We start from the raw sequence: 115,502 nt of genomic DNA on the forward strand, positions 1-115,502 counted from the left end.
CCTTATTTAATTCCTCTGCAGCTTCACATGAACTGTGCTCAGCTGTCACATCACATCAATAGGAAAGAACAATTTTTACAAGCCAGTAGGGGTCTGGCATGTTTTATCTCTCAGAACCTTTCTAATTAATTCACTGAAGTCTTTAATCTACGGAAACAGCTCAGTAAATCTCTTCAACAAGTTTCCACCACTTAGCAGTCTGACAGCATTAAAGTAACTAGATCTCCATGTTCCGTTTTCACCTTTTCCAAATATACTGAAAACTGAATATGGCTAAGGGCAGAAACACAAGGATTCCCTCAACTCCTTCATTGAATCATGTGACCTGCAGAGCTCCTAGCTCTTACTCTCTTAACAAGTGAGATAATAATGGAAACCAGGGCCCACTAATCGCTTTTGACATGAATAACTTGAATAATGCTTAGAAACGCCCCCATCTGTGTCAAGTGAGCTTAGCTTTTCCATATTTAAACAAACTTCTTAAGTTCCATCCTGACAAGAGGTTAGGCCCCACTAGTTGATTAGGTACACTTTTTCCCCCCTAAAAATTTGAAGTGGTCCACATTCCAAGGTCAAGAGAACCCACTTCAGGTAAAAGGGCTCCAGGATGGAAACCTTCATACTAAACTTCAGTGATGAAATGACGTCATTGTGCTAGAGGGCTCCCATCCTAGTATTTCCCTGTGTATAGTATGGGACATGGCATATTCACTCATTCAACAATACTTATTGATTACCGCATGCAAAGCACTTTGGAGGATATCCAGATAAACAATACTAACAGCTGTCATTTAATGAGTCCCTATTATATCCTAGACCCTTTAAAATGCACAATGCTACATGGAGATTAACTCCATTTCACTGAAGAATAACATAGAGCCCCTACATTTTAGGAGTTTACATTTCACAGATATTTCTGATATATAGCAAGGTAAAGACCATATGTAAATGAAATCCTAAATGCTATTTTTTATAAGATTTTATTTATTTATTTGAGATAGACTGGGAACATGAGTGGGGGGAGGGGCATAAGGGGAGGGAGAATCTGAGCAAGGAGCCTGACTTAGGCTCCATCCCAGGACCCTGAGATCATGACCTGAGCCACCCAGCTGCCCCCCTAAACACTATTTCTAATGAAATTAACAGGTATATCAGATTGTTTAATTTGTAGTACCCAGCAGCATACTGAACTAAGTACTCCCCAAATATTTGTTGACAATGCTAACCAGGAGAGAGAGGGAAAGAATGAGACAGGCTATTTTCTATCTACACTAAGAATAACATGGCAAAAGATAGGTAAAATTCATGTAGCAATAAAGCAAAATTCCCTAAATCTGAATGAGAAACTACATAAGTTACCTACCATAGAGATTTTTTTTTAAAAGAATCTTTGAATTAACCAGGGCTGACCTAGGTATAATCTTACCCACTCAAAAGAGACATGTTATTAGAAAGAAGTAAAACAAAAACTAAGCCTTCACCTATGGAAATGTTCATTACTTACCAGGGTGTGATGTTTTGGGAAGCCGACCTCCATTTGGCAAAATTACCATTACACCAAAACATCATTTTAAGTGTCAGGCGAGGGCAGAAGACAAAGCCTTGGAAAGCCTGACCCTGGGGGCCTTTCCAAATGTAACTTACATCTAAAATAATTTGAGAGAGGAAAAAGGAAGCAGAAGAAACTCTATTTTTTAAATCACATTTTAATTTTTTCTCCAGGTCACCTTATTTTCTGCACTCTTAGTATGGCTCCCTTAATGCAGTCTGAGGCCAAGAGATGACGACGACAAAAAGAAATTATCAATAAGAAAAGGCGGCTCTAGGCGACCAGGGAGTAAACCCCCACCACCCCACTCCCACCACCACCCCCACCATCCCCCCCTCCCCCCCACCATCCCCCCCCACCATCCCCCCCTCCCCCCCCCGCCCCGGGGCCGGGGTTGGGGGCGGCGGGGCAACCTCGGCCCCATCCTCAACTCCCCGACCGCCAGCGCCCCCTCCCGGGCGGCGGGCGCTCAACAGAAGCACGCAGGCCGATGCGGTCCTTCCCGGGACTTCAAATTTTCTTTTCCCCTCCCCGCCGGTCCGCCCCTGCCGCCTGGCACCGCCACCCGCGCCGCCACCCGCTCCGCCCCCCGCTCCTCCTAGCCCCCGGCCGGTCCCGGCTCCGCGTCTCCTGCCAGCGGAGCCCATCCAACCGCCCGCACGTCCAACGCCTACTTTCCCCCTGAAAAGTTTTTAGACGGTGGGGACTATTTTCTTCTAAGGTAACCTTCCACCAAACTGGAGGGAAAAGTTAACCCGAGGCCAGAGAAGGGCTGGGGCTCCGGAGGGACCCGCGGGAGCCTGGCTTTGGGAAGGGGGTTTCTCTCGCATGGAAATGAATAGCTGGGCTCCCAAACTAGAGTTGTGTGTTGGTGTAGTTGTAAACGGTGCTAAATATTTAAGATAGAGATTTTTAAAAAAAACTAATAATTAATAAAATAGATTCCACTAGACACGTGGTTCTTGCCTTCAGACTTTGCAGTTCTTTGTATTGGTTCTCATGTAGTCTGTCCTATAGGGGAAACAAGATCCCCTAGGAGTGACTTAAGTCGTAGAGACAAAAGTCAAACCTTGAAACTGCCCTTAGGGGCAGTTTGCTGAATTCTGGAGAGTAAACAACCTACAGAAATATTTAATGATTGGGAAAACCCACTAGACCTGTATTTTTTTTTTTTTTTAAGAATTTTGCTTATTTATTTGACAACAGAAATCACAAGTAGGCAGAAAGGCAGATGGTGGGGAGGGGGGGAGAAGCAGGCTTCCCGCTGAGCAGAGAGCCTATGCAGGATCCCAAGACCCTGAGATCATGACCTGAGCTGAAGGCAGAGGCTTAACCCACTGAGCCACCCAGGTGCCCCTAGACTTGTATTTTTCAAACTGAGTGGCAAATCCGTTTGACAAGAATATTAGGGAGAGAGTAAGGGGGAAGGAAGGGAGGGAAGGAAGGAAGGAAAGTATTACATAGTAGGATCAATATTCTTTCATGAAGAATTGACCCAGTAACAACGACAAAATAATTATTATAATAAACATTACTCATGTTTACACTAATAGCTGACATTGACTCCACACTTCTGTGCTAAGCATCTTACATGCCTTAGATCAGTGAATTCTCTTTAACCTGGTTTCACAGTTGAAGTCACTAAGCTCAGACGAGGTTAAGTGAGGAGCTAGCTAGTGCTTGGCCAATTCCTCAACTACTGCCAGGCTCTCCTTTCACTTTTTTTCACTGACTTTCTGAATATTGGGCCTGAACTTTTTCCCCAAGAGAGACCTCCGGCCTAATAAGCAGTTGTGACATCAATGAGATGTTTATGTTCCTTGAAGTCACGCCTTGTAAACTGGTACCAGAGGTGCACCAGGCACACTGCTCAGATCTTGCCTACCAGGCAGGAGGGGAGTCATTCCAAACACAGGCTGAGGAAGAAGAGCCCCTGGGTGAAACATTCTCCAAGCTAGACACAGATGTGCATTGGGCGAGAGGAAGAGCTAACACTGGGAACTCACTTAACTGGTTCTCTTTCCTCTCTGGTTCATCATGGGTCAGCGATGCTATTCAGCTGGTTGTTCAACATTTTGAACATCACTCCCAGCAGTTAATCTCAGAATTTGACCTGTCATGGGGCAGTTGTGGGAGATCTATGAAGGAGAGGAACAGGATGGGGAGAACATTAGTGCAATTAGAAAAGTAATAGTTTAGAAAAACAGTGTGTCTTTATGAATAAATGACTTTAGGTTTAGTTGGCCCTTGGCATCCATCTGCTTGAGGAAGATAAGGATTTGTTAGAGAAGGAATGGTTGGGGGGGGGGGGTGGAAATACTGAGCTATTCAGTTTCTGGCATTCAAAATAGAATTTTATAGCAAGACAAGAAATTTCTAAGCCAGGTTAGTGGCTTGAAAGATTTCCTAAATTCCTTTCAAGATTTAAAAAAAAAAAAAAAAAAAAGTTTGACTCCCTGAAGATACTAGCTGGGAGAACTTAATTCAGGAGGTTCTTTCAAAGGGTATGACTGTCAAGACGTGAGGTCTGCTGCTCAGAGGTAGAAGGACACAGAGTGGAGGAAGGCAGGGAATCCTATGTTTCTGGTCCTGGGGGATAATGGGAAAGAAAGACTAGGAGAGAGAAGGGGGAAAGGGAAAACTCTCAGATGTCCTGATTTCTCCTTTCCAGATTTCTGTCTGGAGATGACATCTGGCATCTGGATGGCTCAGTCGGTTCTGCCTTCAGCTCTGGTCATATTCCCAAGGTTCTGGGATGGAGCCCTACATGGGGCTCCCTGCTCAGCAGGGGGGTCTGTTTCTCTCCCCCACCTCCACACCCTTGCTCATGCTCTCTCTCTCAAATGACGAGGTATATCATGTGATTGGAGGGAATAGCAGGAACTTACTTTCATTGGGGCCGCTGAGAGGATGCTCTGTATCTTCCTCTGGCAATACACAGTCAGTAAAAGTGTACTCAGACCAAAGGCCCTGGGGTCCGGCTTTCCTGGGATGCTGTCAATGAGAGCCACAGTATCTGGCTGAGGAACTTATCGGAGGGGTGACCTTAGCAAGCTAGAGCAAGGTGACACAGTAGGGAAGTCTGCCGAGCAAATCCCCTGCCTCCACCACCCGGGGCCAAGGCTCATTAATGAGCCTCAGAAACAAACTGCAGTTTATAGGATCTGGAGCCAGAGAGCTGAAGAGAGGCTGAGAGACAGCCATGAGTCCTGAGCAACCAAGGCCAGCTCACAAGTTATATCCACCTGGTCTGGAACCATATCTTTCAGCTGCAAATACCAGCAGGACAAGCAGTGGCCTGGTGGGAAGGGACAGTGTCCCAAAGGCCAGAACAGTCAAAGAACATTCACACTTAGGGGTCTCGTGGATTCTGTCCTTTGTCATACAATTGCATAAGCTATACTTGCCCCTTAAACAATTTGTGGGGAAAATGGAGAAAAGAGTAAAGGTCTGAGAAAACCAAGTGTTATTTTCTTTTCCTTCCTTGTCTTTTTTTTCAAGATTTTATTTACCAGAGAGAGAGCAAGAGAGAGAGAGAGAGTACAAGTAGGGGGACCAGCAGGCAGACAGAAAAGCAGGCTCACCCTGAGCAAGAAGCCAGACGTGGGACTCAATACTGAATCCCAGAACTCCTGGTATCATGACCTGAGCCAAGGCAGACACTTAACCGACTGAGCCACCCAGGTATCCCCAAGTGTTATTCTCCTAAAGAGAGTGAGTGTTACCTAAAGGGATTTCTTAAATTTTTTGATAAGACTTAACTTCCTTTTTTGCTCTTCTTTAAATTATTATATTTTTCTTTAAATTATTTTAATGAGATAATTGTAAAATATTTAAAACCACAAGAAATAAGTAGTAGTACAAGGAACTTATGCACCTACCACTCAGTGTAAAAAAAAATTACCAGGTGCCTACATGGCTCAGTCAGTTGAGCATCAGACTCTTGGTTTTGGCTCAGGTCATGATCTCAGGGTAGGGGTAGTGAGTCCCACATTGGCTACACGCTCAGAGTGGAGTGGGCTTGAGAGAGTCTCTCTCTCCCTCTCCCTCCTTCTCTGCCCCTCCCCTCCTTGTGCTTTTTTTCTCTCTCTCTCTAAATTAAATAAGTAAATAACATCTTTAAGAAAAGGAAAACATTACCAATACAGTTGAAACTTCCAGTGTAGGGGCTCCAGGGTGACTCAGTCTATTACACGTCTGCCTTCGGCTCAGGTCATGATCCCAGAGTCCTGTGATCAAGCCCCACTCTGCCCAGTAGTACTCTGGATTTTACCAGAATGATGACAACAAACCTTTATTGCTGAGAAATATATCACTCCTCTGGAAAGACAGGGAGCAAAGGATCTTGACCAGTGAACCCAGGGCCTGAGATTCTTTCCCTGGGGTTCATACAGAAGCACACAAATGGGCTTCAAACCTGAAAGTATTTGCAAAATTTTATCCATATGTATTAACATGCATTTTTCATAAGGAGATAATCTATAGGGGCGCCTGGGTGGCTCAGTGGGTTAAAGCCTCTGCCTTCGGCTCTGGTCATGGTCCTGGGGTCCTGGGATAGAGCCCCGCGTCGGGCTTTCTGCTCAGAGGTGAGCCTGCTTCCCTTCCTCTCTCTATGCCTGCCTCTCTGACGACTTGTGATCTCTGTATGTCAAATAAATAATAAGTTAAAAAAAAAGGAGATAATCTATAGCTTTCATAGAGATTTTCAAGGGGTTCATAATGCAGGAAAGGTGAAGATCCACTTCTCTCGATTAGGAATAAGATCTCTGAATAGGAGAAGCAGGGACCAGAGGCTCCCAGGAAGCAGGGTGCTTAGGAAAGAAGAAGCTCATATCACACCTGATTCACAAGGACTTACACACCAATGCATTTACACACAAACGTAGAAATGAGAACTATTTTCCTAGATGAATGAAGGCTAAATCATTTTGCTCCTATAAAATTACTTTAATCTGGTGAATCTTGACACTTTCACATTTTCAGGTCTTACTAACTTTATGTCTCAGGCAACACAAAAGACATTAAAAATGAATCTTTGGCTGTCTTAGGAGATGGCCCTCTTGCTACCTCTAACTCCTACTGTACATACTCAACAATAAGTAGAGACCTCAGAAGATGTGATCACCTATCTACACCAGAAACCTTTAAAACTAAATTCTGGAGGCTATCTGAGTCTCCTCATCTATAAAACAATGATGTTAATCCTCTTGTCCTTCAGAAGAGTGAATCAAGTTGTTTAATGTCTATAATTGCGTTCTGGAAATTATTCATGACTATAATAAAATACAAACACTGCTAAATTAGAAAAGAATGTATCCTAGAGAAAAAAAGGAAATTTTAATTAAATTTTACTTTGCAATCTATTACAGTGAACAAACCACATAACAAGTGTATCTATAAAATAATCCAATTAATTTTTCCATGAAGCTTTATGGAATCAGTTTAATTACTTGATAATCATACCTGCTCAACTCCGTAGCAACAACCTAGATGAAACAAATGTAGCTTTGCTTCTGGGTGTCTCTTAAATAATATTAATTTAATTCAAAGTTTAATGAAATTATTACCTTCCATGAAATCATACAGCAACTCAGAGAAGTCTTGATGACTGATGAAATCGCTGCTCATACATTTCTTGCAAAATATATTTGGAAGACAGAGACCTTCAGTTGCTTTTTATTGAAAGCTAATGAGCGACGTTTTTTTTATTTTATTTTTTTAAAGATTTTATTTATTTATTTGACAGACAGAGATCACAAGCAGGCAGAGAGGCAGGCAGGGAGAGAGGGAAGCAGGCTCCCTGCTGAGCAGAGAGCCCCATGCGGGGCTGGATCCTAGGACCCTGGGATTATGACCTGAGCCGAAGGCAGAGGCTTTAACCCACTGAGCCACCCAGGTGCCCCAGCAACGTTTATTTTAGAAACCCAGTCTGAAAACTTCCTCCAGTTATTTCTCACCTCTTGAGAATTTTCTTAGCGCCTAGGAAAGTCCTCAACTCCTCTAAACATAAGGTGGTAACACATAATATTTTTACATAAAACCTAGCAGCAGCCTCTGGGTTCCCCATTTCTTATTTGTCATTGGTCAAACACAGATCACTTGCCTTTTATGTCACAATGATTTCCCCATTAAGTCAGGCATATCCCATTACATTATGCATATATTCCTACCCATATGTGTGGACTTCTCTTGACTCCTAGGTTCAGTGCAACAGCTGTCAATCTTTTGGGGCTGGGAGATGCTTTGATGGTGAAAATTTCTCCACTGTTTTTCTAGCTCTCACAACTTCCAGAATGAGTAGCTTCCTTTGGGTTCCTGGTTTTGACCATCCTGAGTGTATGTTGCAGAGAGCAAGACGCTCATTTTAAAGAAACCTGGCATTGTCCCCCACAAAGCTGCTTTCTGCCTGGACTGACCTCCCAATCCTCTCCACTCCCTACCCTGACAAGTACAGGTCAGCTTCACACTGAACCCAAGAGGTGGGTGATTGGGTCTGGATATTAGCAAAACAAGGGCAGACGGGCATCCATGGATCACTGCTTTTAAAGACATGTTGAAATCATATGTCTCTCTGCCTTGACACTCTCCAAGCTACATGTGGTTCTAATTTTCAACTCGTGGCAGAAACCATAAGCCAAGAAAGCAAATAAGTGTTTCCATAAACTGTAGAAAAGAAACAGTCTCCGGCTACCTAACTGTGAAATGCCCAACTTGGGACTTCCATTAACTTTTGACCTTTCTTGGAAATCCATAGGGAGAGGTTTCAATTTTTCTAAGTTGGCTCTTTAAGATTGGAATACTTTTTTAGCAGCCGTTTTAAGGTACAACTTCTTCAATATACCAAAGTGGACTGGCTTTCAGACCCCTCCCAAATATGTTGTAGAGGCACATGTGAATGGAATTCTAAGGTTTCTGTGTTCTGCTGCTTTGGTTTCCCATCATTATCAAGATGGGTCAAATCTAAGAGGCCACAGCTATCCATACTATTTATTCTAGAAACTTGTGCGTCAGCTGAGGACAGCAAAATGTTCCAACACTGTCCAAATTAATACTCCCTTTAGCACAGGGAATACATTCTGGAAATGGAAGAGCACTAACTATAAGAGTCCTTCTGCAGACGTTGCTCTAGTGTTGCAAGGTGGTGGAGTTCTCTTCCTATCCCCCGAAGTTATAAAATGTCTCTAGTACTGATTTCTTCCAGCAATTAGTCATTCAGCAGTTGATCAATCCTCCTGCTGTGGCATAGTTAGGACATCTCTTATAATGTCAAAGAGCTTGCTCCATTCCCTGATTGCTGATCCTTACCTTTGTTTCCTGAACTCTTTCTTCAAAGATGCCTCAAGGACATCAAAAAACTCCCATTTTAACATTTAGCATGATGGTCTTCCTTTATTTCTTTGTGGCAGGCAGGGCACAATGACTCACACATTTTGTTAGCCATTATGGGTCAAAACTGTCTCCCAGCAGGATTCCTGGGTGGATCAGTCCATTGTGCAGCCGACTCTTGATTTCAGCTCTGGTCATGATCTCTGGGTCCTAGGATTGAGCCCGAGTAGAATCGAGTGGGGCTCCATGCTCAGCAGGGAGTCCCTGCTGCAGGATTTTCTCTCTCCCCCCACCCCTTCCCCTTCTAAGAAATAAATAAATCTTAAACAAAACAAAACCTGTCTTCCAGGACACAAACAAAATTACAGAAAAATAGGTCACAGAGAACTAAACAACAAACTGCAGAACTCCACTGAAGCAGCAGCTCCACGTTCCCACCTGGTCCAGGCCACCATTACCTCACTTGGATTATTTCAAGAGACTTTTAAGTCATCTTTCTGCATATACTTTCCCCCACTGGTTATTCTCCCAAAGCAGCCAGAGTGTTCCTTTAAAGATGTTAGTCAGGTCATGTCACTCCTGGGCTCAAAATTCTCCAATGAATTCACTTTCACTAAGAGAAAAATCTGAAATTGGCTTCACTTTCTTTAGGTCTGTGTTCAAATGTCGACTTAATCATGAATCCTTTTCCAACCACCCCACATAAAATACCGACTTTCCCATCCCCACCTCTGTACTACTCCGAACACTGTCCAAATTAACACTGTCCACTCTGAATTCCCCTTCTCCTGCTCTTTTCCCTATCCATAGCACCTAGCCTATTGTCACCTACTATATATTTGCTGATATGATATGTGGTAGATTATAGTTTCCAAGATGGCAACAAGATTTCCTATGCCACAGACTCTTCTTACCATGTGGTATTTCTACTACTTCCTTCGAGAGATGTTTCCCACTGGCCTTCAATCGAGGGCAGCCTGCAAATGTGGTGGAAATGATGCTTTGTGACTTCTGAAGCTAGGTCACAAAAAGCCATACAATTTCTGCCTGGTCCTCTTGAGGCACTCAATCTTGGAATTCAGCCACTATGATATGAGGAAGCCCAGGCCACATGGAGAGACCAACAGTCAGCTGTTCTGGCCAACAGCCATCACCAACTTCCAGATATCTGAGGAAGCTTTTGAGATTATTTCAGTCCCAGCTACTGTATGAGACTCCAAGTGAAAACTGCTTGGCTTAGCTTAATTGCCTCCCAGAATCATGAAAGACAACAATAAAATTGTTGTAGTTCTAAGCCACCAAGTTTTGGGGTCATTTGTTATTCAATGATAGATATTGGAACAATTTGTCTATGTATATATTGTATATCTCCCCCCACTAGAGTACAAGTTTCATGAAATTAGGAACTTTGTTTGCTTGCTGTGTTGCTGTACTCCCAACACCTAGACCAGTGCTTGCATATAGCAAAGTACTCAATAAAAAATGTAGTGAAGAAGTGAATGGATACATGACACATTTTCAGTATGATACACTAATGGCTATTGGTCAACAGTGTGCCATACAGTCCGCTGGACTAGACCTCATTGGCAGAGAGGATGAGCTAGAATTTTCAGTATGGCCAAATACATTTCAACAAGAATATTTCAGAGGCAAATAATATTATATTGAATTATAATTACTGCAGGAAAGCATAAAATAGGATTTGAGCTTCATGTAGAATTTTTCTTCCGGTGATTGATTCCATAATCCCATCATGGACTTTTCCAGATCAGGTCTGGAAAGGCTTCAGAAGCACTTTCAGAAGGATTAATGATTTTTTTTTCCCCAATCCAAATAATAAAGATCTTGCTAAAAATGACAAGCTAAAATAATTCACATGTTCTTGGTATGAAATGAGACGAAGTGGAATGAAAATGGATGGCATCATGTACACACACCTGCATGGGTGCACAATTTGTAATGCCTACTTCCATGGCCTATTTTCGGTCTGGTGGTTTAAATGGAATGTACATACATAAAAAAATGAATAAATATGGTTCTGAATCTCCCCAGATTTGCATTAAGTACTTCAATTTACATTTGGTTTGGAGCAAGTATTTGTGTTTGCTTGGAGAGCAACAATATACTCACATATCCAAGGAAAATATTACAATATTATCAACTCTAGAAGTAAAAAAGGACAAAATTTCTTAGCTACCTGGAATTCACTTTTTGTTTGGGGAAGAATTACAGGAGGATGGTCTTGACTGGACCCATTGGTTTCTTTGGGCCAATCCATCTCAGCCTCGATTGGACCAAAAAGCACAGATGTGGAATCTACGTTTTCTTAGAATGGAGGATCTCTGCTGACTCTATTGAAAATGGCTTCAGGGCGCCTGGGTGGCTCAGTGGGTTAAGCCGCTGCCTTCGACTCAGGTCATGATCTCAGGGTCCTGGGATCGAGTCCCGCATCGGGCTCTCTGCTTGGTGGGGAGCCTGCTTCCCTCTCTCTCTCTCTCTCTGCCTACCTCTCCATCTACTTGTGATTTCTCTCTGTCAAATAAATAAATGAAATCTTAAAAAAAAAAAATGGCTTCAAAGTAGTTTCCATACATGAATCACTTTAATAAACAATATATGCGGTCTTTTTCCAGAATCCAGAAGCCCTCAGAATAAAAATGGATTTTAAAAGTTCTTTACTTAAGGCTAATGCCATAAGGCTACTTGGCTGAACGCCTCCTGAGGAAGAGTGTGTGCCATTTTGCTGCCTTTGTTCTAAGGACAGTTGTTGGTGCCATTGGGCCTCACCATCTGGCCTGAGGTATGAGGTTCCCCTCTTGGTTAGGTTCAAGCCTTGGCTGGAAAGTGAGGAGATTCCCAAATTTACTTGGAAAGTCGAGGCAAGTGATTTGGGCAATCTCTTCTTTGGAAATGCCATTTTTCTCACCAAAATTTATATGTTGCTTCTGAGGCTAATTATTCTTTATTTCATTTAAAAAAAAAAAAAATGTTTTTTTTAATTTATTTATTTATTTGCAGGCCCAGACAAACTTGACTAGAAAAGAAGCCCAGGCAGGGGTTAGGCTGAGCCCATGACGTGCCACAAGCTCCAACCAATTGAAAGGCCACGAGAGGGGGAGGGCGGAAGTGACGAGACGTATCCCTCCGCGGGGCGAGAGGGTCGGTGGGGGGAGTCGGCGTTTCTCTCCCCCGCGCCAGCTCCCGTACACGGAGCCGCATTCCTTGGCCCCCCCACCCCCTCCCTCGGGGCCCCCCCGCCCCCCTCGGGAAAAAAAATCCACCCCAAATCACTCGAACCCGAGGGAGGTTTCTTTCACCCTCGGGGAGACGAGCTCTCAACGGTTCCCTCTCAGCCGTCTCCCCCAAGCCCCCGTCCCCTCCCCTGCTCCCACCCCCTTCTCCCGGCGCCGGGTGCAAGGTCCCTTTAAGGCGACGGCGCCTTCCTCGGGTCAGACTACCGGCGGCGACGACCACGGGAGGTGAGTGAGCGAGCGGGACTTCTCTCTCCCCACCCCCTTCTCCCGAGGGTTCCGTTATCTTTTCTCTAGGCGAGGCGCTCCGAGGCGAGACAATGAGAGGGGGATGGGGCGGGTGCGCGAGGGGTGGGGGCGGGGGCCCAGTGGCGCGCGCCCCCGCCCCCCCGCAAGTGGCGGTGCGGCTCGCGGTGGCGGCGGGCGTGGGGCGCGGCGCGCGAGCGCGAGTGTGAGTGCGTGCGCCCCGGGAGCCGCGGTAGCAGCGCGGCGGGTCGGGCCGGGCAGCCCCTACTTGCCTGCCGGCCGCCCGCCCCCGCCCCCCGGCGTCCGCCGCGGCGCGCGCGCGCGCGCACTCGCGCCCCACGGCCCCGCACACACCCGACGTCCACACGCACGCCCGGCGCGAGGCGTCTCGAAGGAGTGGGCGGGCGCGGGCGCAGGCGGCGGCCCGCGAGGAAGGGGGCGGGGGCGCGGGCGGCTGTGAGACTGCTGGGCGCGACGGGAGGGGCGGGCGAGGGGGCGAGGCCGCGGCGAGGTGACGTCCTGGGGTGGGGGGTAGTGCTCTGTTCTCCCGCCGCGCCCCCGCCGGCGAAGGAGTGGGGCGGCCTTTTTGAGCGCGAGGAGGAAAATGAGTGATCGCTGTGCCGCTCACTTGTGTTATGTAATCTCAGCTCGGTCCAGTAGTACATCTTAAGCCTTAGTGCACTGCGGTTAGTTTACAAAGTCTTCTTCCTTGGTCCTAAAATTTCTTTGGGTTGGCGCTGTGATTTATAAGATGGGATGAGGCGGAAAAATCTTTTATTTTCTGATGATTATATCCTGCCGCGGTGGGCGCCATGTTTATCCAAGGGACTATTTTTTCTAGATTCTCAGCACCCACTGGAAAGGAGTGGTTCGTTGATCCACCTGCTTTCCTTCCTTTCTGCGAGTTGCCCTGATTTCCTCTCCCATCAGACGCGGAGTTATTAACAGGACATAACTGGACGTATCTCTGCTCACTTTTTTTGGACGTTCTCAGCTCAGAAAAAGGTAGAGCTGAGAAGAGTCATGGAAGTCAATTAACCCAGTCTCGTTTTCGAAATGGAAATTGGGAAAGAGTTCTACCATCTCAGAACAACTGCCTTTTTGTTGCAGATTGTAAACTAGTCTGCAACACTCTTTTTTAGACACCTCCCACCGCAGCTCAAAACCCCAGAGAAATGGTTTTACTTTCAAAGGATTTTCCCTTCTAGAGGGAGGGGAAATGGCAGGGGCAGACAGGGCTGCTTCCTGAAGAACGACGTTGAATTTCCAGACCCTGAGCTGCTCTTGGGACTGGGAGTTGGACTCTGAATTCGAACTAGTTCGCACAATCTTTAACTTTGGGATACTTATAACGTTCTTGGAGATTGCTGAAAGAGCTCCTTTGGGAGCTGATCCCCAAGTCTCTTTGGGAGACTCTTAGGGAGTGCCATCGTTTTTACATTTTTAACTTGCAGCCCTTTGGCTGAGGTAATCACCCCATTGAGAATTATTGGTTTAGTGTGAAAGTGCTCAGTATATAATATTAAAACAATTAAATGACAATTTACGTCCTTGATTAGTCCTTCCCCGTAAAGTACCGTTATAACAGTCATGATGGTGGTGTATCTCAAACTAAAAGAACAGATGGAGATTCTTGGGATGAACAGGATTTTGTTTGTTTCCACCCCCACCTAGATTTTGGTGGTATAATCTAGGAAAGCAAGGTTTTGTTTTGTTTGTTTTAGATTTATTTGAGAAAACAAACAAGAGAGAGCACAGTTAGGGGTTGCAGGGGCAGAGGGGGAGAGAGAAGCAAGATTCTGCCCTGTGCAGGGAGCCGGGTGTTGGTCTGGGTTGCAGGACCCTGAGATCATAACCTGAGCTGAAGGCAGGTGCTTAACCAACTGAGCCACCCAGGCCCCCTGGGAAAGCAGTTCTTAAAGTGTGACCCGCTGATCTCTGGGGATTCTTCATACCCTTTCAGGGGAGCTGAGAGGTCATAACTATTTTCAGAATAGAAAACGCTAAGATGCGATTTATCTTTTTTCCAGTGACATTTGCACTGATGGTTCACAAGCAAAGCTGGGTAAAAGTACTGGTGGCGCCTTAGCACACCATGTGAGAATGCTTTTGATGAACCAGTAAAAATGATTTTTACTAAAGCTCAACTCTTCAGTAGGTTTTTTTTTTTTTAATTTTTAAGAATGTGAATGGGAAGGATGCATAAAGCACTTACGCTGCGTAAGAAGGTATGATCTTTCTCACTTGTGAGATTGAGTTATGAGCTGCTTATTTGATGGAACAGCATTTTTACTTGGAAGAACGAATGGCAAACTACAGTTTTTCTCACTTTAATGTTTGGCACATTCTTGATAGCGAGGTGAGCCTGTCATTTTGAGGAAAGCAAATGACAGTATTTGTTGTTAAAGACAAAAATTTGTGAGTGAAAATTAGAATTTGTTAAAAGTTGACATCTCAGGTTTGATGGCTTTCCTAGTCCTTTTAAGCCTTTTCTTAAAACATCAGTGTTAATGACTGTGATTTTTAAATCTTTTTATATTATATTTATATTTATAGTGAAATATGTCAGCATTTGAAGGATGAGCATCTCAGTAAATCTTTATTTTCTAAGTGATCAATATCTGATGTTTCAAAATCATCATGAGTCAATGATCCTTTCAGGATGCAAGGTATACCAGTATATTTTATTTTACTTTACCTTATTATTATTATTTTAAGATTTTATTTATTTGTCAGAGAGGGGGGAGAGCGCTATCCCAAGCAGGCTCCCTGCGGGACTCCATCTCAAGATTCTGGGAATCAGGTCTCACCTGAAGGCAGATGCTTAACTGACTGAGCCACCCAGGCATTCCTACACCAGTGGATTTTAATATGTGACAAAGTAGGAAAAGTTGATTGATAGGGATTTAGATTCCAAGATGCAACTATTCTTTTTTTTTTTTTTTTTTTTTTTTTTTAAGATTTTATTTAGAGAGAGAGAGCATGAGAAGGGGAAGGGTCAGAGGGAGAGGCAGACTCCTTGCCTAGCAGGCAGACGGATGTGGGACTCGATCCCGGGATTCCAGGAGCATGACCTGATCCGAAGGCAGTCGCTTAACCAACTGAGCCACCCAAGCGCCCCGAGATGCAGCTATTCTTAAAGAAACTACCATCTGTTGAGTTCTAGTATTGTGTCAATGTAGGCAACTACCTGAAAAGGTTTTTTTTTTTTTTTTTTTTTTAAAGATTTTATTTATTTTATTTGACAGAGAGCGAGATCACAAGTAGGCAGAGAGGCAGGCAGAGACAGAGGGGGAAGCAGGCTCCCTGCTGAGCAGAGAGCCCGATGCGGGGCTCGATCCCAGGACCCCGAGATCATGACCTGAGCCGAAGGCAGCGGCTTAATCCACTGAGCCACCCAGGTGCCCCCCTGAAAAGGTTTTTATACATTTCTTTTTTCCTGCTATCTGTGAGGCCACATAGTCCATATACTTAATCAAAGCAATATAGAGCAACAGACAGAATGCATTAAGCAGCTATGAGAACCACACTGTCTTCTATTAAGGTAGACCTTAAAGATTGGGAAAATATAAAACAATGTTACTCTCTAATTATTTGGGGGAAAATAGCTTTTAATTGAAAATGTTATTTATGTTAACTGATGGTTTGTTGTTAATTGCATTGTTAAGTACTTAATTATTTTGTTGTAATGCCTCATGGTAAATATCAAAAGGTATGATCCACATAAATAAAAACTCCTTTAGGGTCCTCCATAATTTTAAGACTGTAAAGGGGTCTCAAGACCAAAAAAATGTGAGAGTGACCTGGTGTGTCTTATGCTTCTGCTTTTGAGATCATCCAGATCTGCCTCCATTTAGGAACTGGAAAATTTACAAATGTTCATTGGAGTTAATAAAAAGAAGCAATGGCTTGGGGAAGAATTCTAGAGGAAAAGGTTGATTTGAATCCTGGCCTGCATTATAGTTATCTACTAACCATAACTTTGGGCAAGTTACTTAATCTCTCTAAACCTCTCATCTGTAAAATGAAGTACTTAGTTCTTCAATTGTAAGAATTCACTGGGATGATGAGTGTAAATTACATAATAATGTCTGGGGTATCACCGTAAAATAAAATACATTCCAGGTGATGTTTCCATCTTTGTTCTACATTTGTGTTTTTTTGTTGAGGGTGGAGATTTCTGATTTAAATTACAAACCTAGAGCTGGTTGGTGCCTTTGTCAAATCTGTTCAAAATTTTATAGATTCTTTGGCATTTCTGGTTTGTGATATTAAAGCCATATCCACAAAAACATTTTTACATGTAACTTGGGGGGAGAAAAGGTAAGTGTTAACTAACATATTACTGGTATTTAACAAAGTTAAATGAAATTGAGGGAGTAGAAATGAGGTTTAGGTATCATAACAACTGTCAGTGAGGAAGAGCTTTTCTTGGGAATGGGACTTCTGAATATTTAGCCCTTTAAAAATAGGGAACTTACTGCTTTAATTGTTGTTTTAGTAAAGAGCATGTAACTTACATCCAGCTGCTTCTCGATAGATTTGCTGTCTGCTAAATTGAAAATATTTTTTGTTTGGGAGTATTAGATTATTAACATGTTGTGAATATTATATGTGAAATTCTACAACTGTTAGATTCTGTAAGAGACAAAATAGGTCATGCAAAAGACTGGATAAATAGGGGCGCCTGGGTGGCTCAGTGGTTTGGGCTGCTGCCTTCGGCTCAGGTCATGATCTCAGGGTCCTGGGATCGAGCCCCGCATCAGGCTCCTTGCTCCGCAGGAAGCCTGCTTCCCTCTCTCTCTCTCTCTATCTCTCTGCCTGCCTCTCTGCCTACTTGTGATCTCTGTCTGTCAAATAAATAAATAAAATCTTTTATATATAAAAAAAAAAGACTGGATAAATAAAAGCTTCTTAAAGATATAATAATTAGTTTTATAGCCACGTTAAGTATTAAGTAGTCAGTCCTATAGGTTTTCTAAAATTAATCTTTTTCAAAGCCAAAAACTGAGTTAACTTGAAAACAAATGCCAGTTGTTTTGAGGATTATTTTTTTTTCTCACTTGGTATAAGAGAAAGTGTATTCGGGGTGCCTGGGTAGCCCAGTGGGTTAAAGCCTCTGCCTTCAGCTCAGGTCATGATCCCAGGATCCTGGGATCGAGTCCTGCATCAGGCTCTCTGTTCAGCAGGGAGCCTGCTGCGCCCCCTCCTCTCTGCCTGCCTCTGTGCCTACTAGTGATCTCTGTCTGTCAAATAAATAAAATCTTAAAAAAAAAGAAAGACAGTGTATTCTTAAATGTTTTGTTTGTTTTTTAAAACATTTTTCCTGTTCTTTTTATCTTGGTTTATGGGCGGGTATGTACCAGTAGTGAATTGAAAATGTTAAATTCTGAATTCTTCATTCCTGGTATTTACATCTATGAAAGAACCAGACAAATTAAAGGAGTTGAAAGCTTCAAGAGCCAAATCTGTCTGGAGAGTTTTGGTAGAAAACATGTTTTCCTAATATTATTTGAGATGAGGGTAGATAACCTCAAAAGTAGACTGACAGGTGTATCTACTGGATTCTTTTTGTTGTTGTTGTTGTTGTTGTTTTTTTTAAGATTTTATTTATTTATTTGACAGAGAGAAATCACAAGTAGATGGAGAGGCAGGCAGAGAGAGAGAGAGGGAAGCAGGCTCCCCGCCGAGCAGAGAGCCCGATGCGGGACTCGATCCCAGGACCCTGAGATCATGACCCGAGCCGAAGGCAGCGGCTCAACCCACTGAGCCACCCAGGCGCCCTCTTTTTGTTGTTTTTAAATAACAGGTTGTTTGTAAAGATTCTTTGTATCTTGCTTTTCAATTATGTAGACTCTACTAATTAGGGTTTGAGTATAGACTACCATATTTGTCAGCACTTAAGATATAATTAATTAATTTCTCTCTAGAAAGATGTATCTGGTATATCCATATTGTGGATAGAAAGATGAATGCCAGAGATTTACAACGCTATGGGAATTGCTGATAGTCTTGTGTGAGCCTCAGTGTTGAGTAAAGCCTACTGAGTACACAAAAATTATGTTGTCAATATAATTACTGTTATAAAATACAGAAATTAGATAGGTTACCAAGATGTCAGATAATGGGTTGGATTAATGGAAGATGGCAAAGATGGTACTCCTCTTAGAGTACCTCCTTGGTAGCCTACATAATCCACCTTAGATTCATGTCTTTTTTCTAACATTATTTAATTATCATAGACATTTTAAGAAGTATGTATATACAATCTATATGAAAATTGCTCCTAGAAATAAGAACATGTTAACAGAAAATTGAGTCAACAAGGCTACCAGTTTTAGTAAATGGCAAAAAGATAGTGGCAGAATAGGGTAGCACAAAAATATCACAACCAAAATATGAATAGGTAGTTTTTACCCCCAGCTTTTTTCTTTTTTAAAACTTCAGCTTTATTGAGGTGTAATTGACAAATAAAATGTTAGAGATTTAAAGTGTACATTATGGTGACTTCATGTACATTGTGAGAGGATTCTCTCCATCTAGTTAATGAATACATTCATTATCTCATTTATTTTTTGTGTGAGAAATTTAAGTTCTACTTTCAGCAAATTTCAATTATATGATACCGTGTTACTAGTTATAGTCACCATGTTTTGCGTTAGATCCTCAGATCTTACTCATCTGATCTTCCAACTTTTTACTAAGAAAATTTCATCCATAGGGGGCACCAAGGTGGCACAGTTGGTTAAGCATCTACCTTCAGCTCAGGTCATAATCCCAGGGTCCTGGAATCGAGTCCTGAATTGGACTCCCTGCTCAGGGGAGAGCCTGCTTCTCCCTTTCCCTCTCTGCCCCCCTCCCCACCCCACTTGTGCTCTCTTTCTGAAATAAATAAGTGAAATCTGTAAAAACAAACAAAAAAACCAACAACAGCAAAACCTCATGCATGTAAAAGTGAAAGAATACAGTACAAGTATGGGCAGCGAACCCATTACCCAGACATGACTTTTTTTTTAAACGTACTAATGTCTATAAAGAAAGTACCAAAATGTGCATGTTTGCTGAAACACTTGAAAGTGAGTCATGACACTTCCAGTAAATATTTCATGCATTTGCTAAGAATAAATACATCCTCCTGCATAACTCTGATGTAACTGTTCTAAGGAAATGTAAAAGTTATTCCTAGGTGGTGGGGGAAAATAGGTGAAATAAAGGGATTAAGAGTACACTTATCTTGATGAGTACTGGGTAATAAGTAGGATTGTTGAATCACTTATGTTGTACACTTGAAACTAACAGGGTACATTAACTATAGTGGACTTGAGATTTAAGAAAGAAAAAATTTAAAAATTAAAATAATAAAAAGTAATTCCCAAGTATCATCTAGTATATAATCTGTATATTCAAATGTTCCATTTGTTCCCAGATTGTCATTTATAGTTTTTATATGAACCAAAATCCAATAAAGGTTCACATGTTGCATTTGTTATGGCTCTTTAGTTGTTTTGTTTTTTTTTTTTAAAGATTTTATTTATTTATTTATTTGACAGAGAGAAATCACAAGTAGATGGAGAGGCAGGCAGAGAGAGACAGAGGGAAGCAGGCTCCCCGCCGAGCAGAGAGCCCGATGCGGGACTCGATCCCAGCACCCTGAGATCATGACCTGAGCCGAAGGCAGTGGCTTAACCCACTGAGCCACCCAGGCGCCCCCTTTTTTTTTTTTTTTTTAAATTCAGTTTGGTGTGTGTGTCACATTTTTAAAGAGAACGTGTTACTAGTTTTATAGAATGCTCTATATTCTGCATTTGTCTGATTATTTCTTTATAGCATGTCCCACCTTCTGGATTTACCTCTTCATTTCCTTATGGTGCTTTTTATTCCTATTTTGTTTTGTTTCCTACAAAATGCAAGTTAAATTTAAGTGCTTCATTTAATTAAGGTTAAACATTTTGGTCAGTGGCTTGTTTGTTTACAGAAGAACAAGCCATACATCGTTGGTGACAGGCAGAGTTTGGATTATTGGCTGACTTTTTCTGTTTAAACTCAAATACTGTCAAAACCTTTGGTTTTTGAGATATAGAGCTACCTCTGTAACTTAAAGTTCAAACATAATAAGACTTTGAGAAAACACAGAAATAGATTTGCTTCATGTTATTTTGTTCACTGCCCTCTGAGAAAATGATTTGGAAGTTGGACAGGCAAGAAGGGTTGATATATTTAGCAGACGCAACCTATAGAGGAATTCCTGTAAAGGGGTCAACCAGAAAGTTTAGGGTGCCTGTGTGTCTCAGTCATTTGAGCGTCTGACTCCTGGTTTTGGCTCAGGTCGTGATCTCAGGGTCCTGGGATCCAGTCCTGCATGGGGCTCCATGCTAAGCAAGGAGTCGGCTTGAAATATTCTCTCCCCCACCCACAAATAAATAAATAAACTTTTAAAGTAAAAACCCAGAAATTTTAGAAATGGAGATTAAATTAAAAGACTTTGGGAAATTATTTTCACAAAAATTATTCACTAGTCAGTACTAACGTACCAACAGTTACAAGCAATACTGATTAAAAGATCGACATCATGATGCTCCTGTTTTATGAGGAGAAATTAGGTACTTGGGCAAAAAAAAGAATGGCACAGAAGTTGTTAGGTAAATGCAAAGAGAAAATCAAGTTTCACAGGTAGATGATTATAAGGTGAAACAAACCAAATGCATTGGAGCTTTATAAAAATGAAATGTTTTTATTTTGTGAGATACAACCATCTGAATGGTTCATCGGAAACTTGTTCATTTTCTGTTTTTGCAAAGATAGATATTGTAAAAAGAAATGATAAGGGCGCCTGGGTGGTTCAGTCTATTAAGTGTGTGCCTTCGGCTCAGGTCTTGATATCAGAGTCCTGGGATCAAGCCCCATGTGGGGCTCTGTGCTCAGAGGGGGGCCTGCTTCTTCCTCACCCTCTGCTCCTCCCCCTGTGCTTGCTCTTTCTTAAATAAATAAAAAGAAGGTAGTTTTTGATGCATAGGATGTGGAATGAAAATTTTCCCCTTCAGAGCATGGATTCCTTTTGATCAAGGTTTCTCAGTCTTGGCACTATTGACGTTTTAGAGCAGATTAAGTCCCTGGATGACGTATACATCATAGGATGTTTAATAGCACCCTTGGCCATGCCAGTAGCACCACTCCCCAATCCCACCCATAGTTATGACTACCAAAAATTTCTCCAGACATTGCCAAATGTCTTCTCAGGGGCAAATTCCCATTTTTGAGTATCATTGAGTTAGATAAAAACCACTGGCATGGGTGAAGATTTCTTAGTAATGTCCTCTATGATATGCTTTCCCTTTATGTAATCCATACACAGTTCTTTTTTTTTTTTTTTTAATTTATTCATTTGACAGAAAGAGATCACAAGTAGGCAGAGAGGCAGGCAGAGAGAGTGGGGGAAGCAGGCTCCCCACTGAGCCAGCCAGGTACCTCTGCTTTTTGTCTTTTGTTTTGTTTGGGTTTAAGATTTATTTATTTTATTTTTAGAGAGATAGTATGGGATAGAGGGAAATTGAAAGAAACTCTTAAGCAGATTCCCCCCCTGAGTGCAGAGTCAGCATGGGGCTGGATCTCATAACCCTGTGATCATGACCAGAGCTTAAATCAAGAGTCGACACTTAACCAACTGAGCTACCCAGGAGCCCCTGTTTTTTGTCCCAGTTAATAAATGAAGAAGGAATGATATAGAATTATTAGATCCAGCATTAAGCATGCCTACTGATGGAGGAAAGCCTCATCCTTATGAGTAATCTTAGGGTAAAAACGTTCAGCCTGTATCTAATCCTGCCACTAGGTCCAACTGTCCATTTCAAGATATCGAGGGCACAGAGGCATGTAAATGCTATGGGTATGGGATCAGCAATATCCTGGTTGTAGAAATTATAAGAGGTAAACTGGTTCTTCAACAAGTAAATTGCAAGGGAGGGGGAAAAAAAGATGAAGGACGACCTAGAAATTAAAAGATACAGGAAACTACCCAAATAATGATATATATGGACCTTTTTTGGATCCTAATTTGAACAAACTTTAAGAAGTATGGTATTTGAGAGAATTTGAATTGAAAGTTGATATTAAGGGACTGTCAGTTTTTAGGCATTTAATGATACGTTTTTGTTATATGATCTTTTAAGTCTTTATCTTTTAGCGCTGCATACCAAAATATATATGAATATGATAGGGATTAGCTTCAAAGAAATATGAAGGAGGGAGGGCATAGATAAAACAAGGACAACTTTGAGTGGGTAATTTTTGAAGCTGGGTGATGGATATAATATTTACTTTTGTATTTAATTAGAATTTTTATCATTTTTTTAAAATAAAGATTTTATTTATTTATTTGAGATAGCGAGTTAGCTAGTGTGCTCAGGCATATGCAGAGGGAGAAAGGGAAAAGAAGACTCCCTGCTGAGCAAGGGTTAGGGTCATGACCTGTGAGCTTCAGGCAGCTGCTTAACAGACTGAGCCACCTACTCACCCCTATATCTCATTTTTAAAATAGCAGAAAAGAATCACAGCATTCTTGATTCAGAGACTCATAATTGGAATGTGATCAAAGTTTGCCACTTTTACTTGGTTATAGTATGATTCTCAAATTTGCTGCCCGTCCCAAGTTTTCTTCTTGATGTGGCCCTGCATTATCTGTGTGCTAGCCTTTATTTTCTGAAATCCATTTTTTTTACCTGGCAATTATTCAGAAGAAATGAAAATACCCCTAAACTGAGTAAGAATTGAATTTCAACTTCTTTGTTAATGTGAGAAGTACTAAGTCTGAATGCACTTAACAGCAAAATAATAGAGAAGAGGCGGGGTGGGGGGAATCCAGGTTTTTGTTTTGTTTTCCTCGTGAGAAATTAAGTTAAAGGTTTGGTGTGGAAAGAGGTGTTAAATGTGAGTAGAGTGATAGTTTGGGAAGATCCATATATTGTAGTACTGCGTATTTAGTAATTCCTGCCTTCTTTGATCAAAAATAGTTGAAAGGTAACTATATGCCATGTATCATTTGAAAGACCACAGAGAATGATGGTGTTTCTGTCATGAGCATCTTGGTAGAGATATGAAATAACAGCATTTCATCATATTAATGAAAGTTTCTTTTTGATAACTGGAAAACTACAAGAAAGGTGCTAAATTCATATTTTCATTTTTCAAGTTTGCGAAGTATTTAAGTTGGTATCTCTATTGTGGTGTGGCCCATCTTTTCAACTGAACCTGAACTGTAGGTGCTAAAAGAGTGATCATCATGCTCAGAGATAAGAGTCTAGGCCATAATTTTGGACTGTTTGAAAAAAAAAAAAAACATAACTTGGTTTCAGTATCTTTCAGAGGTGTTAGATACAAGTTTGTGAAATGTGCTGAGTTAGCAGATGTGTTTTTTTTTTTTTTTTTTTTTTTTTCTGGGTTGACAAGCCTTATTGGTTAATTCCATCTTATTTATTGTAAAGAACTTGGAAACTATTTTCTGAGTTGAATTTTTTACCTGTCTTGAATCTTTTAATTTTTATTGGTTGTCTTAGCAGAGCATATATCTGGGGAGTTCTTTTTCTCACTCACTTGGTAGAAACTGGTTAGGTGACAGACACTTAGTCCTCTTTTCAGATTTACTCTTCCTGCTCTGTTTCTTAGAGTATCTTTTTCATGGGAGGACTTAACATAGTATGATTTTGTGACCACGTGGAAGAAACTTTTGATTATTCTTACTACAACTCATTGCATTACAAAATAAAACATGTACTCAAGTTTCTTTAAATATTGTAAATAGTTGAGGTAAAAGACCAGACTTCTGGATATGCTATTAAAATATCCATATGCATGATGTTGAAAACCACAATTTGCATTCAGATAGCTCTGCTTACTCAGAAGGAAAGTTTCTTATTGATTGCTCAGCATATGTAGGGGATTTTGCTTTGCTTGCATCTTATCAGGGTTGAAAAAAGGTGCTTGAGAACCATCTATAGAGGTTATCATCCACAGTTTATATGCCTTCTGTTGGCTGTTTGATATTTATGCATTATTTGTCTGTTGGCTATGAGCCTGAGAAGTTAAACAGCAAAGAGAACTGGTATAAAACTAAATAGTTACAAAAGAAAGTTGTTGGGACACCTGGGTGGCTCAGTTGGTTAAGTGTCTGCCTTCGACAAAGGTCATGATCCCAGGGTCCTGGAATTGAGCCCTGTGACAGGGGTAGGGGGGCGGGGTGGGCTCCTTGCTCATTGGGGAGCCCTCTCTTTGCCTTGAACCCCCCCCCCACCTCATGTGTGCGTGCTCTCTCCCTGGCTCACTTGCTTTGCTCTCTCAATAAATCTTTAAAAAATAAAAATAAAAAGCAAAGTTGTTTAGAATGTTTTCTTTTTCAGTGAAACTGGACTGGACAATACAGAAATTTGTGTTGTGCAGTCTTTGCTTAAGGAATGCTCGTGATACGGATTTGGCTTCTTTTTAATTCGGTTTCTGGCTAGCATCGTCTTTTATATAGATAAGTTCAATGTAAAACTAAGAAAATTTAAGTTGGTACCTTATATATATGGTTTTTTTTCCCCTTGTATGTATCTTCTCCCCTCTGTGATTTTGGTCTGGGAAGACAAATAATTAAAATAGAATATTAGAGACCAGTTAGAATCAAGTTAGGCACTTTACCCACTGAAACTGTGGGCAGTTTGCTACAGCTGACTCACCTGGGACATTTCAAGGGAATAACACCATCTCTTGGGCATCTTCAAAACGAATCCATCAAGTTGGATCCAGCTACTTAGACTATTTATTTAGTTTTAAGTTGGTAGTTTTTGTTTTTTTAGGCTTAGGGGTTTAGTAAAAATAAGTTTCTGAAATACTAAGGGCACTGTGAGAACCTTTGCATTAAAGGCTTTGTTTGAACATGGAGCATAATGCTTCTACAATTCCAAGGCAGATTGACCTTTAGTCAATTAGTATTGGGGGGTGCAGAATAGCATTGCAAAGGTCTAAGCTTTATGTTTATAAGAAGCATGTAACTTAGGCAAGTGTTTTCAAAGTAAATGCTAACTCCAAAATCATGGTGAAGTACAAGGATTTGGGGGGAGACTGTTACCCACTTTCTGAATTCAGAGCAATCCAGAATTTGACCCTGCAACATCATTGTTTTGAAAGAACAACTAACAAGCCTACGTTTATAAACTGGGACTAGACTGAGGTTCTTTATTTTATTTAATTTTTTTAAAGGCTTTATTCATTTATTTGATGGATAGAGAGATCACAAGTAGGCAGAGAGGCAGGCAGAGAGAGAGAGGAAAAGCAAGCTCCCACTGAGCAGAAAGCCTGATGCAGGGCTTGATCCCAAGACCCTAGGATCATGACCTGAGCCGAAGGCAGAGGCTTAACCCACTGAGCCACCCAGGCACCCTCCAAAATAAACATTTAAATTAAACACCCTGTACTTTCATGATTTGTCTCACCCTAATCACAGCCAAACCCTAGGTATTATAAATTAAACTTTTAGACTCTTAATTATTGAACAGTTTTCTATGGTCTTATTCATAATGATTTTTTTTTTCAAGAATAAAAGTTATAATTTTGGATCTTTCTAAATGTGGGAGCGGGGAGGTTAGGAGAAATAGAGGGAGCACGGGGGTGGGTTACTGATAGATTCAAGAATCTGATTCCAGGGGTGCCTGGGTGGCTCAGTTGGTTAAAGCCTCTGCCTTTGGCTTGGGTCATGATCCCAGGGTCCTGGGATCAAGCCCCGCATTGGGCTCTCTGCTCAGCGGGGAGCCTGCTTCCTCCTCTCTCTCTCTCCCTGCCTCTCTGACTACTTATAGATCTCTGTCTGTCAAATAAATAAATAAAATCTTAAAAAAAAAAAGAATCTGATTCCATATTTTGTATAAAACTATTTCTCTCATTCTGAGATCTTTTTTTCTTGTAGCATGGCGGACACCGACCTCTTTATGGAATGTGAGGAGGAGGAGCTGGAGCCATGGCAGAAAATCAGTGATGTCATTGAGGATTCTGTCGTTGAAGATTATAATTCAGTGGATAAAACTCCTACAGGTAACAAAAGCTCATGATCTTAAATTATTTAAATTGATTCAGTTGGATTGCATTTTTGTTAAGAAAGTGTGAGGCAGAAGAGGACTTTAAGAATCCAGGGATGCCTCAGTGTGGCACTGGTGCTTTTTTCCCATGCTCTAGTCTGTAAACTCTAGCCTTGGTTTCTTCATACATAAAGCTAGAAACACTGTACTTAATTCATTTAAAACATTGACAGTTGAATTAACTAATGCTTATCAAATATTTATCAATCCTCTTACAAATAATCAATGAACGAGAATGCAAAGTAGTGGTGTGTGTCAGTGTTCATTTATATACCCAGTCAAAAACAGGATCCCGTAGTCATTTTCTTCTTCTTCTTCTTCTTCTTCTTCTTCCTCTTCTTCTTTTTTTTTAACTTGATTTTGGTTTCCTTTGTGAGCTGAGCAGAATTTTCTGTGTGTCTGCCTTCATGGAAAGTTTATAAACTTAGGCTTGTTAGCTGCTCTTTGAAGAAGGTGATGCTGCAGGGTCAAATTCTAGATTGCCCTGAATTTAGAAAGTGGGTGATAGTTCTTTTCCCCCTGTAAATTGTATTTGTTGTTCTCTTTATTTTTATCTTCCCTGCCTTGAGACCTGAAGACGGCATTGGTTTAGGCTGAAACAGGACACTGTTTGGGATCTTGTGGATGTCTTACTGTGCATGCATGGTTATGAATACCAATAGTGGTGATAATAAACCTTTGGGTCCTAGAGGTTTGCTTGTACTATATAAGCAAAACCTTAAAATACTGTTTCAGTGAGCTCGTGATCTAAATTAACCAGGCAGTATGAGATGAAGAAGACTTTGTGTCTAATTGGTAGAGTAAGGGATGGGTAGAAGGAGAAATCAGATGCACAGTTGGGTTTGCAAAGAAAGCAGTAAATTTCTAGAGACCCACAACAAGATGAAAAAGGATTAGAACAGTATCCTTCAGTGTCATCTGTCCCTGTCTCCAAGTGACTGTGCCTCCCCTTCCCCACAGTTTCTGTGAGCCAGCAGCCAGTCTCGGCTCCAGTGCCCATCGCTGCCCATGCTTCTGTTGCTGGGCACCTCTCTACATCCACCACCGTTAGTAGCAGCGGGGCACAGAACAGCGACAGTACAAAGAAGACTCTTGTCACACTAATTGCCAACAACAATGGTAAGTGGGATTATCTGGAAATTCTTCCTGGGCCAGAGGGTAAGAGAATTAAAGAGGTCTTAGGAACAGCTGTACCCATTTAGTTTTAGGTCTTGATGTGTGTGGTTCTATTAGTTGGAGTGAAATTTAGTAATGATTCTGTGATATGGAAGTAATTCAGGAGTGGTGCTGTTCCTTCTGAGTTAGTGCTGAATTGGATGTTGGTGTTTCAAGTCTGAGGGCACCTGATTCTTGCTGCTGATAATTTCTAGGAGAGAAAATGTAAACCCCAAATTCCTAACTATTAAAGAGATCTGGGTTTTTTGTTTGTTTGTTTTTGTTGTTGTTGTTATTATTATTATTATTTTAAGTAGAAAAGCCCTACTAGTTTGTTAAGAATTCTTCCAGGGCAGCTTTGTTCTGGATTTTCCTCTGGCAGATTCATTTGGTTACTGGTTCCTGGGTATGAAAAATAGGATAGGGTTGTTGTCTACTTGAAGGAAATGGTGAAAGAGTAGTGTTTTTAGTGTGTTTATTGACTAGAGAAGCTGTATAGTACTGGTTTCTATTTCATTTCTGATGACTGTTTTTACAATCTAAAGATGAATTATTGGAAAGTTATGTCTTAAGATTCATAAGTAGAATAAGCACTTCGTAGAATCAATTATGTTGCTGCAAAAGACTTTTTAAAAAATAGCTTTATTAATAAAAGAATATTACGTGTATTGAAGAAAAAGTACAGTGAAAAAATAAAAGAAAAAAATTTAATGTAATTTCACGACCTGGAGAATAACTAGTTGTAACTTTTATTTTGTACATGTATGTACTTTTATATACTTCATATGCTGTATGTAATGATTTGCTTTTTTCAAAAGTGGATCATACAGACTCTGCTCTTTGCCTCCCATTTCCCCTTTTAATGTAATGAATATGTTCTCATTTTAACAAATGTGTGTCTGTAACATTGTTGATGAATAACTCTGCAGTTGACCCTTGAACAGCCTTGGGGTCGGGTGCCAGCTGGCTGCACAGTTGAAAATCTGTCTATATTGGGTGCCTGGGTGGCTCAGTTGGTTAAGTGACTACCTTCAGCTCGGGTCATGATGCTGGAGTCCCAGGACCGAGTCCCACATTGGGCTCTCTGCTCAGGAGAGAGTCTGCTTCTCCCTCTGGCCTTCTCGCCTTTCATGGTCACTCGCTCGCTCGCTCACTCTCTCTCTCATTTAAAAAAAAAAAAATCTGCATATAACTTTTGACTCCCCAAAAGCTTACTTAAAGATAACCTTCTGTTAATAACAGTTAATTAACACGTATTTTGTATGTAATGTGTATTATACTGTATTCTTATAATAAAGTAAGCTAGGGAAAAGAAAACATTATTCGAAAAATCATGAAAAAGAGAACCAACACAGTACTGTACTGTATGTATTGAAAAAAAAATCCACGTACAAGTGGACCCGTCAAGTTCACCCTGAGTTGTTCAGGGGTCAGCTGAATTTCCTGTCATTTGGTTAACTGTTATTAACAGTAATAGTAGTGAAGGCCTGTACTGCTGCTCTAAAGAGCTGTGGTGAGCATGTCTATCTTTTCTCATATCCTTAGTTCTGAGAATGTATTTATAAATTTCAGATTGTTGAATCAAAGGTCATCACAGTTTTTAGGATTTTGGTAATTTTCCTGAACTGGCCATCTAGAAATGTTATATCAGTTTATATTTCCATTAGAAGTGCATATAGTGAGGTGCACCTGGGTGACTCAGTGGGTTAAAACCTTTACCTTTGCTCAAGTCATGATCCCCGGGTCCTGGGATGGAGCCCGCCTTGGGCTCTCTGCTCAGCGGGGAGCCTGCTTCTCCCTATCTGCCTGCCTCTCTGCCTACTTAAATAAAATCTTTAAAAAAAAAAAAGATGTGCATATAGTGGGGCGCCTGGATGCCTCAGTTGGTTAAGCGACTGCCTTCAGCTCTGGTCATGATCCTGGAGTCCCAAGATCGAGTCCCACATTGGGCTCCCTGCTCAGCAGGGAATCTGCTTCTGTCTCTGATCCTCCCCCTTCTTGTGCTTTCTCTCTCTCTCAAATAAATAAATAAAATCTTTAAATTTTTTTTTTAAGATTTTATATATTTATTTGACAGAGAGAGAGACAGCGAGAGAGGGAACACAAGCAGAGTGAGTGGGAGAGGGAGAAGCAGGCTTCCTGCTAAACAGGGAGCCCGATGTGGGGCTTGATCCCAGGACTCTGGAATCATGACCTGAGTCGAAGGCAGCCGCTCAACCGACTGAACCACCCATGGGACCCTAAATAAAATCTTAAAAAAAAAAAAAAAAAGTATACTTAGTGGTCTTACTTTTGGTTATAACCATTTACTCCTCTTTTGTTATTTATTTATTATAGTCCCTATTTTTTTGTGATTACAAACAACACTTGGTGAATATTCTCAGGCATTATATCTGTGCCCACTATGTGAGCATTTCTTTAGTGGAAAGTGAGATTGTTTGGGTCAGGTATTTAAAATTGGATAGTCAGTGTCAAATTGTCCTAATAGGTTGCTTTGAATAAGTGCCCCCCAGAAGCTTCTTCTTCATATCATTGCCAACTTTAGGTATTATTGAACCTTTTTTTTTTTTTTTAAGTTTTTGTATTTATTTATGACAGAGACCAGAGGGACCATAAGCACAGGGGAGCTGGAGAGGGAGAAGCAGGCTCCCCATTGAGCAGGGAGCCTGACATAAGCCTTGATCCCAGGACCCTGGGATCATGACCTGAGCTGAAGGCAGTCACTTAGCAAACTGAGCCACCCAGGCAACTCTCCTGTATTTCTCCTTTTTTTTTTTTTTTTTAATTTGAGAGAGAGAGCATGAGTAGAGGGAGGGGCAAAGGGAGAGGGACAAGCAGACTCCCTGCTGAGTAGGGGCCCCTGACATGGGACTTGATCTCAGGACCCTGAGATACTTTTAATATTCAAATTAAAATGTTAACCCATACTAATGGAAAAAAAAGTGAGTATAGACTGGTAACCACAGTTACATGTGTCATGAGTATTCTTCCAAAAATTTTTCTCACATAGATAAGCATGCATTAATAGATCAGTTTGCCTAGCCATCTCCTTTTTGCATAATGTAGACAACTCTATAACTTTACATTCTTTTTTTTTTTTTTCCTTTTAAGATTTATTTATTTATTTATTTATTTGACAGACAGAGTTTACAAGTAGGCAGAGAGGGAGGCAGAGAGAGAGGAGAAGAAGCAGGCTCCCCGCTGAGCAGAGCCCGATGCAGGGCTCTAACCCAGGATCATGACCTGAACCTAAGGCAGAAGCTTTAACCCACTGAGCCACCCAATCTTAGGGATCCCTGGTGGGTGGGGATTCTGCTTCTTCCTCTCCCTCTGCCTCTCCCCCTGTTTGTGCTCACTCTCTCTTCTTATCTTATGTTATTGATACAATTATATCACCCCTTATTTTATATTCTTGAAATGCTAATCTAGGTTTAAGGATAAGACTTCAGAATAGAGTGAATTAAAAAAATGTTCCATTTTGGGGCACCTGTGTGGCTCAGTAGGTTAAAGCCTCTGCCTTCAGCTCAGGTCATGATCCCAGGGTCCTGGTATCGAGCCCTGCATTGGGCTCTCTGCTCGGCAGGGAGCTTGCTCCCGCCTCTCTCTTGGCCTTCCTCTTTGCCTACTTGTGATCTCCGTCTGTCAAATAAATAAATAAAAATCTTAAAAAAAAAAAAAAAAAAAAGAAGGTTCCATTTTTGAGATTCATGGGTGGCACAGTCAGTTAAGTGTTGGACTCTTGGTTTTGGTTCAGGTTGTGATCTCGAGGTTGTGGGATTGAGCCCCATGTTGAGCTCCGCACTCAGTACAGAGTCTACTGGAGACTGTCCCTGCCCCTGCGCACATGCTTTCTCTCTCTTTCTCTCAGATAAATCAATCAGTTAGTCAATCTTGGGAAAAAAAAAAAAAAAATGTTCCAGGGGCACCTGGTGGCTCAGTAGTTAAGCTTCTGCCTTCAATTCAGGTCATGATCCTAGGATCCTGGAATCGAGTCCTGAATTGGACTCTCTGCAGCTCAGGAAGCCTGCTTCTCCCTCTCATACTCCCCCTGCTTGTGTTCCCTCTCTCACTGTATCTCTCTCTCTGTCAAATAAATAAATAAATTCTTTCTTTTTTTCAATGTTCTTTCAACCCAGTTTTCCTGTGTCTTCTATTTAGTTGTATTGGTGTATTATCTACTTACTACATTAATAACATAGCAAGAGAGAACTTTTAACCAATTCAGTATTCTTTCACTTAATGTACTTTATACTTGAGATAGTTAAAAAGTTGTCTTCTCCTGCTGCTTCCTTTTAAACCAGTTTTAAAACTTATCTGGCTCCTGGTTACCAATAGCCATCTCCTCCAGTAATAATATTGTAAAGAACTGTTTTGGGGGAGGGTATGGATTTCGCTTTTATAATTTACCTGTTTCTTTTGTCTCCCTTGCCCCTCTCTACATGGAAACCATTTCCTTGACTCTTGGGGTTTTTTGTTTTGTTTTGTTTTTAAGATTTATTTATTTATTTATTTATTTGACAGAGAGAGAGAGAGAGAGACATAAAGAGAGAGGGAACACAAGCAGAGGGAGAGGGAGAAGCAGGCTTCCCATGGAGCAGGGAGCCCGATGTGGGGCTTGATCCCAGCACCCTGGGATTATGACCTGAGCTGAAGGCAGACGCTTAACGACTGAGCCACTCAGGTGCCCTGAGTCTTGATTTTTTTTTTTTTTTTTTTTTTTTTTTAAGATTTTATTTATTGGGCGCCTGGGTGGTTCAGTGGTTAAGCCGCTGCCTTCGGCTCAGGTCATGATCTCAGGGTCCTGGGATCGAGTACCGCATCGGGCTCTCTGCTCAGCAGGGAGCCTGCTTCCTCCTCTCTCTCTCTGCCTGCCTCTCTGCCTACTTGTGATTTCTCTCTGTCAAATAAATAAATAAAATCTTAAAAAAAAAAAAAAGATTTTATTTATTTGACAGAGAATTCACAAGTAGAGAGAAAGGGGGAAGCAGGCTCCTGGGTAATGGTTTCTTAGGCTAGCAAAACCATATGTAGCCATAGAAAAAAATAGATAAATTGGTCTTTATAAAACCTTTTGTGCTTAATATTGCATAATCAAGAAATACACTATAATCCATAGAATGGGAGAAGAATTTTGCAAATAATATATCTGGTAATGGACATGATATATAGATTATATAAAGAATCACTATAATTCAATAGTAAAAAGACAATATGGGGTGCCTGGGTGGCTCAGTAGGTTAAGCTGCTGACTCTTGATTTGGGCTCAGGTCACAATCTCAATCCTGGGATCAAGCCATACATGAGGCTCCATGCTTAGCAGGAAGACTGCTTCAGGAGTCTCTCCCCGCCCCACCCCCTCTCTTTCAAATAAATAAGTACATTTTTTTTTTTAAGATTTTATTTATTTATTTGACAGACAAAGATCACAAGCAGGCAGATAGGCAGGCAGAGAGAGAGAGAGGAGGAAGCAGGCTCGCTGCTGAGCAGAGAGCCCGATGCGGGACTTGATCCCAGACCCTGGGATCATGACCTGAGCCGAAGGCAGAGGCTTAACCCTCTGAGCCACCCAGGCGCCCCTAAATAAAAAAGTACATTTTTAAAAAAGATCTTATTTATTTATTTGAGAGAGAGTGAGCACAAGCAGGGGGAGGGGCAGAGGGAGAGGAAGAAGCAGACTCCCCACCCACCAGGGATCCCTTAGTTGCTTGATCCCAGTACCCTGGGATCATGACCCAAGCCAAAGGCAGACCCTTAACCAACTGAACCACCCGGGCACCCCTAAATAAATAAATCCTTTTAAAAAAAATAAAAAGACTATCCAGGGGCGCCTGGGTCGCTCAGTGGGTTAAAGCCTCTGCTTTTGGCTCAGGTCATGATCCCAGGGTCCTGGGATATAGCCCCACGTCAGGCTCTCTGCTCAGCCAGGAGCCTGCTTTTCCCCATCTCTCTGCCTACTTGTAATCTCTGTCTGTCAGATAAATAAATAAAATCTTAAAAAAAATTTAAAAAAAAGACAATCCAGTTTCTTAAATGGGCAAAGGATCTGAGTAGACATTTCTCCAAACAATATACATAAATGGCCTGTAAGAGCATGAATAGATACTCAACATTAGTGGTCATTAAGGAAGTGCATATCAGGGGCACCTGGGTGATTCTGTGGGTTAAAGCCTCTGCTTTCAGCTCAGGTCATGATCCCAGGGATCTGGGATCAAGCCCTGCATCAGGTTCTCTGCTCAGTAGGGAGCCTGCTTCCTCCTCTCTCTCTGCCTGCCTCTCTGCCTACTTGGGATCTCTGTGTGTCAAATAAATAAATAAACTGTTTTTAAAAAAATACATTTAAAGGAAGTGCACATCATAGCCACAGTGAGATACCAGTTCATACCCACTAGGATGGCTGTAGTCAAAAAGATGGACAAATAACAAGTGTTGGTGAGAATGTAAAAATGGTTTGGCCACTTTGGGAAATAGTTTGTTTTCCAAAAAGTTAAATGTAGTTATATGATTCAGCAGTTCTTCTAACTATATACCCAGAACATGAAAACAGTTCACACAAAATACCCTGCTCAAATGCAGCATTATTCATTATAGGTCCCAAATGGAAATAACCTAAGCTGTTGAATGAATAAACAAAAGGCGATAGACACAGCTGCACAGTGAAATATTACTGAGCCATTAAAGGGAATGAGGGGCGCCTGGGTGGCTCAGTGGGTTAAAGCCTCTGCCTTCAGCTCAGGTCATGATCCCAGGGTCCTGGGATCGGGCTCCCTGCTCAGTGGGGAGCCTGCTTCCTCCTTGCTCTCTGCCTGCCTCTCTTCCTTCTTGTGATCTCTGCCTGCCAAATAAATAAATAAAATCTTTTAAAAATAAAACAAAAACTTGTTTCCCTTTAAAAAAGGGGGGGGCGCCTGGGTGGCTCAGTGGGTTAAGCCGCTGCCTTCGGCTCAGGTCATGATCTCGGGGTCCTGGGATCGAGTCCCGCATCGGGCTCTCTGCTCAGCAGGGAACCTGCTCCCCTCTCTCTCTCTGCCTGCCTCTCTGTCTACTTGTGATCTCTCTCTGTCAAATAAATAAATAAAATCTTTTAAAAAAAATAAATAAATAAAATTTAAAGAGGGGGGGATGAGATACTATAATATGAATAACCTTAAAAATGTAGTGCTAAATGAAAAGAAGTCAGATGCAAAAGGCAACATATTATATGACTCCATTTATATGAAATTCCAAAATTAGCAATTCTCTAGTGACAGAAAATAGATTTGTGGTTACCAAGGGGAGAAGAGAATGAGGAGTAACTACTAATGGGTATAAGATTTCTTCCTGCATGGGCGCCTGGGTGGCTCAGATGGTTACGCGTCTGCCTTCGGCCCAGGTCATGTTCCTGGGGTCCTGGGATTGAGCCCTGTTTTGGGCTCCCTGCTCAGCGGGAAGCCTGATTCTCCCTCTGATGCTTGTGTTCCCTCTATCACTGTATCTCTCTCTCTCATATAAATAAATAAAATCTTAAAAAAAGAAGAAAAAGATTTCTTTTGGGGATGATGTTCTGGAATTAAATAGAAGTGATAGTTGCACAAACCTCGCAAATATACTAAAAACTTCTGAAATGTATACTTTATATGAGTAATATGTATGTTATGTAGATGATATCTTAGTAAAGCCTTTTTTTTTTTTTTTTTTTTTTTTTTTTTTTTTTTAAAGAAGGTGTCAGGGAGGGGCACCTGGGTGGCTCAGAGGGTTGAGCCTCTGCCTTCAGCTCAGGTCATGGTCTCAGGGTCCTGTGTTCGAGCCCCACATGGAGCTCTCTGCTCAGCGGGAATCCTGCTTCTCTCTCTGCCTGCCTGCCTCTTTGCCTACTTGTGATCTCTCTCTGTGTCAAATAAATAGTAAAATCTTAAAAAAGATGTCAGTAATAAAATTCTGGATTGTTTTTACAATTCTTTTTGTTCTTCAGAATCTATCACTCAGCATTTAGAAATTACTTCCATCGTTCTGACTGATCATACATTTTGCTTTGGAAAGAAATATTATGTAGGAAAATAAATTGCTGCTTACTTCTGAGCTGTGAATGATGTGAATTTAATGATATAGGTTTCTTACTCTATAAATTGTATGTTTTTCAACTCCTGTTTAGCTCATTTTAACTCCATTTATTCTTCTTATCTCTGGGTTTTAAGGTTATGTAAGTAAACATAAAAGAATAAAGGGATACATCAAGACCTTCAGATTTGTAAAACAACTTATTGTGAGAGAAGCTGCTGAATCTCTTCCCTTTATTTCATGAGTTTATGGCTATGGTACCTAGTTTATTTGAGAGCAGACTCTGAGGCAGGGTACTACTTGGTTAATTCTTTTATAGGCTTATTAAGCCTAAGGATTCTGATTGCCTCTTCATCCCCTGAAAGCAGAACTTTGTAAAGCCCATGAATGTTTAGAATTTCTCTAAGGAAAGATTTAATAAGAATATAGAGATCAGGAGTACCTGGGTGGCTCAGGTGGTTGGGGGTCTACCTTCAGCTCATGTCATGGTACCAGGGTCCTGGGTTCGATCCCCAAGTTGGGCTCCCTGTTACACAGGATGTCTGCTTTTCCCTCTCCCCCTGTGGCTCCCCCGCTGCTTGTGCTCACTAGTGCTGTCTCTCTCCTTCAAGTAAATGGATGAAATATTTTTAAAAAAAGAATGTGGAAATCACTTAAAATAATTTATTAGAATTAGAATTCATTGGAATTATTAGAAAGATTCATAGAATGTGGATGAGAGGTATAGAAAAAACAAAATTGACCATAGTTAATAATTGTTGAAGCTGAGTGATGGATACATGGGAGTTCATTATGGTATGGTATTTTTATATGTATTTTCACTTCTGCATAATAAGACATTTAAATTAAAATAGTAAATTGCCAGTATAATTAGCAGAGATGGAACTTGTAATTTTTTATCTGTGTCAGCCTCATAATCACTAGTCAGCTGGCCTAGTAACTATGAGGTCTAGTTCCTGATGGGCACTTATTTTCTGGATAAAAGTGGGACAAACCGGGGCACCTGGGTGGCTCAGTGGGTTAAAGCCTCTGCCTTCGGCTCAGGTCATGATCCCAGGGTCCTGGGATCGAGCCCCGCTTTGGGCTCTCTGCTCAGTGGGGAGCCTGCTTCCCTTCCTCTCTCTCTGCCTGCCTCTCTGCCTACTTCTGATCTCTCTCTGTCAAATAAATAAAATCTTTAAAAAAAAAAAAAAAAGTGGGACAGACCATTGTTGGCCCATTAATAGCCAGCTATATACTCACTCCAGTGGTCTAGCTTTGTAGCTAACTGCAGTGACTCCATCTGTCAAAGTAGGACATACAGTTCATAGGAACCCATCCCATTCTGGTTATTTAATGTAAAAAGTTGAGGCAGTATCTTGCTTGAATCTCCGATTTAGGTATATTGATGTTCAAATTTTCTGTGTGGTTTTGGAGTATTGTCTGTAAATCGAGAAACTTAGTATTAACGACTTTTTTGCTAAATGTAGTAAATAGACTTTAAAACATTTAGGGGCACCTGGGTGGCTCAGTCGGTTAAGCCTCTGCCTTCAGCTCAGGTCAGGATCTCAGGATCCTGGGATTGAGCCCCATGTCGGGCTCTCTGCTCAGCAGGGAGCCTGCTTCTCCCTCTCTCTCTGCCTGCTGCTCTGCCTACTTGTGACCTCTCTCTCTCTCAAATAAATAAAATCTTTGGAAAAAAAAATAAAACATTAAGAACCTAAGGTGGTGGGGCGCCTGGGTGGCTCAGTGGGTTAAAGCCTCTACTTTCGGCTCAGGTCATGGTCTCAGGGTCCTGGGATCGGGCTCTCTGCTCAGCAGGGAGCCTGCTTCCTCCTCTCTCTCTCTGCCTGCCTCTCTGCCTACTTGTGATCTCTGTCAAATAAATAAATAAAATCTTTTAAAAAAAAGAACCTAAAGTGGTTCAATAGTAGTCAATTTATTGATATTTATTTTTGAAGGAACTATTATCTTCTGAAGTCATACCTTTTTCACTGAATGTTGGTTAGTTTTTGACCAAGTCTTTTCTTTATTGGTTCTGATGACACAAAAGAGAAAAAGGAGTTAACCTGTCAATCTCTGTGTTCCCATACCCATAAAAGACAGTGGTTGTTTAGAGAATCTGTTAGATTTCTGAGCTTTGACTCACTAGGAAGAGGTGCCATTCTTTAGATTCTGTGTGCTTGCTGAATTAATGTTTGTTGATAAATATGCCACTTTTAAAAAGATTAAAAGTGAATTAGCTAACAACAAATTGTATTCTGACAAAGTTAAGTTTTACCTAGTTAAAATATGGAAAAAGAAATTATATGTTACTTTGTTTTGTTAATTTGGTGTGGAGAGATTACGTTAAATCATATACCAATATTGTCAGAGTCAGAATGATAGCCTTGTAGAAATCTCACTTCTAGGTTCATGACATGAAACCTATCTGCAGTTTTTCTGTTAGTTTTAGATTTGGGTAAAGCTTACATTTTTGGTGCATATGGTGATGTTAAACCTAAGGTGAGTGTGGCAGTCTTGAATATTTTGTTATCTGGGATACCATTTCTTATCTGAGACTGTACTGTTACTTATAAAATGTGGGGTGTTTTTTTTCTTACATTTTTTTTTCTTTCTTCCTTTTACTTTTATCTTCAGCTGGCAATTCTTTGGTCCAACAAGGTGGACAGCCACTCATCCTAACCCAGAATCCAGCTCCAGGTCTTGGCACAATGGTTACTCAACCAGTGTTGAGGCCTGTCCAGGTCATGCAGAATGCCAATCATGTGACCAGTTCTCCTGTGGCCTCACAACCAATATTCATCACTACACAGGTGAGTTAGACTCAGTTCTGGTGCTGCGTAGGGGAAGAGAGAAAAATACTGAACCATTGGCGGCTCTAACTTAGAACTCTAAGTCCTATCTTTTGACCTGGCTTTCTCATTTGCTGTTCTTTAATTTGATACTGATTTTTAAAGAAAGCCAAATGTAACGCTCCTGGTAATTTCCTCTTCCAGTCCTTTAGAGGGCTGTTAAGTGATTTGATTGAGATCTGGGCAGAAATTAGTGGGAAAGCTTTGATTAGGAAGCTTTAACACTTGGTCCTTAACACTTCCTGCCCTTTGCTTGGGCTGTTTTTCTTAAAATGGGGTGAGTTAGTTGACTCGTGAAATTGGTAAAGTGCAGGGATTATCTTTGGAAGAGAAGGAGGAAGATGACTTATTTGACATATAACGTAAGTTATATGACATATAACGTAAGTTATATGACATATAACGTGAGTTGAAGTTGAAAGCCTAATGCTGAATGTGTAACATAAAGGCAAGTGTTTCTCTCTGCCTGTGGCTTCCTGAGTTAGAAATTCTTTTCTTAAAAGTTTGCCAGAGGTTTACCGCCTTTGAAGTGGACTTTGGGAACAATTTCTTAACAATTGTTTTGTGCTGGGCACCTGGGTGGCTCAGTGGGTTAATCCTCTGCATTCAGCTTGGGTTATGATCTCAGGGTCCTGGAATGGAGGCCCACACTGGGCTCTCTGCTCAGCAAGGAGCCTGCTTCCTCCTCCCCCTCTGCCTGTCTCTCTGCCTACTTGTGATCTCTCTCTGTCTAATAAATAAAATCTTTAAAAAAACAACAACAAAACAATTTTTTGTGTTGAATCACTCCAGTGAATATTCCTGGTGCCTTTTTTTTTTTTTTCCCCCCTTCTTGTGTGCCTTTATCTGTTTAGGGGCCAGTTGGTGGATGAGGTATTTTTTAAGCTGAGGTTCTTTTAAGAGGAAGTATGTTTTCCTTTTTGCTCATATGTACTAAAGCTTATTCTTCAGTTTTGATATTTTGTCACTCAAAAGTTTGCCAAAATTCCTAGATTTCTCCATCTCAGTCATTTAAAAGTTATACCTCTAGAAAAAGAACCACTAGGTAAGACTGAATTTTTTAAGATGTAGTCTTATTGCAATCTCTGCTAGTGTTAGCTGATCTCCATGTTAAAGATCATTTTGCTTTTTAATGCAGGGATTTCCTGTAAGAAATGTCCGGCCTGTACAAAATGCAATGAATCAGGTTGGGATTGTGCTGAACGTACAGCAAGGCCAAACGGTTAGACCAATAACACTAGTCCCAGGTAAGGAAAAATGTCTACCCATTCAAAATAAACTGGCATCCGGAAGATTTGTTTTTCTTGTTTCAGAATATCCTTGGTCATTTAAAAAGTGTGTTTAAGGAAAGTCTAAAAATGCAAAGATCATACTGATTTAAGCTCCATTTTTAAGCTAAATTTTTAAAAAACTTTCTAACCTTTGACCAGGATGGTGGTTTTATTTTTCTTTTTAACTTTTTACCACCCTTCAAACAGGGTTTATATAGTCCTTTTCTGGTGTTTTAGTCAGCTATTACGTGTGTTATCCTGAAGGAATATCATTAATGAAAACTCCCAAATTGCACATTTCTTAATAAGTCTATTCACTTACATGGTGGGATTATAAACTTTATTTTGCTTTAATTTTATAGCATAGATTTTGGATATAAAACAAATGACCTATCCTTTGATGATAAATTTGCCAGTGACTAGTTAGTAGTTTTTTTTTAAAGAAACTAAATTAAAATACTTTTTTAAAATCTTGTGATTTTCCTCCACAGTTCTTTAGTTCCTGTAAGTTTACTGCAATTCAGGCCAAAAAAATCTTAATAAATTGTTCTTTGGGTGCTTCCATAAGCTCGTCTTCCTAAGTTTTTGTTGTTGTTCTCAGAGCCCACACAGTGCTTTTGGCCTTAAGTCTAATGAATTTAACTTACCTAGTTCTGATATTTCTATATATTTGTTAATGGAATTATTTACAGCTGAGCAAGGAGATTGACCTCTGGGATGCTAGTAGAATGGCATAGTCAGTTTTCTGTTTGAGTTCATATGAAAGACTGGAAGACTCCTTTAGTATCCTGAGAGAGAAAGCTGGCTTTATTTTAGGACTGCATCTGCCCTTTGGCCTTATATATATGCACACTGCCTCCTATCTGTACTTATCCTTCCTCTTCCAGTATTGAGGTCCAGCCACTTTTGATTAAATTCTTGGGATAAAAAAGGCAGTGTGGTAAGGTGTTGTGAGAAGAGTTGATAGGAATCTTCTTTCTTCAATTTAATAGGGCTGATTCCTTACTATAAGATCTTTTATCACCTTGGATATGTATTGTCTTGACAATAGAGTGTGTGCTACTCTTGTTCACCTCTGATGGCCACCAAACACTTTGGGGCAGTAACCTTTTCTTGTTCTAGTATTTTCAGTAAATACAGGTAGAATGTATGAGAGGTGAGCTTATTGACCAAGCTTTGGTGCTTTTCTTTGTCTCTTTTTTGAAGCCCCAGGTACCCAGTTTGTTAAGCCGACAGTTGGAGTCCCACAAGTGTTCTCTCAGATGACCCCAGTGAGGCCAGGCTCCACAATGCCTGTGCGGCCCACCACCAACACCTTCACCACTGTCATCCCAGCTACTCTGACCATTCGGAGCACCGTCCCACAGTCCCAGTCCCAGCAGACCAAGTCCACACCCAGCACCTCCACCACTCCCACTGCCACACAGCCGACCTCACTGGGGCAGCTAGCTGCTCAGCCTCCAGGCCAGTCCAGCCAGACCCCCAATCCCAAGCTAGGTGAGCCCTGGGAAGTGGAGATGGCAGTGCTGGGCGGGGGGCAGTGGGTGGAGAACAGATGATTTTCACTTGGCCAACATAGCTCCCTCCTTCCCCTCTCCACCTGCAGTGAGCATTGCCAGCTTTGTCACTGTGAAGCGACCTGGGGTTACAGGTGAAAATAGCAATGAAGTAGCCAAACTGGTGAATACTCTTAACACCATCCCTTCCCTGGGCCAGAGTCCTGGGCCAGTGGTGGTATCCAACAACAACTCTGCCCATGGCTCCCAGAGAACCAGCGGACCTGAATCTTCAATGAAAGGTACAGTACTCTGAAAGACGGAGTACCCAGTCATTCAGAAACATTAATAAAGTATTTGTTACTTTAGCACTTTATGCTTTGAAATAGAGACATAAAATGTAGTTGCCACAGTTTGTTCTACAAAAAACTCTAGTGTAGGAAAGGGATAGCCACTGTGAAAAGTGTAACTAAATCAGCTGTAAGGAGATAATTCTGTGTTTCTTGTGCTGTGGAGATGAGTGAAATGGACCAGTTGATCAGAGATGGGTGGGATAATAATAAAAAGAAGCTTCACAGAGGAGATAGATTTCTACACAAGATTTTAAAGTTGGGATGTACTAGAGAGGTTTTCAGGTGTAGACAAGATATGAGCATAAGGATTTTCAGTGGTCTAGAGCAGAGGTCGGCAAACTTTCTCTAGAGGACCAGATAGTAATTTAGGCTTTATGCACTAAATATGGTCTCTGCCCTTATGGTACAAAAGCAGCCACAGGCAGTACACAAACAAATGAGCATGACTGTGTTCCACTAAAACTGTTTATGGTCTCTGAATTATATGTAATTTTTTAAAAGATTATATTTATTTATTTGGCAGAGATCACAAGTAGGCAGAGAGGCAGGCAGAGAGAGAAGGGGATGAAGGCTTCCCACCGAGCAGAGAGCCCAATGCGGGGCTCCATCCCCAGGATCTTGAGATCATGAACTGAGTCGAAGGCAGAAGCTTAACCCACTGAGCCACCTAGGCACCCCTGAATTATATGTAATTTTCATGTGTCAGAATACCTTATTTAGCTTTCATTTCAACCATTTAAAAATGTAAAAACATTTAACAAATGGTATCAGAAACATCAGGCATCCACATCCAGTGAAGTTGGACCTAAACACCGTATGTAAAAATTAATTCTGCAAACCAAAGACCTAAACGTAAGAGCTGAAACTATAAGAGAAGAAAACAGGGGAAAGCTTCATGGCATTGAATTTGGCAATGATTTCTTGCATATGACACCAAAAGAAAAATATAACAGTAGATACAGGAATAATAGATAAAACGAGACTACATCAAATTTTAAACTTTCTGGGTATCAAAGGACACTGTGAATAGAGTGAAAAAGCAGCCCAGTGAATGTGAAAAAATATTTGCAAATCATATATCTGATAAAGGGTTAACATCTAGAATATATAAAGCATAACTCAAAATAAAAAAAACAGCCCAATTAAAAACTGGGCAAAGGAGTTGAATAGACCTTTCTCCAAACAAGATAAATAAATGGCTGTTAAGCACATGAAAAGATGCTCACCATCACTAATGATTAGAGAATTGCAAATCAAAACCATGTTGAGATACCACTTCACACCCATCAGGATGGCTCTTATCCAAAAAACAAAGTAACAAGTGTTGGTGAGAATGTGTAGGTATTGGAACCCTTGTGCATTGCTGGTGAAAATGTAAATTAGTATGATGGTCTCTCAAAAAGTGAAGTATAAAATTACCATCTGACTCAGCAATTCTGCTTCTGGGTTATGACCCAAAAGAATTGAAAGCAGGTCCTCGGGCAGATACTTGTATACCCATGTTCATAGCAGCAGCATTCACCATAGCCAAAAAGTGGAGGCAGTCTCCAAGTGAGCATCAACCAATGAATAAATAAACAAAATATGGAATATACATAAAGTAGCATATTGTTCAAGGAAAGAAATTCTTGTAAATGCTGTAACATTCATGAACTTTGAGGACATTCTGCTAAGTACTAAACTAAGTTGGTCGCAAGAGGACAAATACTGTATGATTACACTTAATATGAGGTACCTGGAAGAGTCAAAATCAGAGATGGAAAGTAGATCAGGGGTTGCCAGGGACTAAGAGGAAGGAGGAATGGGGAATTGTTAAATGGATAGAGTTTCAGATTTACAAGATGAAAAGAGTTCTGCTTGTACAACAATGTGAATATACTTAACTATACCCTTGAAAATGGTTAAGAGGTAAGTTTTAAGTATGTCTTACCTCAACTAAAGAAAAAGTTGTATAACCTCCAAAAAAAGTAAAATCCATTCCTAGCTCATGGGCCAAATAGAAATTTGGCTGGATTTTGTCTAGGAGCTGTGATTTGCTGACCCCTGGCCTAGAGTTAAAAGAATGGTCCTCATAATGATCATTCATGCTTGCGTATCAACCTTAATATGCCTTTCAGGGGTTGTTTAACATTTCTTCAAAGGGCCAGTAATCTGTTTCTAGTATCATCTCATTAATCTTATCAATGCTTCTTACTTCTTCCAGTGACCTCTTCTTCCATCCCAGTGTTCGACCTCCAGGATGGTGGACGGAAAATATGTCCACGGTGTAATGCTCAATTCCGTGTTACTGAAGCTTTGAGAGGTCACATGTGTGTAAGTGATAGCAGTTTTGATGGGGATCCGGCCTCAGTGGCTACCACTGCATACCTCCTCTAGGATTAGGAGCATGTGAAGCAGGGACTCTGAAATGACTTAGAAGTTTCTTAAAGGGTTATGCTCCTTTCTGGCCTATTTTAGAAGAGTTTCATACTTTGGAATGTAGAAGGATATATTTAAAGACTCTCAAGTAGATTGGAACATATGCAACCTTAATTCCTTGGTTGTGGTTGATTTTGAAACTACACAGGAGCACAGGAGGACAGGTTTGTTAGGTAATCCACTCAAACCAAGTTGACCTTGGTTTATTTTCTTCCTTTTTTTTAAAGCTTGCTTTATTTATTTATTTATTTATTTATTGTTTGACAGAGAGAGAGAGAGACAGCCAGAGACCACAAGCAGGGAGAAAGGCAGAGGAAGGAGAAGCAGGCTCCCCTTGGTTTATTTTCTTCCTTTTTTTTAAAGCTTGCTTTATTTATTTATTTATTTATTTATTATTTGACAGAGAGAGAGAGAGACAGCCAGAGACCACAGGCAGGGAGAAAGGCAGAGGAAGGAGAAGCAGGCTCCCCACTGAGCAGGGAGCCCTACATGGGTCTCCATCCCAGGACCCTGGGATCATGACCTGAGTGAAAGGCAGACACTTAACCAACTGAGCCACGCAGACACCTGTATTTTTTCTTTTGTAAGATTTTATTTGAGGGAGGGCGCCTGGGTGGCTCAGTGGGTTAAGCCGCTGCCTTCAGCTCAGGTCATGATCTCAGGGTCCTGGGATCGAGTCCTGCATCGGGCTCTCTGCTCAGCAGGGAGCCTGCTTCCTTCTCTCTCCCTCTCTGCCTGCCTCTCAGTGTACTTGTAATTTCTCTCTGTCAAATAAATAAATAAAATCTTTAAAAAAAAAAAAAAAGATTTTATTTGAGGGACTCCCTGAGCAGGGAGAAGGACAGGCAGACTCCCTGCTGAGTGGGGAGCCCAAGATCATGACCTGAGCTGAGTCAGATGCTTAACCAACTGAGCCACCTAGATATCCCTCAGTTTATATTCTGTTTATTGTCCTTGGATGAACCAGGAGTCATTAACCAGTTCTCATTTCTAGCCTTTTCATTTTTTTGGTATTAGTCCAGACACAAAGATTGGAATTTCTTCTTGCTGGGGAATTCAGAGGCAAGTTACGCTAGTAAGTGGTTGAAGTATCCAAGGCAGGAAGGAGAAATACAAGATACTGGGTTAGGAGAGGCATATGGCTATAAATAAATATCCATTAGAAGAAGCCATAATCCTAGAAACACTATAGAAAACTGAAGGGTGAAACCTGGGTGAGAATACCTGGAACCAAACCATTCCCAGGTGATGTTCATGAGGTTGGGGAGTTGGCATATCCCAGCCGCCAAGATAACTACAGTGATTTTCCTTTATAGTACTGTTGCCCAGAAATGGTGGAATACCAGAAGAAAGGAAAGTCTGTGGATTCAGAACCCAGTGTCCCGTCAGCTGCAAAGCCCCCATCCCCTGAGAAAACAGCTCCTATTGCTTCCACACCCTCTTCTACACCTATTCCTGCTCTGTCACCGCCTTCCAAAGTACCAGAGCCAAATGAGAATGTGGGTGATGCTGTCCAGACCAAACTCATCATGCTAGTAGATGACTTCTACTACGGACGGGATGGTGGCAAAGTGGCCCAGCTCACAAACTTCCCTAAGGTTGCCACATCTTTCCGATGCCCACATTGTACCAAAAGGCTAAAAAACAACATTCGGTAAGTGTTGAAGAGCCTCAGAAGTTAACCCTGGATGAGAAATTTGTCTTTTCTCTTTGGGCAGTAGTCCTGTTATCCAATCTAAGGATTATCATTAAATCAGTAAGTGGTACTACAGAAGGAGGAGGTATTGTGGGAATAATAAGAGATAACTTTGCGTGGGGTAAGGGAAACCAGTACATCTTTCCACAGAACTCTTAGTTTCAAGAACCCTTTTCTGGGCTCAGAAAAGGACTGTCCCAAGCAAGGCAGGGGGTGGTACATAATATGTGTTCTGGGATTCCCTGGCTGCTGATTTTTTTGTTTTCTCTACTTCTTGTGCTCTGCTACAGATTCATGAACCATATGAAACATCATGTAGAACTCGATCAGCAGAACGGTGAGGTAGATGGTCATACTATCTGCCAACACTGTTACCGCCAGTTTTCCACACCCTTCCAGCTCCAGTGCCACTTGGAAAATGTTCATAGTCCTTATGAATCGACTAGTAAGTTTGGAAACTCTTAAACTGTAGGGGTATGTTTTGTTCTTCATTGAATGGCACTGGGAAGAGCCCATCATTTTGTATGAATATCAGTTTAGAGGAAGCCCTTTGCACATTTCTAATCAATTCCTTACTTCATTCACCCTTTATTCTTAGAACTTAGACTTCTCTTCAAGCCTGAATTGAATTCAGTGCTAGAATTGTTAGGGGCTTTGGTTCAGGACCACTGTAACGTGTTGTAATGTATACAGTGTAATGCAGTGGGTGCCTTACCGAGATCATCTATATTTGCACCTCCACTTTAGTTAGTACCCTGGTAGGTTTTACATAAGACAAAAGATAGCATTATAAACATAAAATACCATTAAGACAGTGCTTTCAGTGAAATGTAAGATGAGGTGTGGAATGTCACCTTCACTATACATCTAACAGATGAGGAAATACAGAATGAACACAGACTCACAAAAATTAAGTCATTTACTTGAGAGCGTACATCTCTAGTAAAGTGCCATTGTGAGGATTTGAGACCAGTCTTCCTGGAATATCTTCTGTATCTTTCAGGGAATTTCCAGTTTTGTTGTACTAAGATAAAAATTATATAAAGGAAAATGAGAAAAAGACAGTATATTTATTTATAAACATATGCATTGTATAATACCAATGATAGGTGAAATAGTTTACAGAAAGGTCATTGGGGCTAGATTTCCCAGAAAGTCATACTTAAAGTTTTTAGGATCTTTATTTACTTATTTTTCTTTAAAGATTTTATTTATTTATTTATTTGACAGAGAGGGAACACAAGCAAGGGGAGTGGGAGAGGGAGAAGCAGACTTCCCGCTGGGCAGGGAGCCTAATGTGAGGCTCTGTCCCAGGACCCTGAGATCATGACCTAAGCAGAAGGCAGATGCTTAATGACTGAGCCACCCAGCTGCCCCTAACTTTTAAGGTCTTTAAATACAAGTAAATAAATAAATAAATAAATAAAAGATTTAGACAGATGAAAGTAATAAGAAAACCTTTTAGGTGATGGGAAACTGTATGAGCAAACACATGAAGAAATATGCATGTCATCTCTATGCTTTTGCTGCAGATTAAAAACCTTAACTAAAAATGAGTTAAACAATAAGAATATCCATTATATTGTTTAACTGAGAGTCCTTGAGGTAGAGTAAACTTGTAACCCAGAACTTGAGTGTTCTGCTATTGTTCTCTTGTCTCTGGCTTGTAGCAGGGTGGCTGTATTAATCTCGGGCATTACATTCAGACACAAAATAGTGCGGACAAGGAATAGAGCGTATCTTCCCATGTCTTTCCAGAATCTGTTTCAGGAAAGCATTGCTTTCCCTTTGTAGTTCCTTGGCTTTGGCAAGAGTAGTGGGATTGCCATTCGTGGCTTACTATAATGTTGGTCTATAGAAATACAATGTGAGCTACATATGCAAGTTTAATTTTTTTAGTAGCCATTTTTAAAAAGTAAAAAAAAAGGTAAATTTAAAAGTTTTTTTTAACAACTTCTTTTTTTTAATAACTGTTTATTGTTTCTTTGTTTTGTTGTTAAGTAAGCTCTACACTCCGCATGGGGCTTGAACTTACAATCCTGAGATCAAGAGTTGCATGCTTTGACTGACTGAGCCAGCTAGGCACTTCTGAAATTAATTTTAATAGTATAATTTATTTAACTCAGTATATCCAAAATATCACTTCAGCATGTAATCAGGATTTAAAAATTAATGAGATGGTAGAACTTTGGACTGATAATTCGGAAATAGACTAGATACTGGAATCAACCACTATGCATTTAGTGGCAGAGTAGCCAACTTGGTCTTGCTATAGGGCCCCAAAGTCTTCACTGTCAGTGATGGAAAATCTGAATAACTCATCTACACTTCCTAGTGAATACATTTTTTTTTTTTTGAGATTTTATTTATTTATTTGACAGAGATCACAAGAAGGTAGAGAGGCAGGCAGAGAGGGAGGGGGAAGCAGGCTCCCCGCTGAGCAGAGAACCCAATGTGGGGCACTATCCCAGGACCCTGAGATCATGACCTGAGCCGAAGGCATAGGCTTTAACCCACTGAGCCACCCAGGCACCCCCATCTTATTGTTAATTTATGTGTGGAAAGATAAGTTTTTCCTTATGGGTAAAGAAATTCCCAGTCAGAACCTCATCAATCCTTTTCACTTTCCACTCTTGTTATGTCTGACTTTTAATTTTTGAGTATCATGTGACTTAAAATTTATATTGATCAAAAATCTGAGAAATTGTTAACCCAAAGAGGTAAATTACATTTTTTATATTTCACTGTGTATCAGTTTTATTCTTGGATTCTTGTGTAAGTCCTCTTTCCCATACATATGGCAGATCCTGATAAAAGTAGCTTATTTTTTAATATTAGTATTTTTGGACCCATTGCTTGCTTTCTTTCTTTTTTTTTTTTTTTTTTTTTTTTTAAGATTTTATTTATTTATTTGACAGAGATCACAAGTAGGCAAAGAGGCAGGCAGAGAGAGAGAGGAGGAAGCAGGCTCCCCGCTGAGCCGAAAGCCTAATGCGGGACTCGATCCCAGGACCCTGAGATCATGACCCGAGCCGAAGGCAGCGGCTTAACCCACTGAGCCACCCAGGCGCCCCCATTGCTTTCTTTTTAATTTTGAAAAAAATTTCCTTTTCTGCAGTAGGTTTTTTTTTTAACCTTTTTTTTTTAAGATTTTATTCACTTATTTGACAGAGATCCCAAGCAGGCAGAGAGGCAGGCAGAGCAGGGGGCAGTGGAGAGGAGTGGGCTCCCTGCTCAGCAAGGAGCCCAATGTGGGGCTCGATCCCAGGACTCTTAGACCATGCATGACCCAAGCAGAAGGCAGAGGCTTAAGCCACGAGCCACCCAGGTGCCCCTCTGAAGTTTTTTGTTTTTGTTTTTTAAGATTTTATTTATTTATTTGAGAGCGAGAGAGGTCAGCAGGAGAAGCAGACTCCCTACTGAGCAGGGAGCCCGATGTGGGACTCTATCCCCGGGACTCCAGAATCATGACCTGAGCTGAAGGCAGTTGCCCAACCAACTAAGCCAACCAGGCGCCCCTAAAGTGTTGTTTGTTTTTTGTTTTTGTTTTTTTTAAGATTTTATTTATTTATTTGACAGAGAGAGATCACAAGTAGATGGAGAGAGAGAGAGAGAGAGAGGGAAGCAGGCTCCCCGCTGAGCAGAGAGCCCAATGCGGGACTTGATCCCAGGACCCTGTGATCGGGACCTGAGCGGAAGGCAGCGGTCCAACCCACTGAGCCACCCAGGCCCCCCCTAAAGTGTTTTTAAATGAAATTACATACATAATGACATGTCACCCCAAATACTTAAGTATGTATCTCTAAAAAATAAAAACCCTTCTCTATATACAGCCATAATACCATTGTCAAAACCTAACAGAAGCAGTCATAAATCCTTAATATTATCTATACCTAGTCCATTTTCAAATTTCCTGAATTGTCCCAAACATCAGTGGATCATTACACTTAAATTATCATAATAGTATAATCTTAATAGCATTATGTTTTTCTTCATACTTGTTTAAGGGCAGTAGACTGAAGAAGAGGTAGAGCTGAGGGAAGGATGCTTCAGGCTTAACCATGGTCAAATGCTGGGAAGGAACTTGTGTGGAAAATGACTGAACGAAGAGGGAACTAATTGCTTGATAAAGTCTTGGGATAATAGGGAATGAGGTTGGCTGAACCTTAGGAAGGTATAAGATATCTATCCTTTCTTTCCTTCTTTTTTTTTTTTTAAAAGATTGGTTTATTTTAGAGAACGAGCATGCCCACATGAGCAGGGGAGGGCCATAGGGAGAGGGAGACAAGCAGACTCCCCACTGAGCACGGTGTGCCTGATCCAGAGCTCCATTCTAGGACCTGAGCTGAAATCAAGAGTTTGGATGCTTAACCAACTGAGCCAGTCAGGCGCGCCCCTATCCTTTCTTTCATAATTTGGAAAACAGAAAGCAGAAGCTGTAGTAGTTCACTCCTATTTTCTCAAAGTAAGAGACTGTGTTAGGTGTCAAGGACATGAGGGTCATGGTGCTCAGAGGGACTGTGTTAGGATGGCCACTTTGCAAAATTAGTTAATTCTATCTCCTGACTGGATCTTTCCATACCAGCTCTTCTATGGAACTAGAACAGATGCGGATGGTTAATAGAGATGTCTTAAATCCACTGGTGACTTATGTTTCTATCTCACTGATTTTCTTGGTATGAGATAATCTATATAAATGTTAGCATGGTGTTTATGTGTTAGGATATTTAATTAGTGTTGTTACTATTGATGTCGTATGACAGCTGTATCAAGAGAGCCGATACATTGGTTGTAGGAAGAGCTTCAAGGTTGAATGAAATTGCTCAAGGAGAACACAGAATAAGAAAGGTTAAGGCAGAAGGTTGGAAAGGACCAATATTTAAAGGTGTTCTAGAAAAAAAAAAGAAAAGCAATTAATGACAAATTGAATTAAGAGGCAAAGGGGGGAAAGGAGAAAATATTGTCTTCTTTTTTTTTTTAAAGATTTTCTTTATTTGAGAGAGAGAGTGTATGTGCACACAAGCAGACAGAGCATCAGGCAGAAGGAGAGGGAGAAGTAGGTTCCCTGCTTGTGGGATTCAATCCCAGGACCCCAGGATCATGACCTGAGCTGAAGGCAGACGCTTAACTGACTGAGCCACCCAGGTGCTCCCCAAATATTGTCATTTTTTTTTTTTTAAGATTTTATTTATTTATTTGTCAGAGAGAGAGAGAGAGCAAGAGCGAGCACAGGCAGAGAGGCAGGCAGAGTCAGAGGGAGAAGCAGGCTCCCTGCAGAGCAAGGATCCCGATGTGGGACTCGATCCCAGGACGCTGGGATCATGACCCAAGCCGAAGGCAGCTGCTTAACCAACTGAGCAACCCAGGCGTCCCAATATTGTCATTTTTAATTGATACTAGTTACTATTTCCCAAACATGCCATGCACTTCCATATCTCCTTACCTTTGTTCTCTTCTCTTGGTTGCTCTGTCTGGCAAACCCCCCCTGTTCTTTCAATGTTCAGCTTATATATCTTAGAGTTCCTCTTAATTCTTCTGGACAGAATTTTTTTTATTTATTTGTGTCTTTGTAATAGGTCTTACAAATGTCTAGGCAGTGCTTTTTTTTTTTTTTAGCTTTTACTTATTTATTTGAAAGAGAGAGATACAGTGAGAGAGGAAACATAAGCGGGGGAGTGGCAGAGGGAGAAGCAGGCCTCCCACTGAGCAGGGAACCCAGTGCAAGAATCCTAGGACCCTGGGATCTTGACCTGAGCTAAAAGCAGATGCTTGACGACTGAGCCACCCAGCCGCCCTCTGGGCAGTGCTTCTAAATGGGTTGCCATACCCCTTTGAAATAAACACAAACTTCTGAACCCTCTACCCAGAAAGTAAACATTTTACTCTTCTGCAAATAATTTCAGGGGCTACCAGGGTTCCCTAAGGCATCGTCCATGGACTCCAGATTAAGGATCCCTGGTTTTTGTTTACTTTAAAGAATTATTTCAGCTTCACTCTTTTGGGGAACAGGGGTTGGATATTTTCCAGCAAATGCTTAAAGCTTCAAATTTACAATTTCTACATTTGCAAAAACTTGAAAATAATTCCATTGACTATAAGAAAATTATTTTGTCTCTTTATTTCAAAATATGTAGCAATTAAAATTACTACCAAAAACTCAGAATTGCAGTCTTATAAACTTGACAGAATGCCAGTTTCAGAGTTTAATCATCTCAACAACTCATAACAAGGCAAGAACTTCTGTTCATGATTGTCAGTCTTTGAGGACAAATTCTTATACTCATTTAGGAGATATTTGGTAAATGTTTGGAATTCTTCATAGGAGACGATCATTGTCTGTCTTTGAGCTTAGGGATCAAATAGTGTAGTAATTTAAAATAACTCACTTGGCAATGGTATGTAAAGCATGGACACTGTATTTATTGGAGAGATGAGAGGTATTGGAAGCCACCTGATTAGTAGTAGCAATCATGTGGGCTTCTACCAAGTTTTTGTCTCTGAGAATGGAAAAATGACCATTCCTAGATACATTCTGAAATAATGGTGACAGAACATAGGGGTGTAGACTCAGAGATAGTGCTTAACTGTAGGAGGACGTGGGTAAGTGCGAGGGGAAACAACCAGGAATCAGGAAGAGGTTGAATTCGCGTTGGTGATAGAATATCCAATTAAAATGTCTTATAGAATCTAGAATAGAGCTTTATAGTAAGTCTGAGCTAGAGGCACAAGGAAAAGAGATGTTAAGACAGAACTGGTTTAAAGAAAGAAGAGAGTTAATGATTTACCGACTATTGAAAGTGAAGATAGAGAAGTCAGAGGGAATAAAGATTATGAGTTAGCAGGACTTTGGTCTTACTTTCAGGTGGATTTATTGATTATTTTTCTTCTTACAGCCAAGTGCAAGATCTGTGAGTGGGCGTTTGAGAGTGAGCCACTATTTCTCCAGCATATGAAGGATACTCATAAGCCTGGAGAGATGCCTTATGTCTGCCAGGTATTGCCTTTTCCTTTAGGGAGCTTTAGCCATTTTGCCATTTTGCTCTCAGGCTGAATACAAGGAATCCATAAATGAACATTGCTGCATACCTACTGCATACACTCAGATTTAGGAACTCTGGGGAGATCCAGAAGAAATAATAAATCTAGGGTCTGTTTTCAGGATTTTCCGTACTAGAGAAAAACATTAAAGGAACATGTGCATGTACCCAGCCAGGGAACCCAGTCAGAGAACAAACACATATACTGCAGGAGTGTGTCTCCGGAAGTGGCTCCGTAGAGATGGACAAAGAAGACTTTACTCCTCGTAGTCACAAAATGTATTCTTAGACTTTCTTGTCCATCCCCTATTTTTATCTTAATCCACAGCTGAATCTATCACAAACAGCCCTGCATTACAGAGTCAGAATAATAATTTGATTTCTGTACATTCAGGAAAACTTATTTTGACCTTTTTGTTGCTACCTCTTTTTTAAGGCCTCAGTTGTTCACTCTTAGCTTATTTTCCCTCTTATGTGACTCAGGTGTGTCAATATCGCTCCTCCCTCTACTCTGAGGTAGATGTCCATTTTCGGATGATCCATGAGGATACTCGGCATCTGCTCTGCCCTTATTGCTTGAAGGTCTTCAAAAATGGCAATGCATTCCAACAGCATTACATGAGGCACCAGGTACCAGGCGCCAAGCAGTTCCCATATTCTCATTCTTAAAGTCTTATGGATGCTGGGGCCAGGGCTGAGCTAGGCAGATAATTTTGGTAGAGAAGATACTGTATATATGTTTGCAAAAATTTGCCGAATTGCAGTAATATGCCATGCACTGAGCTAGGTGCCAGGGATTTAGTGATATACAAGACCAGTAGTAGAGCATGGAGAATATTGTGTTGGGGAAGTATAAGATAAAGAAAAGCATATACCTATTTTGGAAGTCTGCTAAAGCTTCCTTAGAAGAAGAGTATTCAAGATCTGAAGTATGAGGAAGGGTGAGCCAAGTGAAGTGGGATGAAAGAAGAGTGTTCTCCAAAGCACAGAGTGAGAGTATGGAGGTTCAAAGAAGTAAAGGAAGTTCAATTAAAGGAAGGAAGTGGTTTGAATGTGGGCTACAAGGGGAAGGTTGGAAATTAGGAAACAGGTGATGGAGAATCCTGTAAGCCATGAAAAGGAGTTTCAACTTTATGAGTCACTGGGGAGGCATTAAAGGAATTTTTTAAGTCCTGGAGTGGTAAGTTCAAATTTGTTTTAAGTTATGATTATACTGGCTGCAACAGGAGAATGAATTGAAAGAGCTCAGGACCAGAGTTAGGGGGACACATCAAAGGCTCTTGGTTTAGATGAGAGACAGTAGTGGCTTTTGGCTTTGAAATGAAGAAAGGATAGTGTTGAGAGATAACTGAGAAGGTAAGTGGTATTTATGATTTAGAGATGGATTTGGTAAAGGTAGTGAGAAAGGAGTTAGGAATAGTGCCTAAAATTCTGGCTCGGGAAAAATGGATGAATGGTGAAACTATGTATTGAGATAGAAACATGGTAGAAAGAAAGGTTGGCGGCAGAAGTGGGGATTACATGTTTGGGTATTCTGAGTTAGCAGTGTCTGTGGACAGCAGCTATAGTTGTCTGTTAAACAGATTATCTAGGTCTGAAACCTGGGAGAAAAGCTTGGGTTGTGGAAAACATACTTAGGAATTATATAAACCAAGTGATTTTTTTTTTTAAGATATTTTTTATTTATTTATTTGACAGAGTTCACAGTAGACAGAGAGGCAGGCAGAGAGAGAGAGAGGGAAACAGGCTCCCTGCTGAGCAGAGATCCCGATGCGGGACTCGATCCCAGGATCCTGAGATCATGACCTGAGCCGAAGGCAGCGGCTTAACCCACTGAGCCACCCAGGCGCCCCCAAGTGATTTTAAACATAGAAATTGTCATGTTCCTTCACCCCCAATTAAGAATAAGATGAAGGCTTAGAACCTCTGAAGACTCTGTCTACAAATACAGTACCTTACTTAGTCCTAGGAGGAAATCCAGAAGAGACTTGATGTCAAGGAAGCTGAAGGGAGGAAAGTGTTTTGAAGTCAGGGGTATGATCTGAATGTTGGAGCACCATAGATGTCAAGCCATAGACACCAAGATGACAAGCACCATAGAAATTTAGAGGCCAGCCTTTAATTCAGCAACGTTGATAGGAGCCATGTGGTTGGTTAGGAGAGTGGAAGTCAGATTTCAGCAGGATGAATGAAGAAGAGGAAGGAAATGGAGACAACTTTTTTTTTTTTTTTTTTAAAGTTTCAGAAGGGGAAGATTGAGGGCTGGCACATCCAGGGAAAGAGGTAGCAGAAGAGAATTTGTCGTTGCTTTTGTGTTTTGTTTTTAAGATGGAATAAATAGGGCCTTGTTTTAAATGCTGCAACAAAGGAGCCACTAGAAGAGGAGAGTGAAGGTACATAGAGAAGGCACAAAATGGAGAACCACATGGTTGCACCTGTGCTGAACACTTGCCTGGGTCTGCACTCACGTGCCTGCACTCTCACGTGTGAGCTCCGTCTTGGGCTCACACACTTAATTTGCATAGGGGTGACTGCCTATAATCCCCCACATGTGTATTGCAAAGAGCAGTGTGGAAATTGTCCCTTGTACTCAGGTAATGGAGCCTTGTTATCCTGGGAAGAAAACCATAGACCTGAGTCCTGTTTCTGAAGGACTTCAATACTAGGCAGTCTGAATCCTCAAACTGGTCTCACAGGAAGAGGTGCATGTATATATATTGAAGTGTTAAGAGGAAAGATAGCAAGAAATAGAAAGGTATAGAAAAGCTATAGAAGAATACTGTTATTCATGTTAAAGAAAAAGGACAAACAGGGAGGTCATGATTGGAGATGTGTGTGTGTGTGTGTGTGTGTGTGTTATGTGGCTATGTCTGAAAGAATACTCAGGAAACTAGTAGCAAATTGTTTCTGTGCAAAGAGGTGGAGGGTTGGAATTGAAGGCAAACTTAAAATGTGAAGGCGTGGAATAAAAAGTGATGATTTTTTTTTCCATCATGTACATTTTACTGTGTTTAAAAAAAGAAAGAATATCCAGAAGTAGGTAGCACTGTCTGCATTATAAAGACAAAATAGGGGCAAGTAAAGCTTAAGCCGCTAATCCACATTGTTAAACCAAGTCAAGAAGAGATGGTTGGAGGACCTAGTCATCCTGGCTGTGAGTCTGCCTTTCTTTGGGACCATGGGACGTGATGATTCTCAGTGGTAGGTTTGGTGTTGTGTATTTCTTCCTCTTTCAGTTATCCACAGAAAGGGGGAAGGAATGATTGTTAGCATGCATCTGCCTTCTCATCAGGGAAGAAAATTTATTGGGAATCTTTAAGGGATTTTCTTTCTTTCTCCCCCTTCAGAAGAGGAATGTTTATCACTGCAACAAATGCCGGCTGCAGTTTCTCTTTGCCAAGGACAAAATTGAACATAAGCTTCAGCATCATAAAACTTTCCGTAAACCCAAGCAGCTGGAAGGTTTGAAACCAGGCACAAAGGTAAAAGACTTGTCACTGTATCTTGTATAGATCCAAGTGGAGGGGAATAGAGATTATTAGTATTCAAGGTTTAGCATGGCTGGTATCTAATTTTTCCTTCCCTTGGCTCGCAGGTGACAATCCGGGCTTCCCGAGGGCAGCCACGCACTGTTCCTGTTTCCTCCAATGATGCACCTCCCAGCACCTTGCAGGAGGCAACACCCCTGACCTCCTCAACGGACCCTCTGCCTGTCTTCCTTTATCCCCCTGTCCGACGCAACATCCAGAAGAGAGCTGTTAGGAAAATGTCAGTGGCTTCTGGAGGCTGGGGGCCGGGTGGGCACGACTGTTCCTATAGCCAGTGTAATCTACTAGCCTTTTTAGCAGGATCTGTTGTCTGAAGCCCCCACAATTTGAGGACTCCTGGGGCAATAACAGGAATTTTCCTTGTTTCTCAACAGGAGTGTTATGGGTCGGCAGACATGCCTGGAGTGCAGCTTTGAGATTCCGGATTTCCCTAATCATTTCCCTACTTACGTTCACTGCTCTCTGTGTCGCTATAGCACCTGCTGCTCTCGAGCCTATGCCAACCACATGATCAAGTAAGTCTGGGTTAAACCAGTGATCTTATCTCCAGAGTCTCCAGAACTCATTTTATTCCCTCCTTCAGCTCTTAGAGCTGTCTGTCCATCTCTCCTAGTAGGATAAGAGTCAAACCCATGTTCATTTGACTTTGATGGTCTGTGCTCTGATTTTGTAGGATTTTGCTACTCAGAGTATGGCTCAAACACCAGCAGCAATAGATGGGAGCTTGTTGGAAATTCAGCCCTTCCTTCCAACCCCAGGCTATTGAGTCAGAATGTGTGTTTTAATAGCTCTTCTGGTGATATATATGCATATTAATAGAGAATATTAATATGGAAGGAAAACTGGCTTAGGTTGAGGTGAAGATGGATTAAAGTGGCATCTCTTTTGTTGGGGCATTGTCAGAAACTGGTGATCTCTTGTTTAATGGTCAGAACCCCCTAACTCATGCTGTTTTTTCTTTGTCTTTCTCAGCAATCATGTTCCACGCAAGAGCCCCAAGTATTTGGCTTTGTTTAAAAATTCTGTGAGGTAAGGGAAAGCTTAGTGATGGTCTCTTAATTTTCCACATTCATAACATTAAATCCTTTTAATTAACTTGGGGGAGGTACGTGAATTAATTTGAGAAAGAGGAGAAAGAACATTCTCTTTTTTTATCAGGCCTCAGATTTTATCCCTAGTGTCATTGATATATTTGTTTTATATACTCTTGATTCTTTTTCTTAGTGGTATCAAGCTGGCTTGCACTTCATGTACCTTTGTTACCTCTGTGGGAGATGCCATGGCCAAACATTTGGTATTCAACCCCTCTCACAGATCCAGCAGCATCCTGCCACGGGGTAAGTAGTAGAGATGGGAGTTAGTTGGACAACAGAAAAGGAAAATAAGGATATAAGTTCTACCATATGAGTCAGGAGCCTCTCTACCTAGGCTAGCTCATTTGGTGTTCAGATGGACATCACCAAATTGGAAGCATTCCAGCCTGACATTTATATAAGACTGGAGGGCTTGTTTCTTCTCTGAGTTAACATTTTATTGTCTCATTTTCTATAGGACTCACTTGGATGTCTCACTCAAGGTAACAGAAACTCACTTCATCGTTTAATTTCTATTTTCAGTGTATTTCATCTTTTTTTATTATTATCACTGCTACTATTAGTATTTCATTTTCCTAGTTTAACCGAGCTTTCTTTTCAATCCTTTAGACATGGCCACATTCGTGACCGAGTGCATGACCGGAGCTTGAAGAATATATATACTCCTCCTACCTTCCCCTCTAATAAAACTGCCACTGTGAAATCTGCGGGGGCCACCCCTGCTGAGCCTGAAGAGCTTGTGACTCCTATGGCCCAAGCACTCCCATCACCAGCCTCAACTGCAACCCCACCACCAACCCCAACTCACCCCCAGCCTTTAGCCCTTCCGCCCTTGGCCGCAGAGGGGGCCGAATGTCTGAATGTCGATGACCAGGATGAAGGGAGCCCAGTCATGCAGGAGCCTGAGCAGGCAATAGGGTGCAGTAGTGGCGGTGGGGTTGGCAAGAAGGAGCAGCTGTCTGTGAAGAAGCTTCGAGTGGTACTGTTTGCCCTGTGCTGCAATACGGAACAGGCTGCTGAACACTTCCGAAATCCCCAGCGACGGATCCGGCGTTGGCTTCGGCGCTTCCAGGCCTCCCAGGGGGAGAATCTGGAGGGCAAATACCTGAGCTTAGAGGCAGAAGAGAAGCTGGCTGAGTGGGTGCTAACCCAGCGAGAGCAACAGCTACCTGTGAATGAGGAGACCTTGTTCCAGAAGGCCACCAAAATAGGACGTTCTTTGGAGGGGGGGTTTAAGATCTCTTACGAGTGGGCTGTGCGTTTCATGCTCCGGCACCACCTGACTCCCCATGCCCGGCGCGCCGTGGCCCACACCCTACCTAAGGATGTGGCAGAGAATGCAGGACTCTTCATTGAATTCGTACAGCGACAGATTCACAACCAGGACTTACCCTTGTCCATGATTGTGGCGATTGATGAGATCTCCTTGTTTCTAGATACAGAGGTGCTGAGCAGTGATGACCGTAAGGAGAATGCCCTGCAGACAGTGGGCACAGGGGAACCGTGGTGTGATGTGGTGCTGGCCATTCTGGCAGATGGCACTGTCCTCCCCACCCTGGTTTTCTACCGAGGACAAATGGATCAGCCTGCTAATGTGCCAGACTCTATCTTGCTAGAGGCGAAGGAGAGTGGCTACAGTGATGATGAGATCATGGAGCTGTGGTCCACCCGAGTGTGGCAGAAGCACACGGCATGCCAGCGCAGCAAAGGCATGCTTGTGATGGACTGTCATCGCACTCACTTGTCAGAAGAGGTGCTGGCTATGCTGAGTGCCTCTAGCACCTTGCCTGCAGTGGTCCCCGCGGGCTGTAGCTCCAAAATCCAGCCGTTAGATGTATGCATCAAACGAACTGTCAAGAACTTCCTACACAAAAAGTGGAAGGAACAGGCTCGGGAAATGGCAGATACTGCGTGTGATTCGGACGTCCTGCTTCAGCTGGTGCTGGTCTGGCTGGCTGAGGTGCTGGGTGTCATTGGGGACTGTCCAGAGCTGGTGCAACGGTCCTTCCTTGTGGCTAGTGTTCTGCCTGGCCCTGATGGCAACATTAACTCACCCACAAGAAATGCTGACATGCAGGAGGAGCTCATTGCCTCCCTCGAGGAGCAGCTGAAGCTGAGTGGGGAACAGTCTGAGGAGCCCTCAGCTTCCACTCCCCGACCCAGGTCATCTCCTGAAGAGACAATTGAGCCTGAAAGCCTTCACCAGCTCTTTGAGGGTGAAAGTGAGACCGAGTCCTTTTATGGCTTTGAAGAAGCTGACCTAGATCTGATGGAGATTTGAGTGTTGGCATCATGAGCGGGTGTGGAGTGGGGGTGGGAAAGTGTGAAGGGGGGGGTAGAGGGACTTAGGGAAAGGGGGTTATGCCAGGTCGGGTATTTGGTTTATATTTTTTAATTTTATGCCACCACTCCCCCCAATGTTGACTCTGTTTCCCTGTGGATTTGTGGATTATTAGGAATACCAGTAGTGATCCCATCTGAGCCAAGGAGCTGGCCCATTGGTCATTCACTTCTGCTAAAAACAGGTTTTCGTGACTTTTTTTTTTTTTTTTTTTTTAATTTAAATCACTGTGTGTGGTATTTTTCTGACAAAATCAAGAAAAAGAAAAATTCTTCGTGGATGAATGTTAAAAATTTTTTGTTTCCCCTTTTACCTCAACTGTATCATAGTACATCTGGTTTTGTTTGTTTTACTGTGTGGCAATGTCTTTGGGCATGATGCTATCCAACCATTGTCAATGTGAGAACATTTCTGAAGATGGGAAAGACAAAAATATGTAGCTCACAAACTGGTTTATTATATATATGGATAAAAAAAAACTTTTTTCATTGTGGTCTTAACACTTTTATATAAAAATGAAAATGGAAAAAAAAAATCCCACCGAACTCTCTCTTCCTTCTCGTTTCCTTCCCTCTCCAGAGATGTTGGTTTCTACAGCAACTCTGAGATATAAAATTTTGGCTTTAAAAATGCATGAAACCACCTCTCATCCAGAATGAAGAATTAGATTTGTTTTTCCTCACCACCCTCCCTCCAACAAAAACATGACAAAACCAATATTCTTTGCACTTGGGATCTTAGCCCCTTTTCCCATGCTCACACCATCACTCTGGACAAAGGATCATACATGTGTCGTTAGCAAGCAAGAGGTATTGAGGTGATTACAGCATTAGGGTGGGAGCCTTCCCAGTGTATGGGTCTTCATCATGTTAAGTGGATAGTATGCCTGTTCCAGAGATCACATGTCCTACAGCCAGGAGCTAATTGTGCAAGAAGTTAAGTGTTGAACTTTAAAAACAAGACAGACCACTTGTTGAAATCCTGCTTACCCTGTGGCTTTCCTTATTTCTTTTAATGCTTAGAGAAGATGGTGACCTGAAGAAGAAACACACAGGGGTGTGCACAAAGAAAAAGACATGAATCTTTATTTTTCACTGCCAGCTTCAAGGAAAGAAATTTTTTCTACAGTTTGCATGAGGGATTTTTTTTAACTGTATGTACTCATGGTTATAAACTGAAATGTACTGTATCATACATAGAAAAGGAACAAAAACCCAAGTCCAGCTTTCCCACAGCTACACCTTCTGTCCATCCCAAGGCTTTCAGCAACATGTCCCTCCTGGGAGCCAAGGAGGCAGCCTGCATAGGCTTGTAAATGGTTCATCTTTAAAATGTACATAAATGGAACATTTAATAAAATGAGGGGAAATGGATTTATAAACAATGTGGTTTTTTTCTAGGTAACGCTATTTTAGTAGGCTTTTCACAGACTGGGACATGCTCAAGATGTGATGGGCCTGGTGGTACAGGGGTGACATTTGTTACCACCTGTTTCTCCTCACCTCCATTTTTTTGTTTTTTTAACCCCCAGCACACTATAATATAGTGAACTGGAGTGATCCTGCCCATAAACAGCTTGGCCAACTTCATGAACCAATGGCATCTGAAAAGTGAACTGAGGATCCATCTTCTCTTGGGCTTCTCTTCCCCAGCTTTTTGCCTGATGCCATTTTGACAGTATGGACTTTGAAGTCAACCCTTTGCCTTTGAGAAAGTTCAAGAACTATGGTCAACTATCTACAATGACCTAATCCTCCTCTTTGGTAGTCTCCACAGCAGCCCCAGCCTCAGCAGAGCTGGGTTCCTGTCCTCTGCATACTGTATGACTTTCTTGAGGGGTAATTTTTTTAAGACCATTAACACCAACAGTGGATCAGCTGGGTTTTGGCCAGGAAGTTATCTTTGTGGATTCCGCCCGCATGGCTTAGTAGTAGAAGGAAGTTTTTTTTTGTTTTGTTTTTTTATAATTCAGTTTAATCAATAAACAAGTATTTATTGACTACTTTCTGTGTTGAGACTGAATATGTGAAGACTGAAATAGAAAACTCATGGTTTCCTTTTACTTTTCCATTTACTAGTTTGTTGTAACATGGATGATAAAATGGAGGGATATTTTGATCTGCACTCTCACCTTACTGAACTTCTGCAGTAGTTTCAGTTTGCTGCCTATACTAGTTTCTCAAAGCAGTTGAGAGGATATGCATCAGATTCACCTAGTGTTCATTTTTAGAATTCAGGTTTAACAAAATTTGGGGAGAATTTGGCTAACACCCCAAAGGATTTGACTCACAGCTAAACTTAGGACTTTATTTTTTTTTTTTTTTTTTTTTAAAGATTTTTATTTTTTTATTTATTTGACAGAGAGAGATCACAAGTAGGCAGAGAGGCAGGCAGAGAGAGAGGAGGAAGCAGGCTCCCCGCTGAGCAGAGAGCCAGATGCGGGACTCGATCCCAGGACCCTGAGATCATGACCTGAGCCGAAGGCAGTGGCTTAACCCACTGAGCCACCCAGGCGCCCCTAAACTTAGGACTTTAAATGAACACATAATTTTAAGACTTTATGGTACTAGATTTGAACAATAAACATTTAAATTAAATGTTCAAGATATTTAGTATTCCATCTATTAAGGGTGAAGAGGGTGGCATGGGTGAGAGATTGAAGCTGTCAGGTCCTGCTTAGGAATCACCTTACCCACAGCTTTATTAGATGCTACATTTCTGTCTCTGAAATGGTGTTTTAACTATTAACATTTGTAGCCAACATTAAACCAGAAAATCCTTAAGAATCTAGCTGGATGGATATGTTGAAGAAAAATGTTAAGCACTTTGTTATCCCACAGATTAAGCCTGGGCTCTATACAAAACTTTTCTAGTACAGGCCCAAATGAAGACAGTGGTGGATTTCCTGTACTGTCATGCAGAAAATCCTGTATTTGCTGTAAGAACCAAGAGCCAAGGGTTCTCTGAGCAGGGAGGAAGATGGCGTGTGGCAGTACTTCACACCTTCACTCCAGGTGTGACTTAGACAGTAAAACCACTCAGCATGCGTTTAAAGGATTTATTTATTTTACAATAGAAAAGTGTATCTTTGAACCAGCCAAGTTCAAAGTTAGAAGAAGAGTACAACTGCAATTCTGGATAATGCATCTGTATTTCATTCAAAACCACTAAAAAGGAAGAGAGCATAATAAAATTGTGAAGCCATCGGGGAAGAATTAATACCTATAAGCAATTCTACCCTCCTACCAAAATCCTCTCCACCCAAAGAATTCTTTTGGTTGAGAGCTCCAGAAAAACCCAGCTTAGTGCCAAGCCAATGGGCCTCCCAACTGTTCTACCACTTATTTTTAATTATGTAATTTTAATTTCAATCACCTGATCATGTGAGCAATTTCCCAGTTAGTCTCTGCAGACAGTGGTCCCTCGATTTCAACACCTTTTTCGGTGACAGTGGCAATTTGAAACTGAAAGAAAGCAGAGCTCCCAATGAAAATGCCCACCCTCACCCCCATGAAGAAGTCTCTGAGGGCTGCTCAAAGATCAAGTAGGGGATCGTCCCCTAATCTGAAATTTGGCAATCAGTTCTTCAAAAGCAAAGATCCAGGTACTGCAACTATCAAGGGCCCACCAGTTAGAGTCCCCTCATCTTTATTACTCATATCCCTCCTCACCCGGTTATAAGAACGGGCATCTCGATAATACAGCACTCGCATACAGCGTTCCACTAGCTCTCGGGCCTCACTCTGGCTCAGGACTGGCTGCTTTTCCAGAACTTCTCGCAGCAGAGGCTAGGGAAATGGGAAAAACACAGGAGATATCAGGGGCTGAATACCCGTCGGTTCCAAATCCACAGCATAAATGATTTTTTTAAAAAGGAAAAAAAAAAAAAAAAGGGACAGTCCACCTCTGTCAGCAGAATGAATTCTGCTTACCTGTGCTAACACCGACTTAAAGGGTAAATTCTAGGGCATCCCTCTTTACACAGGTCTACTAAGTTATCTGACATACCATTTTTGTCTCTGGAATGTAAGAGCCAATACATACAGCCTCCAGACTACAAAGAAAGCCATCTGCCCAGGAGCAGGGATCCTAGCCTAGTCCTCATGTTGGAATTTCAAGGGAAGAACAAGCAGACAACTAGTCCCCAGTGCTTTGTCGTCCCTCCCCTCTCACACACCTACCTGAGCCAAGTATGCACCATAACCAGTGGCCAGTGAAGGGGCTTCATAAGCTACACCAAGCATGTCCACATAGCCGAGGAAGCTAACAGGACACAAGAGGTCAAAGAATTCATTTCATCTTAGGTTTTCTTAGGTATCTTAGCTGAAAGATGGGCCATGGGGTCTGAGAAGTGGCATTCACTCAGAAGGAAGAGATACAATACTACATGGACACTAGAGGTTGGGTAGTCAGGGAAATTAAGTTATTTCAAGTCAACCTCTCTCCATCAGCATAGCCTCCAATGACCATGGTGTTCCACAGGGGGTTCATCTTCGAGCGGCGGCTGTACATGGCCCTGGTCAGCCATGAATGAATAGCTCTAGGACTATAGCTGTGTCCATCTCCCAACAGCTCCTCATCAATCCTTAAAAGGAATTGGTTATGAGAAAAGGGAAAGAATGGAAGTCAGGAATCCCATCCACCCCCCTCCGCACCAAAACAAGTTACCACAATCTTCCCTATTTTACACCCCCTAATGCCGAAAACTATGTATTGCAAACTCTCTTCTTCCACCCCCAACAATTTTCCTGTCCTCTGCTGCAGCCTCAAACTCCTCCACTCTAGAACTTCTAAGGGGATTTTAAAAAAAACAAACAAAAACAAATAAACAAAAAACCCAAAGAGTGAATTCGTCTCCCCCTCTGGGATCTATTCCCTATTCTCCCATAACTTACACCATCTGGCCGAGAACTTGCTTCAAATACTGGAAATCTGCATAGTCTCCGGAAGCACCCAACATGGTGCTGTCGTTGACTCGCATAATGCGAGAGATGTTGCGGAAACGGGCCAAGGAGCCGTAGGAGCCCAGCATGTCTGCGGCAATCACCACTCCACCCTCAAACTTAACGCCCAAGACCGAGGTCCCGGTCACCATGGGGTTCCTAGACAGAGAGAGTTCTGGCGAGGGTAGAAGCACGAGGTAGAGGAAAGAGCCTCAGCTCCCTTCCACGCAGTGAGTTCCGCTTCTGATTTTCTATGTGTCCTATCATTCTCCGGGGCTCTCGGCCCCGGCGTCCCCGCCTCGCCTTTCCCGGTTTCCTCAGACCCGGCCGGCCCGACCAGGCCTCACCGTCCCGCCCCTTGTACAGGCTAAGATGCCGAACACTTACTGCGTGCGCGTAATCGGACCCCCGTAGGGCGAGGATGCCGGCTCCAAGGAGGCACCAGGAGTAGGCGGGATGTGGTAAAATTGCCCCGGGGCCGGACCCCCGGCCCAAAGTCTGGACGGCGACTCCAAAAACGCTTCCATCTTAGTCACGGTGGCAGAAGAAATGATAGCGCCTGCGCCAACGGAAGCGGAAGTGACCCTTCAGTGGCCACACCCTCTTCCTGCCAGCGGCTTCCAGCAGCCCTGTTGATGAAGTCACAGCTGTGTGTAAGTATCTTCCTGGTTGGTGGCCAAGACCTAGAGAGCTGGAATTGTCTGACGTCGCAGCGCTTCGCTGCATCTCAGTACAGTCTGGGCTACATCAGAGTGTTCTGACGCACAAATTCGAGGAAGGGGAGGTTGGTTGGGAGGTAGGTATGGGGAGCTACTTCAAGACACTTGAGGGGGCAGAAATTTTCGTGTCCTTTTTTGGATCTTTATTAAAAAGCCCCACATAAAGTCAAAAGTGAATGAGGATCTCTTATATCTGTATTTCTCAGAGGAGCCTTGTGTGGACCCATTTTATAAATAAAGCTTGTGGCGTATTTACCTGGCCACAGAGCAAGTGAAGTTAGATCTGAGTCTTCAAGCTCAGATTTAAAAAGGAATCATATAGGGACAGTCTGTTAAGCATCTACCTTCAGCGCAGGTCATGAGGTCCTGGGATCAAGTCCTGCACTGGGCTTCTTGCTCAGCAGGGAGTCTACTTACCCATGTGCCTGCTGCTCCTCGTGCTTGTTCTCTCTCTGATAAATAAAACTCTTTAAAAAAAAAAAAAAAAAAAAAGAATCGTGGGAGGCCTGGGTGGCTCAGTGGGTTAAGCCGCTGCCTTCCGCTCAGGTCATGATCTCAGGATCCAGGGATCGAGCCCCGCATCGGGCTCTCTGCTCAGCAGGGAGCCTGCTTCTCTCTCTCTCTCTCTCTCTCTCTCTCTGCCTGCCTGCCTCTCCATCTACTTGTGATCTCTCTCTGTCAAATAAATAAGATCTTTTAAAAAAAAAAGAATCCTATAAATGTGTATGCCCTGGGGTATATTATATCACAGATGAATCACTCACTCTATGGGACCCTGGACAGATGTCTGAAGGTTTCCTTATTGTCAAATGCTCTTGCCGCCTCCCACCCCTTTAAGCAGCAGAAAAATTCCATTGACTGTGGGCGTGAAACTAAATTCCAGGTGTTCCCTTTCCAGCATGGCTGTGCAGCTTCCTCTGTGTGTTGCAGTCTCATTGGCTACCTGTGTGTGGCCATGCTCAACCACATGGTCTTTGCTCTATAAAAGTTAGTCTGTGAGGCAGGGAAGGGTCGCACTCTCTGTAAGGGGCGGCGGAAACCGGTCTCTTTGCGGTCGGTTTGATTCTTGATACTTGGCACAAAATAGACCTTCGCTTTGTATCAGTCTTGCTCCTTTGACCATGGTCCCATTATTGGGGGACCAAACAATGGCTTACTGGGATTCCTCAGAAACTACAAGAATACCTTCTTATTTGTAGCTGCCAGAGCCTTCATCCTCTGAATTTTAAATCAGTCAATCAGCAATTAACTGGCTATGTCCCTGTTTAGAAGCAACTTCCTGGCTTGCTGGTTTTTGGTCTCACTCCTTTTTAGGTCACAGAATAAGGCTCTTATTGGGTCAGTACCAGTTCCAGAGATTAGCTAGGTCTAAATGAAGAAAAGTGAAAGGGTCTAGAATCATCCAGTCTGTGAGTGGAATGGCTCTCAAACCACCAACATTTGATGATGCAATATTCAAAAGAAGGTGACTAGCATGTCTTTTCTTATGAGGTGAAAATGAGACATAAATTAAACTGAAACATGGGGAATCAGGAAGTTTCTTTCTTCTCTTTTTAAAGCAGTCTGGTATTACCCGGGGGCAAATTTTTTTTCAAGAGATGGAGGAGTGGGAGACGGAGAGAGGGAGAATCTTAAGCAGGTTTCATGCACAGGATGGAGCAGATCTCACTACATGGAGATCATGACCCAAGCCAAAATCAAGAGTCAGATGCTCAACCGGCTAAACCACCCACGTTTCCCTCTGGAAAGTCTTTTGTAAAGTGTGCCTCATTTGCTATGGTTGGCTGTTACTTTAAGTTTAATTAATGTCTAGCTCCCACCAAAGTTAAAGGTTTGTTGTTGTTGTTGTTTAAGATTTTATTAGTTCATTTGAGAGAGATACAGAGAGCGAGCACAAGCAGGGGGAGGAGCAGATGGAGAGGGAGAAGCAGACTCTCCACTGAGCTGGCAGCCCGACATGGGGCTCGAATCCAGGACCTGGAGATCATCACCTGAGCTGAAGCAGATGCTTAGTGGGCTGAGCCAACCACGTGCCCCAAAGTTAAAGCTTTTAAGTCAGCAATCCCCAGACTGGTTCTGATACTTGTCAGGATATCCTTAGGTATAGGGGATGTCCTGAAAGTCTCAAAAAATAAATAAAACTAGACTAAATTGGAAAATAATAACCATCATGACAATCACTTCAGAAACATTTTCACTATTCTTTTTAGGAGAAATGGAATTTGAACCTTCAAAAGAGTTAAGAATCATTTCCTGACGTTTTTTCAGGGCCTAGCCCTAGGGCGTAAAGCGGAAAGATGAGAAAGAAAGAGCTTCCAGTTTGTCCGTGGCTACACTCCTTTATGAGTCTTTCCTAAGGACTTTTGCAATCTTCTGTCTTCTAGAATTCATTTCTACAGTATCTCTCTTACAGCATGTATGGCACTGTCCAAAGACTGTCTCCACCAAACTAAAAGTCTCACAAAGGTGGTAACTGAGATTGTCTTTCAACAGTGTCCACTGATGCACAGAAGTTTTTTGGTTTGTTTTTTTTTTTAAAGATATTTATTTGACAGACAGAGATCACTAGTAGGCAGAAGGCAGGCAGAGAGGGAGGGAGAAGCAGGCTCCCTGCTGAGCAGAGCCCAATGAAGGGCTCAATCCCAGGACCCTGAGATCACAACCTGAGTCGTAGGCAGAGGCTCAACCCACTGAACCACACAGGCGCCCCGATGCACAGAAGTTTTAAATTTTGATTTAGCCTATTTATCAATTTCATCTTTTCTTGCCCATACTTTTGAGATCATAGCCAGGAAATTATTCCCAAATACAATGTTAAGAAGCTTTCCCCTGGTTTTCTTCTAAGAGTTTTATAGTTTTAATTCTTTTATTTTATTTTATTTATTTGTCAGAGAGAGCACAAGCAGGGGGAGCAGCAGGCAAAGGGAGAGGGAGATGCAGGCACCCCACTGAGCAGGGAGCCCGATGTGGGGCTTGATCCCAGACCCCGAGATCATGACCTGAGCTGAAGGCAGACATTTAACCCAAAAAGCCACCTAGGTGCCCCGATGCACAGAAGTTTTCATTTTGATTTAATCCTATTTATCAATTTCATCTTTTCTTGCCCATATTTTTGAGATCATAGCCAGGAAATTATCCCCAAATATAGTGTTATGAAGCTTTCACCTGGTTTTCTTCTAAGAGTTTTATAGTTTTAATTCTTTTAAAAAAAAAGATTTATTTACTGATTTGAAAGAGAGCATGAGAGAGCAGGGGGAGAGGCAGAGGGAGAGGAAGAGAATCTCAAGCAGACTCCTCACTGACTGTGGAGCCTGACACAAGGCTCCATCCCAAGACCCTGAGATTGTGACATGAACTGAAATCAAGAATCAGATGCTTAACTGACTGAGCCACCCAAGTACCCCTAGTTTTAACTCTTATATTTAGCGTTCTTATCCAAATTTTTGAGATTTTATTTTTAAGTAATCTCTACACCTAATGTAGGGCTTAAACTCACAATCCCAAGATTGAGAGTCACATGCTCAACCAGCTGAGCCAAGCTGGTGCCCCTTGGATCTCTTGCTCATTTTGAGTTAAATTTTGTATATGGTATAATGTAAGAGTCCAGCTTCATTTTTCTGCATGTGGAGATCCAGTTTCCTCAACATTATTTGTTGGAAAGACTGTCTTTTCCTCAGTGAATGGACTGGTATTTCATGGAATTCATCGAATATATGTGTGAGGGTTTATTACTGGGTTCTCTGCTGTATCCCATTAGTCTATATATCTGTCTTTTTTTTTTTTAAGATTTTATTTATTTACTTGACAGACAGAGATCACAAGTAGGCAGAGAGAGAGGGGGAAGCAGACTCCCTGCGGAGCAGAGAGCCCGATGCGGGGCTCGATCCCAGGCCGAAGGCAGAGGCTTTAACCCACTGAGCCACCCAGGTGCCCCTTTATCTGTCTTGATGACAGTACCACACTGTTTGGTTTACTGTAGATTTGTAGCAAGATTTGAAGTCAGGAAATTTAAGACCCCCAACTTTATTCCTTTTTAAGTGTTTTGATAAAAGTATCTTTTAGAAACTTTCTTGTGGTGGCATTTTTTCCTTTCGTCTAGAAATCTAGGTTAGTAGTTCCTTTCTTTTTTTTTAAGATTTTACTTATTTATTTGACAGAGAGAGAGACAGTGAGAGAGGGAACACAAGCTGGGGAGAGGGAGTGGGAGAAGCAGGCTTCCCCCTTAACAGGGAACCCAATGTGGGGCTGGATTCCAGGACCCTGGGATTGTGACTTGGGCTGAAGGCAGGCACTTAACAACTGAGCCACCCAAGCACCCCAACAGTTGTTTTCTTTTGGACTTTAAAGATGTTATTTCATTGTCACTGACCTCTGCTGTTTTTGTTAGAAGTCCCTGTGTGTCATACTGTTTCTTTGAAGATAATATAGTTTTGTTTTGGTTTGGTTTTTTATTTTTTTATTTTTTTTTACTTATTTTAAGATGTTCAGCAATGTCTTTGATGTTCATTAGTGTTAGGAGGATATACCTTGGCATGATTTTATTTGTATCTATCTTCCTCGGGTTTGGTGAGGTTCTTGAATCCGTGGTTTGGTATCTTTCATTAATTCTCAAAAATTCTCAGCCATTATCTCTGTGAATATTGCTTTTGCTCAACAATATCTTTTCTCTCCTTGGACTCCAGATATGCTATTTATTTAAGCAAGTCCTCATGCTTCAGAATTTTTATTTTCCATTCTTTTTGATCTCTGCACTTGAGCTGGACTATTTTCTATTGACCTGTTTTCCAGTTCACTGATCCTATGCTCTCTGTGTCCAGTTGCTGTTGCACTCTTACACTGGATTCTTCATTTAAGATTTTGTATTTTTTTTTTCAGTTCTAAAATGTCCATCTGGGTGCCTGGGTGGCTCAGTGGGTTAAGCCGCTGCCTTCGGCTCAGGTCATGATCTCAGGGTCCTGGAATCGAGTCCCACATCGGGCTCTCTGCTCAGCAGGGGGCCTGCTTCCCTTCCTCTCTATCTGCCTGCCTCTGTCTACTTGTGTTCTCTGTCAAATAAATAAATAAAATCTTTAAAAAAATAAAAAATAAAATTTCCATCTGACTTTTTTTTTTTATCAATTCTAATTCTCTGTTTAAATTCTCTGTATTTTCTTCTAGATCTCCATTATTTTCACTGTTTTCCTTAACATGCTAGTCACAGTTACTGTTACATTCTTGTATGATGACTCTAATATCTGGACCATTTGTGAGTTTTCTTCTGTCAGTCTTTTTGTTTTGGTCATGTTTCTTTTTTCTGTGCAAAAAGACTAATTTTTTATTGTCTTCTAGAAATGATGAATAATTCTAGAGGCTCCATATCATGTTCTTTTCCACCAGAAAAGAACATGTTCGCCCTTTTTCCTTTCAGGCAGTTAGAGTGAGGTGCTCATCACCACAATCCAGTCAGGAATTAGGCTTTATGAGGTTTGGGTTGCGTTTCAGTCTGTTCGCTCCTATTTTTCAGGCATTTCCTCACAATCTTCTGATTGAACACTGGGCAGGTATTCATCTCCTTAGCACGGAAATACTGAAGAAGATTAAGCTAGATCTCCAGGTTCCTGCTCCATGCAGCTCAGAATGTGGCAGATATCTTGAGGAGGAGTCCAGTTGAGGTTCTTGTCCTTCCTCTGCCTGTGCAGGTCTTTGTTTCCTAACCAATAATGTCAAACTGGGAGATTTACTATGCCATTTAGAAGCTTGTAGTCTGGCTCTCCAGCCTCCTGTACATTCCTAGAATTCATCAAATGTTCCATGAATAAACTGGCCACCTAAGTTTTCAGCGTGTCACTCCAGCTTTGAATGACCACCAAAAACTGATGAGTTCTCTTCCCCAAGTGGAGGCATTCTGCATGGGTTAAGCTTCAGCCTCAGCCTGTGCTCAGCTTAACTCAGAAAGATTCTTCCATCACTGGAATTTTACTTCACTTAGACCTCATTGCTTCCACAGCCCTTTGGTGCTTTTTTTAAAAATAAGGTTTTTGTAATTTATCTAGATTGTTCTTGCAGTAGAAGGACTGACCTGCCAAGTCTTTCAGCTTACCAGGTGCATTCATATAGATGCTGTAATAGATAACCACAAACTTAGTAGCTTAAAACAACAGGAATTTAGGGGCGCCTGGGTGGCTCAGTGGGTTAAAGCCTCTGCCTTTGGCTTAGGTCATGATCTCAGGGTCCTGGGATCGAGCCCCACATTGGGCTCTCTGCTCAGCAGGAAGCCTGCTTCCTCCTCTCTCTCTGCCTGCCTCTCTGCCTACTTGTGATCTATCAAATAAATAAATAAAATCTTAAAAAAAAAAAAAAAAGTGCCTTGTGAAATTGACGTGGATACTTCTACTTCCACTTCAAGTAAAATGCTACAAGCCTTTTACTTAACCTGGACTACATGATTATCTGTACTTACTTTCTTCCACAATGGGAAGAGACCCTGTTTTTCTCAAGGACTTAGAGAGTTATAGAATTAAAGTATCCCAAGATTATTCATGTATTTTAATCCCACATTATACATTAGTCTCTGGATAAAAGTATTACTAATACCACCAACAATATAATTTCTAAAAACAAAACATTTTTTGTATTTGTTCTTCCCATTCTCCCGCCTCATTTTAATAGATGTGCTGTATCCACATGGTCAGATCAGAGAGTCATTAACACCATACTCTTTTTCTTCTAATTCCCATTTTTTCTACAAGTAATTTATATTTAATATATAATACATATATATGGCTTAAACCAACTCTCCTTGTAATTGATGTTGCTATGGTCATTTTGTTTGTCTAAAGCTTTTTTCTAGATCCTTCCAGGAGGGCTAATGGAATCTATATTCTCTCACTTTTGAAGTGAAAGACAATGGCAACAGTTGTCTGTACCGTTCAAACTTCCAAGTCAGTTTTCCTGGATATAAAATCCTTGGCCCACAGTTTATTTGAGTATATTTGAGTTAATACTGCTCTGTTTTCTACTGACTTAGATCATTCTTGTCAAACAGTCTAATCACAAAATGATTTTCCCCTTTTAGAGGACATGTGCTCCTTTTGGTTAAGAGGACAAGATGAGTTTTTTCCTTAAAGTCCAGTGATTTCACTAGAACATTCTAAGAACATTCTGAGTCAATGTTCTTTTATATGTGGTTTGTTGTTTCACAGTGTAGGGTTTTAAAAATATTTCTTCCCTTGTGGCGTCTGGGTGGCTCAGTGGGTTAAGCCTCTGCCTTTGACTCAGGTCATGATCCCAGGGTTCTGGAATAAAGCCTTGCATCAGGCTCTCTGCTCAGCGGGGAGTCTGCTTCCCCCCCTCTCTCTGCCTACCTCTCTGCCTACTTGTGATCTCTGTCAAATAAATACATAAAATCTTTTTTAAAAATATTTCTTCCCTTTATTTACAGCTTTTAGTATTTATTTTCTTCCCCTGCTTTGATTTTCTTCTTTAGGTCTATTATCTCTGTGTTAGAGCTCCTGATCCTCTTTACCTATCTTTAGTATCTGTGTCTCTTGAATCCTGAATATCTTTTCATTTATTTTCAACCTAAAAATTCTTTTGATGTTCTGTTTCTTTTGAGACATTATCTGTTGTATTTATTCAATCTTATATTCCTTCCAGTTTATAGTCTTCATTTCTGAGATTTGTCCTTTTATTTCCAATTTTTCCCGAGTTTAATCACCTCATAGTTGTATTGTTTTTCAAATTCTGACTTAAGTTTTTCTTTTATTTCTTATATCATTTCCTCAGTTGTTAAGCGTCTGCCTTCAGTTTTCCTGTCTCAAGGGACCCCTTGAAAAAAGCTACTTTTTTTCCTTTGCTCCTTTTCCAGCTTCTATTCTTGCTAGGACCTATACCACCCTCTGACCCCACCCCACCCCCACATGCCTTAATGTATGCCCTGCTTGAAAAGGTCAAGGAGAGAGGGGCAGAGAGAGGGAGAAAGAGAATCCCAAGCAAATTCTGCAAACAGATGCCAAAAAAAAATAGAGTGGGATGCTTAACCCACTGAGCCACCCAGGCACCCCATAAATTGCTGCAGTAAATTCTTAAACTTTTGTTGTTACATAGTGATGCTTTTGTTTTTGTAAACTGAGTCAAAAGATACATACCTTTATTACTTCTTTATGGATGTCATACAGATAGTACATTAATCCCAGATGCACAACTCAGTTAAGATGTATATAGCTATATATCCATGTAACCGCTATTGAGATCAAATTATTAGATTTTCCCCCAAAACCTCCCTTATACCCCTTCCAAGTCAATAATCCTCCATCGAGAGGAAACCGCTGTCCTGATGTCTATCAATATAGATTTGTCCATCTGCTCTTGAACTTCAGATGAACAAATGATGCTGTACTCTTTTGTGCCTGGCTTTTGCTCAGCCATATGTCTTTGAGATTCATCTATGTAGTTGTGTGAGAGTAAGAATATTTTTCCTCTGTGGTATTCGTTGTATAATTGGAGTGCATATTTAAATTTGTTCTTGTATCTTTTATTATAATAAAATACACATAACGTAAAACTTACCATATTAGCCAGAAGTTTTTCATTAAGTAATGAACAAATAATTACCACTCCCCATTCCTCTCAGGCCCTGGTAACTTCTATTCTACTTTCTTTCTCTCCTATGAATTTACCTATTCTAGATACCTCATACATAGTAAGAGGCACCATACAACATTTGTGATTTTCTGTCTGGCTTATTTTACTTAGGACAGTGTTTTCAGGGTTCATCCATGTTGTAGCATTTGTCAGAATTTCATCACTTACAGGTTTTTTAATTAATTTATTTATTGTTAAGATTTTATTTATTTATTTGAGAGAGAATGAGAGAGACAGCTTGAGAGCGGGGAGGGGCAGAGGGTGAAGCAGGCTCCCCACTGAGCAAGGAGCCTGATTTGGGACTCAATCCTGGGATCATGGCCTGAGCCAAAGGCAGACACTTAACCGACTGAGCTACCCCAGCACCCAGAATTTCATTACTTGTTAAGGCTGAATAATATTCCTTGATATGAATGGGCCACATTTTGTTTACTCATTCATCTGTTGACTATTATTTGGGTTATTTCCATGTGTTGGCTATTGTGACCAAGCACATTTTTAATTTTAATTAAGTTAAAATTAAATTTTAATTTTCAAAAGGATTGTGTTACAGACTGAATTGTAACCACCCCTCCACCAAAATTCACATGTTTAAGCCCTAATTGCCAGTGTAGGAGTATCTAGAGATAGGGTGCTTAAGAAGGTAGTTAAGGTTAAAGGAGGTAGTGTGAGTGGGGCCCTAATCCCATAGGATTGGTGTGTCTCTTTATGTGTAGGGGAAGAGACACCATGAGATGTTACACATTTTCTCTCTCTCCCCCACATGCACGGAGGAAAGGCCATGTAAAGACATAGCAAAAAGAGAGCCATCTGAAAGCCAGGAATAGGGGTGTTGCCAGAAACCACCTTTGCTGGTGGCTCCTTAGCTTTAGACTTCTAGCCTGCAGACGGGGCGCCTGGGTGGCTCAGTGGGTTAAGCCTCTGCTTTCAGCTCAGGTCATGATCTCGGGGTCCTGGGATCAAGCCCTGCATCGGGCTCCCTGCTCAGCAGGGAGCCTGCTTCCCCAGCCCCCCGCCCGCCTCTCTGCCTATTTGTGATCTCTGTCTGTCAAATAAATAAAATCTTTAGTATATGTGCTGCCGAAGTGAGCACTAAAATCTTTAAAAAAATAAAGTCACAAGGATTGTTATAAGCTAGAGGAAGTGCAGTCCTCTGCCCCAGGTCATCAGTAAGCAGGAGGTAGAAAGGAGGATAGCAAGGACCTCTTATAAAGTGGTTGAGGGAGAGGCCACTGGCTTTTTAAGGGTTCACCACTAAGTGCTTATTTTAAAAGGTGCCCTGGGGAAGTCTGGGTGGCTCAGTCAGTTAAGCACCCAAATCTTGATCCTGGCTTAGCTTATGATCTTGGGGTCGTGAGATCGAGCCCCACAGCCCTGCACTGGGCTCTGCGCTGGGCACAGAGCATGCTTAAGATTCTCTCAGGGTGCCTCAGTGTTTCACAGTCATTGAGCCTTTGGCTCAGGTCATGATCCTAGGGTTCTGGGATCAGGCCCTGTATCTGGCTCCCTGCTTGGCAGGAAGCCGCCTTCTCCCTCCCCTACTCTCTCTGCTTGTATTCCCTCTCTCACTGTGTCTCTCTGTGTCAAATAAGTAAATCTTTTTTTTTTTTAAGATTTTTATTTATTTATTTGGCAGAGAGAGAGATCACAAGTAGATAGAGCAGCAGACAGAGAGAGAGGGGGAAGCAGGTTCCCCGCTGAGCAGAAAGCCTGATGCAGGGCTTGATCCCAAGACCCTGAGATCATGACCCGAGCCGAAGGCAGAAGCTTAACTCACTGAGCCACCCAAGCACCCCATCAAATAAGTAAATAAAATCTTAAAAAAAAATTCTCTTTCACTCTTCCTCTGCTCCTCCCCAGTCCCTTTCTAAAAATATATGTTTGTGTGTATATATATATATGTGTGTGTGTGTGTGTGTGTGTATATTGTGTGTGTGCACATATACACACAATATGTATACATATATGTGTGTACACATGTATATATTATGTGTGTATACATACATATATATACACATATGTATGTGTGTATATATAAAATGTGTGTGAGTAAATAAATACATACCGACATACATACATAAAAGGTGCCCCAGAAAAAGCACAGGGGAACTTCAGGTGGAATCCTAAACTCAGGTCCTTATCTAAACGTCCAGACTCCAGGTGTGAACAGAATTGTTATATTGTGAAATGCCAAGGCAGCAAGTCAAAATGGCTGTTTTCTCATTACACTTCCATCTAGCCTTTAAGCATTTATTGAACTGCATACTCCCAGTTTCTAGAAGGGTAAAGGAAGTCTCATGCTCAACCTCCACACCCCTCCCAGTCCAATAAACACTGTCTGATTATGGGTATTCAGATTTTTACCTAATCCCTCCTAAATCAAACAAAAACAGATGGAAGATGAGAAGAGTAATTCTCACATGCTTCCTGCCGAAATTAAACTTGAGATTCATTGTCAATACATTGAGTTAATAGAGCAGATTAAAATTTTATATCTCTAAGCAAAGTTCACTGGGACTTGAGGCAAGAAGAGTATAAGAAAAGTTTAGACTTTTTTTTAAAAGATTTTATTTATTTTACTTATTTGACAGACAGAGATCACAGGTAGGCAGGGAGGCAGGCAGAGAGAGAGGAAGCGAGGCAGGCTCCTTGCTGAGCAGAGAGCCCGATGCTGGGCTTCATTCTAGGACCCTGGGATCATGACCTGAGCCGAAGGCAGAGGCTTTAACCCACTGAGCCACCCAGGCACCCCAAAGTTTAGACTTTTTAAACATATTTGCAAAAACAATAAAATATTAGCAGATTGAATCCAACACTGCATTAAATAATAAAACATGACCATGTAGGGTTTATCTCAAGATTTCAAGGTTAATTCACCATTAGGAAATTTATCAATGTAACTCACCAGATTAAAGAAGAGAGAATATGTAATTATTTCAATGGAAGCAGGAAGAGAATTTGATATTTAATAGCCATCCATGAAAAGAATATAAAAAGCTCTTACTGAAGAAGGAAGAGAGGGGGATTTCTTTAACCTGGAAAAGGATATCCACCGAAAATCCTGCAATAGGTATTAGTTGGTGATAAAACTTAGATGTTGTTGCATAATCTCATTAAAATAAAGAACAAGGGGCGCCTGGGTGGCTCAGTGGATTAAGCCTCTGCCTTCAGCTCAGGTCATGATCTCGGGGTCCTGGGATCAAGCCCTGCATCGGGCTCTCTGCTCAACAGGGACCCTGCTTCCCGCTCTCTTTCTGCCTGCTGCTGTGCCTACTTGTGATCTCTCTCTCTGTCACATAAATAAATAAAATCTTTTTAAAAATAAAAATTAAAAAAGAAAAGAACAAGATGAAGAAGACCCATTATCACTGCATCTGATGGACTGGCAATCCTTGCCTTGATATAAGATGGACAGAAGGAAGGGAGGGAGGGAGGGAAAAAAAAATGAGACATAGGAAATGAGAAAGAGGAAGAAAAAATTGTGACTAGGCAATATGATTGCCCATATAAAAAATCCAAAAAACTAAATGGACATGCTATTAAAACATAATTGAAATATAGAATGCTGTTTCAGATGGGTATAAAAATAATGAGAAATAGAATTATGTGAAATCATGCATTGAGTCTAGATTAAAATTAAAACCATGAATCTAGACAAAATTGTGTAATGAGAGGTGTAGAATAGAGAGAAAAGTTTTGGGGGGGGCACCTGGGTGGCTCAGTGGGTTAAGCCTCTGCCTTAGGCTCAGGTCATGATCTCAGGGTCCTGGAATTGAGCCCTGCATCGGCCTCTCTGCTCAACACGGAGCCTGCTTTCCTCTCTCTCTCTCTCTCTGCCTGTCTCTCTGCCTACTTGTGATCCCTCTCTGTCAAATAAATAAATAAAATATTTTTAAAAAATAAATAAATAAAATTCAAAGTTTTTTTTAAAGTTTTTTTTTTCCCAGTATATAAGTCAGTTCATTACCTTTCATTAAAAGTTAAAGGTTAAAAAAAAAAAGGTAAAGGTAAAAGTATCCTTACTCTAAATCCCTGCTACCAATAGCTGTAATAGTCTTTCCCATATTTTGTCTGCCCAACAGGGTGGAGTGTGACAGCTCACCCTTAAGTTTATTTCCTGGACTATCTATGAATACAAGCATCTTTTCATATTTCTTAGAGAATTTTCTCCTCTCTGCATTGTCTCTTCATGTTGTCTGTCAATTCTTCTATTAGATTGCACGTCTTTTCCTTAACAATTTATAAAAGCTTTTCAAGAAATGTGAAGATTAATCTGTTGTCTGTCTTCCTGGGTATTTAATCTTCCTTTAGGATCATTTTATCCAATTAAAAAAAAAAAACAAAAAAAAAAAACCAGGGATGCCTGGGTGGCTCAGTTGGTTGAGTGCTGCCTTCTGCTCGGGTCATGATCCCAGCGTCTTGGGATCAAGTCCCACATCGGGCTCCTTGCTCGGCGGGGAGCCTGCTTCTCCCTCTGTCTCTGCCTGCCATTCTGTCTGCCTGTGCTTGCTCTCCCTCTCTCTCTCTCTGATAAATAAATAAAATCTTAAAAAAAAAAAAAAAAAAACCAAAGTGGGGTCGCTTGAGTGGCTCAGTCGGTTAAGCGTGTGACTGTTGGTTTCTGCTCGGGTGATCTCAGGGTCGTGGGATCGAGCCCCATTTTGAGCTTGAGATGCTCTCTCTCTCCCCATTTGTGCTCTCTCTCTAAAATAAATAAATAAAATCTTTTGGAAAAAAACCCATCAAACTGTATGGGGATTCTGATTGAAATACATTAAATATACATATATTTAATATAATATATAAAATATATGTAAGTTTTGGGAGAATTATTATATTTTTACAATAATAAATATATTCCTAAAACATAATTCAAATCACAAAGGAAATGACTAATCAATTTGATAACACCAAAATATTTTTTAAAATGATATGGTCCAAGATACCATTACAAAGTAAAACTATGCCACATCCAGTGGGGAGGCTCAGTCAGTTAAGCATCCAACTGTTGATTTCGGCTCAGGTCATGATCTCAGGATTGTGAGATGGAGTGGCGGAGCCTGCTTAAGATTCTCTCTCTCCCTCTGTCCCTCCTCCCTCTTCTCTCCCTCCCTCTAATAAATAAATAAATAAAATTACAATTAACAGAGAAATACATCATCTCTAATGGACTAAAGTTCAGAACACTTTTACATATCTGTGAGAAAAACAACCAATCCTAAGAAAATGAGCACATTTTAATATAAACAACAATGTATAGGGAAGAAATCCACACAATCAATAAAATTGATAAGGTGCTTACTTCACTAATAAACACAAAATGCAAATTAAAACATTGAAATACATTTTTTCACCAATGATATGATCAAAAATTAGTTATTTGGCAATATCAACTACTGGGGAAGATTTGGTGAAAGAAACTTTTAAAGACTGCTGATGGGAGTATACATTGAAACAGGCACTTTGAAAATGACTTTACAGCATCTAATAAATATGAAAAATACACCTGAATGACCCAGTGAATCTATGAGCGAGAGACACCCACATGTATGCTTAAGAAAACCTATATAAGAATATTCATTTGAGTAGTATTTGCAAGGGCAAAAAATCAGAAACAGTCTAAGTGCCCATCAAAAGGGGAATTAATTTTTTTAATGCAATATATTATTATAAAATGTATTACAATACAAGGAAGCTAAAAAGAAAAAAAGTAACACATTGTATAAAAAAGGCAAACTTCAGAATGATATAAATGATATGATACCATTCCTAATAATTCAAACGCACAAAGTAACACATATCAATATAAGGTTAATAATAATGATGGTGATTGAAAGTGAGTCTTATGTAATCTTACTTAGGGAAGATTTAAGGAACCTCTAAAACATTTCCTAACAAAAAATCAAGAAAATCTGCTTCCGGAAATGCAATTAACACAGGAAGTATGCTTTTAGCTGGTGTGAGGGAAATAACTTGGTCCCTGGAGAGGCAGATGAGGTTAGGAGAAGTTATAATGGAATTCTAGCTTTATAATTTTTTTTTCAAGAATAGATACAGGGATGCCTGGGTGGTTTAGTCAGTTAGGTGTCTGCCTTCAGCTCAGGTCAGATCCTGGGGTCCTGAGATCAAGCCCTGCGTCAGAGCCCTGAATTAGGCTCCCTGTTGAGCAGGGAGTCTGCTTCTCCCTCTCCCTTGGCTCCTCCGTCCCCCAACTTGTTCTGTTGATTTTTAATGTATTCATGAGACTTTTGGCTTTAGGACAGTAAAGTATAGATGTCTTCACACACTGTCATCTTGAAAAATCTTAGAATTTGGAGGCTTTGGGTACCTTGAAAGGCTGGGCTGAGATGTGGATGCTGAAAATTCAGATTTAGATAGAAACACGATCCCCAGGAGTAACTAGATGTTTGAGGAATTCCTCCAACATAAAGGAGAAAGAAATCCTCTTCTTTAATCAAACAGAAAAAGTTCTCTCACCACTCCCAGGCATATACCCAAGAGAAATGAGAACATATATCACAGGAAAACTGGTACACACATATTCATAGTACCACCAAAAATGGAAACAACCCATATGTCCATCAACTGAGGAATAGATAAACCAAATGTGGTATGGCCATAAATCAATTATTATTTGGCCATGAAATGGAATGAAGTACTGATACATGCTACAATGTGGGTAAACTTTGAAAATATTTGAATATTTGAATATTCACTTATTTCACTAAGTGAAATAAGCCAGACACAGTAAGCCACATATTGTATCATTCCATTTATAGAAAATGTCCAAAAAAAGCAAATCCATAGACTAGTGGTTGCCCAGGGCTGGGGGTGGAGAATGGAATGGGGCCACTAATGAATACTAGGGTTGATTGGGGGGGGGTGAGATTATGAAGATATTCTAAAATTAGATTGTGTTGATGTTTGCATAACTGAATATTCTAAGAACCACTGAACTGCACCCTTTAAGTGGGAGAGTTTTATGGTATGTGAACCATATCTCAATAATGCTGTTTGGGTTTTGTTTTTGTTTTTGTTTTAATAAAGCTGTTTTAAAAGTGATTTGGGGTGCCTGGGGCACTCAGTCAGTTAAGCTTTGGACTCTCGGCTATTGGCTCAGGTCCTGATCTCCACGGTTGTGAAATCAAGCCTCACGTTGGGCCCTGCCCTGGGCAGGGAGCTTGCTGGGGGGTCTCTCTCTCCTTCTGCCCTTCCTTTCCCTTCTAAAAATAAACAAGTAAATAAAAGTGATCTGAGAGGAAGCAAAGATCGTGGAGGGCAAAGGAGAGAACTTCAGCCCTCTTTCCTTCACGTTTGGAACACACCCTTCAAAAATCCTACATCAGTGAACTTGTTTCTGCACCAAGTCTTTCTGCACTTAGTCTTTTTTGATGCCTTACTATTTTCATTGTAAGACCATTTATGATCTAATTGCCAGGCTTTGTTTTTTTTTTTGTTTTTTTTTTTTTTTTAAAGATTTTTTTCATTCATTTGCCAGAGATAGAGAGAGAGAGTACACACAAGCAGGCAGAGAGGCAGGCAGAGGCAGCGACGAGAGAAGCAGGCTCCCCGCCGAGCAAGGAGCCCGATGCGGGACTCGATCCCAGGACCTTGGAATCATGACCCGAGCCGAAGGCAGCGGCTTAACCGACTGAGCCACCCAGGCGTCCCGAGGCTTTGTTTTTAATGACTGTTCTCCTCTATATCACCTCTGTTTTAGGGTCCTTGCCTGGAGATAAAACTCTTCAAGAAGGGCGCCTGGGTGGCTCAGTGGGTTAAGCCACTGCCTTCGGCTCAGGTCATGATCTCAGGGTCCTGGGATCGAGTCCCGCATCGGGCTCTCTGCTCAGCAGGGAGCCTGCTTCCTCCCCTCTCTCTCTCTCTCTCCTGCCTCTCTGCCTACTTGTGATGTCTCTCTGTCAAATAAATAAATAAAATCTTTTTAAATAAATAAATAAATTTTTAAAAAATCTTAAAAAAAAAAAAAAACTCTTCAAGGAGATAAAACTCTTCAAACTTTATGAAATAGTCCCTCTTCAGGTCCACGTGGGCCTAAAACTGAGTTTTAGAAAGTATATAAGCAGTACCTGTTTACCATAAGTAACAACAACCACAATAATAAAATGCTATATACAAAGTGTATGCAAATAAATATACAAAGTAAATACCATCAGGAAGCCTGGGTGGGTCAGTCAGTTAAGCGTCTGCCTTCAGCTTAGGTCATGATCCCAGGTTCCTGGGATTGAGCCCCACGTCTCGCTCCTTGCTCAGCGGGGAGACTGCTTCTGTCCGTCTGCAGCTCACCCTGCTCATGCTATCTCTATCTGACAAATAAATAAAAAATTTTAAAAAAAAAAGGGTAAATACTATCTAATTTCACTCTTTTCGCAAGTAAACTCCTTTACATTTTGTCATGTTTTTCCAGACAGTTTTTATCCACAGGCAAACAAAGAGGGTTTTTTATTCTTTTGAAAATAGAATCATGTTACACATACAGTTTGGCGGTTGGCAGCCTGTTTTTTGCTCAAATATCTTGACTGTCCTGTGCCAGTATGTGTGGTCTGCTTTCTTTATTTTATGAAGCACAGACACATCCCAAAGTATTTAACTATTCTCTAATAAAATGTCTACTGTTTTGGGGGCGCCTGGGAGGCCCAGTCAGGTAAGTGTCTGCTTTAGCTCAGGTCATGATCCCAGGGTCCCAGATTCGAGTCCTGCATCGGGCTCCCCGCTCAGTGGGAGTCTGCTTCTCCCTCTCCTGCTCCCCCTACTTGTGCTCTCTCCCTCATTCACTCTCTCAAATAAATAAATAAAATCTTTTTTTAAAAAAAGTAATGTCTACTGTTTTTGTTATTATAAATAATGCTGCACTGGACAGCTATTTTTGTCCTTTTATTCATTTGTTCAAGTATTACCATAAAATTGCATTTGGGGTCTAAAACTTGACATCTAACATTTAAGAAAGATACAGCATTGCCCTCCAAAAAACATTATTTGAGCTTTGCATAATATATAAGATTGTTGAATCACTATGTTGTACACTTGAGACTAAGGTACCATCCTGTGTTAACTATACTTCAGTAAAAATAATTTAATTTAGGGACACCTGGGTTGGTTAAGCATCTGCCTTTGACTCCTGTCGTGATCCCAGACTCCTGGGATCGAGACCCACATCAAGTTCCCTGCTCAACAGGGAGTCTGCTTCTCCCTCTGCCCTCCACCCGGCTCTTATGCTCTCTCTCTCTCTCTCTCAAATAAATAAATAAAATATTTTTTAAAAAATTAAAAAAATAAAAATATAATTTAATTTAATTTGATTTTTTAAGGCATTTCATTGAACCCTCCCGTTAACAATGCATGAGTGTCATTCTCTCACACCTCTCCAAATACAGGATATTACCAACCTTTCTAACTTTTTTTTTCCTAACTTTTTTTTTTTTTTCAGACTAATAGGGCAAAAAGGTTTTGGGGACCTAGCTTGTGAGGCATAGTTGTGCTAATCTCCCAATTGCATGTTTAGTGATGGTTCATTGGTAGCTTGAAATCAGTGGTGTTTACGCCACAAAATTGTCAAAGATTTCAAATTAAACACACACACGAAGTAAGAAAGGAAATAGGAGTAGTACTGTTCTTGCTTTTTTTTAATTGATGTCATTTTTTAAAAGATTTTATTTATTTGTTTGAGAGTGTGTGAGCAAGAAAGAGAGCACGCACATGCGCATGAGCAGCGGGGGGGTGGGGACAGGGAGAGAGGGAGAAGGACACTACATGCTGAGCTGGGACTCTGAAGTAGGATTTGATCCGACTCCATCCCAGGCCTCCAGGATCATGATCTGAGCTTAAGGCAGGTGCTTAACTGACTGAGCCATCCAGGTGTCCCTGGTCTCATTTTTAATTAAACTTCTTATTTGGAGATAATTATAGATTCACATGCAGTTTTAAGAAAAAACAAAATACTGAAAGATCCCAGTTTCTACCCAGTTTCTCCTGATGGTAGTATCTTGCAAACTGTAGTACAGTGTTACAACAAGGAAATCATTGGTACAGTCAAGATACACAGCATTTATGTCACCACCAGTTTCCCCCGTGTTGCTGGTTTATAGCCACATCCACTTTCCTCCCACCCTCAGCCCCACCTGAACTCCTGGTAATTCCATGTCTATAGTTTTATCACCTCAAGAATGTTATATGAATTGAATCACACAGTATGTAAACTTTTGTGATTGGCTTTTTTTCACTCAGCATCTCTGAAGATTCGTGCAGTTTGTCATGTATAAACAACAGTTCATTTTTTAAAAACTGAGATATAATTGACATACAATATTAGTTTCAGGTGTACAGCACGATGATTTGGTATTTGTATATATTGTAAATGACCACCACAGTTAACATCATCACCACCAAATTTTTCTTTATTGTGATGAGACCTTTAAATCTACTTAGTTATTTTAATTTTATTTTTAAAGAATTTATTTATTTTACAGAGAGAGAGAGACCACAAGCAGGAGGAGAAACAGGCAGAGGGAGAGAGAGAAACAGGCTCCCTGATGAGCAGAGAGCCCAATGCGGGACTCAATCCCAGGACCCTGGAATTGTGACATGAGCCTAAAGTAGCTGCTTAACCAACTGAGCTACCCAGGCACCCCTTAGTTATTTTTAAGTATGCAGTATGCAATACAGTGTTTGCTATCTATGATCACCATGCTATACATTACATCTCTATGACTTATTTACTTTACAACTGGAAATTTATACCTTTTGATCCCCTGCACTGATTTTTCCCCACTCCCCCCACACGCCTCTCCTCTGATAACTACCAATCTGTTCTCTGTTCTATGAGTTGTTTTTTTAATTTCACATACAGGTGAAATTTTTCTTTCTCTATCTGACTTATTTCACTTAACATAATGCCCTCAACAAGGATGCAGAGAAAAGGGGACCCTCTTACACCATTGGTAGGAATGCAAGCTGGTACAGCCGCTCCGGAAAACAATATGGAGGTTCCTCAAAAAGCTAAAAACAGAGCTACCCTATAACAAAGCAATTGCACTCCTGGGTTTTCACCCCATAGTTACAAATATGGTTATCAGAAGGGGCACCTTCACCCTGATGTTTATAGCAGCAAAGTCCACAATAGCCGAAGTATGGAAAGAGCCTAGATGTTAAGTGATGGATGGATAAAGAAGATGTGATATATACACACAAGGGAGTATTACTGAGACATCAAAAAAAAAAAAAAAAAAAAAGAAAGAAATCTTGCCATTTACAATGACATGGATGGAACTAGAGGGAATTATGCTAAGCAAAATAAGTCAATCAGAGAAAGACAATTACCATATGGTTTCACTCATATGTACAATGTAAGAAACAGCACAGAGGATCATAAGGGAAGGGGGGGAACTGAATGGGAAGTCATCAGAGAGGGAGAAAAACCATGAGAGACTACACTATAAGGAAACAAACAGGTTGCTGGGAGGAGTGGGGTAGGGAAATGGGGTAACTGGGTGATGGACATTAAGGAGGACACAGGATGTAACGAGCACTGGGTGTTATATAAGACTGATGAATCATTGAACTCTACATCTGAAACTAATGAAACACTCTATGTTAATTAATTTAAATAAATTAAAAAAATAACACCCTCAATTTCCATCCATGTTGCCACAAATGGCCAGATTTCCTTCTTTTTATGGCTGGATAATACTCGTGTGTGTGTGTGTGTACACTACATTTTGTTTACCCATTCCTCCATCTAGGGACACTTATGTTGCTTCCATGTCTTGGCTATTGTAAATAATGCTGCAATAAACATAGGGGTGCGTACATCTTTCAAGTTAGCGTTTTCATTTTCTTCAGGTAAATACCCAGACGTGGAATTGCTGGATCATAGGGCAGTTCTATTTTTAAATTTTTTAGGAAACTCCATCCTGTTTTCCATACTGGATCCACCAGCATACATTCCCACCCACGGGGCACAAGGGCTCCCTTTTCTCCACATCCTCGCCGACAATGGTTATTTCTTGTCTTTGTGTGAATAGCCATTCAGACAGGTGTGGGGTGACATCTCATTGTAGTTTCGAGCTGCATTTCCCTGATGATGAGTGATGTTGAGCACCTTTTCACGTGCCTGTTGGCTTTCTCTGTGTCTTCTTTGGAAAAATGTCTACTTACGTCTCTGCCTATTTTTTAATCAGATTGTTTGGGTTTCTTTTTGTTTTTGTTTTAAAGATTTTTTAAATTTATTTGACAGAGAGAGATCACAAGTAGGCAGAGAGGCAGGCAGAGAGAGAGAGGAGGAAGCAGGCCCCCTGCCAAGCAGAGAGCCTGATGCGGGGCTCGATCCCAGGACCCTGAGATCATGACCTGAGCCGAAGGCAGCGGCTCAACCCACTGAGCCACCCAGGCACCCAAGTCCTCTAATTTTTGTATCCAAATCTGTCCACCTGGCCAAAGACTGGCCTTGCCCATGAATCCGTAAAGATCCTCAGACTATGTCTTCTTCCAGTGGAACCAGTGATGCATTCTACTTTAAATTTTATCCACTGAAGGATTTTCTTCCTCCACTAGCTGCCAGGACTATCTCAGAAAACACTGCTAGTCTTTTTGTTGCTGTTGTTTTTAAAGAAAGAGGCATTTATTAATTTTCTGTGAGCTGAGAAAAGAATCGTTAATTACGTTTGAAAGCAAATATCCTGATAACAAAATTCCATGTTTAAAAACTTAAGTTTTCATAAGTTTTATAACATTTTTTATTGTGGTAAAGAACCTATAACATTAAATTGACCATCTCATCACTCGTTTTATTTACTTATTTGATACGGAGAGAGAGAGAGAGTGAGAGAGAGAGAGCACAAGCAAGGGGAGCAGCAAGCAGGCAGAGGGAGAGGAGAGAAGCAGGCTCCCTGCTTAGGCAGGAGCCCAGCGAGGGACTCGATCTAAGGATCCTGGGATCTTGACCCGAGCCGGAGGCAGGCACTGAACAGACTGAGCCATCCAGGCTCCCCCTGAACCCTTTTAAAATGTACAGTTCCGCTGTGGGTCTGTGCAACAGATCTCCAGAACTTCAGAAGAGCTTTCTTGCTACAGTCGGAACACAAACACTTAGTGAATGCTCAGTGCTATTCGAAGAGCTTTACATATTTAATCTTCAAAACAACCTATGTGGGTAGGTATTTTTTTTAACTATCTCTCTTTCAGAGACTAGGAAACTGAGGTACACAGAGGTCCAATTACTTGCCCGGATTCATGCAGCTAGAACTGTGGAACCGGAATTCAAACACAGGCAGTCTGGTTCTCCAATGTTTGCTCTTCATCTCCTAACAGACCACTGCTGCCTGGTGATGGTGTACTGTGGAGAGCCAGCTGCCTGTAATCCTAGCTCCAGTGCTTTTTTCTTTCTCAATATCTTTCTTGAAGCCATTGGGCCAGACTGAGAAGGAGCCATTTTTGGCAAGACAGGGCGAGCTGGAGGGCACATAGGGGCATTTTGTGGTTCCTCTAACCCTCAGGAAGTTCTCAGGCTGCATCCTGCTGTTCTTGGAGGTGAGGAGTGTGGTGCCCCAGAGATCCTGGGCCCACTAAGTGTATCGGGTATTCCTCGATTTGTGAAGGGGCTTGGGCCACAGAGTCACAGTGGCCCATGTTTAGTTTCTCTTGGAACCCAGAAGCCCACAAGAGGCTGTTTATCAAGAGAGGAGCTGTTACCTGCTGATGTGGACTGAGCCTCAACATGTCTTCTGGCCACCCGGGGGCGGGGGGGGGGGGTACTCTCCTTCTGGCTTTTGCTTGCCACACCCAGATCACCCCAATCTGTAGAGCTCTATTGGATCCACTGAGTCCCAAGGCCCCCAGTGCAGAAGTGTTGAACCACAGCAGGAGCAGCCGGAGAGCCCTTCTCTGTCCCAGACCCCACAGTCAGAACACTGTCTCTTCCCCTGCCATTCCAGTACAGCCCTGGCTCCTCGGGCCTCGAGAGACCCTGGAAGCTTCTGCAGCATTGCTAGCCACCCACACATTTGCCTGGGACCCCATCATTTGCATGCCCACCACTGTTCTACTTCTTTGCATCTGAGCCCTCCTTGGTGCGCCAGTCCCACTCAGACTGTCACGGGCTTGCTCCCCCCTGCAAAGGGATCTGGGAAAGCGACTATCTGGCCTCTGTGGGTCCTCTAGCAGTGGGTAATTGATTGTCTTGGACCAGACGTAAAAGGGGCTGTCGGTGCTTGCCCTGCTTGCCAGCCACAAAGCGTGAAAGATAAAAACAACCCGTCTCGGGCGCCTGGGTGGCTCAGTGGGTTGGGCCGCTGCCTTCGGCTCAGGTCATGATCTCAGAGTCCTGGGATCGAGTCCCGCATCGGGCTCTCTGCTCGGCGGAGAGCCTGCTTCCCTCTCTCTCTCTGCCTGCCTCTCTATCTACTTGTGATTTCTCTCTGTCAAATAAATAAAAAATAAATAAATAAAATAAAATCTTTAAAAAAAAATAAAATCTTTAAAAAAAAAAAACAACCCGTCTCCAGGAACTGTAGCCAACGTTCTATAATTCACTACATTCGAGCCAAGCTCTTATAGACACAGAGTCTGAAATGGGCTGCCCAGATTCAAATTCTGGGCTCCGTTACCCACTAGTCGTGTGAGTTGGAGGGAGTTACTTCCCTTTAGTATGCTGTAATTTCCTTATCTGTACAATGGGCATAATAAAAGAGTCTTCATTTTATAGGTTTGTTAATAAGGATAAAATAAGCTAGAGCATGTAAAGAGCTTAAGGAAGTACCTGGCATGTAGTAAACTTTTATGTGAGTGTGGGGTTGGTTCACTTTAAAGTGCTTAGAACAATAGCAAGGCTATACTAAGCATTTCCTAAATGATATCTGTTGTTATGGTTATGACCTGTTTATTCCCTGCTTGTTGAGGTATTTCTACGGACTGTGTCCTAGAAGTGGAATTCCCAGGTAAAATGCTATGCACAATTTAATTTTTGGTAGGTATTGACAAACCACCTTTGTTTTGGGGGGGGGTGTTTGTTTTTAATATTTTATTTGTTTATTTGACAGAGAGAGACACAGTGAGAGAGGAACACAAGCTGAGGGAGTGGGAGAGGGAGAAGCAGGCTCCCCATCCCCAATCCTCCCACAAGCAGGGAGCCTGATATGGGGCTTGATCCCAGCACCCTGGGATCATGACCTGAGCTGAAGGCAGATGCTTGACGACTGAGCCACCCAGGTGCCCCTACAAACTGCCTTTGTTTAGAAAGGCACCAGTTGGCACTCTCACCAATCCTGAATGCTGCCCTTTTCCTCATGTTCTATGACTGGATTTTAACCATTTAAATTTTTGCTCATCTCATAGGCGACAGTGTTATTATATTCTTTCACTATTTCAATTTTTGAATTATGCATGCCTTTCAAGCTTACTATACAATTTAAAAAATACATAATTAATACAAATGTGAAAAATAAAAATTTCTCCCTATAATCCACTTAGAGGTAACCTGTGTTGGTTACCTTTGGTAAGTTTGGTATGATAAAAAGAAGTTTATCTCTTCAAATCTGTTTCTACAAACACATAATCATATATATATATATATATATATATAGTATGTGTTTATATTATATACTAAATTAAATTATATAGTATAATTATGTACTATGTAGTTATAAATTATAATTTAAATTAATTAGTTTACTATATAAATGAATCAAATTAAAACTCTGTGGTTTAACTAATTAATTTTACATCTCATTTTTATTAAATGGAATCACACTATTTTTTGGCCCTTTCCCCCCTCAACCATATTTCTTGGGTATCCTTCCACGTCAAAATGTATAAAACTACATTGGGCAGGGTATGTGCTACGGTGAGTGCTGTGAAGTGTGTAAACCTGGCGATTCACAGACCTGTACCCCGGGGGATAAAAATATGTTATATGATTATAAAAAACTAAAAAGTTAAAATTTTTAAAAATGTATAAAACTAGGGGCACGTGGGTGGCTCAGTGGGTTAGGCCTCTGCCTTCGGCTCAGGTCATGATCCCAGGGTCCTGGGATCGAGCCCCGAATTGGGATCTCTGCTCAGCAGGGAGCCTGCTTTCCCCTCTCTCTCTTCCTGCCTCTCTGCCTACTTGTGATCTCTGTCAAATAAATCATATCTTTAAAAAAAATGTATAAAACTATACATTATGGTTGCTTGGTGTTCATGTTATGGATGTTCCATAATATATTTATCTATTCCCCTATTGGTTGTTTCCAACTTTTCACTATTATGAACCATGTTGCAATGAACATCTTATTAATATATTTGAATACTTGTCTATTTCCACAGAGTAGATCACTAGAAGTAGATTTCATCTGAAAATGTTGCTAAGTATTGCTAAATTGCCTTATTTTATTTTATTTTTTTATTATTATTTTAAAATTTTATTTTATTTATGGGGGAGGGGCAGAGGGAAGGAAGAGAGAGAATCTTTTTTTTTTTTTTTTAAGATTTTATTTATTTATTTGAGAGAGAGAGAGAGTGAGAGAGAGCATGAAAGGGGAGAAGGTCAGAAAGAGCAGACTCCCCATGGAGCAGGGAGCCCGATGCGGGAATCGATCCCAGGACCCTGGGATCATGACCTGAGCTGAAGGCAGTCGCTTAACCAACTGAGCCACCCAAGTGCCCAAAGAGAGAAACTCTTAAGCAGACTCCACACCCAGCATGGAGCTTGACATGGGGCTTGATCTCACAAATCCAAGATCATGACCTGAGCCCAAATCAAGGGTCAGACACTTAACTAACTGAGCCACCCAGGACCTGCTAAACTGCCTTCTTAAAATGTCTCACCATTTTACACCTTTGCCAAAGCATACAAGAGTGCCCTTGTCCCCACACTTCTTCCAGCACTGAATATTAACAATCTTTTGATTTTCGAAAATCATATCATGTTGTTTTTGCTGCAACAAGTATTTCTTGGGGCACCTGGGTGGCTCAGTTAGTTAAGCATCTGCCCTCAGCTCAGGTTATAATCTCAGGGTCCTGGGACCAATCCATGTGTTAGGCTCACTGCTCAGAGAGTAGGCTGCTTCTCCCTCTCCCTCTGCCTGCCACTCGCCCTGCTTGTGGTCTCATTCATTCTCTCTCCCTATCTCAAATAAATAAATAAAAATCTTAAAAAAAAAAAAAAACCCACATGTATTTCTTTAATTACAAATGAGATTGCATATCTTATGTTTATTAGCCATTTATCCTTCATTTTCATATCCTAGGAATATTTTTCTGTTGTATTGTTTGTCTCTTTCTAATTGATATGTTAAAGATCTTTGTATATTAAAACCAATCATTATTTTTTCAGTTTAAGCCTTTTTATTGTATTTTTTTTTTTTTAAGATTTTACTTATTTATTTGACAGAGAGAGAGAGATCACAAGTAGGCAGAGCGGCAGGCAGAGGGGGGGGGGGGCAAGCTCCCTGCTGAGCAGAAAGCCTTATGCGGGCCTCAATCCCAGGACCCTGAAATCATGGCCTGAGCTAAAGGCAGACCATAAACAGATCAACTGACTGAGCCACTTAGGCACCCTCACCTTTTTTTTTTTTTTTTTTTTTTTTTTAAAGATTTTATTTATTTATTTGACAGAGATCACAGGTAGGCGGAGAGGCAGGCAGAGAGAGGAAGGGAAGCAGGCTCCCCGCTGAGCAGAGAGCCCGATGTGGGGCTAGATCAGGGATCGATCGATCCCAGGACGGGGCTCGATCCCAGGACCGTGGGATCATGACCCGAGCCAAAGGCAGAGGCTTAACCCAATGAGCCACCCAGGCGCCCCAACACCCTCACCTTTTTTAAACTTCTGAGCAGTCTTTTGATAAGCTGAGACAGAAAATCCCAAAATATTCCCTTTCCAGACAGCACTTTCCATCTTTCTATACTTGGCCGTGACCCTGGGGAGATCCTAGGGGAATAACAGGCCAGATACAGTGTATGAGAGACAGAGGATTCAGGAAGGTGGTGAGGCTCTTCCCTAGACCTTCCTCTGATTCCATGTAGGACTGAAGACAAGAGTCCTAAAGCTTCAGGATTCCTGTGTCTTTGGGACACTGGGACACTCTTCCCAGGCAGCATTTGGGTGAAGAGGTGAGAAAATGGAGGCCTTAAGAAGGAGAAGACTTGTTCCTGCCCGTTCTGAGCTTAGCAGAGAAACTGTGACTCAGGGATATGACTCCAGGGGCCAAAGGTTCTTCCAGCCTCAAATAGAAAGGCTTTTATTTTCCTTTGGATTTTTTATTTACAGCATTATAACATGTCCAAAATGGAGGCTTGATTAGGGGTTTTGATGGCTTAATTTGGGTCATTAACCAAGAATGATGTAATTCTTCCTTCCCAGGGCCTTTAACCGAGAAGGTACAAGCCAAGCGGGCCTCTGTGAAGTTGGAGATGATGCATAAAAGCCATTTTATGGCTCTTGTCTCAGCTTTTCTGGAGCCAGGCTTGGCACAGAAGGAAGGCTAGGGCAGGAGGGGCAGGGGAAGAGGTAACAGCGAACTTTCCCCCACATCTATGTGACTGATGATGCTGTTCCCTCTCTTCGACTACATAACTGGGTTCAAACCCACTTCACCTTTTCTTCTAGTAGATTAGATATGTGACAACATATGTAATTTCTGTTCTAATCAGACACTTCTTCTCTTGAACTTGAGTATGTCTTCAAGGTATCTCCTTTTTTCACCCACAGATTAAAGAGATTGAAGAATAGAAAGCTATGAACCATCTTCAGATCTTGATTCAAATAGACGGTAAAACAAAAATTGATGAGATGATAGGGGAAATTTGAACACTGAATATTTGATCATAGTAAAGACTTACTATTTCTAGCTTGGTAATGAAGTATATTTATTGGTGAAGGAAACAGCTGCTGCTGCTTTTCCTGCTGCTGGGACTTGCTCCCCTGTCTCTTCTCCATGACCTTTCTCGAGCCAGGGAGGGGAAAGCAGGAGTACTGGGGCTGGGCCCTGGGGCCCAGGGACCAGCAGGGGCCCCTTTTGCTTTCCTGTGTTCGAGCCACCTGCCATTTCCTCTCTGCCTCCTGCCCGCCCGTCCTGTGTCCCCCATCTGTCCCCACCCCCCCCCCCACCTGCCCAGCCTGGGCCCTGCAGTGTGGAGAGACACATAAGCCTTACTGTCCTCTGGGGGCAGGAGCCGAGCCTTTTTGTTGCTCCGCTCCCAGGAGAGTGAGGGTGACGCAATTGATTAAAACCAGTTTGTTCTAAAAAAAAAAAAAAAAAAAAAAAAAAAAAAAAAAAAGACTTACTATTTGTTTAGGTATGCTTATGACATGGTGGTTCTTAAAAAAAGAATTCTAGGGGTTCCTGGGTGGCTCAGTGGATTAAGATTCTGCCTCCAGCTCAGGTCATGGTCTCAGGGTCCTGGGATCAAGCCCCACGTCGGGCTCTCTGCTCAATGGGGAGCTTGCTTCCCACTCTCTCTCTGCCTGCCTCTCTGCCTGCTTGTGCTATCTCTCTCTCTGTCAAATAAATAAATAAAATCGTTAAAAAAAAAAAGTTCTAATCTTGGAGGGATACGTACAGAAATATTGATGCCAGAAATATGACCATGTCCAGGGTTGACTTCAAAACGATCCAAGGTAGAGGAGGGCTGGGAGGTAGAGATGAAGCTAGATGGGCGACGGGCAGACTTTTATGGAAGGTGGGTGGTGTACCTGCAGGTTCATTATACTATTCTCCCTATTTTTGCATATATTGAAATTTTCCCCTGAGAGGTAGACAAAGACACAGAAAAAGCTCTCCCTCTCTCAATCTCTATTCTTTTCCTCTGTCTCCAGGAATGGGGAAACAGTTGCTTTTTTAAACACTTCCCAGTGTCTCCCTTGCTCTTATCATCAGAGGCAGGCATCTGATAAAACTAAGTCACACTTAACAACTCGGGGGAATCCCTACAGCGGCAAGGTGAGAAGAGGCCGCCTCATCCTGAAGAAAGACACTGTGCGTGGCAAAGTTTCCAGCATCCATGGCAATCCCAAAGGGAGGACATTTCTGAGCGGTTGGGGGGGGGGGTGGGCAAGAAGCCCTCTGAGCACCTCTAAAATCTTGTCCCTTGTAGGAAGCCCTGGCAGAGGGCTTTCTTCCCCCACCCCCTTCTCTAAGCTCTGTTGTTATTCTGGGCGGCAGGCTTTGAACTCAGCCATGTGCAGAGACAGGGAGGTGCTGTGAAATAAGCGTGAGCAGCTGGTCGAAACTCTGTTTCCTCTGATGTGAGATGAAGAAAAAGCTACTTACGTGGCCAGGTTTGCTGTGGGCAGTCCCTGAGCCGGCTGCTAGCAAGCAGGGCCCGGCCTGGCAAGCAGGGTCCGGCCTGGCGCCAGCCACATCTGGTAACAGATTCTCAGAAAATGTCCCTGCCATCTGCAGAGGGTGTGGAGCCAGTCTGGTAAAACAAGGAGGCAGGAGCAGGACAGGGCTCATAAACTCTGCTTAGCTGGTAGAAACCTCAACCTGCCCAGCAAGTCCTACCTCAGACCTCCCCAGGCTGCTGCGGTAGGAACCACAGACCCTGTGTATAGTGGGTTGTGATGCTCCTTTGCAGGCAAATCCGTGTATAGACCGGACAACCTTGTCGAACCCCCATCTGCTCTCAGCCACCTGCATTATCCTGTGTCCTTCATAGCACTTCTTGGCCATATGTGATTTGTTTCTACGCTTCCTTGATTATCAGTATGTCATCTCTATGAAGGCAGAAACTTTGCTTCCTTCCCCACCCTGTCCACCAAAACAGGTGCTCCAGAAGTGTTTGTGGAATGCAAGAATGAATGAATGAACGTGTGTCCCCAAGGAAAGGGCAGATAGGCCAAAAACAACAACAACAAAGTTAATACCCTTATTTGGGGTCTTGGTTACAAAAGTAATGCATGCTTATTATTTTTTAAAATATGCAAGTATCTCAAGTAAAAATGGAAAATTATCCCCTTCCCTCCATCACCCCTCTCCAAAGGTCATACTTGGATGTAGTATCTTTCAGATAGCACGGGGGTTGGGTATCCCTTACTCACTTCCCACCGTGAAGACCCCACTGCTCAGTTCAGGGGACACCTTCTTCACTGCTCTCCCCACTCCCAAGAAAGGGCCTCGGAGAACCCTGGAGACAAAACACCACAGCTTGTGCCTTCCTTCTGGTGCTTCTGCCTCCCTGCTGCCTCCCCACTACCATGCCCCCTCCTCACCCCTGCCAAAGCCAGAACCAGACAAAACACAAGAAGACCCCAGAGTAGTTAGAAAAACTGAGAGCTCTAGAGTCAGATGAACCTGGGATTCCTGCTCTGCGTCTTCCCAGGTGCCTTTGGCCCCTTCTGAGTCTTAGGTTCTTCCTCAGTAAAAGGGAAGATGAGTTACCTACAAGACTGGGGCATAGCAAGGGTTAAGTGCAGGGGTGAGTGTGACCAAGTGGTTCATACTGGTTAGTCCTGCTTTCTTCCTGATATCACTCCCCTGGCTGGACTTTGATTGTTTCCCTGTCGCTTTTATTTTGCTAGAGAGGAAGAACAACTTTTTTTTTTTTTTTTTTAAGATTTTATTTATTTATTTGACACAGCAAGACACAGTGAGAGAGGGAACACAAGCGGAGGGAGGGGAGAGGGAGAAGCAGGCTTCCCGCCTAGCAGGGAAACACCGATGCAGGGCTCCATCCCAGGACCATGGGATCATGACTGAGCTGAAAGCAGATGCCCAACAACTGAGGCACCCAGGCTCCCTTTCTTTTTTATGTTTTGTTTTGTTTTGTTGTTGTTGTTGTTGTTGTTTTTTACATTTTTAACATTTTGATTCTTGGAGACTCCAGCTTCATCATCTCCTCCCCCTTTCCTTCTCTGGTTTTAATCCTTCCTTTCTCCCTTTGCCATCTTACCAAACGGAGGTCTCAGGACCTGTTTCAAGAGGTCCATAGAAATCTGGCTGAGGCTGGAAGGGAAAGGGAGGAACCAGCAGCAGGGCTCCATGCCCCCAAGGCTGCAAGAATCCATTTTCTGTCTGTGGAGATGGAGCAGAGCCAAAGTTCAATTACATAATCACCTGGCTATTCAGCGGCTAGCCTGATAACCTGCCTCCTCTAATATTTACTGAGCTTTTCTAGAACTTGAAAGAGCAGGAAGGAGCATGGGCTGCACCCAGCCTTCTTTGCAGTGGCCGTGCCCAGTATCAGGATTGTGTACAGCCTCCTGGGACAAACAGACCTGGGCTGCGGTCCCACCTCCCCAGGGCCAGCCCAGGGTTGGAAGCTCAGGTCTCTCCCCATATCCCTTTGTGTGAATCTGGGAGTCTGCCAGCTGTGGTTGGACTCTGGTTGGCTAGGAAAGGGCAAATCAGATAGAGAAAGGAGCCCTTAAGTTCTTGAGAAGCAACATTTGGGATGCTCAGGCCACAAGGAGGCTGACCGGGGTGGCCCACTATGGGAGCAAAAACGCCAGGGGTCATGGACACCACTATTACCAGCCTGAGTCCTCTCCCAGGACTGCCAGGGGTCATGGACACCACTATTACCAGCCTGAGTCCTCTCCCAAGACTGCCAGGGGTCATGGACACCACTATTACCAGCCTGATCCTCTCCCAGGACTGCCAGGGGTCATGGACACCACTATTACCAGCCTGATCCTCTCCCAGGACTGCCAGGGGTCATGGACACCACTATTACCAGCCTGATCCTCTCCCAGGACTGCCAGGGGTCATGGACACCACTATTACCAGCCTGAGTCCTCTCCCAGGACTGCCAGGGGTCATGGACACCACTATTACCAGCCTGAGTCCTCTCCCAGGACTGCCAGGGGTCATGGACACCACTATTACCAGCCTGATCCTCTCCCAGGACTGCCTCCACCCATAGCCCTAATTCGGACAACTCTTCCCAAGCACCTTGCAGGCTCTGGAGGAAACCTTCTGGGAGAAAGCAGCAGGTAGAGGCTAGAGTCCCATGCAGGAGCCGTCGAGCACGCCAAGTCCAAGGTCAGGGCATGCAGAGCTGGCAGTTCAGGACGAAATGGTACTTTGCAATTCTTGTCTAGAGCCAGCAAAATCACAGCTTCTTTGGAGGTAACAGCTCAGGAACTTTGGATGAGAGGGTGAACATGGGCTTTCTTTCTCTTTCAGATTTTGGATGTTGGTCTACTTCAAGCCCCAGAGCAGGGAAGTGGAGGAGGTATGAGATGAGACCTCAGGAGGAGAGGGAGGAGGCCAGAGTGGTGGGCTTAAGGCAGGATAAGTGGAGGCCACCAGCAGACGAAGAAGGAAGCTAGCAGAGGCGAAGAAGCAGCCATGATGGGTGGCCCGCGGTGGGACAGCTGCCTCCACAAGGTCATCTGTGGCACATGCCTGGCCAATGGTGCCCTGGTGAGGATGTAGCGGCAGGAAAAAGCTAGGAGAGGCTGAGTGTTACTGGGGAGCAGGGGGTAAGGGAGCCTCCCTGTCCCGGGCAGCCACGTAGCCTCCTCCTGTGTGGGCCTTCTCATCCAGGGGAATGAGGAGGACAGATCCCCATCATACAGCAGCCCCGTTTTGTTCTCCTTCCTCCCACTCCAGTTTGGGAAGTCCATGGATCTTTCCGCCGGCAGTCTGAAGACCAAAATTTGTCCCTTTCATTAGCCAATAAAAACTTCACCCCATAGCTTTCATCCAAGGAGATGAAAGTAGCTTCTGAAGACACAGAGTCAGCAGGTACCTAGAAGAGGGGGGCAAGGTCACCCTTGTCAGGCAGCCAGCCGCAGGAAGAGGGGTGGCCCTTGGCTTCAAGATGAAGAACTATTGGGGTCCCTTCAACCCCAGCTTCTCTGGATGAGGGCAGCCCCAGGGAGAGCTGACAGATCAGGCCTCAACCCTGCCTTGGTGAGCAGTTACCATTTGGCCGGAGGCCATCCCACGTCCCTGGGACACTATCCCTAGCAGGCTCAGCAGCCCTGGCCAGCACCAAATCCTCCTTCTTTCCTGGATGATTGGAGAGTTTTGTGACTCATCACAGGCCAGTGAGGGACAGTGGCACCCCCCTGGGCTGCCCTGGGGCCTTGTTCTCCACCTTGGGAGCTGCTGAGGTGCCAAGCGGACAGATGAGGGTGGGGAGGACTCAACTTCCACCTCCTGAGATTGATGAGGGTAACAGAAGGGGATGACGGGCACTGCCAACTTCCCTTCCACTTCAAAGCTCAAGAGGAATACATGAGTGTGAGACATGGGAAGACATGGGTGAGCAGTTGAGGGTGGGTAAGATTGTGCCTTTTGGCCTGTGGATGTCCGGAATAGTAGGGTAATTTTAGGAGAGAGCTGACCCTGGCTGTGGATAATAGCAGATGGGCCCAGGGCCCTGAGTTCCCCTCCATAGCAAGAAACAGATCCAAGTCCAGAGGAGAGCCTCTAGATGCAGGAACACCTGCACGCCTAGGCTCACAGGAACACCGCAGACACGCACTCCCATGCACACACGCACAGACCCACACGGCATAAACATTCTGGCAGGCACAGGCTCACATAGGTGCACACAGATGTGCCCAAGTCCAGACACACAGGAACACTCCCACTGGCACATTTTCACACACAGAGAGACACACGCACACACCCAGGGGCTATACACAGGTATACAAGACCATGCAGCCACACAAAGTCCATGTGCCCAGGCGCGCGCACACGCGCGCACACACACACACACACACACACACACACACAGAGTAACTCAAACACCAGCCTCGGGAGGGAGGGAGCCGACTGTGTGAGAGAGTCCTGGCCAGCTGCCATTGATCTTTCCCTTTTTTGCTCTGGGCCGCAGCCCAGGCCCGCCCCCTACTCCACCCCGCCCCCGACTGGTTGTATAAATTCCTTCCCTTTGCCCCTTTCCAGCACAGCCTACTTGGACGCCTGCGTACCCCAGCTCTCTGCTCCCTCCTGGCAGGCCGGTCAGGATTGCAGCATAGCAGCAAGCAGCATGGGTAAGGAGGGGGCCTCCTGGCAACCCAGTACCACCAACCTGCTGCCCACAATACAGGGACTGACAGAAAAGCTGGGTGGGGAGAAGCTAGTTAGGGGACAGAGTGCTGGACTCTGCTCCACTGTCCCCACCCCTACCGCTGCATTTCCCAGTTCAGCCAAAGTTTCTAGAGCTGCAAGGAGAGGAGGGTGGGTGGTCCTGGGCCCTCCCCTGCCCCCCCCCCCCAGTGGGTTCCCACTGCAGCCTGGAGCCAGTGGCCTTTCTGCAGCTGGGAAGATCTGGTAGGGGTGGAGGAATATGTAAGGAGAACCTCTTGTCCCTGGCTGTCACTGGAGGTGAAAGATAATCCTCATTCCAGCCCTGGGCCAGATTTTTACTCCAGAAAGTAGGAAACCCAGGCCTTTGGGGCCAGTTCACTCTAACCACCTTGAACCCCCTTGAAAGGGAATGAGAGCCCACACACTCTCACTGTTCCAGTACCTCCCACCCTCCTAGGCCCCAAAGACCCCCTATTCGTCGTCCTCTGGCTCCCAGATGTCAGGCTGAGGAAGAATTTGGGTCTGCTTGGGATTATCGATGTCTTTGTCCCTTGCATCTGACTCTTTCTTGGACTGGCAGAATACCTACCAGCCAGCCTGACACTAGGAAGACCCAATGAGCTTCCCAACCGGGTCCATCTCAAATCCAAAGGTGTTCAGAGATCTTGCTCGAGGTGCTTAGAGGACAAGGAGGGTGCTTCCCAGCAAGCACGTCAATGCTCCTAGAGACCTGGAGTTGCAAAGGGCCTGAAACACCGGGATTGGGCTGGGGAGGGACGATGATGCCACCGGCAACACCACTCTCACACCTTCTCTCTGTCTTTGTTCTGCTTTGTGGTTTCCGAGTCTCTGTCTTGAGTCTTGGAGTTTTGAATCTTCTGTTCTGTGTCCAGCAACCTCCTTCCTCTCCCCCATGCCCCCCTGTGCCAGGCCCTGGCACAAGTCCCCCTAACTGTTTTGGACTGGACCTCTCACCCTGCCCCATCTACCCCAGCCCTCTCTTGGGGCACCAACTACAGGCCCCGGATTTCTGTCCCCCCACCCCCTCGCTTTCTGGCACAGCCCTACCCATATTTATACAGTGCTGCTCCTTTACAAAAGTTCTTCGTGAATACCTTGGCTTATTTGACCTTCATAGTCACCTAGAAAAGAAGGTAAGATATGATTACCCTCTTTTAGCCAAAGAAAAGGAGAAAGTGAAGAGAGCAGGTATCAGATCTGGACCTTGAAACTAGATTTCTGCACTCCAAAACGCTGTTGCCACTTCTTGGCCTCCTGTCACTTGGCTGCCCTGAGTAGAGGACCTGGTTTCCTGGCTGACGGCCCGAGCCCAGGCTCCTGGGGAGACTTGACTCCTAGCTCTTCCTGCCTCCCCCTGCCTCCCCACGTGCGGCCCCCCCCAGGCTCCCCCAGTCGACAGGGCCAGAGCCAGAGCAGGGAGGCAGCACCCAGTCCTGTGATCTCCACTCCGGGATTTCCTCCAGCCTGCCGCTCCCTCTGGGCTATTCCTCCGCTCCTCCCGGCTCCAAACCCTTAGCCTGAGGCCCAGTCCCTTGCCCCCGGCCATCTCAGCAGCTGTCTTTGGTCCGGTAGAGCTCTGTGGCTTCTGTTGCCAGACTTAAGGGACAAGGAGGGCCACACCCTACAGCTCTGCTGGGTGGGCCTCTGAGCCCCCCAGAGGTGCACCAAACACCGATAAAGATAGTGGGCTCACAGGTAGGGGTACAAACTGGTCTGAGGCCATCTAGGTGGTAACAGCCCTACAGCCTTGAACTTCAACCTCCTGTTCCCTACTAGACCTTCAGCTAAGTCACCCAGGTTCTGGCCAGCAGCCTGGGGTCAGGACCAAGAAGGGAGAAAAACAGGAAGTGTCCTGGGTCTGGGTAGAGATACTGTCTGCAACAGAGTTGAACAGGTACCACCCTTGCTAGCTGGGGGACAGCCAGGGTTGACGGGCTCTAATCAAGTCCAACGCTGCACACTTGACTGAACCTTCCTATTTACTGCTCCTAAAAGCCCCACTGTGGTGTTCTTATTACCTTCTTTTTACACTCCGTGTGGAAGTGGATTAAGTAACTTGCCCAAGTGCCCATGGCTAGTTAGTGAGCAGCTGGGCCTGGGGAGCAAGTTGTCATAGTAACCGCTATATGCGCAGCCTCTGCTGAGCTCACCCTTGTCCTGCTGTCCCTTGGGTCCTGCTTGATTGTCTGTCCATCCTCAGGTCCTACCTGTGCAGCTCTTTCTGCCACAGGCACACACACTAACACTCTCTCTCTCTCTCTGTCTCTCAGCAGAGCTTTCAGGGGCAGGGAGATGGGTGGTTGTGATGGGACCAGAGTTGACACACGACCTGGGACAGCCTGCCTCTGCTGGCTGGCCGGTGGCAGCACATGGGTGATGGCACATGGGGAAGGAGCCCTCACCCTCCAGAAAGTGGTCCAACCAACATGCCCCATTGTTTCCACAGCTACAAAATGCGGGAAGTGTGGACCCGGCTACCCTACCCCTCTGGAGGCCATGAAAGGTCAGTGGGCAACATCTGAAAGCCCCCCGGAAAGGAATTCTACAAGCCAGTACCTTCTATTGATTCCACGGCTAGTGGGGGTGGGAGCCCCGAGACCTCAGCCTTGGGCACACCCAGTGCCGCCCCTATCATTCCTCTCCACCCTGCTGTCCCCACTAACTGCTTGCTACCCTTCAGGACCCAGGGAGGAGATTGTCTACCTGCCCTGTATTTACCGAAACACTGGCATTGAGGCCCCGGATTATCTGGCCACTGTGGACATTGACCCCAAGTCTCCCCAGTATTGCCAGGTGAGGTGGAGCTCCGGCACTGGCGGGCCCTGAGACCCTTCCTTCAGCCCTGGCCCCAGCAAGGCCCTTTCCCAGCTCCAGCCTTCTGCACCCTCCTTTGGGTGTGACTGTAGATTGTGTTCACTGCCAAAGGGCGCCCCTGAGGTCCGGGGGAGTGAAGAATTCCCGCCTGTGCAGTACTGCCAAGCCCAAGTGGATCCAGGGATCCCAGATGCATGGTCTGGGTGAGCATCAGCCCTCCCCCTCTCCCCTCGAAGGTCATCCATCGACTGCCCATGCCCAACCTGAAGGATGAGCTCCATCACTCGGGATGGAACACCTGCAGCAGCTGCTTCGGGGACAGCACCAAGTCACGTGACAAGCTGATGCTGCCCTGTCTCATGTCTTCCCGTATCTATGTGGTGGATGTGGGCTCCAATCCCCGGGCCCCGAAGCTACACAAGGTATGCCCCTGCCTTTGTTGGTGAGGGACCCAGGGGTAGGGGGTGGGGGAGGTGGGCAGTGGAGGGGTGGGCGTAGCTTTTCTATTTGTTTGTTTTCATTTTCTCTCCCTTAAGCAGGAGCCTCCAATCCTTCCTTTCAACAAGTTGTTGAGTACCTTCTTTGTGCCAGGCACTCACTGCTGGCTGCTGGTGCTACATGCTGGCTGCTGGTGCTACAAAGTTAATGCTGGCAATGGCCAGGAGAAGCTTCTGGTCTCACAGGGCTATGAGACAGGGGGAGAGAGAGAAGTCACTGCTTTCTGCCTGCAGAGTTAGCGGTCTCTCAGACTCTCCCTTGCTGCTCTGCAGAAGCTTCCAGATTGAATCTCTGCCCTAGTCCCACTGGGAAAATTGGGTCCATGTCTTGAAGGAAAAGAAGGTGGGGTCAGCAGACAGGAGTAGGGGAATGGGGGAGTCGTGGGCAGGTCCCCCCCGGCCCTGGGAGATTTCTGATGCCATTCTTTATCCTTCTCCAGGTCATTGAGGCTGAGGATATCCATGCCAAGTGTGGCCTGGGCTACATCCACACCAGCCACTGCCTGGCTAGTGGGGAGGTGATGATCAGCTCCCTGGGAGACCCCAAGGGCAATGGCAAAGGTATCTGCTGACACTGTAGGCACACCTGTGGTGAGAAGAGATCCCAAGCTGAGGGATGACCTTCCAGGGAGAACTAGAAGACTGGGTCTCCTCCAAAATTTAAACCATTGTCAATTAACTTCAGTTGTTCCCATTATTTCTATGAAGATGAAACCTGACACTTAGAAGTTATAGTCAGAACAGCCCACCGTGAGGAATGTGGGCACAGACATGGCCCCAGAAAAAGGCATACATTTGATGTCAGTCTTTATGAATTCAGGAGCAAGTCTCGCGGTCCTTGGGATCCTGCATCTTCACATTTGCTCTCTCATTTATGGTAGGATTAGGACTGACACAAAATGTCTGCTATGTGCCAAATACAGCCTCTGAGGGAGCCACTACCAGGATCTCTAGTCTCCAGATCAGAAAGCGGGGCACAGATTGATAAATATCTTACCCAAAGTCACAGCTAGTGAGTTGTGGGTGGAACTCCAACCCAGGAATCCAGATCAGCTGCGTCTTCATCACATGCCAGGCTGCTTCCCTCCAAACCTTACCCATTTTTGTCAGGGTCCTCCATCTGATCAGAGCGGAATATCAGCTACTTCTCAGAGACCAGAGGAACGTGACATTCCTAGTTGACATCTAGTTGTATTTGCTAAGAGTTGCCCAAGTGTTATAACAAGGGAAAATGTGTTGGGCATTCATGTTGAATGAGAAGTAAATATAATTTGCCTGCTCTAAAAAAGTAAAACAATGTAGTGAGCGGAATGCAGCCTAGACTCTGGGAGGAACCCCACATAGAATGAAAGGCTGGGCAAGAGCAGCACGGGGTGCTGAGTCCTAGGCTCTTGGCTCAAGAGGACAGAAAATTTCCCCTAGGAAGGGGATGAAATTGATGGCGGTAGGGGTACCAGAGTAAGTCCCCACCTCCCACCTGGTCCTCTGGGTGGGACCCTCTGGACACCTGAATTGAAGGAACTAGAAAATCCAGTGGGAGGAAAGGGCACCTGGCAATGGACTTGGAGCCTCTTGGACATGCCTCGTGGTGGGTGACGGTAGCTTCTCTATTGCCTCTACCTGCCACTTCCTTCCCTGCTCAGGGGGTTTTGTGCTGCTGGATGGAGAGACGTTTGAGGTGAAGGGGACATGGGAACGGCCTGGGGGAGCCGCACCTATGGGCTATGACTTCTGGTACCAGCCTCGACACAATGTCATGATCAGCACTGAATGGGCGGCTCCCAACGTCTTTCGAGATGGCTTCAACCCCGCTGATGTAGAGGCAGGTGAGAATCCCCTCCAGAGGCCGGCTGGAGCCTGAGCATGCACACTACTCCTGTCTGCTTGGAAACCCCTCCCCGGGCTTCTTCCTCCTATGAACCCAACTCTTGGGGTGATGGTATAGGATTGTGCCAAGTACTCTGACTTGTTTAGGTGTCTTCCTAATCCCTCCAGCCGGTTTTTCCACTTTCTGCCGGGGGGGTGCTGTGTGGAGGGTTTTGCCCACTGCCCTGACCTGATCCTGAGCCCACCCTCTGGCCCCATCCCCCACCCCAGGGCTGTATGGTAGCCACATACACGTGTGGGACTGGCAGCGCCATGAGATCGTGCAGACCCTGCCTTTGCAGGATGGGCTCATCCCCCTGGAGGTCCGCTTCCTGCACAACCCCGATGCAGCCCAGGGCTTCGTGGGCTGTGCCCTCAGCTCCACCATCCAGCGCTTCTACAAGAATCAGGTGACATGTGTCCTCAGGCCCTCTCCTCCCAGCAGTCCCAGCTTGTACCTCTGCTAGTCTTCCAGAACCACGAGCTACCCCTCTCTCTAGACCTGGGCCCCTCTGCCTGGCTCTGCTAGCCCAAATTGTCCAGGAACAAAATCCAAGGCCACCTGCTCCATCTTGCTTCTCTCCTAAACTCTCAAGTCCCATTTATTTGTTCAAAAATTATTTGCGTGAGTTTCTACAGTAGGCACTGTGCTGGGTGCTGGGAATGCAGTAGAGAAGCCGACATCATCCCTATGTTAAGGGGCCCATGTGGGCTTAGACCCTGGTGGTAGGAAAACCCTGAATCTGCTGTCTCCCTGTAGACAGTGGGCTCTGGAAAGACCCAGCTCCAACCTCAGTCCCGCAATCTCCCATGCTCACCTCTCTGCCTCCTCACCCCACCCCCACCTACCAATACAGGGAGGTACTTGGTCTGTGGAGAAGGTGATCCAGGTGCCCCCCAAGAAAGTGAAAGGCTGGCTGCTGCCCGAAATGCCAAGTGAGTGCCCAGGGGAGGGTGGGAATCAGGAAGGGACTCCTGGCTTGGGGAACGAGAGTCCTAAAGCCTCGGCACCACACCCACACCCCAGGCCTGATCACGGACATCCTGCTGTCCCTGGATGACCGCTTCCTCTACTTCAGCAACTGGCTGCATGGGGACCTGCGACAGTATGACATCTCTGACCCACATAGGCCCCGCCTCACGGGACAGGTGGGGTGCTAACAGAATGAGGAGCCAGAAGGAGGGCGGAAGAAGAAGTCTGGGGATGAGGGAGAGGGTATGAAGTGGCTGAAGGATGTTAAAGGAGGTGGAGGGAGAACAAAAATGGGAGGCTGAGGGATAGCGCAGCCCAGGACTATGGGGAGCCGTGGCTACCTGCAGGGAGCGGGGAACATGGGGCTAGCTGTTCTTTCTGTGGTGTCCTCACCTCCCACCATTATCCTCCCTTATGCTCTGGATCTCCCCACCCAGCTCTTCCTTGGGGGCAGCATCGTTAAGGGAGGGCCTGTGCAAGTGTTGGAGGACCAGGAGCTGAAATGCCAGCCAGAGCCGCTGGTAGTCAAGGTGAGGAGCTACCTCCCCTTGCCCTCCCCCTGACAACTCCCTCCTCGCAGCCCCCATCCGGGCTCATGAGACCCTCAGATCCATGCCGGGGGAGTATGGGGTGGGGGGGGGGGCATACTCCATGATCCCCCTCCAAGGACCCATGTGTTGCCATGGGGCTGACCCCCTGGTTTTCCCAAGGGGAAACGGGTACCTGGAGGCCCCCAGATGATCCAGCTTAGCCTAGACGGGAAGCGTCTCTACGTCACCACATCGCTGTACAGTGCCTGGGACAAACAGTTTTACCCCGATCTCATCAGGTGAGAAGCAGACAGCCGGGGCTTCCCTCCCTCATGTTCCTCTCCCAGAAGACTCCTTGGGCTGCTTCCATCCTACAGGCCCTGCTCCTTCCTTAGGACCTAGCCCAGCATCACAGACTCTTAGGGGAAGGGGATGGGCCACCTGTGACCTCTCTCTTTTCCCCTCCCTGTTCCCACCAGGGAAGGCTCCGTGATGCTGCAGATCGATGTAGACACAGTAAGGGGAGGCCTGAAGTTGAACCCCAACTTCCTCGTGGACTTTGGGAAGGAGCCTCTAGGCCCAGCCCTGGCCCACGAGCTCCGCTACCCTGGGGGTGACTGCAGCTCTGACATTTGGCTCTGAAGTCCAGCCCTGGTAGCCACTCCATATCTGAGCCCTCACTTCTTCAGAGACCTGGCTTCGTTCTGCTCCTTTTTGGCCCCCAACCCTTGGCAGACTGTCCCACAAAAGCCAAACCTGAGGCTGCTGGAATGTGTTGAGTAGTGTCTTCTCTTACAGATCACTGCTTTGTGTTGCTCCCTGGCTGTTTTTACATGAGCTCTTGGACATTATTTGGCCAAGAAATAAACTGGTGAACCTAGTGATCACCTCATCTCTGGGGGCACGGGGTCTGTGACTTCTCTTCTGCTGACCCTTCGTATCTTGCATAGGAAAGTCCTGGAGAGTACTCCAGGGGAGGGGCGCCTGGGTGGCTCAGTCGGTTAAGTGTCTGCCTTCGGCTCTGGTCATGATGCCAGGGTCCTAGGATTGAGCCCTGTATCGGGCTCCCTGCTCTGCGGGAAGTTTGCTTCTCCCTCTCCCACTCCTTCCCACTTGTGCTATCTCAAATAAATAGGTAAAAATCTTAAAAAAAAAAAAAAAAAAAAAAAGAGTACTCTAGGGGAGTGCCTAGTTTATACTAGTGATGACAACATGATGCTAAGGGTGCTCTGATCTCTTCTTTATGGCCAGACAGAATGTGGAGCTCTGGGAGATTGTTGTCACAAAGAGACCTGGGAAGAGAGAGTGTCAATTGGTGTTCCTAAACTTGACTATTTTTTAAATCCATGCTTTCTTTCAATGAATGTAAAGTTTCACCCACCACCCCCAGGAGAGTGTAGCGTGTCCCCTCACACACAAGGGACACCCCAGGCCCCTGACGTGGATGGTGCAATCTGCTGGCAAGAGTACCGGGAGAACACAGAGCTGTCAGGAGGTTAGGCCTGTCACCTCCCATCTGGAAGACAGGAATATGAGCAGGCAGGAGGTCCAGAAACGTCAAGGGGAACCAATCCAACAGACCAGGCCTGGCCCTCTTGTGTTCAGACCCGGACAGTGTTTTAGGACCTTGCCCAAAGCAGAAATGTCTCCTTTTTCTGCAATAGGTCTTTATTCTTCATGGAAGGAATGAGACGGGAGTGTCAGGAACCTAAGAGACCAAAGCTAGGCAGTAATTCTATTGAATCCTTTACGCCTCACCCAAAACAATACCAAGCAACATTCAGGTATCAGCCTCTGTTCTTCTCTGCCTTCCACAAAGGTGTCTTGTTTGAATCAATGAATGAATGAATGAGTGAATTTTTAAAAGTTATCTTGTTTAAACATTGGAAGAGTCTAGGACTCCCAAGATGGCCAGGGAATCCCCAGAGTGGAACACACTTCTTTCCTTCGGGGTCTCTAAATATGCTCCTTGAAAGATCTACGTCCACTTAGTCCTCATTCCGTCACCCTGCCTTACCTGCCGTCTGGGCCAGGTTATCACATCCTTTGGAAAGCCGCCTTCACGGACTCCCCAGGGTGGGGGCCTCCTGCACTTAACCTCAGCAGGCACATATGTGTTGTTATACTGTAACTCCCCGTTTATTCCCAGTACCTGGCTTGCATCTTAGCACATAGCGTGCTCTAATGACTAAATGAATATAAAGGAAGTGTGTGGGATGAGTGAGTTACAGCGAGCCTTGGCGTGTAGTGGGTCTTACCAGATGTTTCTCTCCTCAATTTCTTCCCTGTCCTTTTCAATAACCAAACTGCTTCAGAAAGAAAAAAGGATCATATAGTTCTACATCATTTCCAAATATTTCTAAAACCTTAAAATTCCATTGGACCAAATGAACCTCAAACACATACCATACCAGAAAGCAAGGAAACTATGAAGACTATAGGGGTTATGTCTAAAGGACATGAGCAAAAGCCTGATATCTAGATTACATGAAAAAAATCCCGAAATTCAACAGTAAAAACCCCAAAATTCCAATTTGAACATGGGCAGGACACATGAACAAACATTACACCAAAGAGGATATGAAGATGGCAAGTAAGCACATGAAAAGATAACCAACATCACTGGCCACTAGGGAAATTAAAACCTGTGAGACCACTACACACCTATCAGGATGGCTAAAATAGAAAATAGTGATAACACAAAATGCTGGCAAATGTGGAAAGACTGGATTGTTCATACATTGCTGGTGGAAATATAAAATGGTATAGCCATTCTGGAAAATACCTGGGCAGTCCCTTATAAAGACCAAACATGCAGGGGGAGAGCTAAGATGGTGGCATAGTAGGAAGAACCTAGGCTTGCTTGCTTTGTCCCTTGAACATAGCTAGATAGCTATCAAATCATTCTGAATACCCAAGAACCGGACCTGAGGACTGAGGGAACAAACTGCACAGCTAGAGGGACAGAAGAGGCCACATCGAGGAAGAAGTAAGCAAAGTCACCTTAAAAGACAAAATAACCCTCAGGCTTGAGCAAAAAAATATAAAAAAATAAAAAATGACCAAACATGTACTTATATGACCCAGCAATTAACTTTGGGGCATATATCCCAGAAAATGTATGTTCACACAAAAACCTGTATAGAGTTGTTCATAGCAGCTTAACTCATAATAGCTCCAAACTGGAAACCATCCAAATGTCTTTCAGTGGATTCATGGCTAAACTGCTATATCCATACCATGAACTATATAACACTCAGCAATAAAGAGGAACTAACTACTGGTACACACAGCAATCTGGATGAATCTCAAGGGAATTATGCTGAGGGAGGGGACCCAATCTCAAAAGGTTACATACAGTATGATTCAATTTATAGAACATTCATGAAATAACAAAAGTATAGGTTTGGAGGGGCACCTGGGTAGCCCTCCCCTCCTAAAAGAAAGAAATTAAAAAAAAATTTTTTTTTTTTTAAGTATGGAAATGGGGCGCCTGGATGGCTCAGTTGGTTAAGCCTCTACCTTTAGCTCAGGTCATGATCTCAGGGTCCTGGGATCAAGTCCCATATCGGGCTCTCTGCTCAGCAGGGAACCTGCTTCCCCCTCTCTCTCTGCCTGCCTTTCTGCCTACTTGTGATCTCTCTCTCTCTGTCAAATGAATAAATAAAATGGTTTTTGTTTTTTTTTTTAAGTGTGGAAATGGAGAATAGATCAGTGCTTGCCAGGGCTTAAGGATGGCACTGGGCAAGGGAGATTGTCTATAAAAGTATACACAGAGGATCCTTGTAGTGATGAAACTGGTGTGTAGTTTGATTGAAATGATGGTTACACACACCTACAATATGACAAAAAAATTGTATGATAAATATACATACATATACATGTAAGTGAGTGTGTACAAAGCTGGTGAAACCTGAGTAAATCTGATGCATTGTATCAATGTCAGTCAGTTTCCTGGTTCTGATATTGTGCTGTGGTTACACAAGGTACACCATCAGGGCAAACTGGGTGAAGGGTTCATGAGCTCTCTCAGTATTATTTCTTGCAACTATAGGTGAATCCACAATTCTCTCCAAAGAAAAAAAAATATCAGGTGAGTCAACTTGAAGGAGCTTCCACTGGCCAAAGATAGAACAATTTGAGTTTCAAAAAGAATAATAATTGGGGGTGCCTGAGTGTTGGTTAAGCATCTGCCTTCAGCTGGTGTCATGATCCCAGGGTCCTGAGATCGAGGCCAGTTTCAGGCTCCCTGCTTGGGGAGTCTGCTTCTCCTTCTGCATGCTCTGCCTGCACTCTCCCTGCCTGTGCTCTCTCCCTGACAAATAAATAAATAAATAAAATCTTTTTTTTTTTTTTTTTTTTAAAGAGTCCTTATTTCTTGGCCATACTGAAGTATTTACACAAAAACTAAATTATATACAGGTGTACTGATATAATGAGTGTCTCCATTAAAACAACCTAGAGTGATGAGTTGGAGAATGGAAAAGATGCAGATAAAACAAGATTGATGAGACATTAATAATTCTTAAAGCAGGGGGCGCCTGGGTGGCTCAGTGGGTTAAGCCTCTGCCTTTGGCTCAGGTCATGATCTCAGGGTCCTGGGATTGAGCCCCACATTGGGCTCTCTGCTCAGTGGGAAGCCTGCTTACCCCCTTCTCTCTGCCTGCTTGTGATCTCTCTCTCTCTCTGTCAAATAAATAAAATCTTTTAAAAAATAATTCTTAAAGCAGAATATTAGGTATATGTATGCGGGGCATTATATTCTTCCTTCTCCTTTTGTATGTTTGAAAATTTTTCATAATAAAAACTTTAAAAAAATTCACCTGTATCCTGGTCCTGGTTTCATTTCACTACTTCTGATCTTTCATCACTGAAACAGACACTCCAAAAAGAAGAGAGTCCCTCCTGTCCCAGATGCCACAAGCACCAGCAGTATGTGACCCAAACTTCCCTAATTCCTGCCATACCTATTCTGATCCATCTCTGTTGTACACACACAGATTCCTCCCCATGCCCCACCCCCAGGCTAGAGGAGTATGAAGAGCAAAACTGAGCTTACTGTGCCAAAGTCTAGTGTGGGACTAGCTGCTTCTTCTAACACCATGGTCACCTCCACAAGTTGGTTTAGGACACTATCCAGAAAGTTCTGGAGAGTTTGCTGAGCTCAGGGACATCCCCAGAAAAGCAGTAGCCCCTGTCCTCATGACAAAGGATTGACAGAGTCTTGGAGAGTGTCCACCCATCACTGGTCCTTTTAGCATGGTTATCCCTCTCACCATCGCGATTGGGTAAGTCTTTAAGGATAACCTAAGGTAATTTCATTTATCCCAGGAATTATTGAGAATCACTCTCCTTGCATCTTCTAAGCATTGGATTGCCCCACTCCATGTCCTAAATATCTGCTTCTGGCCATTCTCTGTCACACCATTAGGAGGCCCTTTCCTGACTTTCTGATTTTTAAGGACTAGCAAACTCTCTGATCTAAACACTACTTTTGTTCACAAATCTGTAATTTGGACAGGGCTCTATGGGAACTGTTTGGCGTCAGCTGGAGCAGCTTAAAGACTAGAGGCTAGAATCGTCAGATGGCTCACTCACTCACAAGCCCAGTGATTGATGCTGGCTGTCACCAGCAACTTACATATGACCTTTCCATGTGGCTGCTTGGCCTCCTAACAACATGGTGGCTGGGTTCCAAGGGTGAGGGTCCTGAGAGAAAGGAAAGAGGAAACTGTATCACTTACTCTAACCCATACTTGGAAGTCATACAGCATCACTTCCACTGCATTCCATTCACTGATAGTTACAAAGACCTTCTGGGCTTCGAGGGGACAGGAAATACATTCCATCTCTTGATGGGGAGGTGGCAAAATTCTGGAATAGTCTGTGAAACCAGAAATACTTTTGTGGCCACATGTGAAAAATACAATCTTCTATATGTAGAAACTCATAATGGAAAATTCTAGCATCAGACATCAGAACACAATTACATCAATTAAAACAGTGTGTGTGGCTCAGTGGGTTAAGCCTCTGCCTTCGGCTCAGGTCATGATCTCAGGGTCCTGGGATGGAGCCCCGCATCGGGAGCTCTGCTCAGCTGGGAGCCTGTTCTTCCTCTCTCTCTTTGCCTACCTCTCTGCCTACTTGTGATCTCTGTCAAATAAATAAATAAAATCTTGGGGCGCCTGGGTGGCTCAGTGGGTTAAGCCGCTGCCTTCGCTCGGGTCATGATCTCAGGGTCCTGGGATCGAGTCCCGCATCGGGCTCCCTGCTCAGCAGGGAGCCTGCTTCCTCCTCTCTCTCTGCCTGCCTCTCTGCCTACTTGTGATCTCTCTCTGTCAAATAAATAAATAAAATCTTTATAAAAAAATAAATAAAATCTTAAAACAAAACAGTGTGGGGTGGGGGTGCCTGGGTGGCTCAGTCGTTAAGCATCTGCCTTCTGCTCAGGTCGTGATCCCAGGGTCCTGGGATGGAGCCCCACATTGGGCTCCCTACTCTGCAGGAAACCTGCTTCTCCCTCTCCCACCCCACCTGCTTGTGTTCTCTCTCTTGCTGCGTCTCTCTCTGTCAACTAAATAAATAAAATCTTAAAAAGAAAAAACAAAACAGTGTGGGGTGGAGGAATGGATAAATAGAATCAACAGGAAAGCAGAAGGTCCAGAAACAGACCCAACTATATAAGGGAACTTAGCATATGATTATAATATGAAAGGAAACAACTATAATAAGAAGGAAGGGAAAGGCACCTGGCTGACTCAGTCAGTGGAGCTAACTCTTGATCTTTAGGTTGTGAGTTTGAGCCCTACATTGGGTGTAGCTATTACTTAAAAAAAAAATTTTTTTTTTAAAGATCTTTATTTATTTATTTGACAGAGATCACAAGTAGGCAAAGAGACAGGCAGAGAGAGAGGAGGAAGCAGGCTCCCCGCTGAGCAGAGAGCCCGATGTGGGGCTCGATCCCAGGACTCTGGGATCATGACTTGAGCCAAAAGCAGAGGCTTTAACCCACTGAGCCGCCCAGGCGCCCCAAAATATTTTTTTTTTAAAGAAGGAAGTGATAAATATTTTGAAAAGACTGGCCAAAAAAAGAAAAGAAAAGACAGGCCATCCATTTGGAAAACAAACAAATTAAATTAGATCCTATGGAAGACGTTATTGTGGGGCACCTGGGTGGCTCAGTCGTTAGGGTCTGCCTTCAGCTCAGGTCATGATTCCAGGGTCCTCTGATGGAGCCCTGCATCAGGCTCCCTGCTTCTTCCTCTCCCACACCCCCTGCTAGTATTCCCTTTCTCACTCTCTCTCTTTGTGTCAAATAAATAAAATCTTAAAAAAAAAAAAAAGACATTATTGATTGACTGAATAACCATTCCTCAAACTTTTTCCCTTGTTCACCAGAAGTAATTTGTATCTTTAATTTTATGGTAATAATTCTATTACTTTTACTCTTTACCACATATGTATTTATCCATAAACAATATATTGTTCAGTTTTGCCTGCCATTAAATATTTGTAAATTGCATTGCACTATGTGTTTTCTTCTGTTATAGTTCCTTCACTGTTTCTAAAGTTCATCTGTGTAAATGTATGTAGCTGTGGCTCATTCATTCCCACTACCATATGACATTCCATCATATAAAGATACCACAGCTTATTACTCTGTTCCTGATGGACATTGGGATTTCCAGTTTTTGCTAATGCACACAGTGAGACTATAAACCTTACTGTCTCTATATTCAGGGCATGTCTGTAGGAGTAGGATTGTTGAATCATAGAATATTCACATATTCAACATTATCAAGTAATTCACCAGCAGTGGGTGAGGGCTCCAGTTGGCTCACAGCCCTGTTAGCTCTCAGCACTGCCAGACTTTGTAATTGTTGCCAATTTAGTGGCTATGAAATGGTATCTCATTGTGGTTTTAACTTGCATTTTCTTGATTACAATAGAGAGAGAACTTTTCATATGTTTACGAGCCATTTCTGCTTCTTTTATGAAATTTCTGTTGATTTCCTCTTTCCATTTCTCTAGTTGGGTGTTTATCTTTTCATTTGTAGAGGGCCTTTATAAATTCCACATGATAATCCTTTGTCAGTTATGTGTCTTGAAAATATCTTCTTCCAGTCTGTGGCTCGATTTTACATTCTTTTCATAGTTCTTTTTAAAGTAAATTTAGGTTTTTAATATTAATTATCTAAATTTATCAATATTGTCTTTCATGGTTTGTTTTCTTATGTTTAAGGATTCACTCCCAATAGGCATTGTACAATAGTTTCTAGAGCATATTCTGAATCCAGAATATGGATTCCCTCACTTACTGTGTAACACTGGGCAAATTATTAACCTCTCAATGCCTTTGTCTTCTCATCTGTAAAATAGGGATAATCACACTACTTCTCTGACAGAGTTGCTATGAGATGAAGTGGCAACATTTGTGAGGTCTTTAGAGAAATCCTCACCACGTATTAAACTCTAAATAAATACTTGCTGTTATTGTGGTGATGTTTATCAGATCATTTTTACTGTTACTCCTCAGGGCAAGGTACATTATACCTTATTCAGCGCTATATCCACCCCCCCCACCCCCGCTCTTAACACAATGCCTGGCATAAATGAATACTTGCCTGTTTTTCCCTTCTTGAGCCTTTCACCCCATGCAACCTCACCTTCTTATAGTGTTGTCAAAATAATGTCGCTTACATAGCTATGATACCTTTTCTCCCTTTACTGGAGTTTCCATTTATTCCCTGCCACCTGCAAATTCCTAAACCGGCATAATTTATCCCAATCTCTTTTTCTAATCAAAGTGCCCTATATCTCCCTTCATACCAAACAGTGGTGGTTGGGTGTATCTTTCCATCAGTCTGTATCTACTTTTGTGTATTGGTATCTACAAGTATGTATACACCCAGTTTACGGCAGTTCAAGAGAATGGGCTCTGAAGGCAGACTGCCTATCTTTGGATCCTGATTCTAGCACTTACTACATATGTAACTGTGGACAAGTCCCTTCATCTCTGGGAATCTCAGTTTCTTTGCCTGTAAAACAGAAACAATAACTACCTATTTCAAAGAGCTGCCATGAGCATTAAATGAGGTAGGTGCTCAGCATTCAGGACGGTGTCTAGCACACAGTAAACACCAATAAATTTTTGCTGTTATTAGAAAACCTTCTTGCCAGTATATCCTTATTCCCCCAAACTCTACAATTCCTTGGATTCTCCCTGTATCCACAGAAGCCAGTTGCAGGTAATTAGAGGCTATCAAGGCCAAAGGTGACCAGATCAGTGGTGTTGCTGTCCTCTTTACAAAAGTACACTGATGATGAGACTAGAGGATGTATTAGAAGTCAGGACTGCAAATATACTTTTAGATGTCACAAACACACATTTAGGTGCTGTGCAAAGCAAAATATATCCACTCAAAGAATGTTAACCTTCAGTCCCTAACCTCTGAAATCAGATGCAAAACTTGGCCTGCATATGCATTTCTCATGGCAAAGCGTTCATTGCTTTCATTGGATTCATGACCTAAAAAAAAATCCTTAACGAAAAGGGTTAAGAACCCATGACCTATACAGGACAATATTCTCTAAGAGCAAAGAGTTCCTGTGAGCATCCAGCACCCCCTGGGGGTGTCAGTCAAAATTCGTTCGCTGAGTTCAGAACTGTGGGGATCCAGATACATTAACAACTCTGTGGAAGGACATAAAGTATCCACGGAAACCCAGAAACGCTTGGCATTTTAACTAAATGTGGTCCAGCTGCGGAGGTTTTGAGGCCTCCATCAG

General features: G+C 43.0%; 3 protein-coding genes across 9 annotated transcripts; 2 read left to right on the forward strand and 1 right to left on the reverse strand.

Annotated features, from left to right (window-relative positions):
- The first annotated feature begins 12,023 nt into the window (after window positions 1-12,023).
- Window positions 12,024-61,753, forward strand: POGZ (pogo transposable element derived with ZNF domain). 5 transcript variants are annotated; one of them, XM_059138582.1, is made up of 19 exons: window positions 12,025-12,354; window positions 26,306-26,430; window positions 27,435-27,593; window positions 38,283-38,458; window positions 39,636-39,744; window positions 40,975-41,265; window positions 41,348-41,566; window positions 43,821-43,930; window positions 45,352-45,689; window positions 46,022-46,176; window positions 52,625-52,725; window positions 53,252-53,398; window positions 56,116-56,250; window positions 56,364-56,536; window positions 56,691-56,831; window positions 57,289-57,345; window positions 57,541-57,653; window positions 57,868-57,892; window positions 58,020-61,753. In XM_059138582.1, the coding sequence occupies exons 2-19, from the start codon at window positions 26,307-26,309 to the stop codon at window positions 59,689-59,691; spliced, it is 4,245 nt and encodes a 1,414-aa protein (XP_058994565.1). In that variant the 5' UTR covers window positions 12,025-12,354; window position 26,306; the 3' UTR covers window positions 59,692-61,753. The 5 variants fall into 5 exon arrangements, with proteins under 5 accessions (XP_058994569.1, XP_058994565.1, XP_058994567.1 ...); XM_059138584.1 differs by having other exon boundaries at window positions 41,375-41,566; XM_059138583.1 differs by lacking the exon at window positions 12,025-12,354 and adding an exon at window positions 15,022-15,041.
- Window positions 59,224-65,259, reverse strand: PSMB4 (proteasome 20S subunit beta 4). 3 transcript variants are annotated; one of them, XM_059138589.1, is made up of 8 exons: window positions 65,082-65,259; window positions 64,647-64,853; window positions 64,190-64,336; window positions 63,933-64,014; window positions 63,423-63,539; window positions 63,127-63,215; window positions 60,741-60,786; window positions 59,224-59,274 (listed from the first exon to the last, which is right to left on the reverse strand). In XM_059138589.1, the coding sequence occupies exons 1-8, from the start codon at window positions 65,219-65,221 to the stop codon at window positions 59,239-59,241; spliced, it is 864 nt and encodes a 287-aa protein (XP_058994572.1). In that variant the 5' UTR covers window positions 65,222-65,259; the 3' UTR covers window positions 59,224-59,238. The 3 variants fall into 3 exon arrangements, with proteins under 3 accessions (XP_058994572.1, XP_058994570.1, XP_058994573.1); XM_059138587.1 differs by lacking the exon at window positions 59,224-59,274 and having other exon boundaries at window positions 60,187-60,786; XM_059138590.1 differs by lacking the exons at window positions 59,224-59,274; window positions 60,741-60,786 and adding an exon at window positions 62,796-62,918 and having other exon boundaries at window positions 65,082-65,258.
- A 33,566-nt stretch (window positions 65,260-98,825) lies between these two features.
- On the forward strand, window positions 98,826-106,629 carry SELENBP1 (selenium binding protein 1). Its single transcript, XM_059136698.1, has 12 exons — window positions 98,826-98,975; window positions 101,480-101,536; window positions 101,714-101,826; window positions 102,084-102,269; window positions 102,785-102,905; window positions 103,988-104,170; window positions 104,442-104,620; window positions 105,068-105,146; window positions 105,238-105,359; window positions 105,621-105,713; window positions 105,894-106,012; window positions 106,193-106,629. Exons 1-12 carry the CDS (start codon window positions 98,972-98,974, stop codon window positions 106,353-106,355), a joined length of 1,419 nt encoding a protein of 472 aa, XP_058992681.1. The 5' UTR covers window positions 98,826-98,971; the 3' UTR covers window positions 106,356-106,629.
- The last annotated feature ends 8,873 nt before the right edge of the window (window positions 106,630-115,502 follow it).

This window comes from Mustela lutreola, chromosome 10, assembly GCF_030435805.1.
Source record: "Mustela lutreola isolate mMusLut2 chromosome 10, mMusLut2.pri, whole genome shotgun sequence".
NCBI classification, from domain to species: Eukaryota; Metazoa; Chordata; class Mammalia; order Carnivora; family Mustelidae; genus Mustela; species Mustela lutreola.

Excerpts from the sequence above, each read along its gene's own strand:
- POGZ (XM_059138582.1), top strand. The coding sequence starts at position 26,307 with ATGGCGGACACCGACCTCTTTATGGAATGTGAGGAGGAGGAGCTGGAG. Across the intron at positions 46,177-52,624 it reads TAGTCCTTATGAATCGACTA|CCAAGTGCAAGATCTGTGAG; the intron begins GTAAGTTTGGAA and ends TTCTTCTTACAG. Across the intron at positions 57,654-57,867 it reads CAGCAGCATCCTGCCACGGG|GACTCACTTGGATGTCTCAC; the intron begins GTAAGTAGTAGA and ends CATTTTCTATAG.
- PSMB4 (XM_059138587.1), bottom strand. The coding sequence starts at position 65,221 with ATGGAAGCGTTTTTGGAGTCGCCGTCCAGACTTTGGGCCGGGGGTCCG. Across the intron at positions 64,854-65,081 it reads GGTCCGATTACGCGCACGCA|GAACCCCATGGTGACCGGGA; the intron begins GTAAGTGTTCGG and ends CTCTCTGTCTAG. Across the intron at positions 63,216-63,422 it reads ATGCCCGTTCTTATAACCGG|TTTCAAATTGCCACTGTCAC; the intron begins GTGAGGAGGGAT and ends GCTTTCTTTCAG.
- SELENBP1 (XM_059136698.1), top strand. Across the intron at positions 105,360-105,620 it reads GGCCCCGCCTCACGGGACAG|CTCTTCCTTGGGGGCAGCAT; the intron begins GTGGGGTGCTAA and ends CTCCCCACCCAG. Across the intron at positions 105,714-105,893 it reads CAGAGCCGCTGGTAGTCAAG|GGGAAACGGGTACCTGGAGG; the intron begins GTGAGGAGCTAC and ends GGTTTTCCCAAG.